This window comes from Anastrepha ludens, chromosome 4 (genome assembly GCF_028408465.1).
Source record: "Anastrepha ludens isolate Willacy chromosome 4, idAnaLude1.1, whole genome shotgun sequence".
Lineage (NCBI taxonomy): Eukaryota > Metazoa > Arthropoda > Insecta > Diptera > Tephritidae > Anastrepha > Anastrepha ludens.
In genome coordinates, this window is record NC_071500.1 from 23,755,522 (window position 1) to 23,899,700 (window position 144,179).

At 37.4% G+C, this 144,179-nt stretch overlaps 6 protein-coding genes across 13 annotated transcripts; 3 read left to right on the forward strand and 3 right to left on the reverse strand.

Moving 5' to 3' along the window:
• The first annotated feature begins 457 nt into the window (after positions 1–457).
• LOC128860850 (PHAF1 protein CG7083) lies at positions 458–5,314 on the forward strand. 2 transcript variants are annotated; one of them, XM_054098613.1, is made up of 2 exons: positions 458–549; positions 2,734–5,314. In XM_054098613.1, the coding sequence occupies exon 2, from the start codon at positions 2,998–3,000 to the stop codon at positions 4,288–4,290; it is 1,293 nt and encodes a 430-aa protein (XP_053954588.1). In that variant the 5' UTR covers positions 458–549; positions 2,734–2,997; the 3' UTR covers positions 4,291–5,314. The 2 variants fall into 2 exon arrangements, with proteins under 2 accessions (XP_053954588.1, XP_053954589.1); XM_054098614.1 differs by lacking the exon at positions 458–549 and adding an exon at positions 2,516–2,666.
• On the forward strand, positions 459–7,340 carry LOC128860848 (DNA primase small subunit). 2 transcript variants are annotated; one of them, XM_054098611.1, is made up of 4 exons: positions 459–549; positions 5,815–5,980; positions 6,052–6,208; positions 6,269–7,340. In XM_054098611.1, the coding sequence occupies exons 2-4, from the start codon at positions 5,848–5,850 to the stop codon at positions 7,287–7,289; spliced, it is 1,311 nt and encodes a 436-aa protein (XP_053954586.1). In that variant the 5' UTR covers positions 459–549; positions 5,815–5,847; the 3' UTR covers positions 7,290–7,340. The 2 variants fall into 2 exon arrangements, with proteins under 2 accessions (XP_053954586.1, XP_053954587.1); XM_054098612.1 differs by having other exon boundaries at positions 462–549; positions 5,832–5,980.
• A 434-nt stretch (positions 7,341–7,774) lies between these two features.
• On the reverse strand, positions 7,775–9,531 carry LOC128860847 (heat shock 70 kDa protein 14). The gene has a single exon (XM_054098610.1). The coding sequence runs from the start codon at positions 9,429–9,431 to the stop codon at positions 7,878–7,880; it is 1,554 nt and encodes a 517-aa protein (XP_053954585.1). The 5' UTR covers positions 9,432–9,531; the 3' UTR covers positions 7,775–7,877.
• Positions 9,532–10,359: 828 nt separating this feature from the next.
• On the forward strand, positions 10,360–48,337 carry LOC128860851 (rab GTPase-activating protein 1-like). Of its 3 annotated transcripts, none has more exons than XM_054098616.1 (11): positions 10,360–10,466; positions 10,829–11,543; positions 14,072–14,401; positions 14,843–15,026; positions 15,092–15,279; positions 15,338–16,476; positions 16,624–16,708; positions 16,770–16,873; positions 17,252–17,971; positions 19,780–20,247; positions 20,981–21,658. In XM_054098616.1, exons 2-11 carry the CDS (start codon positions 11,288–11,290, stop codon positions 21,191–21,193), a joined length of 3,687 nt encoding a protein of 1,228 aa, XP_053954591.1. In that variant the 5' UTR covers positions 10,360–10,466; positions 10,829–11,287; the 3' UTR covers positions 21,194–21,658. The 3 variants fall into 3 exon arrangements, with proteins under 3 accessions (XP_053954591.1, XP_053954593.1, XP_053954590.1); XM_054098618.1 differs by lacking the exons at positions 10,360–10,466; positions 20,981–21,658 and adding exons at positions 10,473–10,695; positions 48,134–48,337; XM_054098615.1 differs by lacking the exon at positions 10,360–10,466 and adding an exon at positions 10,473–10,695.
• Positions 33,679–44,990, reverse strand: LOC128860852 (uncharacterized). 2 transcript variants are annotated; one of them, XM_054098619.1, is made up of 10 exons: positions 44,567–44,988; positions 44,130–44,487; positions 43,635–44,036; positions 40,945–41,313; positions 40,521–40,874; positions 39,244–39,582; positions 38,924–39,071; positions 38,725–38,837; positions 36,500–36,704; positions 33,679–34,733 (listed from the first exon to the last, which is right to left on the reverse strand). In XM_054098619.1, exons 1-10 carry the CDS (start codon positions 44,780–44,782, stop codon positions 34,178–34,180), a joined length of 3,060 nt encoding a protein of 1,019 aa, XP_053954594.1. In that variant the 5' UTR covers positions 44,783–44,988; the 3' UTR covers positions 33,679–34,177. The 2 variants fall into 2 exon arrangements, with proteins under 2 accessions (XP_053954594.1, XP_053954595.1); XM_054098620.1 differs by lacking the exon at positions 33,679–34,733 and having other exon boundaries at positions 36,614–36,704; positions 38,924–39,085; positions 44,567–44,990.
• Positions 48,338–48,589: 252 nt separating the features above from the next.
• LOC128860853 (isocitrate dehydrogenase [NADP] cytoplasmic) lies at positions 48,590–62,462 on the reverse strand. 3 transcript variants are annotated; one of them, XM_054098621.1, is made up of 3 exons: positions 58,902–59,003; positions 57,148–57,308; positions 48,590–50,012 (listed from the first exon to the last, which is right to left on the reverse strand). In XM_054098621.1, exons 2-3 carry the CDS (start codon positions 57,226–57,228, stop codon positions 48,780–48,782), a joined length of 1,314 nt encoding a protein of 437 aa, XP_053954596.1. In that variant the 5' UTR covers positions 57,229–57,308; positions 58,902–59,003; the 3' UTR covers positions 48,590–48,779. The 3 variants fall into 3 exon arrangements, with proteins under 3 accessions (XP_053954596.1, XP_053954598.1, XP_053954597.1); XM_054098623.1 differs by lacking the exons at positions 57,148–57,308; positions 58,902–59,003 and adding an exon at positions 62,264–62,462; XM_054098622.1 differs by lacking the exons at positions 57,148–57,308; positions 58,902–59,003 and adding an exon at positions 62,250–62,461.
• Positions 62,463–144,179: the final 81,717 nt, after the last annotated feature.

A 144,179-nucleotide genomic window follows, 5' to 3' on the forward strand; every position in this document is an offset into this window, starting at 1 on the left:
TATCAGGAGTAGGACTGATGAGAGTAATTAGTTTGAAGCACCGATTTTTCGATACCTTCCGCACAAGACCGAACTTCATTCTGATTTATTTTACCTAGCGAAACGGTGCATATACTTGGACCAGTGGAATATATTATTGAGAAGATGCTAATAATAATTTTTTCTGTCTTTGTATTAACGCTTTTAATTATTATTCCAATAATTAGTTTCATCTGTCGTATATCTCAACGGATACAAATTTTATAAGTAATCGGTTTTTCCTCTTGCGCTATTCAATAAGTTCGAGCACCCCAAGAATGGTTGAATGCGTGAGAAGCAACACTGGCTAAGTAAATTTGTTTGCTTTACAAGTGGTTTGTGTTGGTCGTAAGTGATCACTAATAAGTGCGATTTAAATCAATAGACGATATAATTTTTTTATTGAACACGCCATCAAATTAATTTCATCTAGAAACCGGATACATATTCTATGCTCGTAAGGTCTTCCTTGTTGGGAGTAAAATATTTCCAGTTGTAGAGCAGAAGGCAGAAGCTGTCATCCCGCCAAAAGTACGTATGAAAGTGCTGCCACAGTTTTCAATATGTAGTTGAAAAGTATTTCTAATATCTCGCTTGCTGTATGTTTAAGTACAATTAAGGGCCATCAACTTTTCGTGTTGTGTTTGCTACGACAGAAACATTCAAATGATCACGAATGTGATATATATGTAGACATTTTCAAGACCACATGTTCATAAATAGTATGTCAAATATGTATGTACAAATCACGGTGTACAAAAGCTAAAGGTGACACTTTTCGGAAAATGCTACTTTAGTTTCCGCGATTTTTACAACCGGTTGACGTCATGAGTTGGAATAATGCAAAACAAACAAAAAGAAGATAAATTAATTGTAAATATCAAGGCGGATTGAATACCTAAGGTAGCGCCTTCCGAAAATTGTTACTTAATTTTGACAAGTCGGACCTCAGCTCCCTTTTCGATACAAACCAAACAGCACGAGGAGAATGTTTGTAAAAATTCAGTGTATGGCATGTTGACATTGTGATTTGTGAGATTTAAATTTAAAAAATTAATGAAAAAGACATTTTAAAATTAATGCGAAGTTGAGCGAAATATATATGATCACACCTGTAGTGTTACAGCAGTTGCCTTGCCCCATAGACAAAGGAGAATATCATCGCAGATGCTTTAATTTGTGCTTTCACAATTTAACAGTAAAGCATGCAATGTTTCGGTAAATGTTACGCGGGTATGGACATATTTTAAACAAAGTTGAAGTTACGGTTGAGGTTATTAAAATTTTTGGATTTTGAGGCATGTTGGAAATAATGTTTGTTGTTGTTATTGTTGTAGCAGTATAAACATTCCTCGCGCATATACAAGGAATGCTTCTGAAGTGACAGTCCTTGGCCGGATATAAATCCGGGTCGTTCCGGTTACGTAGAACCGACTGTCGTGGGAACGAAATAATGTTAGTGTGTGCATGGGCTTGCTAGAGGCAAAAAATGTAGCTTCAGTTATTTTGTGGGTGCAGAAGAGTACATATGGCATCAATCGTGCAAGCAGAGGATTCTAGAATATTTTTGACACCTGGAAAGAGCTCTTAGAGCTTTCGATGGTCAAAAATTATAAACATAAAAACAAATTAAAAAAGAGGCTTTTGAAAGAAATATACCCAAAAAATTTTTTAGTTCCGCAGGTGATGACAGTTTCAGTTCCTTTAGTAAATTAATATGCGAATATTCATCACTTTGTAAGTAAAAATCTTGAGATCATATTTTCTTTTCTATCGGTTCAATATATTTCACCTCCAAACATTTTACAACAATTGATATTTGATGAATTTTTTACATATATATATAGTACAACCTTATAGTTCGGTAATAAGTGGTATTTGAAAACAATATTGTGGCAGCTATCAACAATGTTTGTAACATTGGTTTGAAATAATTATCCTCGTGTGTGCCGTACTTAACAGGCAGCACTTCGCTGTTTTAGTTTGTTTGATTTAGAAATCAAAATCACTGAATATTCGCAAACAAGTAGCTTGTAAACAAAGGTTTCTTTATTTACTATACTGGCGTCATCGGTTATCAAAACAGCGAAAAATAAAGTAACGGTTTTTGAACATTTTGTATTCTATACACAGTGATCATATATCGTGCATTACCAATTCAGTATTTTTAGGAATCGAGTAATCAGTTCATAACACACAACTCGAGCTCCGACCTTTAAGGAATCTAAAACAAAAGAAATTTTCGAAAGCTAAAATTCTAGTCAGATCTTAAAATATCAGATGTTAAAACTCGATGTTCAAAAAAACCGAATTTTGAAGAAAAATTTGTTTGGCTGTATTCCTATCATTATAAAGTTTAAATAAACTTGATTTGATACTAAATAAGCACATATGTTTTTGTATGTGTATTTTTCTTTTTTTCGTTATGCTCTTAAATCATTTGATAGAATGCAACCATGGTTTTTCATTTTCTGCTCAGCTGTTGTCTTTGTTTTCACTTTAATCAGAAAATTTTTTGCTGGGTGCTTTGTGTGGATTTGTGTGTATTACGTCGAATCGAGAAACTGAATTTATTTTTACTTTTATTTACCTTGATTCAAAGTGTTTTATTTTTATATTCAAACAAATTTACTGATAACAATATACGAGTAAGATGTGAACATTTGACTTTTATTTGTATCGAATGGATTCTTTAAAATTTATTTTGCGTTTCAGTTTGCAACGAGAGATATTACTAACTATACACAAACGCACAAAAGTAGCAAAAAAAGGTGGATTAAAGAAGCGAAGTTCAGGGGCAAACGAGTCTCTTTTGGACACAAAGCAAAGGAGAAACGTTTAGGCGTGCCTGTGTTAAGGATTATACAAAATACTAATCAGTCCAAAATTTCCAACAGTGTTCACCTCAGTTGGCAAAATAAGGAAATTAGACATCAATAAAGTGTTCACTAGTTGAAATTTAACACCTGCAGTCGTACCATGTTGGATTTAGAAATCGTGCCAGAGTTGTCGCTTGGTTGTGATGCTTGGGAATTTGTCTTAGGCATGCACTTTTCGCAAGCCATAGCGATCATTCAATCACAGGTGGGAATCATAAAGGGCGTGCAAGTACTTTATTCAGATACGAATCCATTGGGTGTGGATATCATAATTAACTTGCCACAAGATGGTGTTCGCTTGATTTTTGATCCAGTTGTTCAACGTTTAAAAACTATTGAAGTATTCCACATGAAGTTGGTAAAACTGAAGTACGGTGGAGTTCATTTTAATTCTCCCGAGGTGCTGCCTTCCATTGAACAAATTGAGCATTCCTTTGGGGCTACCCATCCAGGAGTATATGATGCTGCGAAACAACTATTTGCTTTGCACTTTCGTGGTTTAAGCTTCTTCTTCCCAGTGGATAGCAAATTACAAGAAGGTTACGCACATGGTTTGGGATCACTGATCTTTTTAAGTGGCGCATCGCCTGTTGTGTCTAAGATGTCATTGTATGCCGGTAGTAATGTTTCTGACACACGTGCTCCCCCGCTTCCATTGTCTTGTTACCATCGTCAAATCTATCTAGATTCTGCAACTGTTTTGCGTTCCGCAAACGGTTACACCAAGGGCCTAAAACTGAAGCTCTTCACTGAGGGTCCAAGTCGTGCTATGGAACAACGGCGTCAATGCTTCACAAGAGAAGTGCTCTTCGGTGACAGCTGTCAGGATGTAGCTATGAAGCTTGGTGCACCTAACCGAATATTTTTTAAGAGCGAAGATAAAATGAAAATACATTCATCGAGAGTAAATCGTCAGGCACAGAGTAAACGCAGTGATACATTTTTTAATTTTTTCACACTTGGAATAGATGTATTGTTCGATGCTCGAACACATACTTGCAAAAAATTCGTTCTGCACACAAATTATCCGGGACATTTCAATTTCAATATGTACCATCGTTGTGAATTCAAGTTCAATATGAATTTTGAATATGGAAATTGCGATCGAGGCATAACCGACGACATTGAAGTTAATGCATATGCTAAGTGGGACGAGATTAGTGCCGTAGTGCCATCAGCTCGTCCGGTGGTGCTTCATCGCGCCAGCTCAACAAACACTGCCAATCCTTTCGGTGCAACCTTCTGCTACGGTTATCAGGATATTATATTCGAGGTAATGACGAACAACCATATCGCCTCTGTCACATTGTATAGTACGATTCCACCGGCGAAGCAAATCGAGCAGTCTTACCAGCAGCACAAAATGCAAGACATACGTTTAACAGTTGCGTGAGAAAACTCAAGTACAAGTGGACCGCAGTCTTGGACTTATTCGCAGCGATTCAAAGTTATACAGAATCGTAAATAATTTTATTTAAAAGCATATTGTAATAGAAAGATATAAGCCAACAGATATTAGATGCTTATATTTGTAAAACAAGTGGTCACTCAACTTTATATAGCAAATGTTACTTTATAATATACTACCTAAATTCTTACACACATACATATTAAAGCGGCATTGGGGCAAGAGGAAAATACCAACAGGAAAATATATACATACATATGTATGTATATATGGAAGGCCAAAATTGAATATTTTTAAATAAAGTTTCTTTATACTTAGTTTAGTACAATTAAATCTTATAATATTCTCATTACATGATCGATTACTTTTTAAAGAATGGCTTGCTTCCTTTTGTCTTAGTGCTGTCTAATAATGCTGGTTACACGACTGTGGTCCGCGAAACAAGCGGCTATGCATATACACATAATATAAATTTGATTTCCCGTTCAATTATGTATGAACAGTTTTATTTTATATTGAACGCTTATCGGCTAAAATCTATCAAAAGTTTGAAGACATTGACTATATGTTAATAAAATATACTTAGGACATAAGTAAATGTTTACATAACAATAATAAAGTTTAATTAAATCACCGTTTGGAAATATAGTACATAAGTTTACATACAAACATACGTATAATAGTGTATCTTAACTTACGTAAATGTACACAGCATTTTGACATGTGAAATACTTCGTATGACTAAATATTGCTGCTTGGCTGATTAGTCACTGAAGAGACCACTTAGGGGTGTTTACGTTTTATTAAATAAATAATAAATTGAGTTTCTAAAGTTTCTACTTTATTATATTAATTGTACTTGCACATTTTTATCCCGTTAGATAAAAAGATATAAAGTAAAAAAAAGTAAAAAATTTATTGAAAAAATAATAAAAAATTATATCTATTAAAGTAAGAAAAAAATTAATAAAAAGCAAAATAAAATAATAAATAACGATAACAGCTACAATTTCTGTTTTTCTTAAATCAATTTTTAAGTTCATATCCAATTAACCTCTTCTGGTAAAATGACGAGTCTAGCTCGTCATTGGTTTTTCATGCCATATCGCACAATGACGAGCTACATTCGTCATGCATACTGTTGAATATGATAATTAATTTAGTTTAAAATTTTTAGTGTACCGAATTTGGCAACACCTTTTTTACTTGTGGAAATACCACAGATCCCTATTACATATTGTTTACCGTTAAAATTTCTTGGTACAAGTCACGGGCGAATTGTTGATAGTCTGTAAGATTTCAGTCTTAAAAAGTGTATGTTAATAAAATAGTTATTTTATGCACTTTTTTCCATTATTAAAGCATACCGGAAGGGGTTAATGAATTGACACATTTATCATAATTCGTCATAAATGAATTTCACTTAACAATGACTCAAATTTAATTCATATAATTTAGCTCATAATTTAAATAAATATTTTTAAATTAACTCGTATTAAAACATTTCAGCGCTTATTTATATATAGAAAATAATAATTTAAAATGTCCGAACAAACAACGTCAGATGAGAAGACTTCCAAGTACGATCCCAGTATACTTCCGGACATGCTGCCTGTCTACTACAAACGTTTGTTTCCACATAAACCCTTTTATCGTTGGTTGTCTTATGGACTTTGTAAGTTATCAATGTAAATTTCCACTTGCATATGACATAAATTATCAAATTGTTTCACAATTTCTATTTAGCTGAAGGCGGTATCTTTGCTAACCGCGAGTTTTCATACACTCTTCATGATGATATCTATGTTCGATATCGTTGCTACGACACCCAAAATGAGTTGGAAAACGACATCTGCACGACATGCCCGCATAAGATCGACATTGGTGCTGTTATGAATACCAAGTAAATTTCATTAATATAATTTTAAGTGGATATAATAATTGATTAATTTAAAATTTCAAGACCAAAAAACTTTCGAATTACATCAACGGCAATGCAGCCGGTACAGCGCGAGCTGGTTTTCGATATTGACATGGATGATTACAATGAAGTGCGCACCTGTTGTACCGGCTCAACAGTATGTTTGAAATGCTGGAAGTTCATGGCTTTGGCCGCACGTCTTCTTGATGCTGCGCTACGCGAAGACTTTGGTTTCGAACATATACTGTGGGTCTTTTCTGGTCGTCGTGGTGTGCATGGCTGGGTATGTGATTATGACGCACGCCATTTGGATTCCAGAGGTCGTTCGGCAGTTGCTGAATATTTGCAGATTTCTACAAACGTGACAGTTAATGGTGTGATTGTAGCTCGCGTACAAATCGGCGAACGAATGCATCATAGTGTCCGACGCGCGCTCAAGTTTGTGGAGCCACTTTTCAACGAAATTGTATTAGAAGATCAGAATTTATTTGGTGATGCTAAAGGTGTTGCTAAATTGTTGTCAATGATTCCGGAAGAGTCGGCGCGTAAGGATGTGGAGGCTTATTTGAATAAAACAAATGAAGATGGTGCACACTCACGTGTAATATGGGCATCGTTCGTGCGCTATGCTAATTCGATGCGAACTGGTGCTGTTAGTGCCTGGACACGGAAACTAAAAAATATTGTTGAAGAGATTCAGTTGGGTATACTTTACCCGCGTTTGGATATTAATGTTACAAAAGGCATGAACCATTTGCTGAAATCCCCCTTTTGTATTCATCCAGGCACTGGGAAAGTTTGTGTGCCGTTCAATTGTAATGCGGCTGCGAAATTCGACCCGACCACAGTACCAAACATTTCACAATTGTTGCAAGAGATTAATGCTTTTGACGATAAATCAAAAAGTCTAAATAATGGTCCCGAAGATAAGAGCCGAATTAAAGATTATAAAAAGACAGGCATGTTTAAAGGTGTAGTGGTATTTGAAGAGTTCTTGCGTAAATTGGAAAGTAGTTTAAAAGCAAAAGCAATAGATGTAAGTGACCAAACAATGGAGTTTTAATCGTCATTCCTAATAATTTGTTTAAAATAAAATATATCTCTAAAAAAAGTAGTTTTTGCAAATTTTTCTCACGCTTCTTGGATACATTAAATAACAAAAACATGTTTTCCAATATGCATATACATACAAATTAGCGCGTACAATTCTTTGTTAGATGTTTGGACCAGCTCCTACAGTTTGTGGTGTGTGTCTTCCTGTTGTTTCGCAATTTTTTTACGAGAAGCTTTTGCATTGTCTGGTGGGGCAACCGCTGTTAGATAGACCTTTTCTACCACAATGGGATTGCAAACTGGGTCCTACCAAATGGTAGTCACGCACAAACCCGCTAGGCTACGGCGCTTCCAATATTTGCACATATTTACGGCAAATATTATTTAATAGGGACGACCTATGTTATTGTTTATTGTTGCCCTTTATAAAATACCATCTTTAACACAATTCTCAACGCAAGTACTTCTTTAAAAATAACAACACATTTTCGTTTAAATAGAATGTTATAATTTAATATAATAACACATTAACGGTGATAAAGAAATATTAACTACGCAAGTTTTTATAAGTGTAATTTCTAAAAAGTGTTGAAATATTTTAAAGTACCCGTATTCGCAATCTCGGTTTTCTGAAGGCTTCAGCGCCGACTTGTTTGCAATCGATGTCTGCTTCAATACGGTAAGTGCCATTATCTGCGGATGTGGTACCTTCCAAAAGAACTTCATTTACTTCTCCACCTGCTCGTACTCGGATGATGCCGCCATCCTCTGATCCTTCAGCTTGTTTCAGTTCTATTTGTACTTTTCGCGGCAGCGAAGTCCCCTTGCCAAGTAGTATTTGTGCATTTGTTTCATCATTGCCGTGCCAAATCAACAGGTCCTCTTCTACATATACTCGTTCTTCTGTTGCAAGCAAGTCTTGTTCTAGTGGTGCATGAAGAAAAGTTGCTTGGCGTGCACAACCTATAGCAACTACCTCATCAGCGGAAATTGCTGAATGCAATTGCGCGTTAGGGAAACGTGCTGCAATGACTGATTGCAATTTTGGTATTCCCATCGTTGCTCCCAGTAACACAATTGAGTTGATACCCTTTACTTGGCTGTGTTTAGCTGTCGAACGTTCAAGGCAATCATTTAATGTTTGCATAAAATTGCTAATCACCGGCTGAATAAGGCTTTCAAATCGGGCACGAGACATTTGAGCATTGAAGTCAACACCGTCCATAAGTGAATCAATATATATTTGTGTCGAGGGAAGAGTTGTCAATATGTGTTTGCAGTTTGTAGCCGCATTCCGAATCTTTGCTAAAGATCGTCGACTTTCGTGTGGATCCAATTTATATTTCCGCTTGAATTCTTCGCAAATGAATTGAACTAGCGCATCACTGAAATGCTGGCCGCCGATTGGAAAAGGTCCATAAGCATCTAATTGAGTGTAAAGGCCATCTCTCACTGCATACAAAGCAAAATGGCTATTCAAGCCACCACATTTAATAGTTAGCACATATTGCGTTTCGTCTCCAATGTTGGATTTTGAACTGACTTCGGATGCATCTTGTTCGCCTATACCGTAGGCGAGGATTGCAGCGGTTTGTTCCGTAATAATCTGCGCCACATGAAATCCAGCCTCTTCGGCAGCACGAGCCAATTCTGGCCAAGCAGTTCGAGGGTAATAGCATGGTATTGAAATTACAACAATCGGGTCTTTTTCCGCTACATTATGGTATTGACGCGCTAATTCCAGTTCTGCACGAAAAAGTGCCACTTGTACTTCAAAAGGGGTCAACTCACGTACATCCTCCTTTAGTTCATCGCTCTTCTCATCCTGTATTTGACATTTTAGATGGAAAGTATGGCTGAGCGTATCATATTCACATGGAAGTTCACTAACAGCTGTGGAAAGTCTATCTGGATCTAACTCCTGCGGCATTAGCAGCTGAAAACTATTTGCAACTGCTTGTTTAGGCCTTGTGGCCATTTTTTGTTTGGCCGTCAATCCGCACTCGATTTCTTCCTGGCCACTCCAAAGGAGGCATGCTTGCGAGTTGCGATCACCTTGTTTGTTCGCAATGACTTCTGGTTTGCCATCCGCTTTCACATGTGCAATACATAAGGTGCTGTTGCCAATTTTAATACCGAACCTTGGCCACATTTTTCTTCACGAATCAGAGGATGTTAGTAAATTTAGTTCAATAAATTTGTAAAGTTCTATGCCAAAAGGGCGCGTGTTCTCAAAAACCATTATACAAATGTCAAAAAGATTGGGAGTTGCCTGAGTTCATTCGGATTAGTGCATGGTAAAAATATATAAAGGCTAGCGCAACCAGTCGCGGTACGGTACGAGACGGTATAGTTCCATACGGTATGCGGTATTAAACACCATTCCGTAAGGATGTAGGGAATACATGATATTTATTTTTGTTGAATATAAAAAATTAAAAAATTGTGTTTACGAGTTACTTAGTTGTGTGAAAAATGAGATTTTTAAATAAACAAAATAAAAAAGAAGTACCGCGTATCAAATTGTGATAGCAAGCAATATAAACCTCCAAATACCGTGTTTTTGCTTTTTCTGCAATGATACCGTTATAATAAAGTGGGCAAAGATCTGCCGTTAAAACTTAAGTTTGATACTGCAGCGTGCACAGTTGACTACGTGGCTTAAGTTGATATATCGTAAGTATAGCTACCATTTAGAACTAGAGTTATACCACTTATTCCTGGTGAATTCAGAGGCGAGGCCAACATCAGACCGATACCGAGTGCTTCGTGCTGTACCTCACTATAGTGCAACGCGCCTGTTTGAGTTCCTTTTTGTATATCGTTGCCGAATCAATCAAGCACACAAATTATTTCGATTGCCTCAAATTAAACGGTAGGCCAATTCTTGCCAGGCGATTTTTAAGCGATTATTGCCTGTAAAAAATTGTACCAAGTAAATGCATCTTAATAAAAGGACATCACATACATAAATTTCAAATTAAAAAAAATTATATTAATCTATATATTATACACTATATAAATTGACGTTTACGATATCATTACATATACAAAGGAATAGATTTATTATATGAATCAAATATTCCGGATGGCAGCTCAGAACTGTTAGGAAGAAAACAAAATGGATTAAAATGAAAGTGGCTTCAAAAGCAATAGTTTGGATTTTCACACAAGTTACAAAGAAGAGGTATAGAACGATATAAAATTGTTGTTCATTAACATTAAAACTATAAAAGTTGTGAAAATCATTACCAAAACAAAGATATCAAAAGACAAACTTAAGTTAAATTATAACAAAGTCACCTTTTGTAAAAAAATCATAACAAAATATTATTTTGCACAATTGCGTGTGGTCGAAATTCGATAAATTCCTGGTCCATTAGTACAGGAGCGGGCGCACCACCCACCCAAATATTGTAATTTACCTACATACTTCGTATTGGCTGCCATCGCAGCTGCAACTGCGATTTCGATTCGTCATCATCGATCAGTTCGAAAAAAACGAGTAAATCTCAATACTTTTAATTGGTTTTAATTTTTCATTTTCAGTCAAACATCAACTAGCCTCACTTGAATAAGTTGAAAACAACGCTTGAGCAAAGTAAACAGCAACAAATTGGCGTTAGAAAATGTAAAAGAAAGCGAAATAGGAATCGACAAAATCATGGAAAATCAGCTAAGTATTGCAACGTAGTTTCCATTTTCATTGTACTTCGATCTAAATACATTTGGTATTGTTCAAAACGTAACGCCGCCGTCCCTTATAATACGCACTTACATATCTACCTGGAGTAGCATACTTGCATACATACCTAATGTATGTATGACCTCTTGCACATCGCTTACATTTACCTATTTCCAAGTCTACAAACGAGTACAAACAAATAATATTGCTCGACCCAACATTTATAGGAATAAAAACACCCTAAAACGCACGTTGATAGAAGTATTGTGAGATAATAGTTGAACATATTAACCGGCGCAAATATATGTATCTACTATCAAGTCATGGATGATAACCTTAGTAGGAAATCTTCTGAATCCTCATTAACTACGAGTGGAGAGTACGAAATTGTTTCTGATATCAACATAACAACACCAATTGAAGAGCAAATGTCGGGTACTGGCCCCCATTTTGTTACATCGATGAGCAGTAAGTCGCCAACGCTAAACTTGGCCAATAATCGCAACATTACTGATTTGCAGCACGCAATGACAGACGCTTTGCGTGAAATAGATTTAAACTCTGAAATGCCTTCAACTGGTAAGAAAAGATCCTATAATTTACTCGTATAATTTTCAATTTATAAATGTAGATTTAGGTATACATGAATATCAACGTTGCAATCGAGACCGTTCTGATAATGCATTAAGTATACTCGTATATATGAAAAAATAATAAGTTGATAGCAAATTGCGAGAAAGTAGTAGGGCCCACATATCACAATAAGCATTTGACTCTACACAGAAATATATCGCTGAAAAGAGATTTGGAGATACTATTTTATAGTAAAAATATATAGGATTCCAATATTTAATATCCTCAAGGGTTGTTCGTCAAGAATCATCTCCATTTACGTGCGACGCCTGCTAACGTCACCAACAGAGCTTGGGTTGGTCAGACACGTTAATACTCCATCTAGACATCTAAATGAAGAACATGTTTGCGTTACTATCATTTATTTGCTTCACTTTCGAAGCCCATTGTAAGCATGAAATATCGAAAGATAGCAAATTTTTTTTATAATGGTCGCCTTTCAGCAGGTAATGTACGCCTCAGAGGTGCCATGAAAAAGCTTCTCTTAAAAACCCTTTGCCCCTCTATTTGTGACACAACATCATACGCACACAAAAAATTCGAGCAGAAGTTCGGCCATATATATATATATAATATATATATATATATAGTATATGGTTTGCACCCGTTTTATGTTCAATTTTTAGCTTCTGGGCGATGCAACGACTACTAACATGTCGATCAACTACGATTATTTCTATGATTTTAACGACATTTTGTTTAACATCAAAAATGCCTGATGCGTGATGAATCGACGAAACTAAAATTACACCTAATTAGCTATTACAGTATCAGCACCATAAACATCATTCACAACTTCAGCGGCCTGGCTTGTATTTTCACCTTTATCAAAGAAAAACTGTACTGTTAAATGTATTGAATGGCAGAAATACACACTGTGGTTTGCTATTGTCTGCTGAGAGGCGACCACTATTAGAAAAAACTTTTTTTTTTTATGATTTTGGTGTTTCATGTACAGAGATTCGAACCTACACACTTCCGAATGGCAGTCACCCACTGATCCATTTGGCTACGGCGGTCACTATAGTATATATTTATGTATAATAATAAATAAATATTTAATGAATACAGAGTTCGTCGTGGCTTTCTTAATTAAATGTTTGTTCAATTCCACTTTTTCTTACTTCCACCAATTTTTAAAACTTACTCGATTCTTTTGTCTTGATTCTCTGTTGACCGGAGGTAGAAATCGCTTTGTAAACTAAAACAGTGTACAGTATGTCAAGAATGAGTTTTTACATTGAAAATAAATTAAATTTTTTTATTTCAATTATTTTTATTTAATATATTTATCTTTGACTTCTTTTTTTACCGATTCATATTTATTCACAGCATTTAAAGGGCGGCCGCCATAGCCGAATGGGTTGGTGCGTGACTACCATTAGGAATTCACAGAGAGAACCTACGTTCGAATCTCGGTTAAACACCAAAATTAAGTAAAACATTTTTCTAATAGCGGTCGCCCCTCGGCAGGCAATGGCAAACCTCCGAGTGTGTTTCTGCCATGAAAAAGTTCCTCATAAAAATATATGTCGTTCGGAGTCGGCTCAAAACTGTAGGTCCCTCCATTTGTGGAACAACATCAAGACAAATAGGAGGAGGAGCTCGGCCAAACACCCAAAAAGGGTGTACGCGCCAATTATATAAATATATATATAGTTACCACACTCCTCGTTAAGCTCCTTTGCAAGTGTTCTGAAGGAAATTCTCGGATTTTGATCCCATTTTCGGATCATCAAGCATTTTGCATGTCCAGTAATTTTAGTTTTAGGCACACTTGCATGCATTTGCTTAATCTACCCTCTTTTCCGCTCGATTTATAATATTATAAGCTGTCTGACGTGATAGCGAAAACATATCAGACAATTCTTGAACACTTTTACCCAAGTGGTATTTATTACATAATAATTGCGTAATATCAAAGGATAATCTTTTGTCGAGAAGTCCGAAAGTCCCAATAAAGCGAAAAAAAATAAAACGAAAGCATCAAGTGATTACTGCAAAGCAGAGATAATGGCAAATCAAAGTTAATCGCGCAATTCATTCTAAATAAATTGGCAGCCAGTGCTTACTACTTACGTGTGACAGTTATTTATAATTGTAACTCTTGTAAAAATAAATAAATAAATAATAAATTGAAAAAGCAAAATGTAAAAACAGTTCATTGTGTCAAAATAGTATCTTATTTGTTTTTGTTGTTTTCCAAAGTATTTGAAAAAGATAAATAAAGAAAGTGCTATTGAAGTCGAAAAAATTGAATTTATTTTCTATGTCTAAACTCATTCTTGACATACTGTACATAATATTTCAAAAAAAAAAAACGAAAAACAAATAAAAACTGCCGCTGACAAAACAGCTGCTGTTTTATAGCAAAACTAGAATTGACGATAACAACGCCTCTCATATCTTCACAAATAATGAGAATTATACCACATTGTATTAACACTTTCACAAAGAGTGCACTTCTATTTCAGCACCCAAGGCGGTTACGTTGAGTAAACAAAAATCTTTGACATTACCACTGGCCGGTACTTCGAGCCCGGCATTGCTGGTTCCAGAAAACGAATATGAACAGCAACAGTTAGTTCCCTTGAAGACCGCGATGAAATCACAATCACTAAACCGTCATCACACAGATTACGCTATAACACCAAAAAGTGATGACGCGTCAACTTCGGAACATAATCGTGTTGGTCAATCGGTATTTTATGATTGCATAGATGCAAGTCCAGGGGGCGTTGGCGGTGGCGTTGAAGAAAAACAAGATCTCATGAAGCCGGAGAAGAATGATACCGATGAAGAAGGTGAGCCATTTTCACATTTATTTTCAGTTTATAACGTATTTTCATATTGTGTTTGTATTGTAAGAATATCTTTTACAAATACAGGGTGACCCACATAGTGTTTTCTTTTAATCAAATGTTATTTTGACAATGACAGCTCTTCCGGTGGAAACTTTGACAGCAAGTCAGTATCATATCTCCACTGAAAGAAAACGTTGAGAAATATTACAAACTTATTTTAAAAATCTTATGTTGTGGAGAAGAAAAAAGAAAACAAAAGCAGCCTCATGAATGACATCATGCTTCATAAATAATGGATAAACATAAACCATTAACTTAGGGAATGAAATTTATTGTTTGAAATTTTTTTAAATTCAAAAATAAACCACTATAAGGGACACCCTGTATATGTTTTACATATATATGTATGTGTATTGCATGTATGATACCTTCATCCATTAGTTTCAGAGATCGATCAAGGATGCACTATATTTTCCGGTGTCACATATCTAGGAGCCGCAAATATAAATGCGCCCAAATCAGAAATCGATATATACCGCATAATGAATGAACTGAACAGTAACTCAGACTCTGTAGGACTTAAAATTTCAGTTAGCATACCGAACTGTTCGGATGGGCTTGTCGTGTAAGCAATTTGAACTATTTGTTAAAAAATATTTCCATATATTTATATAAAATTAACTTATGTAGTCTTCATGATGGTGATACCGGCTCCATTATCGCCACCTACGAGATACAAAGCATTATTTTGTACTTCCGTGGTCCAGTAGAATCGCCCGAAAATGGTTGTTTTGCCTTTACTTGGCTACATGGCGATTCGCTGTTCCAATGCCATGTTTTCCGTTGCCATATCCCGGAAGCGGTTAACCAAGTTAGCGGTGAGTTACAAGTTATTCATTTAAAAACATCTCTTATATTAAATTTTCTCTTCTATAGCTTGTTTTCAGAAAGCGTTCCGCACATATCCGCCAAGTATGACGTGCAGCTTGACTTCAGCTGTCGATAGCAATATGTTGAACTCGATAACATCCGATGTGAGTGGAAATCCACTTAATACTGCGGGTTATGAATTTATTGTGTCTTTGGAAATTCGTGAAAAAGTTGCTAAAAATTCATTTTCGGCAGTGCCTCGCGATCGCAATTACTTTAAATTGCGGGCAAACACTGACAAGGAAGTGATTATTACCGTTAAGCAAACCTCTTCGACTATACTTCAACCGTTGTTTATAGAACGTTGTTTTGGTGTACTTCTGAGTCCTGGCAAGTTGGTTCGCCAGGGCGATATGCAACTTATTGATATGGTTAGCATGAGCTACCATTTGCCCACTACCACTGCGGCCGGTAGTCATGCTAATGGAGGCACATTGGGTAGTGCTTCAGGAGATATTATCAGTGGCGCAGCTACAATGCCACTTTGTCTTAACCCATATGTAATACGTGCGGAATGGAAGGCCAATGAAACCGCATTCGAGCAGCTGAACGTTGAGGCCTCTAAAACTTTTCTAACTGTAGCAGTGGATATAGTGGTACGTGGCATACGCGATCCGGTACGTTTTGTTATTGAGACACCCGTCGTAATACAGTCGGCAAGTGAGATACGTATAATGGACCACTTTATATCGAAGCGGCCAATGACGTTGCGTTTCTATCTACAATTGGAGCGCACCAATGACGAATTCAGTTGGAAGGTCAGCTCAATTGATCCATCAGAAGAGATTACTGAACCTCAGTCGCAATCGTCACTATTGAAATTTGGAATGAACAATTTGTCACGTATTGTACGTTCTTCATCGATTGTATCGATTGAGGACGATTGCCCCACTGACTACAGTTCCGATGGTGATGAACCGTTGCTAAGTGGTACAGGTGAGGTTTCCAAAGATTGCTCACAGGATAAATTAGATGAATGGGATCCAATACTAAAGGAATGGGATGGCGAAAAACGGCCAAAGAATTTAGCCCCCCTAGTACGTTTGGGCATACCAGAGGCATTGCGCGAGAAAGTATGGCAGAAGCTGGCAAATGTTGAGAGCAAAACCGAAATGCTTGACATGTATAAGATTTTAATTACCAAAGTAAGTAGCTGAATGCGCAGTCATTTGCTGCAAGAATATCATAACTTAAAAAAGTCTTGCTAAATATTCTAACATTCATATGCTCCATAAGGGATGTCATAAGTTTACAAGAATCTCTTTGAAATACCGATGCAAATATCTTTGTAGGAAACCAAGTGCGAAACTGTAATACAACGGGACATACACAGAACTTTTCCGGCTCATAAGTGTTTCAAGGAAAGCGGTGGTTCAGGTGAGTGGTTCTTTAGACAACATTTTATACTTTACCCAACGCATTCGTTTTAAATATGTAGGTCAAGACTCATTATTCAAGGTATCAAAAGCATATGCGGTCTATGACAGTGAAGTTGGTTATTGTCAAGGTTTGAGTTTTATCGCCGCAAGCCTGTTGTTGCACGTAAGTTGTAAAGCATTAGATTAGGGGTCTCTTAGTGTCTAGCACGATTGCAGGAGTTGCAAAAATCCGATACTAAAATATGCAAGAGTTGTAATAAGAGCAAAGCAACAAACAACTGGAAAATATATGAAAATTATTTGTCATGCTACGATTCACAGCCTGAAGATATACATAGGTTTCGTTGTTGCATATTTTGCAGATATCTTGTTGCTTGCACTTTGTTGTTCTGTCGTTGCCTGCGATACAATTTGTGTAATACAAGCACTGTGCAAGGGTTTTGCAAGACTAAGAGAATCTCCCCTATTATAATCATAATTTATACTGTATTATATACGAACATGTATAACATTGTTTCATAATATCTGTTCATCTATTTAGATGCCCGAAGAAGATGCATTTTGTGTGCTGGTTTCTCTCATGTACGATTTTGGGTTACGTGACTTGTATAAGCAAGGCTTTGAGGTACTCTATTTGCGCCTCTATCAACTCGATCGTTTTATCAAGGATCAATTGCCCAAATTGCATGAACATTTTGCGGCATGTGGCATTGAGACGCACATGTACGCCTCACAATGGTTTCTCACACTCTTCACGGCACGTTTTCCCCTGTGCTTTGTATTTCATGTACTCGATGTGTTCCTTCTGGACGGTGTTATTTTGCTTTTCCAAGTTGCTGTGACGTTGCTTTCCATTTGTGAGGCTGACTTGCGTCAACTTGATTTTGAGGGTATACTAAAATATTTCCGCGTAACGTTGCCGAAAAAATGTCGAAGCCCTAGCCAAGCACGCCGAGTTATGAAAATGGCTTGCGAACGTAAAATTAAGAAATTGAAGCAATACGAAGAAGAATTTCTATTGAAAAAGCAGCACAAAGAACGTATGGAGAAAGAAGCTCAAGTTTATGAGAATCGTTTTGGGGAAGAAAAGCGAAAATTACAAGCGGAGATCGATGATCTCCAGAAAAAGTTGAGCGAGGCTAATGAACGGGCAATAGAAAAAGAGAAGAAACACACAGGCATTATACAGGACTATAAGCAAATAATACAACGATTAGAACATGATACGACAAATTTGAATGAGACAGTAGGAAATGTAATGGTAAGTAATAGGATGTTAAAAAGTATCTTGTATATTATTATTATTTATCATTATTAAAAAAAATAAATAAATTAAGCACTTAGTATAACTTAAGAGCAATAGCTGCCAAGGCTATCAGCCATCAGAAAATTACAAACGTGCATTATCAGAAAAAAGAAATACTTGAGAGATCGGGATGATGCAGAATTTAGATAGGTATTGGGATAGTTTTTATTAAACTGAGTCGACGTTTAGCTCATTTAAGTCGAGTGCACTCGTACAGTATATATTTCAATGTTTTAGTCCATTTGGCAGATCGGTCACCAGATAGAATGTGTTGTGGGCGCATTCGATGTGACCAAGACGGGATGCTGGGATGAGAGAAAGTGTGAATGAGCTCTTTCGAAATAGTAGTCGGATAAATTGTGTCTCTGAGGAGTAATAGTGGGCACGAAACACCAATTGATAGAAATAGTTGTTTTCTAATGGCGGACGCTCCACGACAGGCAATGGCAACTTGTTTGTCTTTCTCTTTTACTCTTTTTACGTTGTTTTTTTGAGAATAAAGCTAGAGGAAGTACCCTGGATGCCATTCTGCTCTTTGAATCAGTCGTCTAATTTATTTGCTGACGAAATTACAGTTTTGCATTAACCTTTAGGACTTCTCCAGGTACAATGTTAATTCAGTTTTGGAACTTCGATATGTTTGCCTTTTTGGTTTGTATTTCGAAGAGTTGCTGTTAATGTTTCCGTATGGTTTTTTGAATCTCTGAATTTGTTCTAGGAATTGCTATTAAACTTGGAACGGACGATGCATATTTTCACATTGACACGTTTCGACACATTTTGATTTTTGGGCCTATTAACATTGCTCTATATTCTGGTTATTAAGGAATTTGGGATAGTCGATTCGGTACACTTTTCAAAATGTTGCTTCTTTTCTATTTTCTATTTTCAATTCAATACGTTATTGGTCTTTTTAAAATTTTACATTTTGTGTAGCTTTGAATTTCTGCAGGGCTTTAATTTTTTCTGCCTTTCTTTCTCTCTGCACCAGGCCACGACACGATACCATCGGAATACCAGCTCCTTATTTTGATCGTGTGTTTGATGCTGTATTACATAAATAGCCGGAGTAGATTTTTTGGAGTGTTGGAGTGAAATAATTGTTGCATTGGGATTCCTGTAAGGTGCTAAAGGGTGGCTTAGATTGTTTTATGAGCGCCTGTAGTTCGGAATAATTGTTTATAAGGCCTTTCATATTCCTCTAGAGAATACAGAAGTCTATATCGATGTGAGCAAGATATTCAATTTAGTTTAGAGTGAACCAGATGTTTTTTTTTGCTGTTACTGTGAATGTACTAAAGATATTCTTCCGAAGAGTTCGTGGATTCATCTAGGTTTTTCGTATAATATTCATTGTTGGCAATGTTTATGAAGAAGGCTTACCTTGGGGCCTGTTGAGTTCGTATCGAATGGGTTATTGCGGATGGAAAGAGCTCTAAGATTAGTAGATTACCCTCTCTTATCTGCAGAGTCGACTCTATTTCAGTTGTTATGACTTCGATGCATTTTTTAATGGCAAACGAGAGGGGAATGTTGGAAATGTTGTAGCAGCATAAATAAAGGGATCCGGCTGCGGACTGTCACTTCAGCAGCATTTCTTCAAACATTTGTCGGGCACATTTATGTGCCTACAACGACAACGGTTTGAATATGAAAAGAAGAATAAAATAAAAAATTAACGCAGCTCTAAGTTAATTTAGTCGTTTTTAAATAAATCAATTTACCACATCGCCTTAAGTAAAATAACATTTATTCTCCCGTAGAATATCGTTTCCAAGTGCAAGAATTGTGTACAACAAATGGAGAATACTGACCACAGTGTAAAACTACCGACGCTGACAACCAGAAGCAGCAGCGTTAAATCCACGCAACGAGGCTGCAACAAGCAAGCCATAGATGCTCCACTTGGTCCACTGGATCCAATAAATGTAGCTACACAACGTATACGTGAGCTTGAGCTAGAATTGGCGCAAGCAAAGTTGGCACATGTTGAAGCTGAATGCCGCAATCAAGATTTGCATCATCAATTGAACGCCATAAACGCTGAAATGCATTCCAACCGCAACAGTTGGCAACCGTGGCTATCTAAAACTCTCAATTCCTTACAAGAGAAGGTAACAACACGGAGCAGTCGCGACGCCGCATTGCCAACATTCCAATCATATACGCAACATGCATCTGCTAGTGCATCAGCGGCTGGTAGTGAAACGAACTCGCCTAGCAGTAATCAGGTATCTTGAAGAGGGTATCAAAAATATTGTTTTCAATATAATTTTCCAAAAGTCTTGTTTGAAGCGCCAGTATGAACTAATATGCCTTCATACATACCTATATAATAATAGTTTTAATGATGTCGCTTAAATTTATAATTTTTTCATCACATGACAATATAAAACGTACATAAATAAGATAGCACCAAATATCGATTCATTCATTCAAATCGATTTCACTTATTTCTTTTGAAATTATAAACAAAAAAAGTTTATTTGCAATCTTTACTTTTATTCAGTAACACAAATTTTATATGTAACTCTGCTTGTAAGTTAAGCTCGAATTTACCTTTTACGTTGCGTTTCTTCTACTAAAATACCTTAATGCTCGTTTCATTCGAAGCAGCATACGTTGTTTGCATCGTTTAATGAGTATTTATGTACTTATGTGCAAACACGGTTTTATATACATACATACATATTAAAATTGGAATTATTTTGATGTTATTTTTAGCTCCATTGTTTTCTTAATATACAAATATATTTTAGTTTAATGCATTCAGTAGTTAGTACATACATACCATACATACATAAATACATACGAATCCGATACAATATTGTTATTACAATACGATTTTACACAATTTTGGCTTAATTGAAAAATGTTTTCACACATTAAAAATATAAACAAAAAACAAATTGGATTTACAATGCATTTCAATTGTCTTGTTTTTAAATGCTTATCGTTTTGTAGGAGTTTAAAGCCTTTTCAGTGGGAGGCTCACCGAAATTGCCAGCAAAATTACAGACCGTCAAACTTCGCAATAGTATTGATAGTTTGCGTAACATTGTCGTGCCGTTGGAGAACAGTGCAGGGCGTGCGATTGGTGTTGGTGCAAGTGCTAGTGCGAATGTTGGCGTGGGCGTGGCTGATCACTTTCGGCAACACCTACAACCATCAACTTAAATATCGACGTAGAATTGAAAAAAAAACATTTAAATTTATTTAAAGGCATTCATTTGAAATATACATAAATATATGCTTAATTTTAGCATACATACCTACATAAATTTGCATATAACAACAAGTATGCATATAACAACAAGAATCACAATATGAAACGACATTGGTCATTATAAATTATCAAAGGTATAACAGACATACATAAGTATGTAGGTACATACATATTTACATGCAGAGAGGAGGGTTGTGCATATAGAAAATGCAATTGCAACATTTTTTTAGCAAATATTTTATTCCTAGATACTACCTAATACAATTTTTTTCTTCACAATGATGTTTGCAGATTTACGCGCAACCCTGCAAAACATACAATTTTGGCTTTTCGATTGAAATACATTCATTTTCTAAAATAAGCGAAATTAGTTTTTAAGTAGAATATGTTACGAGTAAAAGTAATAAATACATACCTAAATACACACATACAGTGAACCAAAAAAAAAAAACTTGTACACCAAACGGTTTTGTCTTTGACATGCATTATCTCTAAAACCATTTATCGCTTTGGAGAGGGAGCCGCTTGGCGGGCGAGCATCGCTGAGGACGAGCGGTAATGAAGTGCGCAATAAAGAAAATAAATACGTTGAACGTTATAAAAACTAAGGCTTTATTTAAGGGGGAACACCACTGTGATATTTCCAAAACATCGATTTTGTTTTGCATTTTCTTGAAAGTAAATAGGTATATTCAAAAATATGTTAAAAAAATTTTAACTAAAAATGTTGAAAATTTACGAAGTTATATCAGTTTTTTATGACGCCATTGCATTAATATTAATAACAATTGTAATTTTTAATATTTTTAATAAAAATTTGTGTCAGTATAGTTGAATATATGTTAAATAAATTATAATTTATTCGATCCTCAAATAATCATCCCTACTTATAAAAAAAATTCATGAAAATCACTTAATTTTCACGCGTTCACAGTGGTGTTCCCCCTTAACGCAAGAAAAAATTTTCATAAAATCAAAAAATAATTATAAACAAACAAATTGAAAAAAAGCAACAAAAAGAAGCTTGGTTGTATTTATGTATACGTTTTATATACCGGCATTGTGTGGTATCGTACAAATTGGCGTAGCAATGCCGCCATCTTCCGTCTTATCAGATTCAAAGTAATATTCGTGAGAACTGTCACTATCCACTGTATCATCTCTAGATCGCTTCATCATCATGCGTAGGATAAAATAGGAAATATATAAAAAGCCTGATGGTTTCTCTGGCAGAGACCCTGAGAGATTGAATTGAAGAACTGAAATTCGTTCTGACTCTACCGTCGTCTTATATCGTAAGTTTACATTATAAGAAAGATAAGACTTCATCGCTAATGGCCCCTAATATATTTGAATGAAAACGTCATTCTTTTACTATACCTATGTGTATCTTATGGCTCAGAACGACAGCCGTCGCGAGCCTTACAGCTACGAACCAATTTGGGCGGCTAAATGCCGGCATGCGTCCGCAACGGTAAAACAGCTTGGGCGGCTATATGCCGACACTCTTCCCCAAAGGGTTAAACTTAAAAGTTGCAACCAAAAGTAACTAAATGGCTGTTTTATTTTCCTTCCATTAAATAAAAAAATAAATTAGTAGAAACAACTTATTTTGAAACAAACCTTTAAAGATATGCAAGTAAACAAGAAAGCACTCGCGAAATAGGCGAAATTGTTAAAATCCACATACAACGGTGCTGTGTATGATTACCAAGTACAAGAAAAACGGTGGAGTAGGAACAGCAGGTGGCAGCTTAATTTGCTCGTTGTATTAAAAGGACCGAAAAATTTCCCATTTAGTTATCGCTAAAATGTAGAAAGAAGCTGCCATTACATAAGTCTATCCTCAAAGTGTGCGAAATTTTTTACATTCTCTTATACTTATTTCCAGCGAATGTATCCACCGCGATAATGCCTTTCGGGATACTGTAATTTTTACAGATGAGTCCAAGTTTAATTTATTTGGTTTGATGTGCGTCGGTTTGCTGGGTGCAAGTAGGGTTAAGCGCTGAACACCAAAAATCTGAATAAGACTGTAAGGCACAGAGTAAGCAGCGTCATGGGGTGCAATTGACATAAAAGGTGAGGGTAATCTTGTCTTCATCAACGGAATAATGAACAAATTGGACTACCAAGCAATTTTGACAATTATTGGACTCAATCGGCTTCCTAAAAAGTAATTGTTTTGGTTTGCAACTTTAACGTTTAAATGGTTTTAGAGGAAAGAAATGTCAAAGCTAAAACTCCTTGGCGTTGAAGTTTTATTTTTGGTTTACTGTTAATACATTACATTTCATAGGCAAAAAATATGCATGACGCGAAATTTCCAAAATATTATGCTTCATCAAATTCGAAAGGAATCAATAATTCTAAGAAATACATTTGTTTTCAACAAAGACAAAAATATGTTTTTCGCCTTGAAGCTTTTATGTATACAGATTTTGTATTCTTATTGAATTGTTATGAATTTGTTTTGTAAAAATTCTCACACCCAAAGTACGCAACATACATGGATATGAAGCATTTCAACGGAGAAGAAACTGGGAAACAAGTGCGCATAATATAAAGGGTGGTTTAAACACAAATTTCTTTTAGTTCTATTTTTGTTTTTACACTTCGTTCTTTCTTTCTCGCTCGAAATTTAAACTATCAGTGAATATCACACCTCCACGGAAAAAAATAAGTCGCTTTTGCTTAGTACTCCTACTTATTTCCAAAGCGATGGTTTGTTAATGATCCCTTATTTCGTTTAGCGCGTATTGGTCGAAGATCAATAGCGGTTTATCGTTAAGATGAGTGAAACTAAAATCATTGTAGTAATATTAATTTTTGTTAGCGATATTCCGCCATTTTTGGGATTTTATTTGCACTTATACATATTTGAGACGGAATAATTTGGTGTACTTTGAATATGTTAAGAGAAATCTTGGAGAAATACTTAAAAATAAAAATATAAGCGAGCGGTAATTGTTGGAACTCTATAGCATAAACAATTTCTTCAGCAATTATAAAAATACATGCATATATCGGGTGTTTTTTTTTTTAGCTCTATGAGAACTATCGATATCGATGGCATATGGTGTGACAGCTGAGAATGGCATACGGTGCTGACATTTCTGCTCAGTAAGGTTTGGCAAGTCATCATGAATCCTTTAACGCCAGATGAATTCCACAACGCTGCTAAATTGTGGAAATTTACTTTGAAGAAGATAAATCTGGTTGCGAAGGTTCTAGAGCAAAGTGTTGAAGAAGACACCGAAATGTCGATTCATCGTCCTTTTCAACTTTTTGGCCTTTGTCCTTCGACTACGTCGTAAATTTTACGAAACGATCGTGGATGACGTGCCTATAAAATGCTGCTCGTGCAAGAATTGAAGCCAAATGACCATTGTTTGGTTCGCATTTTGCTTATTTGGCTTATAGATTTATTATTCAGATTTATTGGAAAAAGCAGTCAAAAATTTGGGCTATGAAATTATCTACAAGATTCATTCCAACAATATTTCTGTTATTTCTTTTTATTATCATTTGAAGTTCTCAAGCTCTTCCAAAAACACCCGATGCTTATATATATTATATAATATATTTAAAACTTGATAAACAAATCAAGAGTGAGTTGGGTTAAAAAATAATACAAAGCACTTCATATGCGTGTGTTTTGTATACAAATTAAGTATTTACGTGGTATAAACTCGTACATATAAAATACTCAATTGCATTAGTAATAAGCTTTAGTGCGATGCATGGCTTCATAAAAATCTATCTAACAGCACGATGCAACACAAAAATAATGAACGGAATATTAGAACATTTAAAAATGATTTCAATGCAGATCTGCCAGACAAATGTAGCGCCTTTCAAGTGGAGATCGTGGCTATCGGGAGGGCAGATAGTCTTCTAAATTTATAATAACGCAATTCGGTTAGCAAATTTCAAATGAAATCCAAATGTCTGTGGTTACTGATATCGTTGGAACACGTTAATGCCTATTTTCGCTGAGTTTCTAGACGTAGTTGTATCGATGGAATGAAATAGGGCATTAGATGCTTAGATTGCACTTGATAATGTATTTTAGTGAAGCAGATACCTTTGTCGCGGCCGCCGTATTCGAATGGGTTGGTGCGTGACTATCATTCGGAATTCACAGAGAGAACGTAGGTTCGAGTCTCGGTGAAACACCAAAATTAAGAAAAACATTTTTCTAATAGCACTCGCCCCTCGGTAGGTAATGTCAAACCTCTGAGTGTATTTCCGCATTGAAAAAGCTTCTCATAAAAAATATTTGCCGTTCGGAGGCGGCTTGAAACTGTAGGTCCCTCTATTTGTAGAACAACATCAAGACGCACACCACAAATAGGAGGAGGATCTCGGCCAAACACCCAATTATATATTTGTATATATATATAGATACCTCTGTACAACGGAACTACGATTTACTATAGAAAACTAAACGAATATACCTACCATACCATTTAAAAAAAGGTCACAAGGCAGCGTAGTTTCAAATTAGGCAGGAAAAATATAGATGCCCAATAAATCCACGCTGATGAATCACTAAGTATCTGAAAGTTGAAATAAGAATATTCTAAAAAACGTTTTATTTCCAACATATTCTTTTAGCTCGTTTCACCAAACGTTTATTTAACTTTTCGATGCACTCCAAATCAACGATAACACAAATCTCTTAGCGCCGAGCCATCCTTAAATTTAGAAACAGAAAAAAGTCGAAAAGAGCTAATTCGGGAGAGTACGATTAAGTTGTGTGAGGGAGCAGTTTTAAAATTGCAGCGTGGTAACTTTTGCCTCAAGACTGCCTCAAAACGTAGTATAGTATAATAATCGATTAGGAATGATCCAAGCATATACTACTTCATCAACGTGTTGGCTCACAGACCCATTTTGCTCTTCTTTGATTTCGATTCACTGCACTGTTGCTTGGTCTCTGGTGTGTTGTGATGTCTCTAATTCGGATTTGAGGCTTATAGAACATATGCGTTTGCCCACCGTAATGCGAACACTGCATATGTAAGCTTTGGACAAATTTTAGTTCGCTGCCTCAGTCCGATTTGATTAATTCCAATTATTTGGATCTTAAATAGCTTTGAATACGCTAAAGACTGAAGGTATCTACAATATATAATTAGTGGTGGTTAACAAATAACCAATTTTTACCGAGGTCGGGGAGGCTTTTCACCGAGGTCAAAAAGCTGCCGAAGCAGCTCGGGACATTTGCGACGTGTGTGGAGAAGGTGTCGTAGGCGAGCGGCAGATCTTCTCGATAAAAAAACGTCTCAAATCACTTTTGAAGGAGAAAGGTCGGCAAACCAGTCGTGAATTGGTGGAAAAAATGAACTGCGATCATAAAACGATTCTCAATAACCTTCATTCAATGCGATTTTCCGAAAAATTGGGAGCCTGGGCGCCTTACGAGCTCAACGAAAAGAAAGTCGCCTTAAAATTGCTTCTTTGCCCGCCATCGGACAACGCGGTCATGAGCAGCGCTTTTTGTACCGAATCGTCGCAGGAGATGAGAAATGGTGCGTATATATACATCAATATGAAGAAAAGAAAGTAGTCGGTGGCACAAGGAAATACGCCAAAGCCGAGTGTCAAGCCGTATCTTTATCCAAAGCAGATCATGATATGTGTTTGGTAGGATTGCGAGGGCATGGTGCACTGGGAAATGCTCCAAAAGAATGCCACAGCCATCAACAAATTGGTCGAGAGGTGAGAAGAGGTTGTAAGCTGCAACGGCGAATATAGAATTGTTTAACTTATTGATATAATTATTGTTTTTTATTGAAATAAAAGTCTTCGGTAAAAACGCTACGAACTTATTCCCCAACCCAATAAAATCGGTCACAGACGCCAAGAACAATAAAATGGGTAATATTTGCCGGAATTGTTGATTAGTAGAACCAAATGAGGTACAAAATTTTGTTTTTCTGTGGAATAAGTTTGAAAAGAAATGTTAAAGTTATACATATACATATAACTGACCTTACACCCTTTATTCGGTGTTTGGCTGAGCTCCTCTTTCCATTTGTGGTGTGCGCCATGATGCTGTTCCGCAAAAGGAGTTTCACACTGCCTCCGATAGGCAGATGAATTTTTATGAGGAGTTTTTTCATGGCAGAAATACACTCGGAGGTTTGGCATTATCTGCCGGGGAGCGACCGCTGTTAGAAAAAACTTTCTATAATTTCGTGCGTCACGTCCGAAGATTCTAACTTCGGCACTGCCGAATGGTCTGGCACTACTCGATTCGGCTACGGCGGTGAATTTTTGGAATAAGGTTCCGATTTTTCATAGGAATTTGATAGTGTAAAATTTGGATTTTTTTTGCCCGTCAAATTCAACCAAACATATAATAGAAATTCGTATTCGAAATGTTCAAAATTTCATTACTCGGTAAACTTATTCATGTAATCTTGACAACGATCCTGTTTTCGAAGTCTGGTTAATCTTAGACCTACATTTTTTGCAGATCTAGTTACTATTAATATTTAAAGAGATATATTTACACGTAAGATGTTTGATCCGGGGGGATGCCTGTTTTTTATCCGTTTCCTTTCGCAGATTCGATTTTAAAAATGTAGGTATATAATCGTGCATGCCTTATCGAGCGGTGTGTAGATGGTGTTAGTGGTACCACCGCTAAATTTTAGGCTTTCATTTAATTTTACCAGATCGCTTACACTCTATAGTCATTTTTTTACGAGAGCGAAAATTTAGATGAATACCCCATCAAAGTTTCTGTTTAATGAAATTTCGACAAGAAAAAAATATCAAATAATATATATATATATACACCATGTGTTTTAATATTTCTCAAATAAGTATGAATGTATGTTCTCTCGGCAAGCAAAGGTAAAACTCCGAGAACGATTCAACATGACAAAACTCGATTCATACATAAATGTATATATTTTCTCAATGTGTTGCATGGTGTTATCAAAGCTTGAAATAAACAAACAAACAAACAAATAAAATAAGTAATCCTATTGCATATGTATGTGATTCATATATGGAACAGTTTATATAATATATATACATACATACATATATTCACAGCGCTGCGCAATATTCACGCCTCTTTAATTCGAAGTACTTATTACGTGAAGTCATAGCAACATATGTACGCAAATTAACCGACGTATGTATGCATTTATTTAGTATTAATGAAGATGAATAAAATTCTCAAACGTATATACATACATATATAAAATTGTAAAATACTAGTTTCATTTCTATCGACATGTAGTTCTATTTTTAAATAAGTAATACCTACAGAGGCAAAATTAATGTCCGATGCATGCACGTGAACCAGAGTTGACTTCAGCATAATAAAAGAACAAGAAATGAAAAATTACATACAAGGTGAAGTCCAAAATAAACAAGACTGGCGTCATAAAAATGTTTTTGATGCCACCATCTTTGAATTGGTGAAATGTTGATGGCGATGATTGTCTATCTCGTGCCAGAGTTCATGAGTGGTTTACACGTTTCAGAGATGGTTGTGAGGACATAAATGACAATGAACATACGGGCCGCCCAAAATCAGTAATTACCGGAAACTCCGTCGAAATTGTTAGTAAATTTATCAAAAATGAACTGAAATCATCGTTGAAATTCATGGAATTGGAGTTGAGTAACTCCAAAACATCGATTTATCGCATTTTAACTGATCATTTGAGCTTACGAAAGGTCAGTACACGTTTCATTCCGCACAAGTTAACTGGGGACCAAAAATTTGTCAGAATTGAACATTCGAAATACCTCATTAAAGAGGCGAGAAAAGTCGAGAATTTCCTTCACAACATATTAACTGGTTATGAAACGTGGTGTTTCCAACATGAACCTGAAACTAAGCGTCAAAGTGCCGAGAGGAAGGCTCCAGACGAGCCACCACCCAATAAATCGCGTTTGGAGAAGTTAAAAATCAAATCGATGCTCATTTGTTGTTACGATTCCAAGGTAATTGTCCACAAGGAGTTCGTGCCAATGGACCAAACCGTGCAATTTTCTATGTTGGCGTTTTGAAGCGTTTGTTGCATCGTTTTCGTCGAATTCGCCGTGAATATCGCGAAGGGGGAAGCTGGCGCTTATTGCATGATAATGCACCATCTCATCGATCCATTCTTGTGACTGATTTTTTGACTAGAAATCGCGTTTTAACCATCAATCACTTACCGTGTTCGCCTGGTATGGCGCCACGTGACTTCTACCTATTCGGATAGTTGAATTTGGCCATGAAAGGAAAACGTTTTGCGTCCGTAGAGGCCATCCAAAAGGCTTGTACCGACATCCTGAAGAGACTATTTTGAATAAATAAACTCGAAGTTATCAGAACAAAGCTTCTGCCGTGTCTCTTTTATCTCAGTCTTGTTTATTTTGGACGTCATCTTGAACATATTTCATACAGCCTAAAATGGTGATTCTAATGATTAATTTATAGTCTAAAAGGTTGTTATTTTATTTTTTAATGGGATAGTTTTACACAACCACCGTGACAAAGAAGGTTCTTGAGTGACTACCATTCAGTTCATTCTGTGGACATGAAAAATCTAATAATAGGAACAGTTTCTTCAGTCATTTCACTGATCACTGTTGATGGAAATATTCGGAGCCAATGCAGGAAAAATTAGTTGAGACTTTTGCACCCGCGTGATTTGCATCTTCCTCTAACTAATGAATTTTACCAATAAATTAAACATTGCTTAGATGGCACTTCAACCATATGTCGGTTTCGGCCGAATCTAAAACATTGCGCCATCTAGCTCGGTTCGCTGCTTGCTGGCGCCAGTTGATGACACCGAGTACTGCCAGGTTATACCTCACTTTATCTCCCTAACGGATGTTGGGACCTCCTCGTCGCCCACCAGTAGGGTCCCTCTCGAAGGACTTCGGTGCCGGAGCACTTTCGTTCATTCTCAAGACATGGCGCAGACAGCGCCACCGCTGTATTTTAATACGCTTCAATATGTCCATATCTCGGTAAAGCTCATACAGCTCGCTGTTCCATCGGATACGCGAAGAGGACCAAGGATTTTTCGGAGAATTCTTCTCTAGAACGCTCCCAGTGCTCTCCCATCAGTTGTCGTCATCGTCCAAGCTTCTGCGCCATATACAAGGTGGGGGATGATTAGGCTTTTGTTTTCGTTTTTCGCGAGAGGGCTCCTACTTCTCAATTGCCTACTGAGCCCGAAGTAAGACTGAGCGGTTGCCAACAGTGACGTGTTGTCCAAGATGCGAGGAAGCCTTGTATGTTGCCAGTATGTACTTTGTTTTACTCTCGTCCACCGTAAGACCAACTTTTTCTGCTTCCTTCTTCAGACTGGAGTATGCTGAGCATAAGGCGCGGCTGTTCAGGTCGACAATATCAATATAGCATGACACTTTTGTAGTAAGTAGTGCCAAAGCGGTTTAACTCAGCAGCACGTATATTTTTTTCCAGTAGGATATTGAAGAAATCACATGAAAGGGGATCGCCTTGTCTGAAACCTCGTTAGGTATCGAATGGCTCGGAGAAGTCCTTGTATGTGACGTTAATAAGGCTAGTCCCACGGTAATTTGCGCAGTTTGTAGGATCACCCTTCTTGAGGATTGGATACGCTTAAGTTATAGTCGTTGGACATGCAATCATCCGACCATATTTTGCAGAGTAGCTGGTGCATGCGGTGTGCTAGCTCTTTGTCTCCAGCTTCGAATAGTTCTGCCGGTAGTCCGTCGGCTCCTGTGGATTTATTATATTTTAGCCGTGATATCACTATTCGAATATATTTAAGGTCGGGTAGAGTTATGACTAATTCGTCGTCCACGACTGTAGTATCGGTCTCAACCTCATTGTCCACACTGCTACTGCCACCGTTTAGCAGTTGTGCGAAGTGATTCCTCCATAACTCAAGTATTCCCTGGACTTCTGGCAAACATATGTATGTAGCTCACTCCAATGCTTCTTTCTAGTCAACGATGAAGTAAATATTCTTCACATATGACAGATTACAATTTACAGTAGGTTCTGTTTTTATGCGGCTTTTTTTTATGCGGTTTTGAAATAGTGCGGTTTTTTTTAAATTACAAAATGCATGTCGACCTATCGGGAATTGTACATATAAACAAGATTCTAAACCAGCTAAGCAAAAACTCATCACAGAAATGCTAACCCTACAAGTATGGAACCGCCTGCATAACTATCTAGATCAGACGTGTACAATTCCCCAAGTGACGAAAGTGATTTTACGCCAAATTCTAAACGAATGCGCAACATGTGGGTATTGTCTGATTCTATTTCTGACTTAAATTTATTTTTCGATTCTGACGTTTCTTAAATAAAGATATAATTTTCAAAAATACAATATTTTGTTTATGCGATTTTATTTAATTATTTCAGATTCATGCGGTCTATGGAACGTATCTATAGTTATAATATGGGACTAGTGCCCTTTTTTATGTGATTTTATTACATTATTTCAGATTTATGCGGTTTTAGCATTTGAAACGTATCTATAGTTTTACTATAGAACTAGTAGCTTTTTTTATGCTGTTTTTTTTATGCTGTTTCTTGCGGAACGTATCTACCGCATAAAAACAGAACCTACTGTATGTAATTTTTAGTAACACCTGGCTAATAAAACTTGATGTAAATACATACCTATGTATTTCGAATAAATGAGAATCGAAAATTATTTTTTTTCGTTGTATGTTCTTAACATTTCATAAACAACAATAACAAAAAATAATTGTATGGATTAGTTTATATCATCTAATCCTTGTAGGACAATTTCCAAAAGATACGAGGTGTGCTCAAAAAGTCTCGCGGATTTTGTGTTTTTTTTTCAAAAATTATTTATTTATTCATTAATATCTATTTTGTCCCCTTCAAAGTAATCCCCATGAGATATTATGCACTTGTGCCAAGTTTTTTCCAATCTTCGAAGCACTTCAAAAAATCGTTTTTTTATCTTGTTCAGCTCCGCCTTCGATGCCGTCTTTATCTCAGCAATCGTAGCGTAGCGTCGTCCTTTCATGGGCCTCTTCAGCTACGGGAACAAGAAAAAGTTACAGAGTCCAACAATCTCATCTCATTAGAAATATTCCTGCGATGCTGCTTTTGGTCGAAATTGAGCAGTTTTGGTATGAATTTTGCGGCGGCCAAGTGGTGCGAAGTGTAACCAATTAAAAAGACCATCAATTTAGTTTGGAAAATTACTTTTATTCAATTCGGAGTAAAAAATGTGTGAAAATAATACAAAATTAAAAACAAATTTACTTTTGCTCGATATGACCACCTTTTGCCTTGAATTGCAAGCTGCCCGAATGTGACTTGCAGGTTGTTTTGGGCCCACTCACGGACAAAGGCTTTTTTCAGCGCCTCGAAGCTGGTGAAACTTTTAGTTTGGACCTGGCTCTCTAAATGGCCCAAAGAGAATAATTCGTCGGATTCCCGTTAGGTCAATTTGAGAGCCATTGTTAAGACGTTATGAAGTTCGGAACGTTGTTTTTTTAGCCATTCTTGGTTCACTCGAGCTTTGTGAGACGGTGCTGAGTCCTGTTGAAACGTCTATGGTCTGCCACCGGAATGTTTGCCTGGCCACGGCTTCAAAGCAACTTCCAGCATACTTTCCCGATAATATTTCGCATTTACCTAGGCTCGATGAAAACGATTGAAGAGCGCCCATCTGCGGTTACAGAGCCCAAGCCATTAACTGTGGCGGGTGCTGCCTCTTGGTGACCAATAGAGGACTCAAATTCTCGTATGAACGGTCGGTCAAATAAACCCTATCGTTTTGGGAGTTTACGAAGTGCTCAATTTAAAAAATTTTCTCGTGAAAAAACACAATGTTTGGAAATTGACCGCTTTCGGCCTGCAAATTAACTCTTTCGCTCTCTCAAGTCGGACTTCTTTCCCAATTCAATAAATTTTTAACGTACCAACAAACTTCAGCTGAGAAACGGAAATTTTATGAGTTTTATTTACAGTATTCAGCATGGAATGAAACAATTTATGCATTTTAAGAAAAGTCGATTATTCACGCACCAGGCCTGAAGCCTAGCCAGATCAGGCAGAGGTGACCAGCAATGAGTCATTCTTGCTGTTATAGAGTAGACCTTCAGGTCGTCTTTGAAATTTAAGAAATATTTGTCTTTTTCCAATCATTAATAAATTTTCCCGAATATCAGTTAGGAATGTTATATGTAGTTGGAATTCAACATTTATGGTTTCACGAGGGCGTGCCATGTTTAAAAGAGAATCGCAAGCAAGCCATTGATATCTGTTTTTTGCAGACGATTTCAGGGAAGCAATACACTTTTCTTCATCCACCTCCGATAAGGACACCAACCAAAAAATAGAAGCGAATCAGATGCACTTTATGTCGTCGGCAGTAACAAAAAAATCGGTGAAAAGACACGCGAAAACTACTATTGAATCCACAAATATATTTTTATAAAACATCGCAGTTTGCATGACCGATTTTCCAGTTGATTATTGCACGATTTGATTTTGATTTCATATACAAGTATAAATATATTTCATATACTTACATATTTCATAATTGAAGTATACATTTCATTAATATTTCCTTTAAGTACATAATTGGAGTTGTGTAAGGTACAATTATGAGCATTTAGAATAAAAAGAATATATATGTAGATACGAGTTAATAAATACCACACAGAGGGAAATAATTAGTCTTCCGAAGTCAGTTAGGCACGTAATGACGTTTATAGTAAATATGACAATTGGATTAATTGAAAATTTTTCGTGTTTTAAAATTAGTAACTAAATCACTTTCAACAAAATTTAAAACATTCTACTTATATAGAACGCGAACAAAAATCTTGAGTTAGTCCCCTTTTCGCTTTTAAATAATTTACATCAACTTCCCAATCTTATTTTCACAACCTCACGCTCTCAAATTTCCTTGTTTATTTTAAATCAAAAAGATCAACTCATCGTGCTTTCGATGCTGCTGTTCATTAACATCTGAGTTATTGTACTCCGGGATGGGTGAAGTACCTGGAGTTAAATGAAACAGCAAATCGGCCGAGGAGCTGCGTCTCATTACACCAGCACCACCGATCAGTGGATGATGATGCTGTCGGTTGTTGGTGAAGGATTTGCTACGCACATGACGTCTTGCATGGTTACGCCGTGCATGTTTACGATTGCTTACCACCCCAAAACACGATACGTCATGCTCACAGTCGCTATCTGTTTCGATGCGCAGCAATCGTTCTCGCAAATTGCCAGAATCAGCTGATCGATTCTGGTGTGTTTGATTGTGGGATGTGGATGCAACATTAACATCAGTAGAGTTGTGGTTAGCTGAACAGTCATCGTATAGATGCAAAATGGCGTTGCGCTGCTGCTGAGTTGACGTCGGCTGAAATTGTTGTTGTTGGAGTCGACGTGTGCTGATGCAGTGCGCGGAAGGATCTCGTGATAACTCCGAACCAAAGTTGCTGGCGTTGCTAAGGAAAATTTGCCTGCAATGACACGTCGAGTATGTGAAAGATCGTTTAAAATGTACTTATAAGATATCATACTAATATAAAAGATTCAGGTTAGGTTAATTAGGTTGCTTGTGAAAGACAAGGCACTCTCGGTGGCCCTAAAACCCATTGTGATAACTGCATTTGATTTCCATCCCCTGACTAAGCTCCCTAAACCACTTAGATCTTTTTGAGAAGGTAACTAGTGCTTCCAGAGAGACATTTTGCAAATTTCCTAGGTATTCGAAGAAATAATCGCCAAGATATTTGGCACGGTTTTTTTGAAGCGCAGGACATTCACAAAGGAGGTGTTTTACCGACTCAATTTCTTCTTCATCTCCACAGCTCCTTTCGATGACATTGTGAGGTACACCCATTCTACTGCGAGTCTCAGTATTTGGCGAGCTATGTCTTAGACTGCTGATAGAAGGAAATCCTATAAAAGCGTGTAAAGATTTAAATGCAGCTAAATAAGTGTATCTTTTTCGTAAAACGCGTTGGGCAATTTGTTAGCCTTGTGAAAAATTTAGAAAGCGCAAGTTGTTTTTACAAAATGAGTTCCTCGTATGAAAAGGGATTTAAAGCAGTATTCCTATGTACTCAAAAGTGTGCAACGGTACCGAAGCTAAAAAAATCCCTTAATGATGGAACACAACTTCATTCATTTGGCTGCCTCGGATAGCCATGCACAAGGTCTTTACGCAAATTTCGTCTCAATGATGTCTCCGAAATGTCCAATTGTTGAGAACGACGGTGAACTGATGTTCCTGGTGATCCAAGAACACTCTCGGCCACAGCAGCAATATTTTCGGGTGTACGCACAGTTTTTGGTCGGTCACGCGTTGGTTTGTCAATAAGCAACCCAGTTTCTCTTACTTTTTTCGCAAAGTAACGCCCATACGCTTCATTCGGTTCTTTTCTTCTTCCCTTTGCCGTACGTAATTTTCGTACACATTCTGCAACATTACCATGATTTTCAAAGTAATGTTGCAATATTTCCCAGCGTTCTTTGAGCGTATACACAACCATTTTCGTTCAGCGGAAGAATAAAACTAATTTTCTGTCAAATCAGATGACAGCTAAGTGTTACCATTCTTCTAATAATACCTAGTTCAAATCCATAACGATAGAAGGCGGGCCCTATATATTCAAAGGCTACATTCTCAGTGCTCGGAAAACGGGGAGAGAAACTTACACAAATGTAGGCAAGAGCTCTCGCGTGTCCAATAAGAATTTAAATCCAATCGTTCTCTCTTTCTTTCTTGTGGAATGAATGATGTCATTCATTTTTTGGGGAATACTTTTGAGTATACTTTCCGTGCCGCCGACTAATAGCGAAATTCTTAAAAATTTTGACTAACTGATCAGTATGTTGCCGTCCCGCTTTAAGATGTGTGCATCTGCTTTCGAAGTCAAACCGAGAAATAAAACAAAGCGCGTTGTTACTTGGTCTGTCCAATGTACTTATGTTTTTTGAGCAAATCAAAGGGAGGATGCCTGATTTCCCTCGCATTAGAATATTTCGCTATTAAACTGTATATGGGTACGAGATTATATGGAGAATGTACATATAGCTGATGAGATAGGCAGCCCTAGAGGTAAATTCTCTGTGCAATGTGAAAATAGAGGTTTCGCTGACTATCTGTGGCTTGCTTTAAGATAGGTACATATACACCGAGTTAGCTTAGAATGACTGTCATTATTCAATTTGATAAGCAATTCTTTGAGACTGTATCGCAGGTGGTGATAAATCTACTTACCGATCATGTGGTAAGTTGGTACCGTAACTCAGCCCGTCTGGGTAATAGGCATCATTGGGGAATGATTCTGGCACTGAGAAGGTATGACGCAGACGTTGAACCTTATAGTTATGTGTGCCGTTACTCACGACAATCCAAGAACGTTTCAAATATGTTTGCTCGCTGTAATTAGTTGTGCTCTTGGGGCGCGATGAAAGATTTGAATCTGGATATAAATACAAAGAGTTTTTCGTTTGAAAATGTGTGGAAGCTATTTAAATATTTCAAATATACATAAATAATTCATAACTTCAGGAGCTTTTAGGGGTATTAAAATAACGTTTTTGAAAAGATTCGAAAATGATTTAGATTTTTCTACTGTTAAAAAATATAATTTTTCAGTTATCTGTATGAAGTAGTTGGAAGTAGTTAAATTAAACAAAAAAAACACATATTTTAACAATAATTTTTAAAATAAAAAAATTGTTAGAAATGTAAAAGTATAGCAAAAGAAATAGTAAATGTTTAGCAAACGCTAACCAAGTCCTTGAGATTTAATTACAAATTGTTTTGTAACTATCTTTAGAATACTCTCTTTTCCCACACATATTTGCAGTGAAAGGAGTAACAGTTGGTTTTCAACTAATGGAAGAGAGATGCTTTATACATTTTCTCAAAAAAGTACCGGGAATTGTTCAAAAACAGCAAAATAGTTGTTTAATCATCAAAATTTATTTTGTCGCCTTCAAAATAGGCTGCATTCGAAGCAATTCAAATAGATCTCTTCAGCTCCTTCAGCGAATTCTCCTTAATGGCCTTTATCGACTCAAAGCAGAGTAGCAACTTAAGTTTTGGGAAAAGGAAAAAGTCACAAGAGGCTAAATCCGGTGAATACGGTGGTTGTTCGATGATATTTGTCGAATTTTTGGTCAAAAAAGTGTTCATAACATGAGCCTTGTTTGACGGTGCGTTATCATGGTGCAAGATCCATACGTTTTCTTTCCACAAATTGGACCGTTTCCTACGCACATTCTCTCTCAAACGTCGCATAACTTCCAAATAGTATTCTTTATTTACCGTATAATCAATTTGACCGAATTCCGAGATTCCGAGTGCACAACACCGTGATAATCAAGGAAAACGAGTAGCACGACTTTCACTTTTGACCGACTTTGACGTGGTTTTTTGGGTTTCGGCTCATGTGGATAGCGCCATTCAGCCGCATGTTGACTGGTTTGCATGTCAAACTCGTGTACTCACGTCTCATCACCTGTTATGATGTGCTGGGTAAACGTTGTGTCCGAATCCACTTGCTAAAGCCTGTCTTCAACCACTTTCTTCCGATGAATTTTTGGAAAGGAATTCAACTCTCTTGGAGCGAGTTGAGCAGCCACGCGTCTCATGCCCAATTGATGGTGTAAAATGTTGCAAATTGAATCGTGACGCATGCTAGGATCACGAGCTACCTCGCTCAAAATTAAATGATGGTTTTCCAGCACCATATCCTTGACTTTGTTAACGTTTTCATCCATTGAAGACGTTGGTGGGCGACTAGATCGGGGCAAATCTTCCATGGCTTCTCGGCCCTCTGCAAAAGCCTTATACCACTAGTACCCTTATTTTTGATAAAGCACTTTCGTCATAGGCTTTCTGCAACATTTTCAACGATTCTGCACACGACATCTCGATCAAAACACAAAATTTAAGATAAATTCTTTGTTCGATTTGTTTATCCGTAGTGAAAATTGCCGAGCACACCTGTGGTTGAATGATATAAATAAACGTCAAAAGCAAGCTAATTGACAGAGACTCTGTCAAATTAATCTGCGACACTATAGAGGACAGTTGTACTCGTACCAACTTTCCAGCAAAAAAAATTTAGACAAAAAAAATTTTGAATGAACAATTCCCGAGTTTTTTTTTTGACAGAGTGTACTTGCCAACTATTTATTTAATTCGGTAATATGAAAATCACTATCACAACGGCATGAATTTGCAGCCCAATTTTCACAGATCCCACGAAGTCTTATCTTGTCAATGAAAAATCTCAAAGAAAGTTCATAACATTCGTATGTGAAACAAAATATGTACACGATTTAGTAGGAAGTTTCAATAATTTCTAATGAAAATAACACTTTCGCTAACTCCTTTCTTAACTTGACTAGTAAACCAACTTGATTAGTCTAGAAAAACTTTGATACTCCTACAAATCAATAAGCCATAAAAGGATTGCATTAAAAGCTTACTATTTTCGCTGAGAGCTATTGTTGTTTGTGGGATGCCTAGAGTGAGCGATATATTGAGGGAGTCATCTCGAAATTCGTCACTTCGTTCCTCAAGTTGACTCGGCGTTCCGGGACTGTATTGAAATAAGGTATAAAAATGCATTGGTAAATACGATCACTTTGTCCTTTAACCAATACCAAAGCATTCGTCTGAACTTACGAGCTTGCTGTGACCTCCGGTTGTTCACCAACGGTTGGGGATAGTTCACACCCAACGGGAAGCGATGTCGGGCCCGTTGGAACCCCCATGGATTGACAGCAGCAGCATCCCTGCGTAGCTGTGCCCGGCTCTGACGCGCCTGCAGCGCCTGTAAACGTGATTCTTAATGATAATAAATAGAACGTGATATTAAATAAAAAAATATTAGCTTCTGAAAAGCTTTTTGGATATGACAGAAAAATATGTAATAATGAGAAGGATGGTCAAAATGTTTAATTTTCTCTGTGCTTTGAATTGTCATAGAAAATAAGAAGGATTACCACAAGCTACGGTGGCCATTAGCACACGATTGGTTAGTTCATTGCGTATTTCCAAATCTGGCACTGGAGCTCCTACAGCATCTGTGGCAACAGTGCCGCTAATCGTAAGAGCCGCAGCTGCCGCCGATGTGGTTGGACGATCGCAAGTATGTGTGTGAGGTATTACACATGTGGCGTGGCCGCAACATCGTTCAGGATGATGATGGTGGCGACGTTGACGCTGGCGTTGGCGCGTCACGTCACGAATCTCCTGCTCCATGCCCACCTTAATGACCTCTTCGTAGTCGGGTGGTGCTTCGTAACTGGGCGGTTCGTCTGGCGTCATTTCCTCCTGCCGATCTGAAGATAGAGAATTGTGGTAGCCGAAATGTTAATTTTTTAATATAAATAAATAAATTAGCTTTAGTTAATGTTTGTAAAAATAATATAATATCGTTGCCTCTCAAATGGACCAATTCAGACAACCGGCACAGTGAGGTTTTTTCCTATCAGGCTGCTTAAGTGTGCGTTTACTGATTTGTAAATATGTGTATAAACACGTCGGCTTCTTCGTGTGTTCACTGTCGAACTAACGGTATTAGAATGATATTGTCTGCAGAGGCTCTAAGAATGCGTATCGTTCGGAATTTTTAATTTAATTTGATCTTCAAATACACTTCGGTTTCATGGAAGTATCGAATTGCAGATTTCTTAGAATCACTGAGTGGGTGTCGATTATGCCCGTTTTCACTCAGCCCAAATCCACCAGCTTAAACGGCTAAGTCGACTTAAGAAAGAATTATATATATTATAATGTATTATAATATATTTACATAAAATCGCCTCATTGATAATTTCTTTTTTTTTATTAAAAAAAAAAAAAACGACTCGGCTTAACATATTTTCTTATGTAGAATATATATAAATCTTATTTCCGGATTTTCGACTTACATAGAGCAGCTTTCTCAACTAACCTTTAATTTTAAAACTCGCTCATCATGCCGATAAATATAATTTACGTTTTCTCAAACTGAAGTGAAGTGAAATTAAATAACAGTTCGTATCGTTCCCCGGCATTAACACCCTTGAAAATAATTGAATAAAATTGCAATTTTTTATTTCCTTGTCGCAATTTCGAAACCAGCAAATTTATCTTTGCTGGGCAGTTGAAAAAACGAATCGAGTTAAAGAGCACTTTAAAGTTGGAAAAAGTTTATCGGCTAGTAAGGTCCAATTTAACCGGTTTTTACTTGCAACCACAGATATTTCCAAATGGCTAAAAAATTGTGTTTCCTTACCTAATAGCTCACTAATGGTTTGCAGGTGATTTTGCAGCTCGCGTTGATGGCGAGCTCTCACACCCATCCGATACAATATGACCATCCAACCCGTTAGTACGGCGAAAATGCCCAATGTACTTATTATGAAGATCCCAGTTGCTGTTTTTAAATCTGGATACTGTTCTATTTTTGGGAAATAATAATTCGGCTTATGTGAATACCAGCGACGGTCGTTTTGTAAATGGGCCCAATCTTCTTCGCACGATTCTGGTTCATCAGTGCCGTCGCCACAGTGATCAAAACCGTCACAGTGTAGCCTTATGGATATGCAATGATTGTTACCGCACAGGAATTCAGAACCAATATAACAATCTAAGTGAAACATTAAACCATTTAGGGCATTAAGGGACGTATATATTAAATAAGTGAAGAATACATTTACTTAAGTAATTGAATACACTGTAGGAAATGGCCAATTTCGATGACATGCCGAAGACGCCGCGCAGACGTATGTAGTAGCCCGTTAGCACCGGCACAATGTGACTCTCCTTACTCATACCATTATTGGGCCAGACAACACTCTCTATTTCAGCAGCATCTGATGTTGTACCCTGACGTATGGTTAGATCCGAGCGTGAAGCCATGCCATGGAATTCTTCAACGCGCAATGATAAGTGTGTCTTCATCATCATGTAATTGTTGCCTGGCTTAATTATCCATATGCAGTCGTAAAATCTGACATCGGTGCTATTTTCAATCATATTCATCATAGTGATTGCCCCACCAGGTCCGGACACCATGCCGCCACAATCTATAGAGAAGAAAGAAAAAACCCAAATAATGTGCAATGCGGAAATGTGAGTTGGTGAGGCGGGGTAAATAGATGTACATTTAGCCGTACATATCCACGAAGGCAACGGAATCTCAGCCGCTCCGACTTTCAGTGCGGTACCATCGTAATGAGATACAAAGGAAGTTTCAAGGGAGACTGGAAACTAGGTCCTGCATTTAATTTCATCCGAAAAAAAAAATTATTTGCACTCTATCGTCGAGAGGGATAACGGAAGCTTTAAGGGGGACTGGAAACTAGGACTTTTCGGCTCTCAGCTACTAAGAATCGGAGACCGGAAGCCCGTCCTTTTCAACTCCCTCCATCCAATTCCATCACACCCGAAAAAAAAACAATCTTTCACAATCGACATGAGGGATAACGGAAGCTTTAGGGGGGAACTAGAAACTAGGCGTTTCCGGCTCCATCCATTCATTTACTGTCATCATATTCACACCCGATTTAATATTTCTGAACTTATTTTTAGCTTCTTATAAAGGGTTTTCCAAGACGTGTTATTCCCGTAACAGATCAATGGTTTCGTTGCTTGTGTGGCCCGTAGCGCCGTCTTGTTGAAGATAAACGTTGTCTCCAGATCAATACCATCCAATTCCGGCCATAAAAAATCGTTAATCATCTCTCGATAGCGCAATCTACTCACCGTAACTGTTGCTGCAGCTTCATTTTCAAGACCATAAACCGCACCAAACAGTCACACGTTGAGGATAGGGAAGCTTTTCAACAATAACTCTTGGATTTTCTGAGCCCCAGATCAGACAATTTGTTGACGAAGCTACCGAGGTGGAAATGGGCCCATCACTCAAGATGAGTTTTCGATGGAATTCCGGATCATTTTCATGCATTTCAACGACCCAATCAGCAAAGACACGACGTTGTTGATGATCGACCGGCTTGAGTTCTTGTGTTAACTGGACTTTATAAGCCCTAAGACCCAAATCTTTATGCAAAATACGGTGTAATGACGTTTTGTGGAATGCCCAATTCCAAAGAACGACGAGGAATGGACAAACCTGGGTTTTTGTTCAACACTTTCGGTTGGAACAGCAATATTTTCGGCTGTTCTTGAGCGACGTGCACGGGTTTTATTCTTCACATCACTAACTTCTCTCAACAGCTCGAATTTTTTCACCAATTTCTGTATTGCGGACCGACAAGGTGCTTCACGATGACACAAAAATGTTCGAGTTTTACGAACCGTCTCTGCCAAATTTTCACCATTTTTATAGTGAATGTTAATAATTTCAATGCGTTGTTTAACTGTGTATCGGAAAGCGTGTTATTGGAAAACCCTTAAGGATCCTATATAAATAGCTGAGTTCAGTGGTCTTCACCCTAGCTTACCTAAGTGGTTTGCATCTTATCTCACGGATTGGACTCATTTCGTTCGTGTAAACAATATAAAATATGAAACCATCTCGGCCCAATATTTTTCCAAACCTTGATAATCTATATTCCAGACGTTTGTTTTGACATTGCAACTTAAAGAATTTCCACTCGTGACGTCCTGACCGCATGAGACTTGAAGAGGACTTAACAAAATGGAAAGATAATTTCTTGCCTCCTAATGCTGGTAAATGCCATTATTTGTCCTTCAGTAGACGCAAAGTTGCGATTAATTTCGATTACAATCCGAGCACTGCAACCCTGATAAAAATTTATGAAAAGAATGACTTGGGGTCAAGTTTACATAAAAAATGTAAACTTCTAAACAAATAGACTTTATGATTGCCAAGTCCGGGGCTATGCTCGATTTGGTAGTAAGGAATTCAAGTGAATTCTAGGAACCTTCTTCGCTGAAGAATTTGTATGCGGAGTTTAATGGCGTAATTTCTACTTGTCGAATATCAAAAAATGACAGCTTCAAAAGTGACATCTACCGAAATAGCGGGCTATTCAAAATAACACCTGCTATTGGAAAACCCTTTACAAGAAAGATTCGATAAATCAAGAAAAAAACTCGATGACAAAGAGAATGGACAAATTGAGAAAGAATTAATAGAAAGTATATGAAAACCGACAAAATATTGAAATAATAAAAACATATTTAAATCAGTTATTTATGCGGTATATTTCTTTACACATTGAATAGGATCAAATCTGCTTTTTAATTTCGTGTTTCGCGGCAAATATCATACTAAACCTGTAATTCGAGATGTAAACACTTAAATAAATTAATATTTTTACTAGTAAGCCCTCTATGTTATATTCTATAGGAACGATGAAACATTTTTTGAGACCTTCAGTATGTACAAATTATCACTCTGACTTCCACTGTAACTTACCCGTATACGGCACCAATCGATCTCCCTTCAGTTGCTTAGATGAGACAAATGAAATCTCGGCACGAAATCCTACACCGGTATTACCGTTACCACGAAACTGCAACAATAGTGATTTACCATTGCTAATTGTGATGGGCGGTCGAAAATGTTCACCGGTATAAGAATCCAACATTTGGCCATTCGAATCGAATATTTCTAATGTTGAAGTGAGGCCCAGCTGAAAATCAGTAAAATCCAGTCGCACCTGACAGTTTTCCGATTCGCAAGTAAGTATATGTTCGATGCCATAATCACGAGGATATGGCATTGGGAAATAGGGTGTTGAGATGATGTGCGGCTCGTTTTTGGAATAGTTGCTGATTATAGCTTGTCTCGGCGAGCCGCTTACAATTTTAACATTTCCTGTGATGAATTATATGTATGTATGTATGTATATAAAACTATGTTTTAATATGAACAAATGGGCCTAAGAAGGCAAGTGTAAAATGCACATACTTTCCGAGAAATACTGCAGCGAAAACACATGACTGTTGGTGGCACGATAGAAAAATTTCAGCAACAGCGTGCGCGTTTTACTGCGAAACACTTTGCCGTCACCACAAAACTCTTGTCCGGATATGGTTGTATCGTAGGGTGGCTCTGAGAATTGAATGTGTTCGCAAGGACAAAGTGAGGATTTTCCAATGCCCGAATTAGCAATGCGCTCGCATGTCTTAGAGAAGTTTACGTGAGTGAATGTTATGCGTATGACGCACTCAGCGCAGGTCACAAGCTCCAAGTTACATTGATACCAGATATCTGTGCTGCTGCGATTTTTCATTTGACTAGGATTTGTGGGTGAGAAGAGAGTGCTCTAAGAGATTGAGGAGAAATAAATTTAAAAAAAGAACCCATAAGCAATATTTCGGACGGAATGGAGCTGTTTTACACACTCGGAAAGCGGATGTCGTGACATTGCGTGCATGCAAATCTCCTCGTTCGCCCAATTCCAGAAAATGTCGACGTCCATTCCAATGATTGCAGATGTCGAGATCGCGAAAAGTGTTGGAAGGATAACCGTGCGCGTACACTAATACACTTGTAATTAATAGCAGCGTGGTAAATGCAAAGGACACACTCGATGCTGGTCGGTTAGTATTTGTGTGCATCTCCTTGATTTCAGCTTAGCACAATACAAATATTTAAATACGAAAAACCAAAAAAGAAAAAACGAAACTAATCGTATAGGATTGATTAATGCGGGTCCTTGCGAATGGTTTATTTAATTAGTGTTTTTTATTTAGATTTTTCCACGCGCCTATCGGTGTACGCATGTTGCACGTTTGAAAATGTCCGAGCTACTGCAACTAGCGCCTCAGCAAATCTAATAAAAGCTTGTTTTTCCGCAGATCAATTGAAACCTTAAAAGTGCTGGACAGCGAACGGTGGACAGCGTAGATTTAAAGAAAATAAAATGAAAATTTTGCTCAGTTGTGGGGTTGTTGTGCTTATGAAAGTAAGTGGCTAGTGCGTTTGCTTTTCGATGTGCCTTAAAGTGTTGCTAAAGACCTTTTAAAGGGGTATTAATGAAAGCAGACAGAAGACAATTGCCGGAATCAACGTTGTAACAAAAAATAATCAATAGGGGTGTTGGTTACATACACATCTATGTATTTTTTGTTTTTTTTATTATCGAAGAGGGAATCTTTCATAGATATCGTCACCTAGATAGCACGCACGAATTATACTGCTTGCTAAAGGTACACCTCATATATAGCTTCATCAATATCTACCAGCTCAATGCATCTTTGCTCTCTTTGAGTTCTTATAACGACTGTAGCTACTTCTATCCACTTTTCTTCCGATCCATCCGTCATATAGCCAACTATGTCGCATGCACTTTCTGTCGTAATAGTGGAAACTGACATGTTCCGCGTCTTCTTCAATGTTGGTGCACATAAGGCAGTAAGGGCTATCGTCGTGCACAAACATAAACAGGTATTTTCTAAAGCCTCCGTGTCCAGAATGGAACTGTGTCATGTGATAGGTTGCATCACCAAAATTACGGTTCAGCCAAGGTCGCAAATCAGGAACCAGTTTATAGACCCATCGCCCTGTGCTGGAGGTGTTCCATCTGTCTTGCCACCTTGTTAGTGAAACAAGGTTTTTTTTTATTTCGGCATAAGCTGCACATCTGTCATAGACTCGTTGAATCTCGTTCGCGAGCATATCCGCTGGTATCATGCCAGCAGTGACAAACGCCGCATCATCAGATATGGTTCTGTACTCGCAATATACCCTTAGGGCACTTAGCCTATATACAGAAAATAACTTTCTTTTGTTTCTCTTACGTTTCATCGCATTTGCCCATTTGACTTGGGCTGCATACAGGAGGACTGAAGTAGCTATATTCGCCAGCAATTTTCCCCTAGTTGACTTTAGGGCACCTATGTTAGGGAAAATTCTCCTCTACCCCGAAATCAATATGAGCCCTAAAATTTAGTCTGTAGTCGATCATGAAGCCTAGGTATTTCAGTGCTGATTGGTCAGTGCGTATAGTTTTTCTCCCACTCTGATTCTTATATCTTCAACATTTTTGCGGCTTGTATATGGTTAAACGTAACATCTAAGGCTTATTTTTCAACTGAACTTCCTTATTTGAAATCATTCCCCAAGCTGAGTTTTGGGGATTGACAATTTTGAATAGCAACCAATCATATATCAAGGCTATCAACCAATTCTGTCCAGTAACACAGCCACAACCCCAAATGTATGAATTTGCGTTTCTTGTTAAATATATTTGTGATCGAAAATTTCAGTTTTTGGATCAAATCCTCGTCATTTGTATTTGATTTTCTGATTGAATTTCTTTATCCTCAAGCTCTGGCCTAGAATGGATGGAAACTGATATGGGTCCCTCATCTATCTTGACAAATCTTCCATTAGCGCGGTAGTGCTCCCGGACACCGTCTAATAGAAAACATGGGGTTTCCCTCTAAAAATTTCTGTCGCAGTTGTAGGAATCAAGAGGAAGCGGAGAGTGTTGAACGCTAATGTCCTTTAATTGCTAAAACGTGACATCGCGTTCTAAACTCTTCCTTCACGTAACAGTATTTTATGTTTTATTAGAGATCCGAAGTGGTTCTGTCTACTTCATAAGTGCCAAATTTGTGGCGCAAAATTGTTTAATGATGGTGATAGTAATACATACATATGTACCATCTTAACTATTTATTCAGTTGATAAATTTTGTCTGTAGTTGAGTAGTTTTAGATATCGACGCACGAAAACTCTTTTGGGCGAGAGAAGCACAATCGTTGTATTGTATTTATTATTTGTTATAAGTGGGATTTTGCGGAAACGTAAATTAATAACAAAAATTTTGTAAAAGGTATAACATCCGAAGTATTCGCCTAAAACCTCGATTAGCAACATTAGGGATCAGTTCTGTGTGCTAAGGGAGATCATTGCTGATCAGCCAATCTTAACCTAAAGCCTTTTGGAATGATGACATGAATGATGCATATCAGCCCAATACTAAATACTACTTTGAGCTCTCGACTGGAATTTATTGTTTTTTTATTATCCTTCAACTATAAACTATCCGAGAGATTTTTCTTTTAGAGGATTTACATGTACGAAGTGAGGAAAAGCCGCTGTAGCCGAATGGGTTGGTGTGTGACTACCATTCGGGAGTACGTATGTAGGTTCGAATCTCTGCGCGGTCGCCCCTAGGCTGGCTATGGCAAACCTCAAGGTGTATTTCTGCCACGAAAGAGCTCCTCATAAAAAACAATTTGCTGTTCGGAGCCGGCTTAAAACCGTAGGTGCCTCCCTCCATTCGTAAAACAATACGAATAGGAGGAAGAGCGTACACTACAAATAGGAGGAGGAGCTCGACCAAACGCGCCAATTGTTTATTTATTTTTAGTGAGTAAGGACATGGAGCCATGGAAGCAAAGTCAACCCAGTACAATCATTGGTGGGGTTTGGTGGACATAGATCTCACTTTCACCAAATACTTGGTACAGTAATTAGCATAATCTGCAGACTCCTCAGGTACCTTTCCTCCTCGCTTTGGCTTTTGTTCTTACTTCTTCAACCGGCTCTTTCAGGTTATGTAAGCCGACACTCGACCATCCTCCGATGGGAGAATATGTTTACTGTGTGTTTAATTTGAACAAACCCATGTTTGAGTTGTTGTAGTCATCGATCATCATCGTCTAACTCCCATGTTTGGGTCTTTTATTTTAGTGATACCTTTGGATATGTAAAGTTCAACTCAATTCCCACGTTCCGTACATATAACACATGCGCTGAAAACACGTTTTTTTTTTGTTCAAATTAGCTTTATTCATCAAAGTTAATACCATCAAGAACAACGCAATCATTCTAGCGCCGACTTAACACTTCAATAGCACTTTTCTAGAACGATTTATGTTTTGCCTCCAAATAGGTCTCAGTTTCAGAGATAACCTCTTAATTCAAGCGAAATTTCTTACTAACGAGCATTTTTTTAGGTCTGCGAACAGCCAGTAGCCTCTGGGAGCGAAATCTGGCGAATACGGTGGATGTGGAAGTAATTCGAAGTTCGATGTTTGTAGTTTTACCATTGTTCAGAATCATCAACACGTTCTTATTTTTGGTGAGCAAACACGGTACTCACTTTGAACAGAGCTTTTAGTAGACAACAAATCATAGAGACAACAAATTTTGAAAAGAATGGAACCGTCGGGTGGATCCTTCAGGAGTTTATATTCTTATTTTAGGAATTCATACTATATTAAATTCAAAAAAAATTAAAAGAATTAATTTTTTGCAAAGTCTTTTAATCTTCCGTTCGTTGAGTCAAGTAAGTTTCAGTAATTTATCGTAATATCCTCTTAAACTTACTTAAACTTAGTAAGAAGTTCATTGTCTTCAGGTGTAAATTACATTATCATTAAAATTATTGAATAGTAAAGGAACGTCATAAGTACCGTACCAAATAAAAAGGCATTTATTGACTTTACAAAGTTATAGACAGTTTACACATTATGAACAATGAATTATACACTGGGCATACTGCACTAATGTCTAACATTTAATTTCAGTAATACAATCACTTGCACCTTATAGGTGCGAACGGATGTCTTCGTTTACAATATGCACACTCGCATTGGTAAGTCATTGTCCAAGGGCCTTTTGTAGATTATCGGCTAGCTTGTCCATGAATTCGAATGTCTCTAAGTAATCGCTGCGTTGTACTTTGTTCATGCCCTTAATGCATATAGCCAAATCTTTCGTCATGCTACCTGATTCGATAGTATCAACGCACACTTTTTCGAGTGTTTCAGCAAACTTCTGTAGACTTTCATTATTGTCCAATTGGGCGCGATGCAATAGGCCGCGCGTCCAAGCGAAAATCGATGCAATGGGATTTGTTGAAGTTTCTTTGCCTTGCTGGTACATGCGATAGTGACGTGTTACTGTACCATGAGCTGCCTCAGACTCAACTGTCTTTCCATCTGGGCAGATCAGCACCGATGTCATCAAACCCAGCGAACCGAAGCCTTGTGCAATCGAATCGGACTGTACATCACCATCATAGTTCTTGCAGGCCCAAACAAATCCACCCTCTGATTTCATACAATAAGCAACCATGTCATCGATAAGACGATGCTCATACCAGATGCCTTGCGCTTCAAACTCTTTCTTATACTCTTTGTCGTAGATTTCTTGGAAGATGTCCTTGAAACGGCCATCGTACTTCTTCAGAATGGTGTTTTTGGTACTCAAATAGAGTGGCAGCTTTCGCGATAGCGCATACTTCATAGAAGCGTGTGCGAAATCAATGATGGAGTCGTCCGTATTGAACATGCCCATGGCAACGCCAGAGCCTTTGTATTGGTATACTTCATGTGAAATGGTTTCACTGCCATCGGTGGGCTTGAAAGTGAGCGTCAATGTGCCAGGGCCGGGAACTACAAAATCTGTAGCCTTGTATTGATCACCGTGCGCATGACGGCCAATGACAATGGGTTTCTCCCAACCGGATACTAAGCGTGGAATATTATTGCAAACGATCGCTTCACGGAACACAGTGCCGCCAAGAATGTTGCGTATGGTACCATTGGGGGATTTCCACATTTTCTTCAGTTTGAACTCTTCAACACGTTTCTCATCGGGCGTAATAGTGGCGCACTTAATACCAACATTGTACTTCTTAATCGCTTCAGCACAATCGATTGTGACTTGATCGTCAGTTTTGTCACGATTTTCCATGCCGAGATCGTACGTGTGCAATTCGATGTCAAGGAAAGGTAAGATTAACTTGTCCTTAATCGAAGACCAAATGATGCGAGTCATTTCATCGCCGAGTATGTCGACAACGGGTCCAGCGCGAATTTTTGTGGCCATCTAAACGATAAAATTTAATTAATGTAAATAATTTCTGATCATAATAAATTTATTTATATAAATGTAATACATTTTTTAAGTCTGTCAATCTAAAGAAAATAATTCAATATACAGTAGGTTCTGTTTTTATGCGGTAGATACGTTCCGCAAGAAACAGCATAAAAAAAAAACAGCATAAAAAAAGCTACTAGTTCTATAGTAAAACTATAGATACGTTTCAAATGCTAAAACCGCATAAATCTGAAATAATCGCATAAAAAAGGGCACTAGTCCCATATTATTACTATAGATACGTTCCATAGACCGCATGAATCTGAAATAATTAAATAAAATCGCATAAACAAAATATTGTATCTTTGAAAATTATATCTTTATATATCTTCCATACTTGTAGGGTTAGCATTTCTGATGTAATCTGTGATGAGTTTTTGCTTAGCTGGTTTAGAATCTTGTTTATATGTACAATTCCCGATAGGTCGACATGCATTTTGTAATTTAAAAAAAAAAAAACCGCACTATTTCAAAACCGCATAAAAAAAAGCCGCATAAAAACAGAACCTACTGTATTGTATATATTTATTTTGAAATTATACTTTGCCACCTTGTCTCAATAGATAAAGTAAAAATAACCAATTAGAAAAATATTAAAAAAATATATATATAGATTTTTAATAATTTTATATCTTTATGTAAGCACATAAACATCATTTTTGGTTCTCCACATTTGGAGCAAACATTAAAAACTTGTTTGAAGAACCAAATCTGCAGCCATGGGAAGAATATGGACTTTCTATGTTCAATCAAACCACATTTAAAGATTATCCTTGATGCTTTATCAACGTAGTTTAAAAATGCAGGGCGCAAGGTAATAAATTCTGAAAAAAGTAAAAGTATGTTCTACGTTCCGGTTAAATTGAAATATGTTGAGATATGTTGTTGTTGTTGTTGTTTTAACAGCATAGTTAGCCCTGTCAGTGTGGGTATATCATCTGTCGTCTTCGTCTAGCTCATCTAGGGGTAGGCCCAGGAAACATGCTGTTTCGACGGGTTGGGTCCAGAGGGAGAGGGGGGTTAGATGAGTCTGATTAAGGGGGCATGTGAAGAGGTGGTTAGTGTCGTGCGGGGTACCTTCACATGCCGGACATGTGTTTGGTATGTCGGGGTCAATTCTGGATAAGTAGGAGTTTAACCTGCTACAATATCCAGAACGTAATTGTGCCAATGTTACACGAGTCTCACGGGGAAGCTGGAGCTCTTCTTCTGCAATGGGTGGTGGTTGGACTCCGATTACGGCATTCACGGGACGGGAGTTCATGAAGGTGGTAACGGACTCCCGGTGAATGTCGTTTATTGACTGTCTGAATACTGTCCGGTCCAGTAGGTCTCGGTCAGTTTTGTCCTGGAGTTCGTCAGCGTAGTCGAGGAGGTGTCTCCTGACGTGCCTGGGAGGCGGCTCAGGCTCAAGCAGGTGTCTGCAGGGGTGAAACCTGCGGTAACACCCCAGCAGGAACTGCTTGCTGAGCAGTTTGTTGTGCTCCGCGACTGGGAGCATTTGTGCCTCGTTGTGCAGGTGTTGTATGGGTGACATCAGGAGGCACCCGGTCGCTGTCCGAATGGCGGTATTCTGACATGTCTGAAGCTTTATCCACTGCGAATCACTAGTGCCGGGCGACCAGACAGGCGCAGCATAGTTTAGAACCGGCCGGCCAATTGCCTTAAATGTCGAAAGCAACAGTTCTTTGTCCTTGCCCCAAGTGCTGCCGGCCAGCGATTTGAGGACCTTGTTGCGATTTTGGACTTTAGTGGCAATTGCGGTTGTGTGCGCAGAGAAGGAGAGCAAGCTGTCAAAGGTTACACCCAAAATTTTGGGGTTATTCACAGTCGGAATTGGTGTGTCGTCGACTTTTACCTTAAGGGACAGCTTGACCTCCTTTGTCCAGGTGGTGAAAAGGGTCGCCGTGGACTTAGTGGGGGAAAGTTGGAGATTCCTCGCAGTGAAAAAGCGAGAAAGGTCGGTGAGGTAGTTGTTCACTTTGGAACACAGGCCATCGATGTCATTGCCCGACGCCATTATCGTGCAGTCGTCAGCGTATGAGATCAGGGAAACTCCCGCTGGTGGTTGGGGGAGCTTCGAGATGTAGAAGTTAAAAAGCAAGGGTGAAAGGACACCACCCTGCGGTACGCCTTGCTTAATCTTCCTCTGCTTTGACATTTGATCTCGAAAAATCACTGACGAGTGCCGACCGCTCAGGTAGTTCGCGGACCACCTCTTCAGCCCTGGCGGGAGTGTCGACTGATAAATATCATCTAGTAGCGTGGAATGGCTGACTGTATCGAAAGCCTTCTTTAGGTCCAACGCTACTAGGACAGTCCTCTCGCAGGGGCGGTTTTGGTTAAGCCCGCGATTTATCTGGGCGTTTATGGCGGTGAGTGCCGTGGTGGTGCTGTGCACTCGTCGGAATCCGTGCTGATGTGGGGCTGGGGCCAGGTGGGTCGTGAAGAGTGGGAGTAGGAGGGCTTCAAGTGTCTTCACTACTGGGGAAAGGAGAGTTATCGGCCGATAGGACTCCCCTTGGTTGGCGGGTTTCCCAGGTTTCAATAGTGGGACCACTCTCCCTGCTTTCCACTTGTCAGGGATGATGAGAGTGGCCAGAGACAAATTGAAGACCCTTGTGAGGTATCCTACTCCCAGGGGTCCCAGATGCTTCAGCATCAGCGCGTTAAGTCCGTCAGGGCCAATGGCTTTCGAAGATTTCGACTTGTTGATGGCCCCCTGAACCTCATCACCGGAGAAAGTAAGTGGCGCACTGTCGTTCGTCAGTTTGTGCAGCCTTCTGGTAACACGACGTTTGGTTCTGTCGCCCGGAGGATGCAGTGTAAACAGCCGGCTAAAATAGCTCGCGCATCTCTTCGGGTCCGACGAAGTACAACCGTTGAAGGTGATAGCCACCTTGTCGTTGTGTTTCGTCGGGTTCGACAAGGACCTAACGGTGGACCAGAGCTTACTCACTCCGGAGGTGAGGTTACAGGTCTTCAGGTGCTCAACCCATTTAGTCCGCTTGTGTTGATTTACCAGTTGCCGGATCTCCAAATTGAGATCCCTTATGCGGGGATCCCCGGGATCGGCCTGGCGTAGGTGGTCACGCTCGTTTGCTAAACTGGCTGCTTCTGCTGGGAAGTGGGGACGGATGTCCTTATAACATCCAGCTGGGATGAAGCGAGCCGCAGCAGCTGTGAGCACCTTGCGGAATGCGCGTTCGCCGACGCGCACATCAGTGGGGATGGGAAGAGCGGCGAAGGTGTCCTCGGTGAATTCCGTGAAGCCGGCCCAATTAGCTTTTATAAAGTTAAAATAGGACCGGTGATTCGCGGAAACGAAATCGGCAGGTCTCTCGATCGAGACGATAATGGGCAAGTGGTCTGATGCAAGCGATAGCATAGGTCGCCACGTTATGCTATTTATCAGACCCGCGCTAGCTATTGTTAGGTCAGGCGAGCTGCTACAATTGCCCACTACCCTGGTGGGGGCGTCGTCGTTCACTGTGCTGAATGTCGAGTCGTCTATCTGCTCTGTCAATTGCTGTCCCCTACGATCATTTGGCAGGCTTGAATGCCAAAGATCGTGATGCGCATTGAAGTCACCTACAACCAATCGGTTTTCACCTCTGATGAGCGCACCTATATCAGGGTGATATCCTGCCGGGCAGCAGGTGACAGGGGGTATGTATATATTAAAAATTTCGAGCTCGGAATCGCCTGACCGGACAGCTATGCCTTGACATTCTAAGGTGCTGTCCCTGGGGTCGATTCCTTCATCGATAAGACGATACTGCACAGTGTGGTGGACTATAAACGCTAGGCCACCACCGTTGTCTCGCTCGCGATCGTGTCTGTGCACGTTATAGCCATCCCTGGTGATCAGAGATGACCTAGCGTGCAACTTTGTTTCTTGGACCGCAGCTATCTTGATACTGTGCCGGTTCATAAAGTCGACTATCTCGTCGACCTTACTCGTAAGTCCGTTGCAGTTAAACTGGAGAAGCTTGAAGCTTCTCGGTGAGGTCAGTGTAATCCGGGGGGTGAGGGACGCGTGGGGTTGTCCACGTTGGACCTGCTGTGCAATCCACTGTGGTTGTTGCGGCCTGATGGTGGTGGGCGGCCGCTCCTCCGGGGGAGGTAGTGGGTGCAGAGCTCTGCAGCAGGGGGCAACGTAGGCAGTTGTCCACTCACGGGTGGTGCGCAGGCCGGAACATCTCCGAAAATGGCACCAGCCATTGCAGGAATTGCACTGGACTGATACCAGATTCCGAGGTATTACGGTCTGACACACGGAACAGACTGTACGGGGGACCAGGAGCTGCTGGTTTGTCCCCGCACTGGGGTTGGAGCAGGAAGGGATAGGAGGGGTTGAAGGGGAGTTGTGTTGCTCCGATAGGCTCCTCACCGTGGAGGTGTGGGTTGTGGTGGCGGTTGGTAGTGCCGGCCTATCAGGGGGTGTAGTAGCCGTGGAGGCATCAGACGCCTGTTGGCGGGAGCAACACGTGGCCACATACCGTGTGGACCACTCCCTGTGCGACTTAAGGCCTGAGCAGGTCTTAAGGTGGCTCCACCCGTTGCACTTATTGCACCTAACCGAGGTGGAGTTCGGGTGGAGCCGTTGGTGGCAGACGCAGCAGTAGAATACCTCTGGCCCAGGGTTGGATTCGACACCAGCCCTGAGGAGAAGTATTTGGAGCAGGTTAGCTGCGGGAGTTTGCTCCTGTGACGTAAGGGGTGGGGTGATATACGATACACTAGACAGGGCTAGTGTACTGGGGCGGCAGCCCTTGGTCGGGAATAAAAACCCGAGTCATTCCGGTAACGTAGAACCGGCTGCCATGGGAATGTATGTTGAGATATCTTAACCATCGGTTGCAGCTAGGGGTTAAATTTTGTGATCCAAATGTGTTTTTACCTCTTCTTAAATAGTACTGGCGGTATTAGGACTGATAAGGAAGGAGTTGCCGCTACGGAGAATGGCGAGCGCAATAATTAGCTAAACATCCGCAACATTTGGTTCCAACAAGATAGCACAACTTCCCATACAGCGCGCTTAACAATCGATTCACTGGACTGATCGGTTGGCCCATGAAACTCTTAGCTACGGCGGACATATGCCGGATTCAAAAAATAAATACTATGAAATTATCCAATAGATTGTAATAAAAGAATTGTATGCCGACAATATCTCTGTTATATTATCATTTTTAGTTCTCAAACTCTTAAAAAACACCCAATACATTGGTACATAGGCCAGTAACGCATGTGTATTTAATTCAGGTAGAATGTTATTATTTTAACTCAAGATTTCTTAACCTTTTTTCAGATTTCGATATTCCCTTTTTCCCCTTCTAAATGTTTTTGCTTTAAGCAAAGAATGACTTACTCCAAGGATAACAATCGGTTCATTAGATATCAAAAGATAATTAATTTGTTTTGTTTATATGGAATAATTAGAAAAGGCACTGTAACGATCCTTCGGGACCAAATTTTTTAATTTTTTTGTGGGCAAATTTGTGTAATTACAATTCTTTCCTCTGCACTAATGCGCTTTATATTTAGCATTATTGGCTTGGAGTAAAAACACTTTAATACTTCAATATTCTACTCATTTTGCGCGTAAAAAACATATATATTTATCTCCTTCAAACACTTGTTATATTTTTTTTAGAAAATATAAGCTTAAATTTGCCTGTATAAGTGGTAAAAGAATTATACCAATGCGCATAAAACGCAGGAAAAACATTTAAATAAGTGGTAAAAATTTTATACCAGCGCCCCGGAAAGAGTTAAGATGAAAAAGTGTTATGGAGAAAATTGTAAGACGACTTTGGGGGGTTTCTCGTCTGATAAAATGTTTGCAAATGAAGGAGAGTCCAGAGCTCATAATAAATGGGGTTAATAATTAATATAGGTAAAACTAGTTTCGAAAACTTACTCAAAGAAACATTCATGTTTTATGTAGAATTCTTAAATTTATAATTAAAATAGGTACGCTGCCTTTATCTATTAATTCCCTTATGCCGCTCAAAAAATTTAAAGCTGAAATTTCACTTTTTTAAATGGCATCACTGCTTCATTCTGAATTTAAAATACCCTTGTTATAGTTGTACAGATTCGGTTATTTTCATTAAGAGCAGCCACACAAAAGTGGCCATTAAAATAGGCACTTTACGAATAACTCTTGCATTTAACTAATTAAGTTGAAAATATTGAATTAACTTAAGTACCCAATTAGGTAGTTCATTTAATAACTAATAATGAATATGAATTTCCAAAGATGGGCCGTGCGTAGCATTGTACAGTGGCCTTACGAAATCACCTTCTTGGAATTCACCTAATATTAGACCAAAAATGATAAAATACAAGATTGCACCTTCCGTTTTCGCTGTGACGTCAGGCTCCATGAATAGACAAACAAAAAGAAGGGAAACTATTTGAGTGTGAAGTGGAAGAGTAGACGAAAGCAATATAAACTACCACGACAACGGTACCGAAACGACCCGGATTTATATCCGGCCAAGGACTGTCTCTCCAGCAGCATTCCCCGTATGTAAGTATGGGGAATGTTTATGCTGCTGCTACAACAACAACAACAACAACAACCAAACACAAGACGTTCCCACGACGGACGGATTTATATGCGGCCAAGGACTCACTTGATATATGTATCGGGTATATTTATGCTGCTATAACAACGAAAACTAAACACAAGCAATTATATACCACACTCTTGCCACGGCGTCATCCGCATAAAAAAACATTCGAAGCGTTTATATTCATTTGAGCTTTAACATGCAGTACTTCATTTTCATTAGATCCTTTAATTTAAATGTCACAAATCACAATATTACCAAGCCATTCACCGAATTTTCACAAACATGAAAGTTCTTTCCCTTTAGCTTGTTTTGTATTGGTAGGAGCCTGACGTCAGACTTGTCATAATCGTTTGGGGAAGACGCCACCTTCACTATTCAATTCGCCTTGATATTAGACTGATTTGGAGAGTTTGACATTATCAAATAAGTATAAAAATAATCATATTTCTTTCGATAAATGTAATTTATTTACTTTTTCGGTTACAAGCATATCTTACCCCATTGTTATTAATAATCGCAGCAGTGAATGCCCGCAAAAATGTTGGAGTGTATGAACGAGCATAACGTAACGAATGCATTTTTGTTAAATATATGAGAATTTACACTTTTTTCACTTTCGTTTTGTCAAGACCACAACTTTACTATTTCTTTTTTACAGCTAAATGAAATATGTTTAAAAAAAATATGCGGTATTAAAATTTAATGGACGTTGAGCGATTGCTTTCTCCATTATAAAACAATTCTAAAAGGCAGCGTCTAACAAATTCGAATGCCCCTTTTTTGTTGTAAAAATATATTATGTAATACCTATTGATTACTTTAGGAGATTACTATTGCTTTATTTCAAGAGTCTACTGATAAGATTGTCAATGTTCTCATTTGTGCTCCCCACATATTTATATATGTATGTACATACGTGCAACTAAACTGGCACAGAGACTTTGCACTTTAATTCTTTGCAGGACCCTCGTATTGAAATCGCCTTGCAAACTCCACAGTTGTACGAATTATAAGAGGTCGCGACACTGTGATCACTGCCATTTGTAAACAGCTGACGGATGTGACGGATGTATTTCAGTGCTTTTCATTTCAATTAAATTATTTCGCATATACGCGTTATTTGTAGATTGTCGTTCGTCAAAGACTCTTATCATTGCCGGGGTGAGTTTTGTTGATCGATATTTGGTGAGGTGGTTTACCTATCGCTTCAACTTATGGGAGATGTAGTATACCTGGTTTTCCACACCGTCGTGGTCCAAGCATTGAAGCAGCTAGAACAAATTAACCATCGGAAAGTATTGCTGTATTGATAATGTGCATAAACTAGTTAAGTATTACAAATTTGATTATCTTAATATATTAGGTTTGATGGTTAACTGGGAACAGCTGCAACTTCTATTTCTTATAATAGAGACATGGGACTCGTCTGGGTACAATGTTGTCACTGTTGTTAGTGGCCTGAGTTAATAGTCCATATTTAGTTAGTTTATGTCCATTAATAATGCAGATGATTAACTTGTGTTAGCTGCCTCAATAGTAATGTTTGGATCACGACGGTTTGAAGAACCTGGCAGGATACATTTGCCATAAGTTGTATTTTTAGATTCCCAGCATCAGGTAATGTGGAGAGGAGCAATTTTGATGGGAAAATCACCCCAGTAATGATGAGAATAAGTATGAGTATAAGCAAAATAATCTGCTTTAATTGAAATTAAAAACGATGAAATACATGTTTTTAATAAATTTAATTGATTAAGTCGATTTATAGTTAATATTTCAATTACTTGTTATTTTGTATGGAATATGCAAATGCCTTGCAAGGAATGGTAAATTTTACAAAGGTTGCACTAACTGAATTTTTATCCGGAAGAGGTTTTACATTATACTGTATGTTCCCAAAAATTCACAATCGAACTCTAAATTACATACATATATTCAACATATTTTATTAATACAAATCACTTAATTCAATAAATATCACAATTTCTCATCAGCCTTAAACTGACAATAAGCAAAAGCTAACATTTTTTACACAAATTTCGTTACATCCGTCAGCTGTTCGTTCGTTTCTTTTTTCATTAACGAAATTTGCCGTAATCTTATCTTTATGTATTAAATTTTTCATAAATACGTGTATGCAAAATAGCAAACACCATCGGGAAGTTATTTTGAGAAAATGATTATTTTCGCTATTATCAAAATTTGGTCTCAATAAAAAAGCGATAATATAAAAATCCACTAATAATCATACCACACTTCTATTTAAGTAGACACTATAGTACTAAAAAAAAATATAACCACTTCTGAGATAACGTTGAAATTCCCGCTGATTCGAAATGCATAGCCAGTGATTACGTTCCAATTTCATATTGTTAATTATCTGCATTGTCATTTTCTTGGCAGCATGGAGAACAGTTATACACATACATACATAAGTATTATTGTATGTATCAAGGCACATTAAAATGGTAGCAGCAGTAACAATTTTAATTTTACGTATATATCAAGGCGAATTTATTACAGGTGACAGCAAACACATATAAGTAAAACCCTACATGTATTTGTTGTTGCGTTTGGTGCAAGCATCATGTCAAAATCAGCAAGCAAATGTAAACATACGAATGTAAACATACCAATACATACAAACAAAGCATATCATTTTGACGTAAGCCATACCTACGGCGAAAAATTCAGCTGGGTGAATGCTGTCACCTTATTAAATCCACCTTGGTATATATTTAGTCTCTAAATTGTCAAATTTTGCTTAAGTTACTCTGAACTGTCAATTTTTGTTCATAGATTTTGACATTCTAGGTACCAAAAACAAAATACAATTGATCTTGTTGTTTTTGCTCTACTGCTGCTGCTGCATCTTTAATTTGCCTTTTTTCACGCCTTTGAGTATGAATATCGGTAAGGCAAATTCGTAAAAGGTAACAACATCATAGCAGCTGATTTGTTTTTTTTTTGTTATTTGCTAGATTAAATGTTAAAATGTCCCGTTTCTTTGTATGTTTTGTTTACATTCTCATTGAAAGTTTCACATTCGAACAACCAAATTGGAAAAGCCAAACACATGTAAATGTTGATTTCGCTCTAAAGAAATAACTTCCTATGAATTCGCTTTAATATCGGCTGGCCGTCTTTGAGCACACGTTCCACAAAATCCACAACGTTACACATTCAACAAAGCACGGGTGCCAACCCATACTTGACTCATCAATGACAGATTTGATTATTATGTCAAAAAGGGGTAAACAAAAAAATTTGCCCTTTGAATGTACCATTTTTGCTAGAGTTGAATATCACTTGAAATGAAAGTATCTGTAAACATGATACTATTTAAAATTATCTTAAAGTCAACGCTATTTTAATAATTATTGCATTACTGGTTTAATATTATAAAAATGTTTGATTATTTCCTTTGAATTTACATCACATCAATTTAGCTATTAAAGTTTAACAGTGCGAAATTTCTTTTCTACTAAACGTATTAAAAATTACCTCCACTTGTTTGGTATTCACAAAGAATTCTGGTTTAGGTTTTATCAAACCATCATTTGAAATTTGGGCTACCCATGTATACGAGGAGAATAAAAAAAACGTAAGTATATAAAGTATATTTTTGGTAACTTTTTTTCGAAACCTCTTGACTTTTGTCGTGAATTGTTCATTTTGTAGACATAATATATGCATGTATATACATATGTATATGTAGTGTATCTTATCTCATGTTATACTCAGAGCAACATTGAATGACTTGAAAAAAAACTTAAAGGCTCGTGGACGATGTCCGCACAATTTCGATTAAAAGATTAGTGATGAATTATTTGTGGTGATAACGGAGCCGATCTAATTTTATTTGACGCATAATCGTTGTTAATTAGTTGCAAGCAAGCCAAATAAATAAGGTAGCAGAAGTAGGCTGCTGATTTGGCTCTTTTAATTTTATATGTTCTCTAAGCTACCAAACTTCGTTTATCTTTTACTTTTACAAAATACATAAAACTGAACAATTTGACATTCTAGAGAGTTCAACCAGCAAAAAATATTTGTCTATCTCGACTCCGTTAAACTTTTACAATCGTGGTAATGGGCAAAAGATTTAGTTCAAACTATTTCAGCGTTTTAAAAATTTTTAGCATTGAAATTAAATATGTATATTTTTTAGGTATTATATAACATATAATTAAGTAAGATACTATTATTGCTCTTGTTTTCGCTTTATTTTTATTAAAAAAAAGCACTCTAACAGGGAATTTAAAAAATTTACCCTAGTCAAACTTACATACATAAAAATTAACAAGAAAAAACCGATAATTTTGATATTCAAACCGGCAAATCGAAAGCAAAAAATAATCAGCTGCACACTTGTTATCACCTTGTATGGATTTGCCTTGAGAGAAATATTTTCCACTGAGCGAATATTGTGGATTGCAAATTATCTTGTTGGCATGATAACTCGTTTGTCACTGAGTACAAAGTTTTTATAATTTTTTTTGTGATAACCGGCTAACATACACACATACATATTAAAATGCATTCTTTATATTGTATGTACATATTTTTACTTCGAAATTGGTAGGGTACACTTCTTAACAAAAGGTGTGTTTAAATAATGAGTAGAACCCTGCGTATGCGTGTATGTGCCTAAGTTCAATTTAAAGTAAATTATTAACTATTTAAAAGTAGAGCACTTATTTTCACTAATAAATTCAGTTTATGCACAAATGCATTTTTCCATGCATAAAATATTTAATAGGTAAATATCAGTTAACCCTTTAGAGTTATATTGCTTCCAATAAAGAGTGACATTGCATTATATGCAAGCATTTGTGTATTTACATACAAGCGCTAATTATGCGTCGCAGAGGTGGCAGCTGAACATTGATCTCACCTAGCACCGAATTAGCACAGTTCACATCAGTTCAAAGCCTTTGAAAAGCCAAAATGCTTGCATATATGTATGTTAATAACTTCTTCAGGAATCTATTAAATGAAACAGTTCTCATTATTATCATAGATACTAATTCATCTTCATTTTATGCTTATCATATGCAATCAACCGTAAATATATACCAGCGGACATGACTTTTTTATCAATTCATCAAGTTGTGAATTTCCGTCATCCCACAACTAAAGGCAAATGCACACAAGGTGACTTCGATAGATTAGATTATTTATTTTATCTTCTTTCGATTTGATAATTTGAATGCCAAGATGTGTTGCTTCTATGTTCTTACTTTGATTTTTTGTTTACATTTTCATTGAAATTCTGACATTCAAACGACCAAATTGCAAAACCAAAATACATACAAACGCTGTTGATGCTTTACCGAAGTCACCTTCTATGGATTCGACTTACCACAACCCTTTTGACCACTGAATTTTTTGTACCATACTCCTGCAACTGCATTTTATCATACTTTTGTAAAAACAAATACGTAGTATGTTTCTATGTATGTATAAACCAAATGATTAAGTAAATGATTAAGTTTGTATGTGTACATTAATACTCAACAAATATGGAAAGCTTATATTATAGATTTATAAACATGTACATAAGAATATATTACTTGTATAAACTATAAAGACACACCTTTCTTTATTTACCCCGTATATTAATCCAATAAGAGAAATCTCTGAAATACGTTTGTGTGTTATTTAATCTGATTGACTGCCGGTTGAATTACAAATGCTCCCACTATTTGTCAAAGGTCGATAATATAACAAAATATAGAACCACTGACGGCAATTGAAAGAAATGTACTGAACCACTGAAAAGTACGACCAGAAATTCTAAACTACCAACTGAGTAGAAATCAGTCGATACCCGAAGAGGAATGAAAACACAAACAAAAACCTGAATGGATTGTGTATTAAAAGCAACAATAAAAAGACTTGTCTGTGATAAAAGCTACAGCTGCTACAATTAAAGCAAGGTGGATTTAATAAGGTGACAGCATTCACCCAGCTGAATTTTTCGCCGTAGGTATGGCTTACGTCAAAATGATATGCTTTGTTTGTATGTATTGGTATGTTTACATTCGTATGTTTACATTTGCTTGCTGATTTTGACATGATGCTTGCACCAAACGCAACAACAAATACATGTAGGGTTTTACTTATATGTGTTTGCTGTCACCTGTAATAAATTCGCCTTGGTTGCGCCATTAAAAAACAGTTGCTATATTTTTCGCGATTTTTACAGATCTAACGTCAGCTATGTTCGCAATACAGAACAAACGAACAAAACAAACAAAAGTAGGAAAAATTACATATTTCTGAAAAGTCAGTGAATGGCTTGGCAGTTTTGTGATTTGTGAGGTTTAAACTAATCAAACTAATGAAAACGAAGTGCCGTGTGTTAAATTGTAAAAGCACAAGGGACTTGAACGATCCGGATTTTGTCCATGGGTGTCTGCAGCACTGATTAAAACTTTTGGTAGTACGAAGAAACATAAACAATTTAAAGGAATAGTTATCGAATATGCATGCGGGATACTTAAAAAAATATTTTGACGATTAATTGATTTCAAAAAAAATACAGACTTAGACTCAATAGATAAAATAACACAAAATTCGCTATTTGGAATATGACAGCATTGAAGATGAAACATTAACAGAAGATTTCAACTTAAAATGGCGTTTTCAGTGCTAATTAATTCAAATGCTATTAATTTGCCGAAATAGTTTATATATAGTTTTAATCCCTTAACATACAAGTTTTCTGCTCTAATCTCATTCATCATGAAATTTATTTCTGAAATAAAGTTTTATTTATTTAATTACAATTTTCAGATTTACTTCACGTTTATGCATACATTCATTTGTCAGGGCTACTAATTGCAAAAGGCTGTGCTGTCAAACTAATGACGATAAACAAAACAAACAGACCCAGTAGTGGAATTCTTTAACAAATTTTAACGAAATTCGCATTGTTATATTGTAGTCTCCAAGCTTATTCAATTTTTAATTCTGCTTTTATACTACCAGGTATATTACCAACTGGTCTGTGATTTTGCGCAACTGGATTCAATGAACCGTGGGTGATCAATGGGGAATATCTAGGAGCCAGAAGTCCGTTAGCCGTAGCATAAATCATGTAATCATGTAATCAACCGTTCGATGTTGCGGAAAGATGAGGTTCCTATTGACCAACTGAAAGTGGAAAAGAAATTTTTTATTTAATCGTTCGGCTTTGGTGCGCCTTTTTTAGGAGCTGTCACTGTCATTCTAAAGCAATACAGTGCACTCGCGATAACTCGAACTAATTAAAACAGGCGCTGTTCGATTTATCGAATTTGTTCGACTTATCAATTGAGTGTGCTATGTTAAAAAAACACTCATCGATATCGATTTTTTTCAATTAAATTTATTTATTTATTTACATATGGATATGAACATGAATATGTTTAAAATAATTAATTCGTTTCAATATTTTTCATCAAATATTTGGCAGTCTTTGTGTCAGTTACACAAAAAAAGTCAGCTTTAACAGAAAAGTTAGGCCGAAAAGAAAGTTGCAATGTGTGTTTGTCTTTTCTTGCCTGCAGCAATGTTGAATATGACTTTTTCACGCAGCAATTGAAGAGTGTTAACCTTTGCGGGGCTTACTTGTTCAGTTGTGGCCCACTGAATTACCTTATTGATAGAGCTAACTGCCTCCTCAGATGATATCCGCTCACATGTCTCAGTTGTGTTGTTAACCTCAGACTCACTAGTTTCAATTATTACTTCTGTGTCGGTAAATTCGGCACCATCATTCCATTTGTTAACATCATAAAGCGTAAATTCGACCTGTAAATTATGTTTTTCATGTTATGTTCTTTCAAGATGAGTCCACTTATTGGGTAATTCTTTTTTCTTTGGGACAGAAACCATTTGTATAAAGCGGCTTTCATTTTAGGAAACTCAGAAGCTTTTAAAGTTCTCCTCTTCCCAGGACCCAAAAACCTGTTGTTTACTGCTTTTAAAATTGCCTTCTCTTTCTTTTTTATAAGACTTATGGTGGACTTGGCTACCCCATATTCCTTCGCTAGAGAAGTAACACTACATCCACGTTTAATTTTGTTAAGGACTTCAGCCCTCTCTTTTAATGTTAAACACTTCAACCTTTTATGATCCATTACTCACGTGCACTGATACACTACAAATGACAAATTTAAAGCAATTTGGTCAATGCAAGATGTTGTTCCCAGAAAACTAACGGGATATTAACGTCGAAATATTCATATGGACAATACACTAGTATACATATAATTTATATACATATACTATTACATATGTATGTATGTACAAAATGTACATGTTTGAAAAGAATGTGTGTACAAATAAATTTGTTTTTTTGTTCGAGTTATAGCGCTTTAATATTGTTCGAGTTACAAACTAGTCAATAGGGAAAAAAATGTGTTCGAGTTAGCACGTCGTTCGACTTAGCGGCTATTCGAGTTACCGCGAGTGCACTGTATATAAAAATTATTAAGCAAACGATAATTTCAAACAAATAGTTATTTGACAAATATAATTGAAAGTTGAATTTAACAGCTTGACAGTTGATTTGACAGCGATGCCACTCCTTATCAGTTAGAATAAATAGGAGAAAACAGTTGTTGTTCTCTGGACAAAGTAGAAAACAAAGAATGAATTCGCATTGTTTCTTTTCGGGCTGACAGCCACATGGACGAAAAAAAAATAAGTCAGCTGATTTACCGATACCACGTTTAATCGATTCACCTTGGTATTAGTTAATAGTTGTGAATAGCACAATCGTCAGGGTAAATCACAGATGACTAGATGCGAAACTCTCTCATTTCATGTAAGTACGTCCGAGTAGGATGTTTGAGTATTTGGCAGCTCAGCCAATTCCTGGGCTGATGAACAACTGATTGACGGAATGACGGATTGCCAGAATAAGGCACCAAAAATAACTACCTAAAACAGTTCGTTTTTGCGTATATCTTTAGAATTATGGTTTTCGCATTCATTTGTTTTGTCTTTTAATGTTCGATAGCTTCATTTAAATCTTAGTTTTTGAATTTTTGCTCATGCATGTAATTTATAAATCAGGGGCCTATCGTGGCCGAAGGGGTTGTAGAGCTTCCATCATTCGGAAGTGCACAGGCTCGAATCTCCATGCACGGTACACCAATTGGTAAAACAAATTTTTTCTAATAGCGGGCGCCCCTCGGCAGGTAATGGCAAACTTCCGAGCGTCGGTTGGTTAGCTGGTTAAGTGGTGGTTCATCCAACTGGCGCTATTGGTTTATTATTAGGTTGTTGACGTCTAAACTAAACAGTGGTTCGAGTCTCTCGAACAGTGGTTTGCCAAGCATTGTCATCCTCTTCTTAGGTAAGGCAGGGTATTCACAGAGGAAATGGTATTTTATTTCCTTTTTATGCGGTTGCTTACATCTGTGATAGTGTGTGCTGTGAAAGATGTCTATTTTGGCCGCTTGTTCCCCGATAGACCAGAAGCCAGTTATATATTTCGGCGATGAAAACGTTTCTCATAAAAAAAACATTTGCACCTCCGTTTGTGGGACAAGTTGTCTATAGGCAAACAGCTAAAGAACTGCAAGCAACGGAACTGCCTTGTGCGAATACCCCGAGCAACAAAAAAGGACAATTCGCAAAAATGAAGCGACGAAATTTGGTCTTTATGAACGCAGCTTTATGTGCTGAGACGTAATTCGCTACTTTTATCGAAAAGTTTGGTATTTTTTAGCATAAACTTACATATAACGTTTTCACTTACGAGCTTTACTATATATTGGAACTTATGTCGCCCGCCATCGGATTGGTAACAAAATATGCTGATGTTCCACAGAAAAATATGGTTTTGTTTATCAATCCAACCCGCTATGTAATATAAATACATCCAATTTTATGTGTGTGAAATGTTGGAAATAAAAAATAAAAACAAAACACGCAGAAATGTTATTAAAAAAAAATAATGAAGATGTTGATTAACTGTGTGCCATTAGATTAAAATGTGTCGTTGCTTCGAAGTTTTTTTTTCAGTTTTTTGGAGTTTACTCCTTAAGAAACGATATATAAGGCTGACGGAAGTGACGCGTTGCCCTTTTTCTATATTCTAGTGAGAAAAAGCACTGCCTACCTTGTGGCGCTACTTTGTTGGTGCAAACTTGTAGGAAATATATTTTCCTTGTGGGTGCTAATTTCTAGTGAGAAAAAGCACTGCATACGTTGTGGCGCTTGTTTGTTGGTGCAAACTTGTAGGAAATATATTTTCCTTGTGGGTGCAAATTTCTAGTGGGAAAAGGCACTGCATATCTTGTGGCGCTTGGTTGTTGGTGCAAACTTGTAGGAAATAAATTTTCTTTGTGGGTGCTGATTTCTCGTGAGAAAAAGCACTGCATACCTTGTGGCGCTGGCTTGGTGCAAACTTGTAGGAAATGTATATTTCCTTGTGGTTCCTAATTTTCAGTGAGAAATAGCACTGCCTACCTTGTAGCGCTTCGTTGTTGGTGCAAACTTGTCAAAAATATATATTTCCCTGTGGTTGCTAATTTCTAGTCAGAAATAACACTGCCCACATTTTGGTACTTATTTCCGTTTCCTATCTAGTGCTTGTGCGCTCGTTGAGAATCTACATATACCAGTGATATCGTCTGAACCTTTGGAGGAGATTGTCTTCAAAAACCCTTACAATGGTTCATCTGCCAATTACACGCCAATGAACTACCGCTTAGACATTTGTTTGAATACATTGATGGCTCTACGTCTGAAAGCTTTAACAGTGAAATAGAGAAAAAATTGAAGGATTGTGAGAAGCTTTCTTTCGTCAATTATAAACCAATTATATTCATACTACCAGATATATCCAGTGAAAAAGATTTAAGTACGGATCAAAAATACCTATTTGATATTTGTAGTGCTATTATAAGTGGACATTGCAACGACAGATTAAAAAAGAAAAACCCCAAAAAAATTGTTCATTCCTGGTGTCTTACTATAGCGAATAGAATAAATAAATTTATATTTTTCCAGTAATATAGAAAAGGTCTTCATTTACTCCTTTTGCATATTAAATATATTTTAAATATCAAATGTCGGAGCTGACACACACACCTCTTTTTTTTTTGTTTTTGTATTATGGCACTTGCAGCAAATGAGCGATGTACATATGGATATGTGACTTGTATTCGTAACTGGAGTGCCAAAATAATATCTGTACATTACAATTAGAGAATTTTGCAAGCCTAAAAGTATGCCATAGTTTTTGAGTAGATTTGGTATTACTCTTTGTTTTATAGCAGCATTGTACATATTTTACCCAACAAGAAAATAAATTTATCCCTACAGTGGTCGCACAATTATTCATACACCCACAGTTTATAAACAGATATACCTGATGCTTAGCACGATTTATACAAAAGAACAAAATTTGGATATATTCGTAAAAAATAACATATTTATTCAATATTTAAGGAACTTCCAAATTCATTTCTGGAATTACAGAACTTAAAGCAATAACGAAATAAGGCTCAATTTTATGCAAAAATATTATTCGTACATAGCCATATAAAGAATATTTTATTAAAAAAATAACAAACAAAAACGACTACTCTGGACATTTTTGGGCCGCCTTTAGTTAGCTTTAATAACGGCTTCCAAACGTCGGTGCATACTTTTCACCAATACCAATGTAAAAAAGTGGCTTTCTTCAGCTGCGGTTTCCAGTTAAATTGCATAGTTTGGCTCGTATTTTTGGGATTCGTTTAATGAAGTACATATGAATCTTTGCAGTTTGTCGACCTCATTCGATATTGTATAACCCGAGATTTGGGCAGCATAACATTGTATGGATTTATAGACAGCTTGAACAAGCATAAATAAACATTTGTTTTCAGCACTGGAAAAGATCTGCCAAAAATTACATTTGTTTGGACACTTATGAGAACTTATTCGCCAGAGGCGTATCTTGCTCGATAACTACGTTGTTGCTTTCTCATGGAAATTTTTCGTGAAGTGAGCCGAGCAGAGATATAGTGAGAAGTGGCGAATAGAAGAGGTCTTTAGTAAGACTGCGATCATACAGGGAAACATTTGTTGCTTACAAATTGGTTAAGGGGTTAGGGGTAGCCAGAGGCCTGAAAAAATGATAATTTTCATAATTTTTTTTTGCTGGTCAATTGCTTTATTTTACAAAAATAAAAAAATTGCATTAATACATCATTGACTTGAATTTAGCAAAATTTCAAACAAAAAAAAAAATTATAATTGTAAAAGTTATCGCTGTTTGCGTTGAGCCCGTTTCTCCAGAAGTTTCTTGCGGTGATCATCACAAGTTCTTGGAGATTTATCTAAAATCAATCGGACAAGAGATATTAGTTTTATTAACGGAGAATCTTGTGCCTGATCGAAGTTTTTTTTCAAAATTAACAATACGGCGGCCTCAGGATATATTCTTTCACATTTTCGAGAAAAAAACCGATAATAAATTGTTAAAAAAAAATCGAAATTTTGAAAAAAAATCCTTCGATGAGGCACGAATTTTTTATGTTTTTCAAAAGCAGTATACATTTTTTTTAAATATACCAAGCGGTTTTTAAGTTACAGTGTCTCCAGTTCAAAAAACATAATATAGTTTTGAGAAACATAGAGTTATACGAACAATTTAATTACTTACACTGCGCCATCTATTTCTGGGCCATATAATAGTTCTTCAGCCGCCATAGCAGCTTCGAAAATATCGATTTGCTGTTGCCTACGTAGCATTCTGCCTTCTCGAGTGTTATCGTTAGCGCGCTTATATGCCACTTTCATACGTGCAGCATCCATTTTTTCAGCATACTTAACTCCAGCTGCTGCTAGCTGCTTGCTCTCGAACGCTCCGGGGCGCCCGAGGGCCCTTTATTAATTGTTGAATAACTCGAAAAGTATTTGTCGGATTCACTAAAAATTTTCACACAATATTTTTAAGATATTATACTTTAAGAAAATGTAAAAAAAAAAAAAAAAATTTTGAAAATTCTGACTACCCCTAACCCCTTAATTTGTTGTGCTGGCGTCACTCAAAATAGCCGATTCCATCAAATTCGAAGTACAAGAACAAAGTAGCGATGCTGTGGATGGCGCCACCTTCGTATTCTCTACGAGTCCATTGTGTCTATTATCTTCGCTAACGAGACAAAGAATAAAAGGTCGTTCAGAGTTAGGAGAATTCAATGAAATGCCATTTAAGGAGCCGCCAACCCAACATAACTGGTGTGTGCGATTACATAAATTCATTTCAAAGCCAATAAATGTTGCATAATTACTATTAATTTATTGTACAAAGTGTTGTAATGCTTTTCTTTTTGAGGTTGCCAACAAATATATATTTACTAGTCAGCTAGCAATCGGTGTTACGGCCAATGTATGTATGTATGTATGTATGAATATGCAATACAAATGTGCATAAATATGTTCGTATGCAGACTGGCCGCAATAGTCAGTGACAAATTTTCATTTAAATTCTACGTAGCCGATGTGTAGTGATTTTCACCATTTATGTAATTACCCGTTACGCACAAACACATATCTATGGATTATCTTTAAGAAAGTAATGTCGGACACTTAATCATATCTACATACATACATTTACGTAGTATACATAAGCAAAGAAATTTCGAATATAATAAAAAATACTCGCATAAAATTGAGGAAATGCCAGCAATGCCAATAAAGTTAGCTTAACCAATTGGTAAGCACACGGCTCTGCAAAAGCAAATCAGTTGGTATGTCAATATGTATGTGTGTATGTGTTTAGTGCGTATGGATTGGCAACATATTGCTCGTAATTCTCAATTTTCCCACGTACTGCAATTTACTCTAAATCATGCTTATATGGTATGCGTGCACGGGTACAGTACGGTTCAAAACTTAGGCAGTTTTTAGGAACATAGCGAATTGAATGATTACTAATTGCCACAATTCATATATTTGGTTTATGTTTCCATTCTTAGCATTCAGTTATGGCGACTAGCGGATATCCTAGTATGTCTTTACATGACACATGGGATGCTTAGAAGTGAACCTTTCAAAATGAACGTTCCACCCTAACCGCCCTAACATGAAATGCCAAATGTGTTATATCAAAAATCGACCACAATCCTACGAGGGCACTTCTGACACTCTTCTGACAAAGCTCATCATAAAAAACAATTGCAACTTAGAGGCGGCACCTCCGGAGGCAGTACCTCTGTTTTCACCGACGGATCCAAGATGGAATCTGGAGTTGGAGCGGGGATTTTCTCTAGATGAGCCAATAGTTCAGTCTTCTTTAAACTGCTGAAAAATAGTAGTTTTTTCCAAGCAGAGATCTTCGCGATCCTGTTTGGAGGGAGAAGTAAATATATTTTCCAGTAGTCAAGGCCATGTCATCGGCATGTTGCAGCTCTCTTCTGGCCAACTACTGTAAGCAGGAGATCAAACGTCCCGAATGTGCAGGCAACATTTCTGAAAGAGGATATTCAGGATATTCTTATCTGGGTTACAGGGCTTGGGAACATAGAGGGAAATGAAATTGCGGATGAGCTTGCCAGGAAAGGGTTGAAAAAACCGGTTTCAGTTGTCCCCACCTCACACATCGGTGTCCTCTTGAATGTTGTTAAAAAGAAGCTGCACAATTACCTTCTTAAAAAAGTGCAAGACAGATGGAGTTCCATCTTATGGTGTGCTATCTTAAAAAAATTTTGGAGTCAGTCTCTTAAAGTGCTGGGCATCCCATGATACTTCCAAACTTATAGTGGTTTTTACCGGTCACTGGGTGATAGGAGCTTATGCCGTGAAGCTTGGACTTCCGTTCAACCCCCATTGCAGAAAATGTGAGGATCTGCCGGAGAAAGATACTGTTGAACATTTTCTTTGCAAATGTCCGGGTCTGGCGGCTAGGTGCTTCAGGTTACTTGGTGTGCCTTTCGGGGATATCCTGAGGCAGTTTTCCAGCCTAGATCCCGATTCTCTACTCCACTATATCAGCAGCAAAGAATAAAAACCATCTAAAGCCATCTGATGGTTTTTATTCTTTAAAGGTTTTGAAGTTTTTCGCTGGTAGGGGTCTACATTATGGTACCTAACGGTACTGTAATGCTACTTGTAGAGTACCCCTGGTACTCTTGCCATCTAAACTACCTACATACCTCTCTGGAGGCGGCACAGAAATGTGCCAGGGTGGATCATTGAGCCTTTGAACATTAAGATAAGGAGCACTTTATTCGAAAAAAGTGTTATTCTTCAACATAGTTGTCTCTTAGCACTTCATTCAACGCTTCTGCAATTGTTTGATGTGCACGAAATAATCGAATTTTTGAGACCTTCATAATCGAATTTTTGAGACCTGGCGTTTCTTAGAGTGTTTGAGAGAAGGATTCTACGGAAGATTTTTGCGCCTTTGCACGTTGATGAAGGCGAGTAAAAGGAGGCGAACGAACAATAAGTTGCATGAGCATTACGAGCTGCTTTATGATGTTCCGTTGGCTGGGTCATGTTGTCCGAATGGATACAAATGCTCCGGCTCTCAACGTATTCGATGCGGTACCAGCTGGTGGTAGCAGAGGAAGAGGAAGGCCTCCTTTACGTTAGAAAGATTAGGTGGAGAAGGACTTGGCTTCACTTGGTGAGTCAAATGGGTGCCGGTTAGCACGAGAAAGAGACGATCGGCGAGCTCTGTTTAACTCGGCTAAAATCGCGTAAGCTGTTATCACGCCAATCAAGAAGAACAAGACTGGCAACTGTTTTCCTACCTAAATGCGATCGTTTTTGCTTCAAATAAGCATTGCATTGATCAATGAATTGTGGTGATCGCTTCTCAAGGTAATCGAGTTATGATTCTGTTGGTATAGTCCGTTCTATGTTCCCGTATTGGCCCGAATTTAAATCTGACCGAGGACTGTCACTTCAGTAGCATTCTCATTCATTCATTTATCTATTTGAGCATTGCCAAAACTCCTTTGTAGTTGAAAAACAATTGTGAGCAAATTGTGGCACGCTTCTTGCTGATAGCGTTTTTATATAAAAAAATATGCAAAACTGGCATCTTGGATCGACTTGATAAGCCTGCAGTCTTTTCAAATTTGCACACTTTTACTCGTCGACCGTCCAATACAATAACATATAAGCCGATTTCTTTGAAAGTGTTGTAAGTTCATTTTATATTATATGGAGATATTTAAGGGTTTGCATTTGAATGGTTTGAAAAATATTGGAATATATTAAAGCACTGATTTTATTTTTTTTTAATGTTAAATTGATTTAAATTTATAACGTAATCATTTTTTAACTGTGATTAACAAAAATTTATACTTTTAATGTCTTCAGAAGGACTTACACCACTTTCAAAGTCATTAAAAAGTAACAAAGTGAGCCGTTTCCTTTGAAAGTGGTGTAAGTCCATTTTGACAAAAAATTAGTTAATGATAAAAGCAATGAAAATTTTAACAGAATTTTTTTGGAAAAAGTTTATAAACAAAAAGTTGATATATTAGTAAATTGTATTAATTTTTATCATTAACTAATTTTTTGTCGAAATTGATTTGCACAACTTTCAAAGAAAAGGGCTCATATGTTGCAATATTGAATTTAAGTTAAATTTTACCTTTAATATTTCGACGCGTTTTAATTTTTTGGCAATCGCCAATGAGAAGTTTTTATGTCAGAAATGCCTTTTTTAGTAAATTTTGCATATATTTTGCACAATATTGTATTTAAGGTCTTTATGCAGCGCGCGCTATTTAACGAATGCATGTCGCGCGATTTTGGCATAACCAGTGGTTTGTCGCTAAAAGTTGGAAAAAAGTAAAAGTGGTTGTATTTATTATATGCATGTTTGTAGTTTTTTATTTTATTTTTATTTCCTTAACGCGTATAACATTTATTGGCGACAGCTTTTGTTTTTTAATTGCGCTCGGTATCTAACTTTTTTGCTTGTTTTGCTTGGCGCCACGACTAACTGGAGTTTGGCTAAATGTCAATGAACGTGAACACTTTTATCCAGATGCGTAGTGTTGAATTTAAATAGCATAAATGCATATGCACATGAATAATAGGAAAACATTTTTTTATTTAAACACGCAAATTTTTTTTCTGTGTAGTGCATAAGTCTACAACTGTGCGTCGGGTTTTCGTCAGCTGCCTCTTTTCTATGAAGTCATTTATCTCAAGCTCTAAAAGGGTTATTTTGGCTTCTTGTGGTTTCCCAATTCATTAGCGACTATTCTTTAGTGCGTCATCCAATCCGATTTCACTCAGCGGGCAATCTACTTTCTATTTCGTTCAAAGCTAAATACTTGAGCTTCAAGTTCCAAATAGAACATCTTCTGAGATCTTTCTTAAAAACAAAAAAAAAAAAAATAATAAATACAAAATGGTTCCAATAATGATTATAATTATGGCTGAATAATTTTTTATTGTGAAAATAGAGCTACCCGCAGCACCAAAAACTTGCTCACTGGCCATACTCGAAGTGTTCTTTTCTAACATAATTGTCTCTCTCCCATTGAGCAGAGAGAATTGTCACATGATTGTATGGTCTTATTAAGAGTCTCTCTCATAAGGGTATTTTAATTTTGCTCACATAACGGTTGCATAAGTATGTATGTATGATACAATAACAGCTTAAAGGGATCGAGATAGATATAGACATGGACAGGGTAACCTCTCCTAGTGGACATCTCCATTAAACGGACACTTCCTTGGGAGGACATTTTTTCTATAACAAATCCACGTTTGAGGACCATCGTTTTATTGTTGTTTCTCTTGGCGAAGTCCCCATAACATTTTTTAAGGCATTGCTTCGCTTGAACGGTATTTTTTCCCATCAAGCAATGTAAAGTTAAAACACTAAATTATTTTTGATCCATTAATCTTAAAAATAACAAAAGTAGGGTCACTCTTAGCACAATAATTATATTCCAATGAAACTTAGTACATTATTTTTTGTCCAAGGTAGTTTGGTATTGAAAATACTCGAAATCAGTTAATAACCGCGCCTACCTGTCACATAACGGTATTTTTCAATAACAAAGAAAACGTGATATCTCTGTTACAAACCAATTACTAAACCCGTACTCAAATTTACCAGGAGATACAAGGTTATATTCCCGTCTAGGGAAGAATGGAACACTAGCCTAAAATGGCTATAGTATACAGATGCATTCAAAACGCTCCAGGGAGTAGGAGCAGGAAAAGCGGGGCATAGAGCAAACAAATCTTTAATACTCAGTGGAGATACCATTATTATGAGCCGGAGCATTTGTATCCATTCGGACGACATGACCCAGCTAGCGTAGCCGATGGATCTTTATTCGCTGCTCTATGACTATGTCGTCGTAAAGCTCATCGTTCCATCGCCTCCGATATTCGCCGTTGCTAACGTGCAAAGGTTCAAAAATCTTGCGCAGAATCTTTCTCTCAAACTCTCCAAGCGTCGCTTCATCGGATGTTGTCATCGTCCAAGCTTCTGCGAGATACGTTAGGACGGGCATGATGAGAGCCTTGTAGTTTTTATTAGTTTTGTTCGTCGAGAGAGGACTTTACTGTTCAGTTGCCTACTTAGTCCAAAATAGTACTTGTTGGAAAGAGAGATTCTACGTTGGATTTCTAGGCTGACGTTGTTATTGGTGTTAATGCTGGTACCTAAATATACGAAGTCTTTCACAACCTCGAAATCATAACTGTCAACAGTGACTTGGGTGCCGATACGCGAGTTCGCCGACCGTTTGTTTGTTGGTGACAGGAGGTACAGCCAATCTGTCTCCCATAAATAGGACTAAATAACTTTACGTTATATTCAAAAGTCCTTATAGAGTGCTAGAATACACTCAACAAACTGGCGACTCTTAATCAGGTGCCCCTGATTTGGATACCACTACATGAGGGACACGAAGAAAACGAGAAGACATACTTGTATGCCAAAAAAGAGGCAGAAGATTCATTTATTGGACCGACCCCATTTTTCGGCTTTAACAAAAACAACCTAAAACAGGAAACTAAAAAATGGATCCAATTAAAAACCAGGAAATAATGGAACGCACAACGGCCTTTATCATTTCAAAAAGTTCTTGAACTTTAATACCAATAGAGCAAAATTTGCTCTAGTCCACTTTGTCTGAAATAAACATTTCAATACAGTTGGACTGTCTTGCACTAAGTTATGCAGGTTCTGCTGTGATGGAGAGGAGTCCATGAAACACTTAATCACCAGTCACAAGAGACACAGAATCCTGGGCGCGTACCTACTATAGGATGAAGGCTTACCAATGCTCCCTTCTAAGGAGCTGGTTCGATTCTTCGCAATACTAAATAATTTAAAGTAAGTACTTAGCGGCGCACAATAGATCAATCTGGTTACAGTGCATAAAGGCCTTAGTCTAAACCCGTACAACCATTATCATTGCCATTATAATATAAATTATAAATAAAGTAAAAGTATTCAAATTTGGTACAAATGATGAACTCAAGAAAAGAAATACGACAATGGGCGCGCGTCTCGGAAACGACTTAATAAAACTTAATACCCGGTTCGTACCATACCTCATTTATACCCCACATAAATATTATTGAGATCGGAGAAAAAATCACGCTACCTTTTTACATGTTAAGATTCAATTTCCGTATGTCTGCCTGATGTTACAAACTAAAACTCGAGAAAGAGTTTACCTGTAGATATTTTTGCGATACTCAATAAGAACGCTTAACTTCATATAAGACAAGTTTATCTTTGAAACAAGACAAGTTTATCCTTTTAATAGGTGAAATTGGTTAATAACCACGGCCTCTTCTCAAAATGAATTACGAATAGAACTGTAGTGATAAGTTAAGACAAAATTTCCGCCCGTCCATTTGATGATTAGTTGGGTGGTTAAAGTGGCGATTCACTAAGCATCCAATAAGCGCTTCAGCCCCATTTTGTTGCCACATCCACGCTACTAACAAGTTTATACGATTATTTCTTCATGACTAAAATATATCCAGTTTGTGGACTGTTTATGCCTATGCCGGCCAGCTCTTCGAGGGATTCAAAAAGCGGTTAATATTCTTGCTTTCAATAGGACAGGACATTCACAGAGGAAATGAAATATTTTTAAAATAGGGTGCAGGTGTGGTTTACGATGGGCCCAAAAAGGAAGATGCCAATTCCGGGGCTGGAATTGTCGGACCATACTTCAAGAAGGCAATTGCAATGGGAAAAACGACTTCCATTTTTCACGCGGAGGTCCAAGCCTTAGAGCTATGCGCCACTGAATGTCTTCGTAAAGGGGCGCGTGGTATCAATATCAACATTCCCTCCGACAGCCAAGCAGCTCTCAAATCGCTAGATAGCTTCTCATTTCAATCAAGATTGGTCTGCGAATGTTTTAAAATTCTCGAAACTCTAGTATCAAGAAACTTTGTTACTTTGATGTGGGTACCGGCACATGAGCGGCACGAAGCGAAAGTACTCAGGGGGGATATATACCCTTTGGGGGAAAATACTTCCTTCATTGGTCCTGAACCTTTCTGCGGAGTAAACAACAGCTTCAAATGTGCATTTTTACGTGAGCGGGAACAACGAGGCGTAATCGAGTACTGGAGAGCCTAAACGGACATACGGCAATCGAAAATACTCAGTGATTCAGAGCGTATCACGACACTTCTTAACTTCAGCAGAAATAAAACTCTACAGTGAACTAGGTAGGTAGGTAAAATGGTTGAAGTGTCGGTCTGGCACTCCTCAAGTTGCACTAAAGCGCCGTTTTGATACCATTATGAGACCTCGAACAAGCAGATACAGCCTGCCAGAGCTGTTGATATAATGGAAAAGATTGATGGGATTAAGGTTGGCGCACTGCCCCAGGCTGTCGAAGAAATGAGCTCCCAGTGACCTTAGTCGTCTAGCTGCCAAACACGGACATTTACAGAGAAAATGCTCTACAGCCTCCTTCTCTGAAAGGACCCCACAGCCTTTGCAATGGGGGTTAAATGGTAACCCTTGCTTTTCCGCGTGTGTGTCGATCGTCGAGTGACCGGTAAACACAGCTACGAAATTTGGAAATTGAATGACGAGGAACCCAAAGGACTTTCTAAATTCTCCGTATATCGTATTGGGGCCAAAAGGGTTTTCGAAATAGCACATGAAGAAATGGAGCTCCATCTTTTCTGCACTTTCCTGAGAAATAATTAGTGCAGCTTCCCTTTAGCCACTGTTAGGGGGATGCCGATGGCCGGGTAGGAGGTCTCTGAGGCCAATTCAGTCCCCTTCCTGGCAAGCTCATCAGCAATTTCATTTCCCTCTATGTTCCTATGTCCTGGAACCCAAATCAGAGAAATGTTACCTGCACACCCAAGAGATTTGGTCTCCTCTTTACAGGAGTTTACTAATTTCGTTCTGCACCATGGCGTCGTCAGAGCCTTAGTCGCGGCTTGACTGTTGGACTATCGCGGCTGAACTACAAACAGGATATTGTAAACTAATTACCACTTGAAACAAATTGGAGGCTCTGAACAACAGAACAGCATAAGAAACAACAGAACATATTCTATGCGACTGCCCAGCCCACCTGGTAAGCGGGATTATAGATCCAAACCTCCTGGTATATATTAAGCCTACAACAGTTTTAGGATTTATTAGTAGCCTAAAACTGTTTGAGTAGGCTTGAGCGAGTTTGATACCAAAAATTAATATACACCCCAAACCAAATTTACTAAAACGTGCGCGGGTAAATATGAGTAATATTCGGTTCGGACCGAATTTAGCTTCTCTTTACTTGCTTTTTACTACAATTTCTTGCTTACTACATTTATTGTGCTATGCCATTCATTCAATTTCCCTTTGTCAGTTTTATTATGTAAATTAACTTTTAGTTTCATTTACGACATCAAACCGTTTGGCTGGTTATCAACAAAGAGTAAAAAGAAATTGTTTAATTCTCTTTGACGCATACCAGAGGAACCTTAGATGTACCTAACTTGTATGTATGTATGTAAGTATGTATTCATGCATATGTGTAGATATATCATAGTTTTACATAAGGTGATGGCTAAAACAGCTACATGAATGGCGTGGGGCTGTAGAACCGGTTGTAGAAATGTACACACACATGCAAACATATAACTATTAAAAATAAGTTATTTGCGAAAGGAAAGGTCGAACGAATGAAGTGCTTAAATAGATATGCATTTTATATGAGAAGGTGAATAATTAACGGTGAAATGACATAAAAAGAAATGTATGCAAATTATTGTTTGTATTTCTATATGTGTACATACATATATAATAAATGTAAGCAATAATCATAACTACAAAATTTAATGTTAAACAAACAACAATGTGGATGGAGTATTAACCGTAACAAAAATGCGCAAAAATATAATCCCAATTATTTGTCATTCATTTTTGTCATTCCTGAAAAACATATACGAACATTTTATTACAATGGCAGTCAAAGCGAAAATGAACTTGTAAACCATTCAACCAAACGACTACAGTTATAAATAAAATTATATCTTAGAAATTTGAAAGTGTTAGCGTTTATTGACATTTAAAAATCGTGGCAAAAACAACAAAAGTCTTTTAGTATTTAAATTTTTTTTTTGGGTTGGAGTTTGAATTGAATATCTGTCGCATCTGGTATAAGTGAAACAGATCAGAGTAAAAGTGTCAGTCATTTAAAGATCATATTTATAATTTAAAAAGGTTTGAAATGTGGTATACAACTGAAGTATGATACGAATGCTATATTATCTATACCTCTTTCCCAACATTTTTATGACATTCGCTTTTTGATCTTTCTGATCATTCACTAAAACTTTTCAACATTAGCGATTGAAATATGAAATTTTTTGATTACTTCAATATTTCTATATTTCAAAATTACTTTTGTTCTGTTGCTGACCGATTTCATCTATTTCATTTACCAACCTACTTCAAATTCATAATGTATGCATGCACCAGACTTACAACTACGGATAACAGCAACGGATACCGCCTTTAGAATAAAAGAAGGTGGTTTTCCGAAGGCTAGGATTTTTGGTCATAGTGTTATCTTGGACAGCCAAAGGTTTAGAACAGAGTTTAAGGTAAAGTTCCCCACGCGAAGGGAATAGGATTTGAATTCCTTTGTCAAAGAGAATGCAACTGCACCTTACCCTGACGGTTACACTGATCGATTGAGGCCTACAGCAAACAGCTGGCGGCGAAATTGGCACTTAAGTCAAGAGAATCTTCTAACTTAGCCACTAACAGAAGGGATCACGCAAGAATACTAGACGAATACCCCTTCTTGCATCAAACGACAGACTTTTGTAACTCAGTAGAGCTGCATGTAAACACATTCTTTACCACAACTTTCCCAACGGGAGACGATTGCGACAATGGGGTAATGGACAATAAAAGCGGAATCAGTATCTCTACTGATGGCTTCAAGCTAAATGAACAAGTAGGTGGATGCCTTCACTCTGAGGAAACGAATGCCAACATTTCATTCCGGCTACCGGATCACTGTAGTGTATTTCAAGCTGAAGATCTGGCTATCAGGGAAGACCTGTTACCCCTAAATAAAAGTGTCCTCACCACAAGAAATATAAATATATATTCAGAAGATAATATTAACTCGAAGACGGTAAAAGAATGTATAGACGTTTTGACAGGACTATCACAGTACTTTGTAATAAAATTGCACTGTGTGTCGGGTCATATAGATATAGAAAGCAACTGCAAAGCAGATGAAGCGAGATTGGGTACCACATTACCGATCCAACCAGATAAAGCGAACATACCTATGCCTTTAGCAACTTGTAATGTGCTTATAGACAAACACGCCATCAAGCCTGCCAACGTGCTATGGACCCAGTTCCTGACCTGTTCAACAAGTAGAATGACATGGCCAGAATGGAACATAGGCCACACAAACCTACTGTTGAAACTGAACAGGAAGAACAAGAGAAATCTTCTCGAAGTCCTAATAGGGCATTGTTTGATTGGCAGGCATGCCAGTAGACTGGGAGCACCCCATAACGACTATTGCAGAAGCTGTAACGACATTTAAGAAGAAGAGACTATAGAACACTTTCTATGCGGGTGCATGACTCGGGATGGAAGAAGGCTCAATATTTGAGGAAAAGGTTCCCTGAATAACTTGGCAGAAGTAGCCAATATACAAATAACAATCCTTGTTAGATAACTTAAAGCCACAGGTTGGTTCGATGAGGACAATGTAGTGTGAGGAGAGGGGACAATTCTGGTGGTATCACAATGCGCCTACGGCCCGCCTAGGGGTGTCTACCGACAACCACTATACCTATCTACCACGAATACCTAAGACCACGAAACTTCCAAATCTTTCCGCCTGGGGAATTGGAATAGTATTGTTCAAGCAGAAGAACGTAATGATTTAGCGCGCACGACAGGCATGATTCTCATTTGCGTACCTGGCCATAGAAACAGAGAAGGAAATGAGAAAGCTGGCAAAACAGGGGGCATCCAATAACGAATCCCAAGCTGTGCGCAAAATTGAGATCTTGTTGCTATTCCCGAAGTAGGCCGTTACAGAATAGAGAATAGACATAGGCAGATTCATAGTCAAATAAAGATGTTTTGACTAATAAAAAGTACTGGTTCGGCAACTGGTGTATTAAAATGACATCTTGACTTTGACTTTATCAATCAGAGAATTTGTTAAATCAATTTCATAGATATGTATACCTACATATATAGGTATGTACATATGCAAGTATGTATGTATCTACGTACTTACTTGAAAAAGAGGTGGAGCACCATCTTTTTTAAGCACTTCTAGCAAATTTGCTTTGCTAATTACTGAGATACCGTTTCCGGAAAACTACCGTCAAATTTTCCTCATTTTCAATACCAACTTTCTTACAGATATTTAAATTTTCACTCGCTTCACGCTACCCTCAAGTCACCCTTCGAAACCAGGTTAAAACTGATTTTCACCTCATAACATCGGCGCAATGTGGGTGGGATGGATGCTATTAATTTAATTTCGTCGTTAAACATATTTGATATAAAGACTCATAATCAAGACTCCTCTTGATTGCTATAAAGCACGGCCACTCAAAGAGTTGCATGATTGGCATCTTCTTTCTACTCGTTTCTGCACTGTTCGCAGAGAGGTTCCCTCGTATGCTTGAATTCATAAAGGTAGAGTAGAATGGGGTAAGATAGGTCATTTTTTTTGGAGAGCTCTTGCTACGGTGTTTTTGCATTGATTTTGAAAAATAAGCAAGATTTTGAAAGGTTATTTATCTGCTAACATTTTGGTTATACTGACTTATGTTTGGCTAAATATTTTTTGGAAGCTGCATTCAATAAGACAAAGGTACTTTTTTCGATATTTTCAAAATCGGGGGGCACGATAGGTCACTATGTGTGAGAGGAAAAGAACAATGTACATGGCTTGGAAATTAACGTTTTAACTTTTATCTATAGAGTATGAACACTGCACATGTTATAAAAGTTAGGAATTTTTCTTTAATTCATCACGCGAGAACGTAATGTTTCGAACGGAATTTTAAATTGTTTAGAGGCTGATCGAACACTAGCGCCATCTCGGACTGCCGCGATTGCGTTTTTTACATCCTCTTCATTTCGTTTCGGCGTTTTTCGCACATAATTACGCACCATTTTGCTGCAAAAACAATTAAAATTTATTTTATTCAATTAAAAGTAGTGACCTATAATGCCCCCAGACGGCTGACCTATAGTGCCCCCAAGCACATGTTTTATGTTAGTGTCGATATTTTTTTTTAAAACAATAATATCAAAAAACTAACACATTATTCGTGTTCAGCATTATTTTCTACGTAAAATAAAACTCACCTGACAAATATTTACATACATTAAATGCACTGCACCGTAGAATAAAAAAATGCTATGTCGGAGAAAAGCTCACAAAAAACTAAACGACGCCAGAACTAGGATAACTAATGAATGGTGACGGCCGAAATGACAGTCGCAAACGTTGTTCCCCACCACGTATTCAATTCACATAAGACGAGTGACCTCTGCAAAAACAGTGCGACGAAAACCCCACCAACCTATTGTGCCCCCATACCTATCTTACCCCATTCTACTCTACTATTTATTTAAAACATGCATGGCCGCTCAAAAATTTGGTAAAATAAAAGTCTGATTTGCCATGTCTTTTTTCTATCTGGGCCTTCAAGTCTGGTATGCATCGATGGGTCCAAAAACCATTTGCTTCGTCTTGCTGCTGCTCGTAGAGCTGCACTTACTGGACACACATCATTTGATAATTGAGACGCCTCTTTAGCCAAGATATTTAGCGTGACTTGAACTCAGATAACGAGTTCTGCTTACTCCGATACAGTTTTAAACGTGTTCCATACTTGTTGGCCGCAAAGTCGTTGAATTTATGCTTCGCTAGTGTGGCGTATGGACACTCACTTGTGACCTAATAGGTGCACCGTAGAGTATTTGGTTGTAATTTGGACCTAATGCGAGTATATTTCGTCATATTTTAATAAAATTTAATTTGCGCTGGCTCGTAGAATATAATGCGTATAGCCTGGAATATAAAATGGACGGACGGAATTTTTTTTTAGCGGGGGACAAGTTTTTTTCCCGATTTCAATAATATATTATTTATGTCCAGTTTGGACGGGTTTTACTAAGTCGCCAACGAGAGTCATGCATTTACCCGTAAGTGGGTGTAGCACAGGCTATTTCCAAAATTTTACTTCCCCTTTGGAGTTCATCATTTGTACGAAATGCAAGTCTTTTATAACTCAGAAGCCACGTTTGCTTTCTTTTTTGGATTGGTGAATCCTTTATTTTTGCGTACAGTTTTTATGCAAATGGTTCAAAACTGGTTTATGGGCGATCCTTGACTCCTGGGCGATGCTATGACTACTAACATGCCGGTCAACTTCGATTATTTCTGTGATTTTATCAACATTTCGACATTATCGGGATTTTCTTTAACCTCAAAAATGTATTGACATTTTCAGCTGCCTGGCTTGAATTTTCGTCTTTATCACATAAAAAACTATAAACTGTACCGAATTTTCTCTCTGTTGACTCCCATTGCTAACACCCTGTAACTCACAACTGAATAGAACAAATAAAGAACAGCAAACGATTTTTATTAGTGTGAAAAGGCACCTTGACAACGGGCATAAACTTTAAATTGTTTGAGTGATGCTTCACTAGATATCTATCACTACAGCCATCTGCCGAGAAAAGAATGGCTTTCTTTTTACCATTTCTCGGTTTTTGGCCGAGCTCCTACTCCTATTTGTGTTCTGCGTCATGATGTTTTTTTTTTTACAAATTGAGGGACCTACATTTTCAATGGGCGCCGGAAGTCTAGAGCTCGAAAATTTAGTGTATTTTCAGACATTTTTTTCTAAATAAAAAAATGAAAACCGATATGTACATTTTTAAGGCTTTTTATTTAACTTATTTTAAATACAAAAATGATAATGAACGGGTGATAGCCATTGATGTTGTGAACAACATATTAAAATTTCAGACGATTCAGTTGAATAGTTTTTTTTTTTGACCACACGAGGCCGAAAAAAGTCGTTTCGAGATAAATGAGCCTAAAGTTTGAGATACAGGAACGCGCAGACCGCTCCCTACCTAGTTAATGGGCTGTAGAAGCTATAATAATGGGAATTTCCGCATGAAAATTTCACATTATATTCTTAAGATACTACGAGTATATTTTCGATATATTAAAAAAACAAAAAATCGATTTTTTGAAATTTCTAGACCACCGGGTCCTCTTAAGCTGATTCCGAACGGCAAATGGTTTTTATGAGGAACTTTTTCGTGGCAGAAATACAATCGGAGGTTTGCCATTGCCTGCCGAGGGCGACCGCTATTAGGAAAACCATTTCTATCATTTGATGTTTCAGGCCCGAAGATTCGAACCTACGTACTTCCGAATGGTAGTCAGGTACAAATTTATTCGGCTACGGCGAACGCCACTATAATGATGCAGCTTTTCTTACGTGCTTCGATCATACCCTAAATATGCTCCAAATTGAAAATAGAAGTGGTAATTCAAGCTGATTTTCAGGTTATATAGAATACCAACACCAAATGATCGCCACTAACGCAGAATTTGCATCACCATCGTCTTCGTCGAAAGTGGCGCAAATGATGAAAGTAAAATCCACAACTGCACGAAATTGATTATTTGCACACGAGTATGAACTCAATTGACGCCCCAGTGAAATCTAATGAAGCATCTACAATCATATACGCATACACTGATATGCACCAGTATGTACAAATGTATGTATGTACTCGTACTTTTATGTTTGAAAAAAGTAAAACGTAACAATTGTATTGGAGGGTGTGGACTATAAATCGCCAGCGATATCCGTTAACTCCAGGAAACTCTCCAAAGGTATTTCAACTATGGCTTTGTGAGTGAACATGCCTATATTTATATATGTATAGTATGTATATTTACAGCATCGTCATATGTATGTATGTATGAAAGTAAAAGTGTTACCATTTTTGGTTGCCTACAGTTTTTCGGGAAAATTTTGCAGTTTCATTGTGTTCTTCTATTACTTTGCAATTCTTTATTTATTTTTTATATCTGCTTACATATCAAATTTAACAAATAACTTGTAGCTATTAATGATTTGATTTCATTAGTAATTTCTATGCACTCAATGTTTCAAAAGATGTACAGAAAAAGAGGTAAAACTATCTCTAGCTCTCTATACCATATACGAGTATAAAACCCCGATGTTTTGGTTTAACAGGCGGATATTGGCGGCGCACTTGACTGAGAAACTTCTTTGTTTGAACGCCAATGATATATCGGCGGATAGATTATCATATACGAGTATGTGGCTTCAAAAAATAGCTGCCTATGTTTAAAATCATGCTTTCAAGAAAAATATTTATTTGCTAAATACGTTAAATATTTTCTTAAATATTGGGTTGGGGAATAAGTTCGTAGCGTTTTTATATTTTCTTTTATTTTACAACGATTTGTTTGCTGTTTGGCAAAGGGTAAAAGTATTCATTCGATAGAACTCTTTCTGCTCTACAAAACTATGTTAATTGTGTTTTTGAGTTAATATATTAATTTTTTATTAGTTTTGAGGCTTAGAAATGGAATACCCAGGAAACAAAAATCAACATATGCGGCAACTGTTCTTCTTTGCCTTTCATCGAGCTCAAAAAGCTGCCGAAGCATTCCGGGACATTTGCGACGTGTATGGAGAAGGTGTCATAGGCGAGTTTACAGCACGGAAATGGTTTGCAAAGTTCAAAAATGGCGACTTTGAAGTTGATGACACGCCCCGCAACGGAAGGTCTTCTGAATTCGATGAAGAAAGTCTCAAATCACTTTTGAAGCAGAACGGTCGCCAAACCAGTCATGAATTGGCAGGAAAAATTAACCGTGATCATAAAACGATTTTCAATCACCTTCATTCACAAGAGATTTTCCGAAAAATTGGGAGCCTGGGTGCCGCCCGAGCTCAACGAAAAAAACAAAGAATTTCGTTTTCAAATTGCGTCTTAGCATTTCGTCCGTTGTTTCGCAACACGCGGTCATAAAAACGTTTTTTGTACCGAATTGTTACAGGAGAAGAGAAATGGTGCGTATATGTACATCAATATGAGGAAAAGAAAGAAGTCGGTTGCTTAAGGAGATACGCTAAAGTCGAGAGCCAAGCCGTATCTTTATCCAAAGAAGATCATGATATGTGTTTGGTGTGACTGCGAGGGCATGGTGCACTGGGAAACGCCCCAAAAGAATGCTACGGTCAACAAGGAGCTCTATATTGCCCAGTTGCACCGCGTGAATGAGGCTATTCAACTGAAAAGACCTGATCGACATGGTCAAACCATACTCCTTTACGACAACGCCAGGCCTCATGTAGCACAAGATCGAGACCTCTCTTATACACATTCAAATATTATTCCCATACCCAATATATCAGAGGAGAAATAATTTTATATTGTTCTTATGTTCGATAATCAAGATAGCGCTTGGAAATGGTGCTTTTGGAGGTGCTTTTTAAGCGAAAGTCTGACAATTCTAAACATTTAATTGATGTAATTTTTCACGTATTTTAAATATCATTTCATTTCATTTCATTTATTGCCCAAAATCATTTTAACATAGGAGTTTACAAATAAAAATATCGAAACTTGAAAGAATCTAAATTTTTACATGTTTTATTTTAAAACAACAGGCACGTATTTTGAAAGAGCCTTTTATATGCAGGCTTATTGAAAGTACGCATGCATCCTTGGAAGATGTTTATACCAATCTTTTTCACCTGTAATTGATGGTGTGCATCTTGTTGTTGTCCTCAAATAATGTCCCAACAATTTTTATGCCTCTTCCGAAAGTTAGATTGGTTTTTATGAGAAGCTCTTTTTTATGAGAAGAAATACAATTGGAATTAATAAAACATTTATTTTAATATCAGCAATCAACATTGATTCCAGGTCTTACTTGATTTCGGTTATCGCTTGCATTATTCCGTATATACGACATAACGGCTTATAAAACATTTTTGAAACTATCGACAAGCGTCTCTATAACTGATCACAGGATCCAAATGGTATAAAAAACACACAACCCACAAAATTGCAGTTATTAAATATCGCCATACATACGTATGTACATACATACATACATATGGGTTAGTAGGTTAAACTAAATTTTTAGGTAAGTTAACAAAATAGCCGCCGCAGCACGTGGTCGCTCTTTGGCTTCTGTGCAAAAATACATTATGAGGGGTTGTGTGCTGGTCTCAAATGTTGGTCATATCTACATATGTGTGTATATGTGTTACGCACATTTCCATGAATGCACATCATTATTTGAATAGACGAATACTAATGATGCTGATAATGATGAGCTGCAGGCAACATACCAAAACCAAGCAGTCGCCGAGAGCTAAAACAATGCCAGCCGAACACATGCACCGTTTAAACAAACATTTGTACAAACATAAATAATAGTAATTGTCTTAATAATTAGTCTGTTCACGCGCCAGTCTTATTGAAAACTTTCAATTAATTGAAAGTGTTTTCCATTAAACATACTGACTCACAACTGAAGACATACATTTGCAATGACTTCTTTTCCAGCTTCCTCTGCTGCATATCTACGAATAAACGAGTATAGGGTGGTTCACAAGTGATGCAGATCTTTGTCAGTATTGCTTTGTGATATTTGTTTTCTTGTGACCTTGTTTCTTGACTACTGGCAAACTTAATCATGGCACGATACTCAGTTGAAAAATGGATGAAAGTGATCCGTGAAGTTTTATGAAAATAGCCATTCGCAAAAAGTGCATTTCGTGCATTGCGGGACTTTTTGGTAAACATAACCGGTCATATGAATTAGCAACGCATCGTTGACAAGCAAAATTGCCCCATTTGGGGAACTGAAAATCCACATGCCAGCCACCAAAAAAAAAAAGGAATGCACCCATCACAAGTCACTGTTTGGTGGTGACGGTTTTTGTGCGGGCGGGGTCATCGGCCAGTACTTCTTCGAAATTGATGCCGGGAATTGATCACCTCAGCTCCTAAGCGCTTAATTTAAGTCATCAATATCTAGACACCAATTTAGTGTTTTCGCTATACGTCTTTGGAACAGACTTCTACGAAAGTTGAAAAATATTAAAAAATCGCTTCATTTTAAAAACGAGTTTCTGAAACATTTTACCAATTTTTCCGTACTTTTATCTGCCTCTCATTAGCTTCACTTTTCCAAACTAACTATTTAACTTCTCGTCTTGGAAATAAGTTTTTAAAATTTATATATATTGTTTTCTTCCTTATATCCAATGCTGAGGCATAGCCAAAGGTTGTTCTGTTGGATATTAAGAAATAAAAATTAATGTTGGATATTAGAAATAAAAAATAAAATAAAAAATAAATAGATAGCGCTAATACGGTGAACGTTATCGTTTTATGATAACAGACAAACTTTGTATGAGCTGAAATAGATGACGCGGACTTGGACAATATGTGGTGTCACTTGCCACACAGCGCTTGAAATTATGGCCACCTCCTAGGCACGTCAAGAGACACCTCTTTAAATACACTGACAAGATACAGGACAAGTTACAATTACAGCTACTGGAACAGACAGTATATAGACAAGCACTAAACGACATTCTGGCAGGCAATGGCAAACCTCCGAGAGTATTTCTGCCATGAAAAGGCTCCTCATAAAAATATCTGCCGTTCGGAGTCGGCTTGAAACTGTAGGTCCCTCCATTTGTGAAACAACATCCGCCAATTATATATATATAATACGCGCCAATTATATATATATAAACGACATTCTGGGAGACCCTTACCCTCTTTTCCCGACCCCTAAATGCCGTTATCGGAGTCCAACCACCACCTATTGCAGACATTCAGCTGCCTTGCGAGATCCGCGTAACTTTGACTCAATTGGGTTCTGGATATTGTAGCAGGTTAAACTCCTCCCTAAGCAGAATCGACCCCGGCATACCCAATATAATTTCCAGCAACTGAAGACACACAGCACGACACTATCCATCTATTCACATGCCCTATCAAACCTACTCACCTAACACCCATCTCCCTTTGAACCTGAAATGTGGAAACAGCACGCTTTCTGGGTATACCGTTAAATGAGTTAGACGAAGACGGTAGGTCGACATTGCATAGATAAGGTTTAGCAAGCTGCTACAACAACAACAATAACATGGCGAACGAAGTTGCCAGGATGTATTATCTCACGAAGCGACGAGGTCAAATATCTGCCGAGATCTTGCGATTTGACCACATTGGAATTCTTTCTTTGGGACTACGTGAAAATTACGGGCTATAAGTCTGATACGATTCCAGTGGTGAAGAACGAAATGAAATGCCAAAAAGTTATGAACAATTTTGATATGCGCACCCTGTGTTGCCAGAGTAGTCGTGGTGGATATTTGACAGATATTGTGTTTTGTACATAAATGCCATAGTTTAAAAAACATTATGAGCCTATTCTATAAATTTTGTGTTATATTTTATAAAAGAAAATCTGCGATCTTATTGAATCAGCCTGTATGTTACATACATGTACACCTTTGCATGTTTACTTATGTATGGTTGTGGGTATTACTGCGATTGTCTTCTGTTTTATGTAAACTTTCACTTAGCTTTTTATTTTTTTTCCATACTCCTATCTTCTTTTCTAGATTTTATTTACTTCTTCTGTAAATGATGTTGGTCAAGTATAAATGAAATATTAAATTTTGCTATGTTGGCGTACGAGTATTGCAATCGAAATTCATCCGTGGCGTAAAATTCTTATATTACTCTCGCAGATAAAAAGCGTATCCGTATGAAATAAAGTGTGAGTGACTGTATCTTCCTATATCCGAACCAAATTTATATGAATAGATAAACCTACACCTCGACATCTGTCCGGTGGTAGAATTAGAGCTAAAATAAAAAATAATTACTAATGATAATAATTATGATACAAAGACGACAAGTGCGAATTTTATGTTTTAAAAACGATTTCCTCTAAATGGCGAATGCACTCTTGGAATCTGGCCTCCGTACTCGGTACCACTCGCTTGATAAGTGATGTCGGGTTACCATTTGCCTCGCGAACGACATTTCCCTTTAGTGCTGAGATGGGCGTTGTGTTTTTTTGTTAGACTTTACTTTTGCGGTAGAAAAAAGTCTATAGGGGTACGATTGGGTGACCCACTACCCACTGATATGAGATATGTCACTGAAGCAGCTTATGAGTTTGTTAGGGGAAAAATCACGACTTCTCGATATGGTCTCTCTGACCATGTGCGGCGTGGAGTCATCTTATTGAAACCGTGTGAGTGTACTGAAGGAAGGATGTTTTCTCATTATTTGCAGAAGCTAATTATTCAGCATGTGCCGATAAGACACACCGTCCACAGAAATTACTTGCCCTCAACGACTTTCAAAAAAAATATGGGCCAATGATTCCACTGCCTGCACACTAAATTATCACTTTGGGTTGGATCAAATACCAATGAGTGTAATTAGACTTAAGGTTAACTTACTGGGTGTACATAAATCATGCTGTCACAAGAAACGGCATATTAAGTAAGCTCATGGCAAACCTTGGAGGTCCAACGCAGAACAAGCGAAAATATGTAATGGACACGACGAACTCGATTATTTTATACGGATGCGAAATATGGGCAGATTCGCTAAGGGTGCAATGCCGGCGAAAAACTCTGCAATTAGTGCACTGTTAGAGTGGCTTCTTCATGCAGAATAATATCTGAAGCAGCGTTTTTAGTTATAAGCGGAACCATCCCTATAGATATTCCAGCACAAGAGCGCAAACGGAGATGGCAGGCAAAAATCTCAGGAATCCCAGTATCATGCTTCTCCGATACTAGAATTCAAACGCTGAGGTTAACTATTACCTCACACAGTTTTTGCCCGGACATGGGTTCTTTCGCAAGTATTTGTGGCGAATGGAAAAAGTGAGCCAACAGAACTGCATATATGGAGATACTGAGTATTATGATGCGGAGCACACCTTGTTTAAATGCGAGAGGTGTAACGAGCTATTGGTGTATTTACACCTGAAGAAATAATCGGGAAAATGATGATAGTCGAAGAAAAATGGAATGCCGTCGCAAATTTCGTGAAGGATATTATCCGAAAAATTAAGCGCGAAATTCAAACTTATGCTGAATAACATTGAGCATAGGTTTGTCAAAACAGGCAACCCTGAACGCAGGGTGAGTAAGTAAGTGTCCTTCTTCGGACGCCGTCTTGGCCCTCTACCTCGAAGCAATGCGGAAGCAGAACCCAAGGGGGGAGGGAAAAATCCAAGAGAAGAGGAGGGATATGTTTAGTGGATTCACCACACCCGTAGTAGCGACGGTTACTATATGGCACGAAGGCATTTTTAACTCAAGCTCACCGCCAAAAAAAAATCAATAGTGGGTTCTGTTCTTTAGGTGACCAATAAAGCCGATTTTGCTTATTTACACTACCATTTAGATAAAAATGGACTTTATCACTCGGAAGTGTTGACCGTAAAAATCGCTCCAATATTGCTTCGCAGAAATTTTTACGAAAATTGTAATTTGAGCCCTTGTAAGATTTTTATTTTGAAGCTGTGAAGTCTGAGGCCTTTCCGTAATATTTTATGCGCAATAGTTTTTGGAAGTCTCAGGGCGGCAACTCTGTTGCCCGGTTGGGCACCGGTCGTTGTCTGTTTGCCACTGAACTTGTTGCATGGAACCTTCACACGCATGAACGAACCATAACGAACAATGCTTCCAAATTGTGGAAATTTACAATACTTTGAAAAAAGAAAAAAAAAAATGAATCTGTTCGCGAAGTTCATAAAGCACTGGCGGCATCGCCGGCCCTTATTTCTTACGAAATGAGGAAGGAGCTGCCGTTACGGTGAATGGAGAGCGATGTTGAAGCATCTTAACTGAATTTTTGTTTTCAAAAACTAATTAGCTAAACAGCGACGACATTTTGTTCCAACAGGAAGGCACAACTTGCCACACAGCTCGCTTAACAATCGATTGATTGGACTGGTCGAATGGACCGAGTAACTCATAGCCGCGGCGGACTTATATCGGATGTCATTTTCAAAAACTAAATGCCATTTGCCATGCCATATTGTAATAAAAAAAATGCAATCCAACAATGTGTCTGTTTTGTATTATCAAGTTCTCAAGCTCTTAAAAAGCACCCGATATATCTTTCATATGCACAGTGACTCTTTGTAGCAAACCTCCTGATGTGTGTATATACGTCTATACTTATTTCCTTTTCTTTATGCTGTTATTTACAATCGTTTGTGTACAAGTGCACGGATGCCCAAAATTATGAAGGGGAAGTTTAGATTCTAAGAATTTCCTCAACAAACGACTGATGAATATAAAAATTTAATCAACAATTTTAGGTCATACATTTTTACATATGTATACGTACATTAAGATGTAATTAAATTAATTTTTCTTATTCGTTGCCATTTGCACAGATTTACGCAAAATTTCTACGCACCTACATTCATATGTATAATCTCTATCAATACATATGTATGTATATATGTAGAAATGCAAAAGCATCTACGTGCTGTGTACGTAGATGTGTGCATATATAATTCTGTTTATTTGTATCTGGGCATCGTAATTGGAAATTTGTATGTGAAATTTCTATTGTGAAAATTTCTTTTATTCGCAGAAAAATTTCCTTGATTACAGTAATATGGAACGCGTGAAATTTCTCCATACGTACCGGTATATTGGTGAATGTAACTCAGCATCAGAAGAAACTAGCATCAACCATACACTACACTACAGCACCACAATAAACACTGCCAGACCTCCACACTGTACCGCGCCTGGCTGTGCAAATTACATAAAAGTAAACCGCATTTGTGTTTGAGCCAGCATAGTGCGCACCTCAATAATTTCTAAATTCAATTGTTTTCACAAGTTCACAACTGAAAATCATTACTGTTATTATTAATGTGCAAAGCGTGTATGTATGTATGTATGTCTATGTGTGTGGAAGCGCAAATTTATGAGTATATTTCTATTGCTTGAACTTTTTATACCCGCGCACTTGTGTCCAAGGGTATTATGATTTTGTTCGTATAACGGTTTTGTGCAACGGCATAAAGGAATCGAGACAGATATGAGGCCTCTTCTAGTCGCCATTTCCCCCGCTCGCTATCTCTATGCTGGATTAACTTGACGAAAAATCTGCAAGCGAAAGGTTGTTGTTCCTTTCGCTTCATCGCGTAAGATTCGCTGCTAGCGAGTTGGGCTATAGCTCATTAGACGCACCTACACATGTAATTTAAAGCAGCGCATTGCCGACATATGTTCATTTGTACCAGTTTCTTCATCTATTAGCGAAAAGAAGATACCCATAGGTACATGCATCATCATCATCATGTAGCGATTACAGCGCAGGGTGAGCTTCAGTTTCGTCCACAATCCTCTTCCAATCTGCACGGTTCACAGCAATAGATTTCCAGCTTCTAACTCGTAGGTTTTTCCGGTCGGCTATGACTTGGTCAAGCCAGGTTAACCTTGGACGTCCTCGGGCCCGGTGCGTTAGAGAGTTTGTTTTTAAAAAGAATTTTTGCGCACAGTGTGTCCTAACCATCGAAGGGGTTTAAGGTTTAAGGACACCTTCTCCCCGGCATAAGTCCATCAACTCATCGTTGCAGCGTATTCGATGCGTTCCATTGTGGCAGCGTGTGGAGCCGAGCAAACTTCGGAACTCCTTTCGCTCGAACACTCCTAAGCTTCTTTCGTCGTTGCTTGTCATTGTTCAGCACTCGCAGCCGTACGACAGCACCGGCAGTATTACTGACTGGTAGAGGTGGAGTTTACATTCGCGTGTTAGCAGTTTAGGTTTCAGCAATTTTGTGTGGGCGTAATATGCTTTGTTTGCTCTGGTATTGCGTCGTGACTACTGTTATCATTATTTATTGACACTCCCAAAGGAAGCACCCTCAAAGGTAAGTCTTCCAATTTTGATGTTTCCAGGATTTCGTCTCTGTTCGCTGCGCGAGATCTTTAGGTTTTCCTTTATTTTTTCGAAGGCCTGCTGCTTTTGCACAACTCTCAATGTTTCAAAGAGATACCTTTTGCTCCTTGCCAGAATTGCGATATCGTCCGCATACGCGATTGTTATTCCTGAGCGCCTAAGAAGGTTTCCAAACTTGATTTCTTTTCTTATCGCATAGTGAAGAAAGAGATTAAAGACAGATGTAGAAGGCGCTTCGCCTTATTTTACGTCACAGGATATTCCAAAGGGCTTTGACATTGTTTGTTGTATAATTACTTTTCCAGTAGTGTTAGTCAGGATTGCCATTACCAACTGAATGAGTTTTTCGCTGACATCCAAGTAGGCAAGCGCTTCTGTCTCGGAGAACACTGTCAAAAGCTTGTTAGAAATCGACGAACAGGATGTGTACGTCTAAGCTGCATTCATAGCATTTTTGAAGATTTTGCTTTAGCATAAAGTTTGGGTCTATTGTTGCTCGACCTGGGCGAAAGACGCCCGGAAAACAAGGATTCGAGAGAGGGTAAATTTTATATGTGGTGTTGATGAGTGGGACTCCACGGTAGTTTTCACAGTTCAATTTGTCTCCTGTTGAATCCGTTTAATAAAACTCGCCCAAAAGTGGTACATCGTACATCTCATTTACTTATAGATCTGACATAATTATTATTGCGATCGTATAAAAATCACGCCCACTTTTTATATGGTAAGTTTAAACTTCCCTCCGGGCCTGAGATGTTACTAACTATTACTCGTATTGCCTATGAGTTTGTTTGGTTCCAAAAATTAAATTTTACTAAAAAGATCGCTGGTACATAATTTTCGGTCCGGACCGAATTTAGCCTTCCCTTCCTGTTTGCTATTCTTTCTATTTTTTTTCTATTCGTATTGTGAAGCAATTCAGGCGAAAATGAAAAAATGCATCAAAAGAAGCAAAATATATGGAAACAAATTAAATGGGGCTACATCACTTTTGTTCGAAATTTTATCTTTAGATGTTATATCTTCAGAAAATGAAAAGCACGCATATGAAGCCACCGACATGCAAGTATGAATATACGCACGTACTTGCAAAGGGTGACTGGACAGCAATAATAGTTTTTCCAATTCATGTGTTTCAGCAGCTGTCAAAGCTACCAAAAAAATCCTGCCTTTAAAATTTTCGGTAAGGTTTGCTATTTCAATATGCATCGTTTCACGCTTGCCGAACTTGTGGAAATTATTAAAAAGTATCATCGAAGTGGCCTCAACGTGTAATGCGATTTATCGTACCTTACAAAATTTTGTGTCTGAAGTGAAGAAAATTATCCGCCGTAGCAGCCAGTAACGAAGACGACCCATAAGTGCCGATTTGGCGCCAATCAGTTGGATTGGGGATTGTCAATGAGTCAACTTGGCTTATTTTAAGGTTGAACTTAGGCCTACATCCGCATAAGATGGTACTTATGCAAGAATTGAAGCCGGACGATACAGCGCTGTGAGTTCGCTAATCGGGCGCTGAAAATGATGGCGGAAGATCTGGATTTCGGGCAAGAAATAATCGTCTCGTCTTCACTCAAGTATTCAACCATGAGGCGTCTATGAAGATTGGCTGCTTGGGGCAATTTATGACATAACTCTGCACATATTGGACTGAATCACTGCCAGCTAAGCCGAGGCGGGTATTTGACTTATTTGCTATTCTGTATGTAATGGCGCTGATGTAGTTTCAAAATAAAGTCAGATCAATTTGATACTCACAACGCTGTTGTTTTCTTTTTCTATCATTCTCATCTGGCCACCCTATATGTATGAAGATTTACTAAAGCTTAGCGAAATATGTGTACAACTTTCGATTGATGCAAAATTACCTGCGCAAGTCAAGAGGAAAAAGTTAATCTAATTGAGATGATGGGAAAAATCAATTTCAATATTTTCGAAATGTGTGCTGAAAAGAAATAAGGATGTCTACTTTAAAGAAAAATGTGAATATTACAATCGTTTAGGCAAATAGATCCGGTGTTTCTGATTAATCAGCTAGAGTTGCACTACGTTTTCCCATTCACAATTGCCATCCTTTTGAGCAAAAACGAACAACTTCGTCGGATCCCATGCAGGATATCGGAGCACGGAAGAAGGGGAACATTTTTCGATTGATTCAAGCTGATTTATTCAGTTAAGTGTCATTAAAGTCTGTTTGAAAGGCACACTTGCCATATAAAAATCTCGTAGGTACATATATCCGAATGTCTATAGCTACGGCTTCAGAATATGCCCACTTGAAAACTTGTTTATCTAATGGGTAAAGGCTTTAATGTTTTTTCGATTTCGGTCGTATTGTATAAAGGGTACCAGTACCTTTATTAGCCAACACTACTCAAAAGCACCAAATAAAATCAAGTCCTCCTCTATTTAGTGATGATCAGTTAGAGCTACATCGAATACTTTCTAAGTGGGAGCCTTTGTGCGACATATCCTAGCCTGCTAGAGGCGGGATTTAATAATCTGCTCTATGACTATTTCACTAAACTAAACTATTAAAGGCCGACCATACACTTACATATGTATGCAATAAATCTTCAACAGCATTTTTCCATTGAACCGTAAAAGGGAGGTGTAATGTAAATACTTATTTCGATACTTATCGATGGTAGATTTGTCAGGTCTAAAGCTATATTGAAAGGAAGGAAGTTTCTCCCTGAAAGTATTTTCTAATAGCGGCCTTCCCTTGGAAGGCAATGGAATTTCTGCCATAAATAAGATCCTTTTGAAAAATATCTGCCGTACGGAGTCGACTTAAAACTATAGGTTCCTCCATTTGTGGAACAACATGAAGACGCCTACCACAAAATAGGAGGAAGAGCTCGGTCAAACACCTAAGAGAAATATACGAGCCAATTATTTATTTTATTTTTGTTATACCCGGCATAAATAACAGGAAAAGGAACTTTTCCTTTACTCCAAATATTGGGGAACCAGTCTTTTTAATAACAAAAATGAGTTTATTTCTAGTAATTCAGGCAAAAGATAAAGTTCCAAGCCGTTACATACGTGACATAGATGAATAACAGATTGTTTTTACGTTTTTATATCAGAAAAGTATGAATGTGAGCAGCATTACTGAGAAATTCTAGCATTTAATAATACAAAAGTTAATTTTTAATGAACTGCATATGAGCTCTAGTGAAAACGTTTCGTGTTCCATTTTAGAAGGATTGACTCACAGGTAGAATCTTGGCATAAGTCAAAACTCGGACAAAATCGCATGAGTGGTTATCGCGTCAATCAAGAAGATAGAGACCTGATAATATTTTTTAAGCACAAAGCATTTTACAGAGAAGCAAAGTGGGGTATTTTGCCTGGCAACGCCATCTGTTTTAATTTTCGGAGACTTATTGACCTACACTAATCATCATCATCTTGGCGTTACAGTCCGGGGTGGACCATTACTTCCTCCAATACGCCTCCATTCTTCTCCGCTTTCGCTCTGTTTTGTGAGATTTTCATATTTCGTATATCGTTTTCTACGTCTTGCAACCATTGCCTGCTCTTTCTTGCTCTTTCAGGGTTTGCTTCAAGTACTTTTTTGGTCGTTCTTTTTCATTCTTAAAACGTGTCCATACCACCGTAATCTTTGGAACTTTATAAACTACGTTACATTTCCTCCCGCGATTAAAACACTGAGCTCTGTAACCACGGTATGTACCGTCTTCTAATCGTATAGGGCCGAATATTTTTCTAAGAATTTTTTCGCAAATCGCATCAGTAAATTCACGTAATTAACTGTAAGGACCCATGTTTCACTGCCGTAGATGAGAACTGGTCTAATTATAGTTTTGTACATCTGAAGTTTTTGTTCCTTTGATATCAATGAAGACTTCATAAGTTTGATATGGCCAAAATATGCCCTGAATATGGACTTGTATATATAAGGACCATATCCTTATTTATGCTGAGTACTACGCCTAAGTATTTATCTTGCATGAACTCAAAAATATAACTTCCGATTCTGATGTGACTATGATGAAAGGATCGTGTCATGTACTTCGTCTTTGCTTCATTTATATTGAGGCCCGCTGGTCTTGTAGCTTGCACTAAGCGCAAGAAAACGTTCTGAAGATCCTTCCTATTTCTCGCAAGAATCACAATGTCGTCAGGGTATGCGATTTATAAAATATTGTGCCACCTTGACCCATTTCGTTTATTGCTGAATGCAGTGTTAAATTAAATAAAAGCGGGAATAGTGAGTCACCTAGCCTCACACCGGATTTCATTTCGAATTCGACAGATATTTCGCCATTCATTATTTCTTTAGCGTTTGAGTGTATAAGAGTCATATTGATCAAATTTATGTATTTTTGTGGTATACCCAGAACTTTTAGGTGATGGTCGATATATTTTCTAATGAGTTCATCAAACGCTTGCTTTAAGTACTCATAACATTTTTCGAAAATCTGCAACATGATAAAGCATAGATCTGTTGTCGAGCGTCCGATTCTGCAACCGCATTGATAATCTCCCACGACCTCTTTTGCATACACATTTAGTTTCTCATAAAGTATGTTTGATAGAATTTTGTAGGTCACGTTGAGAAGAGCTATCCCTCTATAATTTACACAATTTAAATTGTCCCATTTTTTATAAATTGGGACTATTAGGCTTGTAAATTATTCTTTAGGCATGTTTTCTGTGCTCTAAATTATTGCAACTCATCTCCGCCATATTTTATGAACTCTGCTCTACATTCATTATTAAATAAAGCCTCAACTTTTGTTGGGTACAAAATGTTAGTTTTTTCTTTTGGTAGCAACAGTGAATGTTTCTAGTTGCTGGTATGGACCACAAGAAAATCTCACTGGCTTTTTGCGTCAATTGCGCAGGTGGTTGGGATAACTTGAACGAGTGTATAATTTGCATAGGCGAGTTGGGCAAACAACCTACATACATGTGTATGTACGTATATACACATCCATACAATGAATAGGCGTAGGTCACATCCATATTTGCTAAAACTAAAAAGGTAAGTAATCGAACAAAGATCCATTGCTGCTGCTGAAGCCACGCATGATAACAACAATAGCATCACAATACTTAGACATCAGGTAAGCGGCTGCTAGGCAGCATTTGGAATGCATTACTGCCGAGATCCATTGCCCATTGCCGGTAATGTGAAAGCGGCCTTTTTCTCATACATATATGTACGTTCAACTGTGTTCACAATAATAGCAGTGCGACGTGCTCCACATTTTTTTCTATTTATTTATTTTTTATTTAAGGCCTTTTTTTATACAATTATAGGTCAAACTACAAGGAAAACTAAATAACTTAAAGTTTTATACTATGTTCAATATATTAAATATTATACGAATTTCAATGAAAAATTCAAACTTTTTAATATTACGCCAGAGGGGGTTAAAATGCCTAATGCATCATTAAAGCTGCGTCCCAGCAATGGTACATTCGGGGACAAAAAAACTCCTCCTCCGTTTGGAACCGTCATCCACCCTGGAACAGCTTTTGCATTACTTCAGAGTGGCGTTCCATCTTCCTCATTACAAAGGTCTATGTCTAAGTGCCTGCATTCAGGTATCTCTTTTTTATGAAGAGAACTTTTTCAGTGAAACCACATATGATCTCCCACGTTTCTTCGCTACTTAGCATCTTGTCGATGACATTTTCAGTGATTATGTGACCGACGATTCTTGTTCCCAAAGCATCCATTGGAACAATGTGTGCTTAGCGTCATCTTCGGCAGCATATCCATATATGCAGGTGGGGTTCTCGCGTATCCTCATTTTGAACAGGTATTTCTTGTATTTCCCTTGCCCTGAAAGCATTTGGGTTGCATAAAAATTGACTGCACCGAAGCTACTGCTGATCCATCTTTTATCAGTCTAGTCGTCCATTTACGGCGTGTTTCGTTAATCCAGCGGTCTTGTTATAGCCTTTGATATTGAACATTATATATATAAATATATATAATTAGCGCTTACTTCCTTTTTGGGTGTTTGGCCGAGCTCCTCCTCCTATTTGTGGTGTGCGTCTTGATGTTGTTCCACAAATGGAGGAACCTCCAGTTTCAAGCCGACTCCGAACGGCAATTTTTATAAGGAGCTTTTTATGGCAGAAATACACTCGGAGGTTTGCCATTGCCTGCCGAGGGGCGACCGCTATTAGAAAAAACTGTTTCTATTATTTGATGTTCATGAACCGAGATTCGAACCTACGTTCTCTGAAATTCTCTGAATTCCAAATGGCAATCACGCGCCAACCCATTCGGCTACGGCGTGGATTTTATATAATTTTTGTTTTCATCCGCCACATAATGATGCTTGAAATTTTGTTTATGGTAAAAAAAAAAATCTCTGAAATCAATGCTATTTTTGAGCAACTTTAAACTTGTATTTTATTGCACTAAAATTCACCAACTGCATACACCAAATTTTTGTAAAAATTATGCTTAATTTGTTTGAAATTTAGGTGAAAATTTGTTAAATTTTTTTTAAATTTTGTACATAGTTTGAAACATAAAGTTATATGTTTATTGTTGTAGATATATTTTTACGAAAAAAACTGAATAAATTAAAAATGAGTAATTAGTTAAAGCTTTGCAATTTTTCGCGCTGCTATTACTTTGAACATAGCTGTACCTACATGTGTACATATGTATGTTAGTGTATGAGTACTTTGCGTCCACCTTCTATGTACATATGTACTATCCCCATCTATTGGGTTAAGCTGGGTTCAACGCTAACGGCGAAACACCAGCCATTGTTCGTTTTTCGCTGTTCGTTGTTCGTTGTCATTTGACAATTTTGCTATCGTTCATAAAGAATTAATGGTTGTCATTAAATGGCCAAACAAACATTGAACCGCAATTATGGTTGTTTATTTGGAATGAGAGTACTTGGGTTTTGGTATGCAAAGCGCCATGCTTGCTGGTGACGTTGGATGTGTTTAGTTGTTAAACATCCATCTCATGGCACGCACTATCACTAAGCTGGCATTAAACGTATCCATAAGATACATTTCCAATACTAAAAGCATCTTTATGGAATTGTGTATGTATGTAAATAGCATACAAATGGGAGTAACGACAAAGCACAAAAATTCAACTCTTAACTAAAAAGGGAAAATATACAATACTTGCACTTTCATTTGGCATTTTTTATGTTTTGCTTAACAATTGTCAAGAAATATTCAAAAACAGTTGTAATGGTGATGAAAGTGTTTCTCGTTACGTCTCGCTTACAATGCTAATGAATTTTTGAGGGTTCGCGATTTAAACAAAACCAAACAAATAATATATGTATGTATACATATGCATGCCTAAATGTCTGTATGTATGTACGATTATAAATGTGTTTGTGAGCATTTAAAGTTGAACTGTGATAAAATGAGTTTTAGTTCGTTCATCTGTGATTGAGTTTGTTGTTGATTTGGCGAAAGATTTATTTAGTAAAATACAAGGTGAAGTCCAAAATAAACAGGACTGGCGTCATAAAAATGTTTTTGATGCGTTGGAACTTTCAGCGAAAGCTTGGTGACAGAGGAAGCGAAGTTATTGCGTCCAAAGTGTCAGTATGTTCGTGTCATCGGTACAAAAATGAGATTCGAAGAAAGAGCTAATATCAATTTTTTTTTAAATCGGTAAAACGTTTGCCGAAACATTTGAATTTATGGAAAAAGTTTATGGCGATGATTGTCTATCTCGGGCCAGAGTTTTTGAGTGGCTTACATGTTACAGAGATGGTTGTGAGGACATAAATGGCATAGAATATACGGGTCGCCCAAAATCAGTAATCACCGAAAACTCCATCGAATTTGTTCGTAAATTTACGAAAAATAAACCGAAATCATCGTTGAAATTAATGGAATCGGAGTTGAGTAGCTCCAAAACATCGATTTATCGCATTTGAACTGATCATTTGGGCTTACGAAAAGTATTGGCTCGTTTCATTCCGCACAAGTTAACTGGGAACCAAAAATTCCTCAGAATTCAATATTCGAAAGACCTCTTTAATGAGGCGAGAAAAGATGACAACTTAATTTACAACATTTTAACTGGTGATGAAACGTAATGTTTCCAATATGAACCTGAAAATAAGCGTCAAAGCGCCGAAAGGAAGGCCCCTGACGAGCCACCACCAAAAAAATCGCGTTTGGAGAAGTCATAAATCAAGTCGATGCTCATTTGTTTTTACGATTCCAAGCTAATTGTCCACCATAAGTTCGTGCCAAAAGGCTAAACCGTCAATGCAATTTTCTATCTTGGCGTTTTGAAGCGTTTATTGCATCGAATTCGTCGAATTCGCCTTGAATACCGCGAAGGAGGAGGCTGGCGCTTATTGCATGATAATGCAGCATGACATCGATCCACCCTTGTGACTGATGTTTTGACTAGAAATCGCATTTTAACCATGTGCCCATTTACACGATGTCTCCTCTGGAAGGGAAACATTTTGTTCGGTGGTGAAGGACGGCCGCGGAAGAGAGAAGGGAATTTGTCTCCTGTACTGGCGACACGCTTTGTGCTTCTTATTTGTATTTCCAATCTTAAAGCAATTTTTGACAGTTGCTTCATTCGTTTTCTTCTTTCGTGGAAGAAAGTTCTAAGTTATGTGTTGGTTTTCAAGCAAACGGAAGATAACAACGATGACAAACATACGAACGCTGCTTGGGAAATGCACAATTATTTTTGCTAGTAAAGTAGTATAATTTAAAATAGTTGTGGGACATGTTTATGTTGATTTCTAATTTTTCCCTGCATTTCTAGATACTCAGTTTAATTTTAAGTTAATTATTTACATATGAAGTATTTTTAATTTAATTTTTTTTATTCAAGTATAAGAATTTATAAATATATTTCAATAAAAAAAACAACAAATTATTTATTATTTAACCAGTTTGCATTTTTCATTCATATATTTAAGAAACTGTTGTCGAACGCTCTCTGCTTTACATGTAAGCGCGTGCTAGAATACATCCGAACCAGACGATGCTAAAGTATTAAATGTCAAAATGTCGCCGAAAACAATTTTGCTCGTGTGTCCGCGAATGAGACATGAAAAGAGAATTTCCAGTGTCTCCCTTCCAGATGTCTCCGTGTGTAAATGGGGTGCATCAATCACTCACCGTATTCGCCTGATTGGCTTCCTGTGGATTCTACCTATTCGGATAATTGCATTTGTAGAGACCATCCAAAAGGCTTGTACCGATATTCTGAAGGACATTCCGGATTCCGTTCAATGACCTGAAACACTCTTTCGGAAAGCTTTTAGATCGCCAAAACAGTGTATCGAGGCTAGAGGGGGCTATTTTGAATAACTAAACTCGAAGTTATCAGAACAAAGCTCCTGTCGTTTCTATTTTAGCTCAGTCTTGTTTATTTTGGACTTCACCTTGTATAAATGAAAAACTTGAATGTTCAGATAAATATTTGTGATCATTTTTTTTATTTGTTTTGCATATAATATATGTGCACATATATAATATATTTAAATATACATATATACATTTGTATTTATGTATTATTATTTGAGTGTCAGCTTCGATTGTGCACCATATCGCAATGCTGCTTCATAAACTGTAAATTAAAAATATAACTTTTGGTGAGATCCATATCTGCATACATATTTATATGGGTATTCAAAAACCAACGGCATTAAATCTCACGATAATAGATTCGCGTATAGATATAATGTTGCCATCAACACTATCATTAGAATGAAAAAAACTAAAGGGCTCGAATCATCACATCAGTGAACGTATCACTCGTCACTGAAAAATTCATTTTTCGTACTATGACATATGTGTGTGAACTAGCGTTGAACGTACTCGTTTGATCGAACTGTCATTCGAACACCGACTCTGGCCCATACCTATCAAATAGTCACTGCCAATACTGTGCTGGAACCCACCGCTAGTCAAAAGTGAAAGTGTGGCTGCAAATTGTAGCACTGGAGGCACCGCTTTGGCGTCTGATTTCGTTAAATTTATATATTTAAAGGTCTCTTTGGTCAGGCGGAATCGTTTCGGGAGTTTGCAGGGAAAAGTTTTTAAATGAGCTAGAATAATTAACTATTTACGCTGTGCTTGGGAGTGTCAAAGAATTGCTCTTTTCTCTTTGCTGCCTCTACACTATATGGAAAATCTCCATCACTTTCGCTAGAAATCATATATACATACATACAAAGTCGGATCCATGGTTATATTTTATTTGTATTTATTAAATTTTACAACAGTTTTAACAATTCCACGTTTATTGTGACGCAAAAGTACGATCCAAAGCATTGTGAAACTCGAAAACCATTGTGAATAGGGAATAAGTTATGCTCCGTTTGCATTCGTTGGTTTCAATGCGATTCAGCGTATACGATTGGCGTATCACGTAATTTTCTTTCGTTTATACATTCTGTCAAAAAAATATCGGGAATTGTTCATTTAAAAAGCGCGTTACACATATGTCTAAATTTTAATTGCTGGAATGTTGGTTACAACTGCTTTTTATAGCGTCGCAGAGTTTGAACGAGATCTCTCAATTAGCTTGTGTTTGGCATTTAATTATATCAGTCAACCACAGATGTGCTCTGCGATTTTCAATGCGGATAAGAATGTCGAACAAAGAATTTGTGTTAAATCGAACGGGATTTCGTGTGCCGAATCGTTGCAAATGTTGCAGAAAGCTTATGGCGAGTGTGCTTTATCAAAAACACGAGAACGGAGAAGTCGTGGAAGATTTTCCCGATCTGGTCGCCCATCAACGTCTTCAATGGATGAAAACGTTGACAAAGTCAAGAAAATGGTGCTGGAAAACCATCATGTAAGTTTGGGGGAGGTTGCTCGTGATCTTAGCGTGTTTCACGAATCAATTTTACGCTATCAATTGGGCATGAGACGCGTGGCTGCTCGACTCGTTCCAAGATAGTTGAATTTCTTTAAAAAAATTCATCGGAAGATGGTGGCTGAAGACCAGTGAATTCCGGCCCAACGTTTATCCAGCGCATCAAAACAGGTGATGAGACATGAGTATATGAGCTTAACATTCAAACCAGACAACAGGCGGCTGAATGGCGCTATCCACATGAGCCAAAACCCCAAAAAACCACGTCAAAGTCAGTCAAAAGTGAAAGTCGTGCTACTCGTTTTCCTTGATTATCATGGTGTGGTGCAATCGAAATCTCGGAGTTCGGTCCAAATGGTTCTACGGTAAATAAAGAATATTATTTGGAAGTTACGCGGTTATAGGAAACGGTCCAATTTGTGGAAAGAAAACTCATGGATCTTGCACCATGATAACACACCGTCTCACAAGGCTCATATTATGAGCACTTTTTGACGTGATAACGTCTTATAATTCGATGTAGCCGGCTGCACGCACCAAAAATGCATCGTTATCTGGCTCATGCGTCGTTATCTTGCTTGTGCGGCGTTACCTTGCTTGAATTGCAAGCGGGAGCGCGGAACGAACGACAAAGAGGCACAATCGGCCCCGCGTTCGGCAACGTTCTCCTACTTGAGTGAGCACATATTTATATGTATGTATATGCGCATATGTATATAAATTCACATATTTGTATTTGCATATGCCTTCTTCCTGTGTGCAATGAACCATTTCTCTGTTGAGAATAGGACGATGATAGGCAAAGTAGGAAATAAAAGGGGGTGTTTCGAGTGTAATGTGTCCTGAAAAAGTCAAATCGATGATGGTGCCTCTTAGTGTTGTTGACTTATTAAAGTCTGATGCACAATCAAAATTGAACATATCTTTCATGAATTTGATAAATGTTTCGTCATTTTTCACCTTTGTGTAAATGTAACTTGATCTATTCCATTGCGATTCCATTTACCTCCTTCTCTATATCCATACAAAATATCTATCAAACAAATAAAATTAAAATTTTGTTTTGAAAATTGCAACCACTACATCAGTATTTTCTTATGACGATAAACTATCGTCAGTAAACCGACTTTATAGACAACCTATTTTTGACCAAAAACTCGACAAATATCATCGAACAACTACCGTATTCACCGGACTTAGCCTCCTGTGACTTTTTCTTTTCCTTTGAGTCAATAGAGGACATTAAGGAGAATTCGCTGAAAGAGCTGAAGAAGATCTCTTCAACGCGTTTAAAAGTAGCTTTGATAGCTGGACTAATCGTTGGCATATGTGTATTGCTTCGAATGGAGCCTATTTTGAAGGCGCCAAAATAAATTTTGATAATTAAACAGTTAACAATACTCGGTACTTGTTTGAGTCGTTTCTTTCTCCTGCGAGGAGCGTTCGATGACAGAAGTCTTGCCATTGTCTGCCGAGGGGCGACAGCTATTAGAAAAAACGTTTCTATCATTTGGTGTTTCATGTCTTCCATGCGTTTTGAACCAGAATATCAGTCACGCACGATCTCATTCAGCTGAAGTGCGTTTCTTTGCATTCACATATTTTGGCCTCTCTCAAATCCTCTCCTCATGCGGATTTTTTACGTTGATGTGTCTTTTGACATTAGATGCCCGTTTTTTCTGCAAAGAGGCGTTGGGGATGTATGAAATAATGGAACGTGTTAATGCAAATTCCGAGTAAAAGCAATAACTCCGAATTAAGTCTTGACCCCATCGTCTGTTTAGGCTATTACAAACATGAAGAAAAAGCTTGTGAGATCTCTGAGTAGCAGTTATCAGAAAGTTAAGGCTTAAGGAGAAATGAGCCGATATGAATATGGAATTATATCCCTTTGTATATGTAGGTATATCTAGAAGAGAAACCCCCGTATACAATATTTTTGTTGTGGCTGTTTCCTCTCCCTATATGCCCCTTTAAACCAATTTAATTCAAGCTTCCCTTTTTGCAGCCTACGATATCTCTGTTGAAATCTCTTTTGTCAGGTAGTGTGCTGCGTCTTGCTAATACATATGCACATATATATGTATGTATTTAGCGTTACTTTGTCCTCTCTTCACTAGTGTTGTGCGAGCTTGTTCCGCTGACTTTCATTAGATATTCTCATCATAAGCATAGCCGGCTTTCAGCGGCCCTGCAAAGTTCTTTTCATATGCCTATCAAGATCTTTTATATACTTACGTATGCATATACATACATATGTATGCACTTATATGTATGAGTAAGTATCAATTACAGCGCTGCTTGATGCTTCTGCTATTGTTGAAGTAAAATTAGTAAATTTATACATACATATGCAATAAATGTATATATATATGTAAGTGTGTCCATACTGAAATGTTTTAACTTTGCTTAACATCTGATCTCGCGGCACAAATTTTAGGCATTTCCCTGAGTTATCGATGCACCTGCGCATAAATATCAGTATACATACAATTTCGAACATTTGTTTGGATAGTATTTTATCAAGGGTGAAAGAGATGAGATACCTTTTATATACCCTATGATCAGAAAGTACCGGGAATGTTTAAATAAAACAAAACAGAGTTAAGTTGCAGGCAAATTCATTTTATCTCCTTCAAAATATGATCCGTCTGAAGCAACACACATGTGCCAACGTTTAACCCCCTCCGTGCACCCCTGGTAGGCCTCTATCAATTGAAATTTTCTTCCACGAAGTGATGACTTCAACTTAGGAAAGAAAAAGCAGTCGTACGGTTCCATATCAGGTGAATACGGTGCTTGCACGATGGTATTTACTTGGTGTTTGGGCAAATAATCCAGCACAATTTGGGCTCGGTGCGATGGCGCCTTATCATCATGCAAAATCCAAGAATTGTTTGCCTACATGTCCGTCCGTTTGCGACGAACATCATCTCTCAAATGCTTCAAAACGGATAAACATTGACTGCTTGACCCGATGGAAGGTGCACTACACTTTGGCAATCGAAGAAAACATTAAATGAAACATTCCTGGTACTTTTTGATCATAGGGTAATGTATTTCTTTTTAATTTATACTTTCTGTACATTTACGACATTTGACACATTTACTTGTAAGCAATTTTTCTTAAAAGAAAATATCAAATGTTTAATTCATTATTCATTTACTGTACTTCGAAAAATGATACAAGAAGAAATATTCTTGTATTGAAGAAAGTTACATGGCAATTAGTCGTACATTTTCCATCGTAAGACTGTAATATATTTTCCCATTGATTTAAATTTGTGTTTAATAATCCAACAGCCGAAAACCAAGAAGGTACTAAATTAATAAAAAAAAAGTTATTCAAGCTAAAGATATGCACTTTTTCTTATTTTCTGAGGTCACATAGATCTAGGCCGACCCCGGGAACCTTTTGAGTCGGAAGGGCTAAAAATAACGATTTACAAAATTTCAAAGTTTTTAAAGAGCCACAAATTTTTTTCTTGCCAACAATAAATAGTACTCGCATAAATAAAATCCTTTGATTAAAAAAAATAATAAAATATTTATTCATAAGAAAAAATATATATTTATTCATATACTCGTATAAGCATTGTTTTTTCACAACAAATCAGATAATATATAGAGGTGGACCAGAAAAAACCACAACAACGCCAGAAATGGTTCGGAAAGTGAAGGCTCGACTTGAACGAAATCCACGTCGAAGTGGAAGAAAAATGGCCAAAGAACTGAAAATATCGCAAGACAGCATTCGACGTATATTAAAAAATGAGCTCAAGGTCAAGGCTTACAAGTTCCAAAAAGCACACGATCTTTCACCCCACCAAAAAAAAGTTCGTGGAGAATTTCCTAACATTGTGTTTTCTGATAAAAAAAATTTCCCAATTGACCAGTTCATACACACCCAAAACGATCGTGTTTACTTGACCGAACGCTCATACAAGAATTTGAGCCTACGTATGGCCACTCGAAGTAATTTCCCATCGCAAGTAATGGTTTGGGTCGCAGTGACCGCTGATGGACGCTCTGCAATCGTTTTTATCGAACCTGGTCTCAAAGTGAACGCGCAAACATTTCGGTCGTAGACCAGGGACGTTCCAACAGGACTCGGCACCGTCTCATAAAGCTCGTGTGAACCAAGAATGGTTAAAAAATCATGTTCCACACTTCATTTCGTCCACAAAATGGCTTTCGAATTCGCCAGACGCAAATCCGATAGACTATTCCATCTGGTCCATTTTGGAGAGCAAGGTGAGGACTAAAAAATATGCCAGTATGGATGCGCTGAAAAAAGCGATTATATGAGAATGGGCCAAAATACCTCAAGATCACATTCGTGCAGCATGCAACTCATTTTTTGACCGTTTGAAGGCTTTTAATTAAGGCAAAAGGTGGTCATATCGAGCTAAAGTGAATATATGTATGTTAAAATTGTAAACATTTCTGAACAATTTTGCCTTTGAAATCAATAAAAACTAATTTCACACAAAAAAGTTATGGTATTTTGAATAGGTAGCACTTCATATCGTTCACCCTGTATATGTATAGCGTTATTAGATAATTCGTTATTTTTTAAGTAAAAAATTAACTTGGATAGTACTTCAATAACGAACATTTGAGTAAACAAATCCAATGGAAACGATGACTTTGCATGATTTGGCTCATAACTTGTTGTTTTAAGTTTCAAACACGACCCTAGATTTTCATTTGTTATTTGGATTCTTACTTTACTTTTAATTATAATCTATGCGTCGAATGTTAGTGCCCAACTCGCGGAATTTCTTTCAAAGCTGTTCATTTTTGTTGCGTTATGTAGGTATATACATTTCTGGAGCTCCAACTCTTTCAACTTGCTCTTCGACTTTGTGTCTACTTCACAAAGCTTTGCTTTTTAAATTGTTCAATTGGAGTTCTAGAGATCTACTATCAATTCCAAATTACTTAATGTGGATTTTGTTACTATTTGTGTTGAGATTATTTACTATGAATGCTAGAGTGTTTTGTTTTGGTTTTGAATTGCTCAAATATCTCAGGACATTGCTTGTATGGGCTAACGTAATATTCGCGGATGAATCTGTTCTGGTGTACTGCTGATAATCGACAACTTCAACGTTAAGCATCTAGTTAAGGTTCATATTGATTTGTGTTTAACGCCAATTTGAAGGCAGATTTGATGAATAAAATTTACCAAAGGCATTATTACTGTCAGCTGCGAAGATGTTTGGAAGAACTAGCCAACCTTAGGTTTTAGAAAAAGACAGCGATCCCAAACATCGAAGTCGAAGGTGTGAAGAGTGGTAACAGCAAAATGGGATTGCAAAGTTCGATAGGCCTTCACAGTCCCCACAGTCATCGTGTGGATATTCACGGCAGTCATAACTTTAGTCTGTCGGTGAACAAGCCACCAAAATGGGCGTCCCTTACAACACACACCGTCACAGTTGTAAGCAACTAGAGAAAAGGAAACAATCTTTCATTTCCTGTGTGAATGCCCTGTTCTAAGGAAGGAGATCCGGCCAACCCTGGACAAACCATTGTTCGAGAGTCTCAAACAACTGTCTGGCTTAGACATCAACTTATCTAATACTAAAGGTTCTTAAAGACTGTAGATATGGCCTGCGCAGACTGGATATCGCCCGGCTGTAAATAACCGTTAAATAAGTGGGTAATGAGATTGTGACAACAAAATGGTGCTAATTGGATTCTGGATGAATCACCACTTCAACCAACTAACCAACATCGTTTACAAACATAACTTTAATGTTTAATGTATAAAAAATTGGCAACACTTTTAAAGATATTAAATTAAAAAATTAATAATGCAAAATATTAAAATGAACGTTTTTCTACATATTTGATAAGTTTAAAAAAATGTATACATGTATGGCCACATATACATTATATAACAAAATCTCTTTTCCACCAAAAATTAAAGTATATGGTAAAATATCAAAATTTTCGCAATATAAAGAAAAACTGAAATATATTTATTGTAGGTATTTTATATGGCCGCCGCCATAGCCGAATGGGTCCATTCGGAATTCAGAGAGAATGTAGGTTCGAGTCTCGGCGAAAGACCAAAATGAAAAAAAAAAAAATTCGAATTGCTGTCGCTCCTCGGCAGACAATGGCAAACCTCCGAGTGTATTTCTGCCATGAAAAAGCTCCTCATAAAAAATATCTGCCGTTCGAAGTCGGCTTGAAACTATAGGTCCCTCCATTTGAGGAACAACAACAACAAATAGGTGGAGGAGCTCGGCCAAACACCCAAAAAGGGTGTACGCGCCAACTATATCTATATATACATATAGGTATATATATTTCCTAAGACCTTAAAAATCGCAATCAGTTGTAAACTAAGTTTTTTTCCTGGCATGGAGATTGTCTACCGCCCACAAAGTTTAGTGTATCCATATACGTAGATACTACATAAGGAATGAGCTAATGACATATTCATCCTTTTTTTCTTTTTTTAAAATAATGTAATTTATACTTCAATTGTATCTATCTATCACCCTTACTGCGCCGGTGCAATACTAGGGCGCTTTGTCGAAAATTTATCAATATCATATGCGCATAACTATAATGCACCGAAACAATTCATTTCTTTACCAACACTCCTTTAATGATCGACATAAAGTAAGGAAAAGCGTTCACAAAACCTACATTATATATGTATGTATGTATGTACATTGTTATTGTACTAAATAAATGCCAACGGAAGCGGCGTATTGTACGTAATTGGAAGAGAAGATGAATAAGGTTGCAAAAAGTTTGTGCGAAAAAAAGCCAACATAATCAGCTTAACACCATTAGATGCTTACATACAAACTTATAAGTAGTCGTGAATGTCAATGCCCTTTTTGGTAAAATTTTACCCATTTAACTTAAATACATATACACGCAACGAAAAAAACTGGTCAAAGAATATAATTGATTAATGTTTCATAATAATTAAATAACAGCCTTACACTTTAATATAAGTAGCGCTTTTACTGACAACAATTAACTGAACTGTGTATGATACTTTCTATGTTAAAATGTAATTAAACTCATTATACATATGTACGAGTATGTATGTATGTAAATATTAATTTATGGTCAGGGGTTATACAACTTTTGACAATTGTCCACATGAAGTTGGTTTCGGCGAAAATTTGGCTGGCATAGCAATTTCTATTTTGAATTTCCAAGAACTCTCAATTATACTCGTACATATTTACTATACACAGGGCACATCTGAATCTTAAAATGATAAATTGGAAATCTCATCGTGGCTTCCTTTCACAATTTTCTCATAATGCTTACGGGTTTGATTTATGAATTACAATATTCCGATTAGTAGATATGTAACATAATTATATGCCAACTTATTTCAAATTGACTAGAATAATCGATTTAGACCTGGATTCTTTTACCTTGCACTAAATAATGTTTCAATATTCCAGCCGAAAGCCTCCGATGCTATCGCTACATTACTTTCAGTTTGTATAATAATTTTATTGTTATGTAAACCTTTATAAAATAAACTAAATAAATAAATGTTTCAATACAACTACAAATACCAAACTCCAGTGAAATCCGTTAATTAACCTTTACAATATCGCTGGATAACCAAGACAACCCTAACATTGGCTATGAAGAAAATTGAGCTTCATACTCCATATTACAGATGATATCTGATTACAGCGACTTTCGTCCAAGAAAAGTATTCGCTAAACTATCCAACAAATGGCACAGTCTACTAAAGAGAATTAGGGAGTTCTCCCGCATAGTTGAAAATCTCGAAAAACTTGTTCCGAAAAATTAAGGTTTGAACAAGAAACCCATCGCAGAAACGGTGGAAGCAAAATCTACGATCATTTTGAATAGCCTTCTTGTTTAACTGGGTATCTGTAGTGTTAGGTAACACATGGCTTGAAAAGTCCCTGGCTTAATAAATAGATGACACTAGTTTTATTACATTCACCTCTTTTTCAGTTAATACTAAAACCTTAAAAGGACAGCTGTTAAAATTTCCTGATATTCTATTCATTAGTTCGTGAGTTTTTTTGTTATTTTCAAAACAATGGATCAAAGAAAATTTCGTGTTTTAGGGGGTGCCGGTGGTCTAGAGCTTGAAAACTGAGCGTATTTTCAGGAGTTTTGAAATTTTTTAGGCTTTTTATTTAATTTCTTTTACACACAAAACTGAAAAAATATATGGCCCCTATTATGAGCAACATTCGATCTTCGACTGTAGTCGAAAGTGCTGATCGAACGAATTTTCATTTGGTATTACGGTGCTCATTCGTTGAAGAATAGGACTATTGTGAATTTCGATCGCTCGACGCATTTACAATAGATAATTTTTTCTCAGCTGATACAGCAAATCAAAATAGAAGAAAAACCGATTGTGTTGAAATTCTTCGCTAACATTATTTTTAAAAGTTAAAAAAAGTATTTTTTATGAAAATGAGTACAAAGGAGTTGTGGTTCGACGATTCATCGGACGATGAAAGATTAGTGGAACTAGCTAGAAGTAGAAAACAGTTGAGGGACGCATCCAACCCCCTAGAAATGGCTTCCACTGAGTAAATTTAGAATTTTCAAAATGTGTTGACGTACTTAATATTACAGAAGTTCTGCGATTTTGTGCTCAGGGGTCGTACCAATTGAGTATTGGTAATGAAGGTATGCTAGGACTTGCTCAACCCACTGTGTACGATGATGCTGAAGATATTGAAGTGGAGTCAAATAACGCAGAAGTAGAAAACATAAGAAATGAAATTTTGAGAATATTGTAGAAAAATCTAAAAAGTATTAAATAGAAACCTTTACGCCACAGTTTCTGTTTTATTTTTGTTATAAATTTTCTTTATTCAATTATTCGTCATTCGAAAAAAAAGTATTTCAGTTCCTCTACGTATTTCAGCCCATACCAGCCAAGGGAAAATAAAAATGTATTTCTATAAACATCACAAAAAAAAAAACATTAACCTTAATCCATTTTGCCGTTCTAACTGGTGGTCCCAAGCAATTCAGCTCCGTTGCAAATTCCTCCCATTTTTTTTCTGCTTGAACTTTGGTGCAAATCCCTTTTGCGAATTGTGGATTCGCCTTTCTAATTGTTGTTTGGTACTCGACTTTCGACCTGCATAAAATTAACAAAATTAGTATATATGTATTTATTATTTGGTTACTATAAAACCATAAATAATCGCAAATAACTTACACTTTAACAAGTTTTCCCACAATACGCTACACAATCGAAAGCAAAATTGCATTCGACTCTAAATTCGGTAAACAACGAAAATTTCGATAGGGTTGCGCCGCTCATAATACCAAATTGACATTCGATTTTCGATCTTCGACAACCAGCGAATATCGAAGATCGAATGTAACTCATAATAGGGGCCTATATTTTTTTAATTTCAATAATTTTAAAAATTGTGCTTAAGTTGACCCTCCCGAAAAATTGGACTGAACGGTGTTCTCCATTTTTGCTCTTCTATTTTTCTGAAACACAAAAACCAAAAAAAAAATATTAGTCAATAGGACTGTAGCCATGTCCTGCTACTAGAAAAAAAAAGTAATTTGACTAAATGGCGTGGTTTTGAATTTGACACTCTGAAAATTTTTAGTTTCTTAATCAAAAAAAAAAAAAAACGAAATAATTGAAATAATAATATGATTCTAGTACGCGCAATAGCCATTGATGTTGTGAACAACATATTAAAATTTCAGATGATGCGAAATATTGAAAAAACAAAAAATTGATTTTTTCAAATTTCTACACCTCCGGGTCCCCTTAATTGCTCACTGGTTATTGATGGGAAAAAATACTATTCAAGCGAAGCAGTGGCTGGAAAGGTTTTATGTGGACTCCGCTACCTATTTTCCAGGTAGCCCATCTTATCAAACCAATTTTTGGAAATCTTGCTAATGATTTCCTGCTCTGTTTCATTCCGCTATGGCTTACCACTTAAAAGTTTTAGCGGATTACCCCTTGTAAGATAAAAAACTGAGAAGTTTGTACAAAATTATATTGAGAATAATCGAAAAAAAAGAAAGACGGGGAAATATGCCCTGGAACATAGATCGTTAGGATCGCGAATGCATCTGCTTGAAAAAATACTAGTTTTCGGCAATTTAAAGGAGGCTGAAATATTGGCTGAAGTAGAGAAAACCCTCCGTTCCAACAACAGATCCGCCGGTGAAAACAGATGGAGATGCTTATGCAGACTCTCCCCTCCTACCAATCCTACGAGAGATTGCCTCCAGAGGCCAACCTCTTTCAACCTAATAACGCTCTGAGCAGCAATGTATTGAACGTGAAGATCAACGGGAAGTAAGTGCAGAGTGACGTTAAGGACGGCAGTGGGGTATGTTCTACATGCAGTCCAATGCTCTCTCTAATTTAGTGGTGTTATAGCTCTTCCGAACTAGGCAACCATATGTCAAAATTGGCAGAACCACTAAGTTGAACTTCCAGAGTACGACACGTGACTTAAGACGCCATTTTTTGCCGAACATAAATTTACAGCAGTAGCATAGATTTTTAGCAGGAAGTCTAAAAGGTTAAGTATTTTCTGGTGAATAGCATCAATTCCGTTTTGTCAGAGTTGGTTCAAAGGACGCAACTGACGTTCCATCGACTGAGTATAGACAATGCTCCTTCCAAAATTTCAGCCATAACTGAGGGAACAATTACGAAGAGCGATGAGTTCAATGAACTGCTTACTGCTGCAACTATGAACCCATGAATTACACCGAGCTTAATGTGCAAACACCCATACAGGTGGATAAGAAAAAAACAATGAAGTGGAAGTGAAAAAGCAGGAGATACGTATGCAAATACGTAGAAACATACTTACATACACACAATTGTGTCATACGAATTCTGTGAAGTGTGATTTTTTGGCTCAATAATAAAGTCAAGAGTTCACTTATAGAAACTTTACTCAGGGCTTTTAAATCCCATATCGTATTAACGGCTGTGAAATAAAACAAAAAAACGAAAATTTGTGGCTATGTAAAAACATATTTACAAATGAAAATGTAACTAGAAATATATGTAGAACAATCTTTTTTGTTGAAATGAAATGAAAATAAAATGTCTTATTATGTGCAAATTCGCACAAACATACAAGTCTGTCAAGGGTTACTCGTACTAAATAAATTCTAAAGATATACATAGTATTTCACACTAAAAAAACGAGAAGGTAAGTACTTAATGGATGTGCATATGTATGTCAGTATATGTATATATGAATATGAATACATGAAAAGCTATTAAATAGCATATAAAGTAAAACAACAACACAAATTTCGAAAATTATTTAATATCCAAAGAAAATTCATTTTTTTCCACTTGCATTTCCAAGTACCATAATAGCGAAACACCAATGAATTCAGGTAATGACTACTGTGAGGCGCTGAAACCAAAGACAGTCAATTAGTCAATCATTCGACAAGGTGAATAGAGGAGTGGGATAAATGCAGTTGTAAAAGTTCGTCGACAAACGAACGAAAGTTTTCAATATTCTTTTGTCTTCTGCAATGCGCTGGGCATGTGCATATTACACTGATGGCCAATAAAAACGCACCACCTACCATTAAGATGATTTCGAAGCTGTATAGCGGTGAAATTGAAAAAAAAAATTACAGGTTCTGATGCAAGTTATAAAATTTGCACAGAAGAATTAGAAACACTATTTAGTATTTGAAAGTTTTTATTTGAGGCAGGCCAACGCTTTTGAGGATTAGGTTTAGGTTTTTCGATTGGCCCGGAAATTCAACCGATTTAAACCTAATTGTGTGTATGAAGTGTGAAGTTGCTGAATAGACAACAACAAACAAATACATTTTTAAGAAAAATATTGGATAAAGTTTATTACACTGTTGGGCTAGAATGGGAAATAGATTCTCATCCATAAAAAATCCATGTCCAGTGTATTAAGGGGTTATACGCAGTTATGACTTTCAAAAAAATCGATTTTTTTTATTGCATTTTTGTTATGTACATATATTCAAAAGTATACGCACGAAATTTGAAGTAGATCTAAGCAATACTTTCGGAGTTATACCTAAATATGTAGAGATGCCTCGGCACGTTTTAAAGTAGGTATTGAAACTTTAAACGGGTTTTTTTCAAAACGGCATTTTTCAAGTCGGTGTACACGATATCTCGAAAACGGCTTGTTTGATCGGTCAACCGTTTTAACTCAATCTTTAAAGATACATTTTCTAGTAATTAATCGTTCCTTTTGTAAATCTGATACTTATTTTCCATTTTATAATCAATTTACGGCCAAATTTTAACGTAAAAATCGAAATCATTTCTTTTAAAAGCTGCCATTTTGTGAAAATTCACTATTTTGATTAGCCGAACGATTAACTACTAGATAATCTAATATATTAACAAAATTTGTTTGGTTTTTTGATTTCAGATAATCCAATCCTGAGTTACGATGTACACCGTAAATCGTCTTTTTTTAAAGGAGGTTCCAGAAATCGCCTGCAGCGCGTTCTATAATCAACCTTTTCATAAATAAAAAATTTTGTTACGTTCTTGAAGGATGCTTTTATAACCGCCAAAAATTTTCAAATTAAAATATTCTGAAGTTTCTTCAGGATAAATCCTTGACAACCCGTCTTTTATTTGCTTCATAACTGCGTATAACCCCTTAAAGGCAGTTACCGAAGTGACGGCGGTGCAGGACATTACTAGGAGTATCGTTTCTATATTTGTTATATTCTTTCAAATATTTATTACATATTTTATTCAACACGAAGGCTTTATAATAAGTGGTTGATTAAACAAAAAGTTTTAAATAATCTCGAGTTAGAGAAAAAATGGCTTAAGCGGTAGGCCAACAAGCAGTGTTTGAAATTGCTTTCAGTTTCTCATTTAATTTGCTTCAGCTATGCTTTGGCTTCGGAAATTGAAGTTGTGACAGCGAAGTTAAAACAATAACAATAAGTCAGACAGCGCTAAATTTGGCTCGGACCGAAATATAATTTTTGGAATTAAATAAACTCATATATTGGGTATGGCAATAAGTTTTCGTCCTTGCTTAGCCAAAGTTACGATTTACATATTTGCTGTGAGAGCTCGAAATGCATTAGCTGCAGTCGGTAACGATCGCCAGTAGTGGTTTCAGATAGATTAAGGAGTTCATAATAGATGACACCCTTCTGATCCCACCAGATGCACAACATATCCTTTGAAGCATGAATATTTTTTTTCGCTGTTGATGAACTTGGCTCACCTGGAAGGCTCCAATATATCAATTTTTCATCGCCAGTGACGATGCGATGCAGAAAACCTTTTCTTTTCTGCCGTTCAAGAAGCGTCTCACACTCCACCAAACGTCTCTCGGTATCCTTCTGCTTCAATTGGATCGTATGTATGTATAAGGTCGGTCTAGTTTCACACTTTTCGATCAGACGACAGCTTGGTGAATTCTTTTTTGCTGGAATTTGGTGCTGCAGACTATCATGTTTTGAGTCCCGGCGAGTCGATCAGCTTCATTTCGTGGGACCGAAATACACTTCCTTGCCAGCCCTGGCATTGAAGCCACTAAAAACGATTTTTATGACGTGGAGCAGAGTTCATAGAAACGTCCCAAGGGCTCATAGAAGCAGTTTATGGTCGCATAGTCCTACTCTTTCGTCGTGGTATGGGCTCACATGAGAAAGATGTTGAAGTATCTGGTTTAGATGCAGATTTTTATAAGACGTAATACTCGGAGTGAACAAAAGTACTTGGCGATGAGTTCCTCTCCCCTTACAAATTCAACATCAAATTTGGGCTGCTTAACATGGCAGCAAGATTTATTGGCCTTCTTGCCTTCCGCCATTAATGGAATCTTTTGAAAGGCGGTGATATCAACCTTTACTCTTAAGAGAACATCAGCCAGTCGGGCAGGGCACCTTCCCTGTTAAGGAACCCCATAAGGGCTACTCAAACCATAATCCGTAGTTCGTTTGTCGTGGTCGTCATCAGAGTAGGGAGTTTTCATCCAAGGCTTTGCTTACGCTTTCATTGGGAAAGGATTTTCACGTGGCGAGTCCCAAACCCAGCTCACAACCATATCCTGAGCTTTTACGTCTTCTCAAATTAGATCGCGCCAAAACGGGGTTTCGGAAGCTACCCAGAGGATAATTGGGCAAAACCGAGCAGTTGTGAGCTGCTTGACTCGGTTGCAGAAGAATCGTCCTAGCCACTCCCAGGTGAAGGGCGAACAGAGACTTTCGCACTTGTGTGGACTTCTATACACAGAACAATCCTGCATGTACAACCGTTATGTGAACTAAATTATAATACGCTTGAGCCGAAGTGTGCGTGGGTATAAAAAAAAACCGAAACTGTGCTATTGCTTTGCTGGGAATTTTTTTGTAGCATAGAAAAATCCAGAGTTTGTTGTATTTTTGCTGCGACTACTGTTACAACATGACCGACCACTCACTTAGCTAAACGAAATTCTTTAAACAATTCTTACTAATTTTTTGGCAATTCAAGAGAGCTTTCGAGTAGCAGCAATTGCAGCGATTTGAAATCGCTTTGTTTTGTGCTGTCGTGCATCCACAGCTAAGTTCAGATTATACGAGTAGTTATTCATCCGAGTACAAACCTAGAGCTGCATTGTGGCTGAGCTGTTTGAAATTGGGCAGTTGAAGCTACAGCACAGCTTGAAATTTTTACTCGTTTTACTGTAATGTGGCAAAGCCAAAATTGTGTTCACAAAAATGACTGCTTTCGCCTCACAGCCACAGCTGCTATTATGTTGGCAGATTTTCAAGTAAAGCCAAAAAGTAATTAGCTCTACGGTGGACCGATTTTATTGATCGCAAGTGTATATATGTGAAATGTGTGCTATTGGCATGTGGTATTTCGACAGTGCATACATACAAATATGTATCCATTTAGGTAAGTACTTTTCACTATGATCATTACAACAGTTGCGATCTTCCTCTGCCACGAGTACGAGATTGGCAATTGAACGGACAGCATCAGTGTCTACACCACCGCTGATAGTCAGCATAGACAACTGCGGCACGTGTTGCCCACTGCCGGTGGTATGAAAAGAAAACGAACACATACTCACATATGTATAAGTATTTATGTTTTAGTAGCACGCTTTGATTAGCCACTGATACCTACTTTTGCTTTTCACTTTACCATTTAACAAAAGCGATGGTAGTGCGAACAAATGTTTTTTCTTCTTTTTCCATATGCATGGACATATGGACATATGCACAAAAGCTTAAGTACATATGTATGTATGGAGATAGTGGTAAATAATGACAATGATATACATAAATGTTGCTATGCTTTTTATAACATTCGACACGTTAACGGCAGCAATGGCAAATTGTGGTTGTCAGCTTTTGTTGCCGCTATTGTTGATCGTTTTTTGTGGTCGTTGTTGTTAGTTTATATACTCGTATAATATAGTAAATACAAGTGAACAAATAACAATTTATTTATTTCAATTTAATTTCATATATTTCAGTTAGCGGATACGTACATACTTAGGTAAATTTGTATGTTCGTATTGTTATTACTGATGTTGCACTTTTTATTGTAGGCATTGTTTCTTTGATAAATAAAAATGTTTTCTTCTTTGAATGACATTCCGGTTCGCAGTTCCATTGTCCATTTTAGCAGTAGCTCGATAAATCTGATCAATATTACACTTTTCTTCGAGCAAATATTGAAATACAACCAAAGACAGTATTTGGCAGTTAATTTTGTGCACTTGTATGTATGTATGGGAGCTGTATAGATGAAAACAAATTTGTATTCGATTTGAAACGCCAACTCAGTTTCAATTGCATTGCGAATTCCATAGGGAAATATAGCAGCAAAACCCATTAGTTTCAAATTGGTGCATTTTCAATGAATTTAGTTCCATTACTAGTTCACAGCGTATCTTAGCTTTTATCGACAAATTTAGACCGCGATGGTCTACAAAGCCTCAATTATTTCCGCTGCGCTACTTTTTCGGTATTCGATATTCGGGACTGGAACTACTTACCACAGATGCGATCTAGAACGGTCTTACAGCCAGATATCGGCACTACCATTCGAGATAGGTTAGGTTGTACTGGTTGGCCGAAGCCACGCAGAGACCATTTTGGTCTATAGCGATACCAGATCAGAGACCTTTTTTTGTTTAGTGAAAATATGCATCTTAAATTATGGAGGGAACACTTCTCGAACCTGTTAAACGGTGACAGCTGCGCATGTCATAGAGAATGTGAAAATCCCGATACCCCAATCGTTGATGACGGAATTGTCGTTCCGTTACCCGACCATGACGAGGTGAGAATAGCAATATCACGGCTAAAGAATAACAAAGCCGCTGGCGCCGACGGACTGCCGGCTGAGCTATTCAAACATGGCGGCGAGGAGCTGGTAAGGTGCATGCATCAGCTCCTATGCAGAATATGGTCGGATGAAAGCATGCCTGCCGATTGGAATTTAAGTGTGCTCTGCCCAATCCATAAGAAAGGCGATCCTGCAATTTGTGCCAATTACCGCGGGATTAGTCTTCTAAATATCGCCTATAAGGTTCTAGCGAACGTATTGTGTGAAAGGCTGAAGCCCACCGTCAACCAACTGATTGGACCTTATCAGTGTGGCTTCAGACCTGGAAAGTCTACCATCGACCAAATATTCACAATACGCAAAATCTTGGAAAAGACCCATGAAAGGAGAATCGACACACACCATCTTTTCGTCGACTTCAAAGCTGCATTCGACATTACGGAAAGGAGTTACCTGTATGCCGCTATGTCTGAATTTGGTATCCCCGCAAAACTAATACGGCTATGTAAGATGACGTTGTTCAACACCAGCAGCGCCGTCAGAATTGGCAAGGACCTCTCCGAGCCGTTTGATACCAAACGAGGTTTCAGACAGGGTGACTCGCTGTCGTGTGACTTCTTCAACCTGATGTTGGAGAGCATCGTACGAGCCGCAGAACTTAATCGCTCAGGCACAATTTTTTATAAGAGCGTACAATTGCTGGCGTATGCCGATGATATTGACATCATCGACCTTAACAACCGCGCTGTTAGTTCTGCCTTCTCTAAACTGGATAAAGAGGCAAAGCGAATGGGTTTGGTGGTGAACGAGGACAAAACGAAGTACCTCCTGTCTTCAAACAAACAGTCGGCGCACTCGCGTATCGGCACCCACGTCACTGTTGACAGTTATAATTTTGAGGGTGTAAAATACTTCGTGTATTTAGGAACCAGCATTAACACCGATAACAATGTCAGCCTTGAAATCCAACGTAGAATCACTCTTGCCAACAAGTGCTACTTTGGACTAAGTAAGCAATTGAGCAGTAAAGTCCTCTCTCGACGAACAAAACTAACACTCTGCAAGACTCTCATCATGCCCGTCCTAACGTATGGCGCAGGAGCTTGGACGATGACAACATCCGATGAAGCGACGCTTGGAGTGTTCGAGAGAAAGATTCTGCGTAAGATTTTTGGACCTTTGCACGCTGGCAACGGCGAATATCGCAGACGATGGAACGATGAGCTGTATGAGCTTTACGACGACATAGACATAGCGCAGCGAATAAAGTTCCAGCGGCTTCGTTGGCTGGCTCATGTCGTCCGAATGGATACAAACGCTCCGGGTTTGAAAGTATTTGATGCGGTACCAGCTGGTGGTAGCAGAGGAAGAGGGCGGCCTCCTCTGCGTTGGAAAGTTCAGGTGGAGAAGGACTTGGCTTCACTTGGTGTGTCCAACTGGCGCCGGTTAGCACGAGAAAGAAACGCCTGAAGTGAACTTAATCAACTGGAAGATTGAATTTACGATTTATTTTACGAATTTATTTTATTGTATTTTAGTTTCATACATATTTCTTTAATTAACAATCCCCTCAATATAGATAACTCCTTTATACCTGCACTGCCCTAGTTATGCAAATTTTCCACTGCTCCAAACAGTATCGAAAGTTTTCTTTAGTCAGCTCTTTCAGGACGCGCGTAGTTTTCTCTTTTATAGTTTGAACGGATTCTATTCGTGTTCGTGTTAATACAAATTGCATGATACGATGTGCAAAGCGGATATCTTAGTTCTGGGATGCTGATCTTGACAATAAATGCGGTTAGTTAAACTAAACAAGCTAATGAAAACGAAGTGTCGAAAGTATAAATAAATTGTGAAAGCATAAATGAATATAAAACTTTAAAATACATTTTTTTGCGTTTTTATACGGGATGAGACCGAGGCAAGAATGTGTATGATTTCTTGTGTTTGCTTTCGCCTACTCTTCCTCTTTCTCTTCCTTTAGTTTGTTTATTCATGGAATTTGACGATACAGCGAATTCGGAAGGCACAACCTTGTATTCTAACATCCTTGGGCTACGATTATACTGATCCGTCTACTGCTAAACAGCTGGCATTGGATCTATGTGCACTTATTCCTTTATGGAGGCGTTATTCACGTTACTTAGGGGAGGATATGACCCCAATCGATTCGTTAACCGCCTCACTAACTTACATATTCTTGTAGGCGGAAGTTCAGGTGACGGAGATGTATATTAATTCGCCCATCGAGGTCATCGACCCACAGTATTATATACACGGAAAGGGAAACTAGTGAAACGGAAGTTTTTTGCAATTGCCGCAAATATTTTCGACATTCGAAATGCGACCAAATACTCTGATCCAAGGCGAGTCCATAGAAAGTGATTTCAGTAGAGTAACAACAACATTTACATAACACGTGTTCTTGCAATTCGATAGTTTAGACGGGAAAATTTCAATGAGAATGTAAGCAAGCAAACCAGAAAACAATAAAAAAGCAGAAGCATTTAAGTAACCAGCAGCAAGTAAAAAAACCAATCGAAGTCTACTTGTATGAATTCGCTTCATAATCGATTGTTTTATCTCTATGTCAAAGATTTCATTTGGAAAGATTTACCGAAAGAGTGAAGTCTTGTTCTGGCTAAACCTGGACATTCGCACAAATTGTGGAAACGACTTTCTTTCACCCCCTTCGCCTAACAGCTTTTGCAGAGGGGACTGAAAGGAAGGTTGAGTCTGGCTGTATGATCGCCTACCTTCCAGGGACCTATAAGGGCTGCAGCAATACGTGAAATGTTTGAACGAGAGAATCCTAGCAGGAACTTCGTCCTCTACATGTTGTGCGATGGTCCGTTTTTTCTTGTTTTAGTGCACATACTTCTCTTCTCTTCTCTTGGCCAAAGCATAGTAGTGTGAAGGATGTTTTTGTTGTATTGAATGGTGTTGCAACTGCTACCGCCTTTGCGATGTCTAGTGTCGAACCTTTTCTTGCCAGCTCGTCTGTTAATACGCTATTCGAGTTATTCAATAATTTACAACAGGGGGCGCTCGGGTGCTCCAGCGCTATTAATAAAACTATATTAATTTCCCTTGTCCGATTGATTTTAGATGATTCTCCACGGACTTGTGATGATCACCGCAAGAGGCTTCTGGAGAAACGGGCTCCACGGAACAGCGATAATTTTTACAATTAAAAAATTGTGTTTTTTTTTTTTTAATTTTGTTTAAGTAGTTATTTTTGTAAAATAAAGTAATTGACTAGCAGAAAAAGTATTGACAACTCCTCTCCCCTTAATAACGACAGGAGACACAATTTATTCCATAGCTAATATTTTCTTCCGACTGACTTGTATATCTGGTGATATTTCGAAGGTTAATGCACCGAATGATCTGTAGCTGTGACGGGGCTTCAAGTAGTGCTCAGTAGCACTTGTTCTCTTCAAACTCAACATGCCTCGAACTGTTTGCCTTCCCCTCTTACGTTGAGATCGCCGCGGTCTCTTTTTTGTTACATTTGACTTTAAATTGGACTGTACCTCCATATTTGACTTTTGGTTCTCTAATTGAAGTGAAGGAAATTTTTGCGAAAATTTCACTTCCTTCAATTATTGTATTAAATTTTTTTGCTGCAACTACCAACGATCAATGGAACGGCAAATGAGTTTTTAATATAATAAACATACATATTATACAATATATGTATGTACGTTAAATGAAGCCTTCATTATTTGGGAGCGTAAGTATAGGTGTCCATGTACATACATGTACACATTTAAAGAAGTGGGCTAACTTTAAAGAACTTTTAGAAATTTATTTTCAATATCGCTGAATGAATTTCGGTGGACTACAGTAATACACTTATAAGACCCTGCATAATCGTAAATGAGTTCAATCTCTGCTGCCATTCACCACATGCACATACAACACAGACAACATTAATGAGAAAATTGCGGTACTTACTTGTTTGCTAATGATGTTGATGCACTTTCTGGCACTCTTTGGGGCTTTCGCATGAAAGACAAAGAATTTCGTGCAGTTAATGTTTTGGCGGTGTGGCGTGGAGAAAATAATCAAAAACAAAGCGAAGGGCTGAATTGAGTGGACACAGGACTGTCCATAACATTCACATACATACATATATATCTACATATGAGTATATAATGCACACACATTCATATATTTGGACATCGTACAGCCTGCGCTAAGAGCGCATAATAAAGTAAGTGGCATTTGGTTGGACGCCCACTTACGGCAGTGAGGCATACAGAAACATACTTGACGCAAGGTATATACATAAGTGCATGTATATACATACAAATGCATGCATGTGTATATGTACTCATGTACATATGTATGCAAGTTGCGCGCTTATTGTTCTGGGACAATGGAGATGTGGCGTTGCTTGCTCGTTTGTCGGAGTTTAACGAAAGTTGCAACGTAGGCAGGAGGAGTCCGCGCTACATCGATGTTAATCAAGTAAATGTGAATGCGAATGCGAACAAGTGGATATTTAAGAATTTACCGTTATTTAAGAGGGGCACATTCGCTAACATGACGGCACGTAAAGGGAGAAACCGCCAGTGCAACAGTAAAAGTATAATTCTTGGTAATTGTCGCGCGGTCTGTTTTGGTTTGCTGTGGCTGTTGCTGCTGTTTTCCTGTTTGCAAAAAAATCATTTGTAAAAAAATCAAAATACCAAAAATTCGAGTTGATTATGAGATTTACTTCCCTTGTTGCACATTGGGTTCGGAAGACACTTGCGTTGGTTAAAATCGTGTAGCTATTTTAAACATCCCAATTTCTCGGTAAATTTTTTTCTTTTCAAATTGAAGATGTTGAAGTTTCTGTTAACCTTTCACCATTGCTGGGCCTGCAAAGAAATGTATGCATTTAAGACAAGGTGCCCCGCAGTGATGTACAAGGGGGGACAAACATCTCGTCAAACATATTTTACCAGAGGAGGAAATAAAACTCAATAAAGAAGGACAGATACCAAAATTTATTGCAGAAGTTACCACAAAAGATCTCTCAATACGGAGTGCTAAATCCTGTTTTAATAAAAATTATAATAAGACAAGGTAATGTATATTTTTATTTGCCAGTGTCTTTATCCAAAAGTGGAAAAATAATTGTTTTTGCTGCATTAAAAGAACCCTTTAAATGTGTACCACAAGACTTCAACTTAATTTTTAAAAGCAACTAGACGTAAATATTTTATCTACGACAAAAACTGCTAGTAATACCAACAAAATTTCTTATAGCTCATAAAGCTAAGTCTTCCCCGGATCCCTGGAGATATGGGTTTTCTTAGAAAGATCATTCATTTGCAAGATCAATCATAAAGCATTAAGTACTACTTTGTTTTAGAAAAAGTAACTAATTAAATCGGTTTCATTCCCGCCCAAACTTCGAAATTCGTTGGAAATCCCGTTCCGACTTTTTTGCTGCAAATAATCATCTTTTAGTATGGGTAAGAGATAAGTGGCAAAGGACAACTAAGTCAAAAAGCGCTGTCCTAAAATCCCAGTACAACAAAAACAACATTAGGATAACGCCGACCAGCCATAGTGGAAAGATTCAGCAGAGTCAAAGGGCACTGCTCTAAAATCCCAGTACTCAAAGGCTCGCTTAATTCTACGCAAGGTTACGCAGAACTAGGACTCTGGAACCGTGCAGGAGCGAGAATCTGGTAAATGAGTACGAAGAACTTCTAGCCGGGAAAGAGAAAAATACCAAATCCTTCGAAAAACGTTGTCGACCACACGCCAAAAAGGCACAAGACGAAATAGCAAACTATCGTATCGTAGAACAAGCCGTCTAGGTCAAAGCCCACGCTAAGATGGTGGTCAAGGACAAACTGCTCTTTGCGCTGATCGATAAGGACTCTAATAGCGGTAAGGGAATCCTGGAAAGGTTATATTAAAATTGTTCGGAATCGTGCTATCGTAGATAAGTACGTAGTAGAGGCAAAAGTCAGTATAATTCCTTTCTGCGACTCTGCAGGGGTTCTTCGTTGTCGTAGAGTGAACAAATGACTGGTAAAGGAAGGCCCTTAAGGAATGCGTGCCTGAGATCAGTGGGCTTAAAAATCAAACTGATTACCGAATCCCTTGCCCCTTTGTGCTCGCATTTGGTTGCCAGTAATAGAGCTCGAAGGTGCAGAGTTGTTATACCTCAGATCATATAACCCGATACTGACTGGGCTGTTAGCAAGCCAAAGTAAACACAAGAAAACAGCATGATATTCGTGTTCCAATTTAACGCTTAGTGCGTGGCGGTACCAGAAGCCAAGGTTTGGCGTAAGATAAGCCGTGCTAAAAATATTTAAGACGATCAACGCCGACGATGAGGTAGACGAGGTTGACGATGCTAAAAGTTTGTTGTGAGGATGGATAAAATGTTTCAACAACAAACATTTCAAAATTTTTGTAACAAAGAAATACAATAAAGCTTTTTTGTGCTTTAATCTTAGAATTTCACACTTAACAGTCGTTAAACTGGAAGAAAAGGATGCAGAGGTGTTGCTGGCATCAGCATATATGCCACAAGACAGACCAGCCCCACACACAGCAGCCGAACAACTCACATCATTGCTCAGCAGTGTAGACAATATGCTGTTAGGCTGCGACGCGAACTCGCAGTTTTTTTTTTCAGCCCACAACTAATAATCTAAAGATTGAAGATCCACCGATCTATATAACCCCAAGAAGAGCCACCTGGTCTTGCTAAGTGTAGGCCACGCCGTAGTCAGTCAAAGATTCCGCTCCTTTAATCAGACTCTTAGCCAGTTCTCTTCACTCGTCAAATTCGTCTGCTGAATCCTTAGGCATACTTATGAAGGGGTTATGTAGACAACATATTACTTAACTGAAATAATTCAATTGTTTCTAGTGAAAAGATTCTCTGGTTGGTATCGTAATTTCTTCTCAATTTCTAATGCGGACGTATTAAAAAAAATTAATATTCAAAGTATATGGAAGAAACTGATCGGCATTTTGTATTTGAGCTCAGTACATATATTTGCGATCCAATTGCTCCATTAATTGTAGATATAAATGATTTGATCAATCGTGAGGAGAGCTCTAGAAGGTGCCGTCGAAGTGCATCAGCTGAGTTATGGCCTCTGCAAACTAACCTATCCAAAATTACTCATTGAAACTTTTTTCTCAGATAGAATTAAGAAAGAAGGATAAAGTATTAGAGTAGAGCAAAAAAAAAGATCATCTTCATCATCTTTTGGCCGTACAGCTCTTTGTGAGCTTTGGCCTGCTGCACGGGGAACCTCTATACGTCTCGAACTTTTGCGACTTTTTTCAAATTCGTTATACTAAGTTTCTTGATGTCGTCCTCTAGTTCGTCGGTCCATCTTGTTCTCGGCCTTCCTCTTGCTCTAGTGTTGAACGCTCTGGCTTCTACGATTTTCTTCTGCGCCCTCGTACCGTACCTTCTTCTAATGTGACCCAGCCATCTTAACCGCTGCGCTTTGATGAAACGTAAAACATTTTCGCTCTTTATCAGTTGATCTAGCTCGTCGTTCCATCTTATTCGCCACTCGCCGTGATCTTTGATTGCTCCGCAAATTCTTCTGAGTACTTTTCGTTCGAAGACTTGCAGTTTTGTTTTATCTGCTTCAATTAGCGTCCCCGATTCAGCTGCATAGCATAATACTGGTCTAATGATGGTTTTATTCAGAGTAAATTTTCATTGTCTGTTTAGTAGTTTTGATTTGAAGAGTTTCGTTAACGACGCATACGATCTGTTCGCTGCTACAATTCTCTCATCGATGGTGAGGCTCATTGAATTGTCTCTACTCAGTTTGAAGCCTAAATAGGTAAAGGATTCAACGATTTCAAAAGAAAAATCGCCAATTTTCAGTTTGCCTGATGTTGGTTTATTTTGTCTGGACATCATCATATATTACGTCTTATCTTCGTTGATTTTAAGACCAATTTTACTAGCAGCAATTTCAATATCAGCGAAGGTTTTGGTTAGGGCGAGCATATTTTTGCTGACAAAGCTACACAAAAGCCATGAAATAGAAATAATCAACAAAATAGGAAAAGGAAATTTACCATCTAAAGGCCGCAACGGTCAAGGCGGTAGATTACAACAATAAAAATAAGTATGTATTAATTATTTTAAACAGACCTGGAAAATATAACAGATGGGTTATGCTGCATGAATTTTTACTATTACGATTACCTCAATTCTTTACGCCTATGTATATACATATGTAAGAATAAATAGAGACTTGAAAGTAAAATTTCCAAGTTGCAGCTTCTTTTCCAATTTTCCACACTTTCGCCTCACAGTAGTAAGAAGCTGAGAATTTGTACATATATTTCATAAGTGCTTTCAGCTTTTTAGGTCGATGTATCTTACTTTTTGCTTTAATATTTGCTTTTGTTTTCGTTTTTTTTTTTCTTGTTTTCTTCTGAAAGGAGACTTCGCCGGTACATTTCATTAAAAATATGTTAATTTTTTTTCTTCTTTCTTTTTGTGAGTGCGCGCGAAAGTTCTTTTACAATTAAAAATCGCGTTTTGCATCAGTCAACTGTATGGCGCACTTTTCTTAGGCAAAAGCATGAAATACATTTTTTAGGTCTACGCGTGCGAAAGCACGGAATAGGTGTTTTAAGTTTTTAATCATATATGTTTAATATGGCAGCGAAAAAGTATTGTATGTAGAATTTCAAAAAATTGTCTACTGAGTGACGGCCTTCCATGTGTTCAATTCGGGAAGATAGCCTTTGACTGAAATTAGAAAGTAAAACACTATAAAAGACTGAAAGTAATCTGATTGTTATTATTGGTTTAATAGCATAGAACATTGGAAAATGCTACTGAAGTGTGAGCAATTGATTGGACTTAAATTCGGATTGTTCCAACTCGATATTTCCGATATTTTTAATTTTTTTCGAGAAGAGGCTGAAAAAATCACAAGATAGAGCATCACTTTGTTCCAATCCGAATTACCTTTTTCGGTATCTTACGGTCCAGAGGGGTTATTTCCAATTCCCACGGAGCTTGTGGTAGTGCTCAACGTCATCTTAGATAGCCGTATAAGCTTCCGGATATATCAAACTCAGACATAGCGGCATAGAATGATTTCTATGTTTATAAAGTAGAACTCCCTTTGAACCCAGTTGGAGCGTAGGGATAGAACAAAAGTAACATTTCGTTTGCGAAAATATTGTTTTAAAGAATTCCAGATTGTATTTGAGTTTGATGAGTCCATTTCCACCATTCGTCACCAGGTTTTTGGATTTTCACGGTTCTTAACACCTTGCGGATCCCACCATAGAGCAGCCCTGCCTACTCGTCGGCATATTTGCGTAAAGTGTGGCCTACCCAGCCAAATTATCTACGCTTGATGATGAGCCCGATTGGGAGTTCTTTGGTCGAATTATGGAACTTCTCATTTTAAATACCCCCAGATTTTCAAAGTTTAGGTAACAAAATTCCGTCTTACGACTGATTTTTTCCCAATATACAGTAAAACAGGGGCGTCGTTTTGCGTACAGTCTGAAATGAATTCCGTCTTGCCAATATTTATTTTAAGGGCAAATTCGCTTGCGACTGCAGTGAGCTGGCCCATAGTGGTTTGCAAACGGACAAAGGCGCTATGTCATCTGCGTACGCTAACTCTTCTAAGTGTTCAAAAAAGTTCCACGGTACGCCTCGTTTGCTTGTTAGCACTTTATTCAACACATCGGCGAGGGTTATAGGAAATAAAAAAGCTTACATGAGGCATCCTTGTTATATACTGGATACATTTGTGCTCTAAAATTCGAGTTGTTTTTCGTGGGTCTTCGATTTAACGTATAGGCCCAATCAGTTCGTTGACGTTGGGCTTCATTCTGTCGTTTTCCAGGCATTTTTTGTACTATAAATTCTGGTTCTGTCTAAATTCCGTGATTTGTTCATACGTCGGCAACGATAATCTCTATATATCTGTAGTCAAAATCAATAACCGCCTAAGTTGAAAATTATATTTTCGAGAACTCTTTATATAACAGTAAGTACTTTAAGTCAATATGTTTTCATCAATAAATAAATAATTGGCGCGTACACTTCTGTTAGGTGTTTGGCCGAGCTCCTCCTCCTATTTGTGGTGTGCGTCTTGATGTTGTTCCACAAATGGAGGGCCCTACAGTTTCAAGCCGACTCCGAACGGCAGATATTTTTATGAGGAGCTTTTTCATGGCAGAAATACACTCGGAGGTTTGCCATTGCCTGCCGAGGGGCGACCGCTATTAGAAAAATGTTTTTTTTATTAATTTTGCCTTCACCGAGATTCGAACTAACGACCTCTCGGTGAATTCCGAATGGTAATCACGCACCAACCCATTCGGCTACGGCGGCCGTTTTTTCATCAATAATTTAAAAAAATATGTTAGGAAGGTGGAGATTTCAAGTATGTATACATTTTTTTAAGCACTGGACAAGAGGACCGGCATCCTTTAATGTTTTTTTTTTATTTTTGTTCCCACGAGTGTCGGAGAAAGGATGTCCGCCTGTGCAGATCTCCGAACTACACAAGAAAGGTTAATTATTATGGAGGGCGCGAAGTATCCGTAAGCTTTTTAAAAATTGGTCCCAAGCCTGACGGATCCTCGGCACATGTCACTTTGATGCAGCGCTTTGGAGTATCGAAAACTAACCATAGTATTCTTAACTTAGCTAGGTACCTCCTAAACCTAGGACAACTGTGGTACCTATTAGGTGCGCATTTAAGTTCCCGCTGTTTGCCAACAGTAAAAAAACTGGTTCGACAATTTAGTGATTTTGTTTTGGTATCATATACTTGGTTTTGTGAAAATGTCTGATTTTGTGCCGAATAATCGTCATGTGTGAAGTGTGGATTTTCCTCTTTCATTTGAAAAAAAAACGGCGGCTGAAACGCATCGAGAGCTACAAAAAGTTTATGGAGATGCTGCTTTAAGTTAAACAACGTGCCGAGATTGGTTCCGTCGCTTCAAAGACGGTGATTTTAATGTTGACGACCGTCCGAGTGAAGGAAGGCTAAAAACCATCAAAGACGCTGAATTGGAGGCATTGCTCAATGAGGATCCGTGTCGAACGTAAGAAGAGCTTGCTTCAGTATTAGGAGTTACCCGCCAATCCAAAAAAGGAAGCGGTTTCTTCATCGCATCGTGACGGGTGATGACAAATGGACTCATCACAGCAATCCAAAGAAAAGAAAGCCATGGGGACTGCCCAGTCATGCTTCTACGTCGTCCCCTCGGCCGAATATTCACGCTGCGAAGGTTATGCTATGTATTTGGTGGAACCAAGTTGGTGTTATTTATTATGAACTGTTAAAACCAAGTGAAACCATCACTGGGGATCGGTATCGATTTCAATTGATGCGATTGAGCCGAGCTTTGCGCTAGAAGTGGTCCCAATACGCGGTGAGGCATGAAAAAGCGATTCTACAGCATGACAACGCTCAGCCTCACGTTGCCAAACCCGTTAAAACCTACCTGAAAACACTGAAATGGGAAATCCTACCCCATCCGTCATATTCTCCAGATATTGAGCCGTCCGATTATCACCTGTTCCGATCTATGGCACATGGTCTAGCTGACCAACAGTTCCATTCATATGAAGACATAAAAAATGGCTTGATTTGCCTCAAAGATTAACAGTTTTATCGCGATAGTATACGAGATCTACCAGAAAGATGGGAAAAAGTAGTAGCCAGTGATGGGAAATACTTTCAATGATTCACTTATAACCACTTTTTCAGAATAAAAAAATCAGCGGGAACACCTAATATATATTTATTATCAGCCGACACCATCGCGAAGGGTTCAGTAGGGGATTCCCGCTAACCAGAATCAAAGATAATTATATTTAATATATATTTAGTATTTAAAATAAAATTTTAAATTATAATGATAAATTCACTAGAATCTACTTCGCTGACGTACCTTCTGTAAGAAATTCAAATTCATTTTTTTATTCTTGTTGTTGAATGAAAGGTGTGCACGGCATGATGTTGTTTGCTTTTAAGAATACATTGGTATTGTGATGAATGCGTAATTATATGTATGTATTCGTACATAGCGGCCACGTTAGCTGAGTGGATTTACGTTTTACTATCATGCGGTTAGTCCTGAGTTCGATGCAAACAGTAGTCATGAAACATCAGAAGAAAGAAAAGACTAATGAGGACGGAGAATTATGTTTGATAATACCAAACCTTTGACAGCATTATAATCACGAAAAAGCTGCTCATAAAAGCCAATTATCATTCGAAAGCGACTTAAAGCTGTAGAGCCTTCTATTTGAAGGCCGACAACCGACAAATCGGTGGAAAAGCTTGGCCAAACCTCTAAGAAAGCACGTATGCACAAATTATATGTACATATATACACGTATATGTATGGGTGTATGCACATAATTATGTGTAACACTCAACAGCGTAATGTGGCTCGATCGGAAAATAACTCGGAACTCATTTCAGTGATTGAATGACGGCGTCGAGTTGAAGACTTGATGAATACAAGTGCGTTGGGATGTGCGCAAGAAGCGCTGCCACCACAAGAGATAAAAGTGCATATGTATGAATGGGTAATAGGCATCTGCATGCGAAATTGCGAATGTAAATTATGTGTGCTGCGGCGCACACATGCATGCACATATTCTGCACGCATACATACACATATGTATGTATGTGCTGTTGTTGCGGCTTGCAATTTTTATGACTCCAAAGTTGCAGTTCTAAACATGGTTTGCATATTCACATATGCATGCTTGTGCATGTGCATGTCTTGTATGTGTATGCAAGTGTACATATGTATATCCATGAGAAAATGTGCATTTATAAGTTTTTTATCTGCATGCATCTCAAATTTTCTTTCCACTAAGTCTAGATCAGCAGCAGCAACATAGCGGTATGTGGAGAATTCACATACATTCAAATGAACCTGTGCACATAAATGTGAATGAATATATGTGCTTGCATACATATATGTATGCATGTGTGAATATTTTCAACCACTTCTACTATATGTGTTCCTGTGTGCTTTTGCTTTTCTCAGTTCAGCGGCACTTTCTTGGCGGCAAATTAAGTAAATGCGGAGGAAACAGCCATCGTCGTATCGCTCCAAGCAAACGAAGACGACCAACGACCAAAGTAAGCTAACAGGCAACTAACCAACTGAACCAACATTATTGGCAGCAGCAGCGCTGCCAGCCGTATTAACAGTAACAGCAACGACTGCGACTATTAGTAGCAACACCAGCAGCAGCAACAACATTTGACTTGCTAGTTGGTTGGTTTAATACAAACTATATTTGTTTGCAGCTTTTTCTCCCCATCCCCTTCAGCGTCTGTTCAGCGATCTTTTACTTCCTCTACTATTTCATTCGAGTCTTGGGCAATTTATAGTAACTTCGCCGCTACTCTTTCTTTAGACTTGTTTTTGTATTTTTTTGTTTTGTTTTTGACGTTTTTGCGCTACTTTTTGAATTCTTTCTTCGCTTTCGGTGATATCTGCTTATGCTGCCGCTACAGCAATCGCTGCTAGCTTTTCTTCTTTCGCAGCGCGCTGCTCGCAGTTCGCCTCAACGTCGGTATTGGCGCTGCTTGTGACTTTAACTCTCGCCCGCACTTGTGAGTAAGTGGTGAGTGTGATGTCGACGGCAGCCACGGCCATGACTTTGGCTTTGACTCTGAGTCTGACTCTGTGACTGTGAATTTGAATTCAAGTCCCGCCATCGTTGGACATTCGCTGAGTCGCTGTTTCACCAGGCAGCTTTTACTAGAGCTCAGCGTCGCTGTTGATACCCCTCCATTGTTACTCGGCGTTTGTGATGTGTTGTTTGCTTGCTGATTGTTGAATTTCGCTTTGCTGCTGCCGCCACCGCCGCTGCTGCTGCTCACTAGCCTGTTGATTTGCTGGATTGTTGGGGCATCTTCTTCTTCAACTATTCACCCAGCTAACAATCTGGCACACACAAACTCCAGAGCTTCACACAAAGCCGTTCTTAAATCCGTTGATGGTCGGCTACTCTTCAGTTTGTTGCTGACCATCATATCGATCGGACGTGTTTTACGCATAGGCGAAAATTCACATGCCTACTTAGGTATGTTGCAACGTGCACGCACATCTTATTAAATCACAAAAATATTTCAATCGAAATTTCGCAACAATTTCGATCGTAAAAGTAAGCGTTTTGGAAAAATTTGACTATCGTGATATACTTATATATGTACGCGTATATAACAGCAAATGTATAAGAGAATTGTGTTTGCAAAAAAACTCATTGGAACAAGTGAATTGTGTGCGAGTAATTTTGGTGCTTTTTTTGTCTGCGTTTCGCGGTTTTTATAAAAAACTGAAAGGTGATATTTTAAAACGATTTTTAAAAACACTAAAGGGGTTTCGTCCGTTGATCAAACGAAAGCTGATTTGCGTGCCGTAAGTTTCAAGCCATTTTGTGCACAAAGGTGTAAAGAATATTTATAAAAAAAAATTAAATTAACATTTTTTGGAATAATGTAAATAATATAACATACAAATTCAATAGCAAAATAAGAAAATTGGGAAATCAAGCGGAAAGCAATGTTATACAAAAATTGTATACTTGAAACGAACTTTTCAGCATCTCAAAAATATTTAATCCGGTGATTATGATTCAATAAATCAAATTAGCTTGGTATAAAAACTGAATGAAATTTGAAATTGCAAGCGATATTGCTTTGCAATGATTGGTCTGAACGACATTTAAATTACGAATTTGGTTCACGAAAAGTTTTAATTAATGATTTTTGTTAATAAAATATATATTTAGTAAAATCGAACTAGTTGGTGACGTCAAAAGGAACAAAAACAAAAAAAAAAAAAACAATAGCATATTGAAAAAAGTACAAAGGAACATTTCATATTTTATATTTTAAGGAATAATCTATTTGGAATTTTTACACTTTAAACTTCTCTTATTGATTACCTACAAAGTTTGTAGAAAAAAAAAATCGAACATCTACGAAAAAAATGTTTAAGGAACTTAATATTATAGTTTTAATGTTTTCCGCTTAAACTTTAAACGCTTTAAATGACTACCAATTTTGTATGAAAGAAAATGAAGTGAAACTAAAAAAAAAAACCAAATATCTAAATTCAAATTCTATCAATTAAACATAAGCTAAATAATAATATATAAATTATAAATTATAAATAATATTACTAATTCAATTAATTTGATTTTTTTCTGCAAAACTTGGCATTTTATTTATTCAAATTTTTTAATAAAGGAAAAGAAAGACAAATTTGCTGCTTCAATTTCTACCTGGATAATTGAATCAAATGCTAAACTTTCATAAAAAAATATTCTTTTCTACATAAAAAATGTTAACAGTTTAATTCATTCCCTTTCGAAAGATTAAACATAAACGAAGTAAATTTTTTTTCTATTTTAAAAGTGAAATTATTTAAAAAATTGAATTGAATTGAATTAAATTGAAATTAAATGCATATAAACGTATTACCTCAATTTTTTATAACTAAAAACTGCAAAAATAAAAATTTATGCTTTCAAGAATTATTTACAGAAAAATAAAAATTAATTAAAAAAATTTTATTGCCATAAAAAATATTTGTCTCTACATAAAAAATACTATCAATTAAATTCATTCCTTTTGAAGGATAAAACATAAACAAATTACCTGTTTTCCTATTTTAAAATTGAAATTATTTTAAAAATTGTTGTTTGCATAAGCTTGTATTTGAAATTAAATGCATAGAACCTTATTACCTAAATATATAAAATATAATATAACTAAAAACTAGAAAAATAAAAATTTAAGCTTTCGAGAATTATTTACAGAAAAATAAAAATTAATTAAAATTTATTATCATAAAAAATATTTTATTTCATAAAATATTATTATTTACATAAAACAACATAACCAATAAAAAATAAAATATATTCTTATCTATTCAGGGGGCATATATTTTATTGATAAGTCAAGTAAAACAAATTATTTCAATTTCTTTAATACTTACTCTTTTTCTTATAAACACTTGAACAAATGAATGAAGAGCAAATTTAAAAATCTAAAAATAAATAAAAAAATAACATTTGCGCTTTTGAATATTATTACTAAATGAATTCAAGCTAAATATAATTGAAGACGACGGTGGCTGTTGGTGCGAAGGCATTTTAAGCCCTACCTCACCGTCACAAAAAAAAATACATATCATTTTACCAAAATAGTTGTTTGTTATACAAAGTCCAAACAAGGCGTTGTAGTGAATCAAAAAAGTTATAAAATTAAAAAGTAAAAGATGGTTTTTAATTAATAATTTTTTTTTTATGTGTCTAACATTTATTATTTTATATGATTTCTTGATAAATTCTATGCTAACAAATCATTCCCAAAAATCCCAATACAATAAAAAACAAGGCGAAGAAAAGTTTCGAAATTTTATTTTGTACTGTAATTTAATTTATGGTAAAGACTTGTTCACGTGGAATTCACGATAAAGGTGAATAATAAGTGAACGCAAATAAAGTAATTAAAATAATGTTTTATTTTGTTAAATTCGTCCAAAAATTAAAAAAAAAATTTCAAAATCTAAATGAATTTAATTTATTTTGAAATTACTGCTATAGTACTAAGAGATGTTTGCAATTAATTCTAAATGAATAAAATAAGATCGAATACTTAATTTCTTTGTTAAAAAATCGTCCAGCATTGGCTGATCAGTTATGCATTAATTTTCAAAAGATTTTTAATAGTTTTTTTAGAAATGCTTGTCATGTGCAATATTAGCACTTTTGCAAATATTCGTATAGTGAAAAGTAGAAAAATTAGATTTAAACAATTGCCATTGCCGATATATGCAATATCACCAATAATAAAATTCCTAAAATGTTTGCTGTTTCTAAGCTCGTACTCCCTTCTATAAACATTTAAATACTCATGCGCTCTTTCAAGAAAAACTTGAAAAACGTTTACACTCGCAATTCCACCTTATTGGCCCGTAACTGCACTGTGCTGATTTTAGTTTCATACCAACTAAGCATCTCTAGAATGGTATGCGCATAAAGAGGAGGTGCATGAGGTGACAAAATACTCCTCGCTGCTGCGGTACCAGCACAATCATGCAGAAAATGTATTTGGTAAAACCGTATAAGCTGCAATTGTATGTGCGAGTATGTATGAGTGGCTGCGAAATTCATATCTACCTTTGGAAAGTGGTTAGACCAGCTAGCTGTCTGACTGCACGGCTACCACTACATTTGTTAGGAATATTGCGGTTCTTTGTCACAGGTCAGATGTCACCGCAGCCAAAAAATCATTGTAAAAAAGCGGCAATACACGTACATACGTACACACACAAATGTAATACGTGTGTCGCTTCAGGCTTGCCGCGAATGTGCAGTGCTTTATAATTTTTCCCAATATTATACATAAAATAATTAACATAGTTGCATAGAATCCTTAAAAAAATTAAAGTGTATGTGTATATGGCACATGTTTTGAATCGTTTTGTATATTTACTCGAAATTCTCAAATTCATACAAACATATATAAGTACTCTCTGCCTATTCTCAAGAAAATCACTATTGGTAAGCAGAGTTTATCACAATAAAACCACTCGTATGCTACTTACATACATTGCCACCAACATCGAGCAAGTAGCCATGGCCACTGCCAAGGTAGCAACTTGAGATGCTCAGCTTAACCACGGACAAAGCCATATTGGCTGTCTAACGGTCACATATACCACTATAACAATACTAACTGGTTATAAATAAGTAAGAAAAATAAGTCGGGTCAGTCAGTTAGTCATATATTCGTGGTGTGTAGACAGTTAGCTGGTGAGCTCGCTGGCAATTCATTAAATTCAGCAGATAGTGAGCTAACTATCAAATCGACCGACCAACCGACCAACCGACCCACCGACCAACCGACGAACCGACTAACCGATCGCCTATTCTTCCAACTAAGTACTTGCTTCCCGTCTACTCATGGCCAGATCCACCATATCCATCAGCTTATTTGTGGAACATATCTTTTGCACTCGACGACGATTTGTCCGACTCCTTACATTTCTGCTTGGCTAACTTATTGCCCACATATACATTACATACATATATGTACAAGTGCTCAATGAGCATACTCGTATATGCACATTTTTGTCAGTTCACCTTTGTCTTCGTCTGCAACTTCCTTACATACTTACTTACTTGGTTTAAGAGCTAAACTGCGAGCATATCCCCTTTACTCGCTCGACCGCCTGCCAATCCGGCAGCACACTACCATCGGATCTGTCCGCCTACCAGTATGAGTGTTCGTTTGTTTAGCTGTTTTACTATTTCCAGCTTAATCACTCTTTCTTGCGTGCGCCTCGCACTTAGCCGAACTTTCGAACTGCTGCAACTGCATTACTGCATACATTTCAGCTCGTTTCTGTGTGGCTGCATTGCAATTCATCGAACTGTCAGGCCGTCTGGCCATTACTTTGGCCATAAGACATTCCTCCCATTCTGCTCCGATGATTTGCATTTGTACTATTTACAAGAAGTGACACTTTTTGACAGCTTCCATTAACAATATTTTCTGCAGTGATGAGGCACTACAATAAGAAAATAAGCAATTGAGGCTTCGCGTTTAGCGTTTTTGCCATTCACAAAATACCTTTTATGAAATCGAAAATGAAAAATTCTTAGGAGTGAAACTATTAATATTTTCTAAGAGAAAGTATCATTGTGTTGAAGATAAAGCATTAGGTTTTTTTATTGTAACTAAAATGTTCTCTTTATCAGAATAATTTGTACGCCTCAAAAGAACTTTAAAAGAGTAGCTTTAATTATTTCAATTATGATTTTTTAACTTAAAAGTCTGAAACCCGAAAATACAATACCTTTTATCAGATAATTTTTTGATGTATATGTATGTGTGAGAAGATTTTTAGGTGTTAAATTTTGATTATAAGCTGGGTATTTGATTCATAGCTTCCCTATGAGTAAAAAGTTTGGTTAGCTTCGAGAGGTCTGAGACCAATTCGTTGAGTTCGACTGTTAGGTACCACAAAACAACTGTCAGGTATTTTTTTCGCACGGCTGCAAGAGTAGGTTGATACAAAGCGAAGGTACGCACTTCGACTGGAATATAGCATGGTCTGCAAGAGTGGGCATTACGTTCACCGATTGATGTGATTCCAGGCCCATTATAGATATCGTGAGCTCATTTGCAGCCATTTAAGCTAAAGATTGCCCATTGTGCTCCAACTACAGTTACGAAGATTTTTGGCTTTTTAGGTCTGGGTAAGAAATGACTGGAGCGCTTTGCTAAACTCGGTGAAAATTGCCTAAGCGGTTATCGCGCCAATCAAGCTCTTCAAGCGTCTACTATTTCTTTCAAATTATCGCTGCCTAGAGTGGAGAGGATAATATAATGTTTTTTCTTTAATAAAGGGTGTGAATTAACTCGATTGACAAGTGGTCGGTGTTAGCAATACAGCACAGTGTTGTTACTTTTTCATATACATACAACGAAAAAGGTGCAACTGCTAAGCTGGTCATTGAAGAAAAACAGGAGAAAAGATGGTTGGCGAAAAAATTGTATTTACACGTGTAAAGCGTAATGCTGACGTAATTTCAATTTTTTAATTCGTCGGCGATCATTGCGATATAGGGACTATATATAACGGGTGATTTTTTAGCTATTATCTTTTTAAACAGTTGGTTTAAACAGCTGTCGCACGTTTCGTGTTTTGTTTCACTGTCAAACATCTTCAGTTTGGTATATAATTTAACTATGAATCGTCTTACAAACGAACAACGCTTGAAAATCATTGAATTTTATTATAAAAATGCGTGTTCTGTTAAGAAAGCTTTAAGTCGAAAAATTGTGTTCAGCGACGAAGCTCATTTTTGGATAAATGGGTACGTAAATAAGCAGAATTGTCGATTTTGCAGTGAAGATCAGCCAGAAGAATTGCAAGAGCTACCAATGTATCCAGAAAAGGTCACAGTTTGGTGCGGTTTATGGGCTGGAGGTATCATTGGACCGTACTTCTTCAAAGATGCTGCGAATCGTAACGTAACTGTGAATGGTGAGCTACCAAGCTACCGTGAAATAATATCCAACTGACTTGCATGACATGTGGTTTCAGCAAGACGGTGCCAGATGCCACACAGCACGCGTAACAATGGACTTGTTGAGAGGCGAGTTCGGTGAACATTTTATTTCACGTACGGGACCGGTCAATTGGCCACACAGATCGTGCGATATAATGCCTTTAGATTATTTTTTGTGGGGCTATGTTAAAGCTCATGTCTATTCAGACAAACCTGCTTCAACTAATGCATTAGAAGACAACATTAAAGCATTTGTATGTGAGATACCGGCCGAAACATTGGAAAGAGTATGCCAAAATTGGACTAAGCGGATGGACCATTTGGAACGCAGTCGCGGTCAACATTTGCTTGTAATAATCTTCAAACATTAAATTATATGGACTGTACTACCGATTTAAATAAAAATGTCAAGCGTTTTTCTGAACTTTACGTGTGTTTTTTTGAAGCACTTTCTTATAGCTCTTAAAAAATCACCCTTTATAAACACAGTGTTTCTTACAAATAAATAAGCAACATTAGTTCAGTTCAAAGACTACAAAAAATGAAAATTGCTTTCGTTAAAGTTTCTGTCGTTCGAAGGTGGTATAAATCTGAAGAATCTCCATTTGTAGGACAACATCAAGACATATCGCACCCTAAATACAAAAGGGTCACACTAAAAATTTTCCACACTCGAGCTTGACTTGTTTACAGTAGCACAGAAAACAAACTATGTGACATATCACGCTGAAATTTGCCATGTTTTTTTTTTGTTTTTTTTTGCCTCCTTTATTAATTACACCTGTCGTATGACACTAAGTAATTCTTTCTGCAGCTTGGATTTTATAACATTAATCATTATCAATATTACATTTGGGTTAAGTTTTTGTGTGAGTTTACAAGTGTAGGTATGTGCATAGCTTTAAATTATTCTAGTTATCAGCTGAGTTGGGGTTGGTCGTTTGAGCCGCCTAGAGTTTGCCCTTTCTGCTGTTGGGACAATATGATTTGTGCTGCGTTTGCGGATGATTTCTGCTACTGTTTCGATGTTGAGATCGCGATGAATGTCTTCGTTTGGGATGTACCAAGGTGCATTGGTTATAGTTCTGAGTATTTTTGATTGTAGTCGTTGAATAATGTTAATGTTACTTTTGCTTGCAGTACCCCAGATTTCTATGCCGTATGCCCAGATTGGCACAATCACAGTTTTGTATATAAGTATTTTATTCAGCATTGACAGTTTCGAGCGCCTGCCAAGTAGCCAATATAGTTGTCGGAATCTGTTTTTTACTTCATTTCTTTTCATCGTAATATGTTCTTTCCAGAGAAGTTTGGAGTCAATAGTCATTCCAAGGTATCTTGCTTTGGTGTCTATTGGGATTTGTGAGTGGTTTATTGTCAGATTCTTGTGTTTTACTTTCTTGTTGGAATAAACTACATGAATTGTTTTGCCACTATTGATTTGTATACCCCAAGCATTAAACCATGTTAGTGTTTTGTTCAAAATTTGTTGTAACTTGTTTGTTGCTGCTTCTAAGGTTTTATGAGTTGCCAATAGGACAGTGTCATCTGCAAAAGTTGCTATCATGTCGATACTTGCAGGCAGGGGAATATCAGCTGTGTACAGCACATATAGTACAGGCCCTAGTACACTGCCCTGAGGTACACCGGCTTCCATGAGTTGAATATTAGAGTATTTGTCTCTATATTTCACATAAAAGAATCTGTTTGCTAAATAGCTTTTCATTAACAAATAGTAGTCGAGTGGAAGATACTGTTTAAGTTTAAATATTAAACCCTTGTGCCATGTAAGCATGTAAAATTTATTTTTGCCATATGTCATCCGCGGACCGTTTTATTGATAACGTCTCGTTCATATTTGGGCAGAAGTACATTTTGAGTTGTGACCCTTTTGTATTTAGGGTGCGATATATTACAATATGGAGAGGTGGAACTCGTCAATTATATATATATATATATATACATTTATATATGTATATGTATGCACCTATATGTTACATACATACAGGCATACATACATATACATATGCAAAACAAGTTAGTTGCACTTACCACATTTTTCTTGAACGGTATTTTTTCCCATCAAGCAGCAGTGTAAAATTAAAACACGAAATTCTGTTTGATCCATTATTTTGAAAATAATAAAAGTAGCGTCACGAAAAAATACAGCACACTAACTAACGAACTAATGGATAGAATATCGTGAAATGTTTATTTTATTATTGAAACAGCTGTCTGCTTAAGGTTAGTGCTAACTGCAAAAGTGGTGATTGCAATAAAACTAGTGCCTTCTATGTGTTAGGCCCGGTACTTTTCAGCCCATGTGTTATATGTCATATGCGCATGGGTACGACTGTTGGGTCTCACATTTTGACTTCACGAATGAAATATGAACATTTTAGAAACAATTTTACCTGGCAATCGCCTGCAGTATCGAATTCAGAGCCTTTAACTGTCTTCATGAAAAGGAGGCAGTATAAAATAAAAGTGCGATGCTTTTAAATTACTTATGATTATTATACTACTGTGGGCAAAAAGTAAGGTGAATTTGGTTGTAAAATGAAAAATCTTTATTTATTCTTGTAAATCAATTTCATCCCCTTCAAAATAATCCCCTATCGATGAAATACACTTATGCCAACGATTTTTCCAATCCCCGAAACATGCCAAATAGTCCATTTCCGGTATAGCCATCAGCACCTTCATCGATTCAGCTTTTATCTTCTCAATCGACTCGAAACGCGCTCC

Bases quoted from the DNA above. Each gene is read 5' to 3' on its own strand.
- LOC128860850 (XM_054098613.1), top strand. From the start codon at position 2,998: ATGTTGGATTTAGAAATCGTGCCAGAGTTGTCGCTTGGTTGTGATGCT.
- LOC128860848 (XM_054098611.1), top strand. From the start codon at position 5,848: ATGTCCGAACAAACAACGTCAGATGAGAAGACTTCCAAGTACGATCCC. The intron at 5,981-6,051 runs GTAAGTTATCAA...ATTTCTATTTAG, and splicing joins TTGGTTGTCTTATGGACTTT to CTGAAGGCGGTATCTTTGCT. The intron at 6,209-6,268 runs GTAAATTTCATT...TAAAATTTCAAG, and splicing joins GGTGCTGTTATGAATACCAA to ACCAAAAAACTTTCGAATTA.
- LOC128860847 (XM_054098610.1), bottom strand. From the start codon at position 9,431: ATGTGGCCAAGGTTCGGTATTAAAATTGGCAACAGCACCTTATGTATT.
- LOC128860851 (XM_054098616.1), top strand. From the start codon at position 11,288: ATGGATGATAACCTTAGTAGGAAATCTTCTGAATCCTCATTAACTACG. The intron at 16,477-16,623 runs GTAAGTAGCTGA...ATATCTTTGTAG, and splicing joins ATAAGATTTTAATTACCAAA to GAAACCAAGTGCGAAACTGT. The intron at 16,709-16,769 runs GTGAGTGGTTCT...TTAAATATGTAG, and splicing joins CAAGGAAAGCGGTGGTTCAG to GTCAAGACTCATTATTCAAG.
- LOC128860852 (XM_054098619.1), bottom strand. From the start codon at position 44,782: ATGCACACAAATACTAACCGACCAGCATCGAGTGTGTCCTTTGCATTT. The intron at 40,875-40,944 runs GTAAATGTATTC...TGTTTCACTTAG, and splicing joins CAGTGTATTCAATTACTTAA to ATTGTTATATTGGTTCTGAA. The intron at 38,838-38,923 runs GTAAGTTCAGAC...ATTTCAATACAG, and splicing joins CCGGAGGTCACAGCAAGCTC to TCCCGGAACGCCGAGTCAAC.
- LOC128860853 (XM_054098621.1), bottom strand. From the start codon at position 57,228: ATGCATTCGTTACGTTATGCTCGTTCATACACTCCAACATTTTTGCGG. The intron at 50,013-57,147 runs GTAAGATATGCT...TTTATCGTTTAG, and splicing joins CGATTATTAATAACAATGGG to ATGGCCACAAAAATTCGCGC.